General features: G+C 35.9%; 1 protein-coding gene across 3 annotated transcripts; it reads right to left on the bottom strand.

Moving 5' to 3' along the window:
• Positions 1-82,620: 82,620 nt before the first annotated feature.
• On the bottom strand, positions 82,621-142,831 carry ADAM29 (ADAM metallopeptidase domain 29). 3 transcript variants are annotated; one of them, XM_032332239.1, is made up of 3 exons: positions 142,776-142,819; positions 127,254-127,357; positions 82,621-85,674 (listed from the first exon to the last, which is right to left on the bottom strand). In XM_032332239.1, the coding sequence occupies exon 3, from the start codon at positions 85,480-85,482 to the stop codon at positions 82,717-82,719; it is 2,766 nt and encodes a 921-aa protein (XP_032188130.1). In that variant the 5' UTR covers positions 85,483-85,674; positions 127,254-127,357; positions 142,776-142,819; the 3' UTR covers positions 82,621-82,716. The 3 variants fall into 3 exon arrangements, with proteins under 3 accessions (XP_032188130.1, XP_032188131.1, XP_032188132.1); XM_032332240.1 differs by lacking the exon at positions 127,254-127,357 and having other exon boundaries at positions 142,776-142,831; XM_032332241.1 differs by lacking the exons at positions 127,254-127,357; positions 142,776-142,819 and adding an exon at positions 124,328-124,390.
• Positions 142,832-144,179: the final 1,348 nt, after the last annotated feature.

The following is a 144,179-nucleotide window of genomic DNA, read 5'->3' as shown; positions in this document are numbered from 1 at the left end:
AACTAAACTATATTACACTTTCATTCTTCTTTCCTTACTTTCTTTTTCCTCCCTCCCTCACCACTTTCCTCTCTCCTTCCTTCTTTCCCACCCTCCGTCCCTCCCTCCTTCAGTCCTTACTTTAATTCCTTCCTTTCTTCTTGTTCACACAAAATATAATTTTGGCTTTGTACATTTATATTCTGAAGAGTACTACTGATTTAACAAAGAAACGATGACTGTGTTTACTAACATGAAATACATGCTCTGGGATGACATAGAAAGGGAAGATAGAGCAACTGCTGCCACTCCCAGGACTAAGGGCAGTTGCCAGAAAGAGGAAGACAGAAGCAGAAAGCACAGGAAGCAGTAGGCACCTTCTGTAGTCACCGCATGTAAACAGCTCTGGAGCATCCCCTATTGGCAAGAGGCCACCTGGCGAAGAAGAGGTATTATTTGCAAACTAATCATAAAGGCAACACAGAGCGAAATAAAAGTGCAACTTTAGAACTTGAGTCTATAGTTCAGTAACCATGTCATGGTTTTCTATAATTTCAACCCAATAAAGTACTTGAAAATGTGAAAGCCTCAGTACCCCTTTAAATATTTTTACATTTAACACTTCGATATGCATTCAATTGGATGAGTAGAGAAAAAGTCTGTCATAAAGCCAAATGAAATATAACAACTCAGATGTCTTATTAGAAATCTAGCTGGGCACAGGAAGAAATATGATAAGTCAGTTGATAAACTACTTCAAATGTTCTACTAAAGGTTGAGGTAATAGGAAATAATCCTGAGACAAGGAGCTCAATTACCTAAATACTAGCATGTTTAATTGGGCTGTTATCACATTTTCAGGACTCATATGGCCCTTCCCTTCTTTTTTCCCATACTTTTGTTTCCTCTGTAAAAATGCCCAAGCATACCAGGAATACATGTCATATTTATCCAGTGCGGGAGACACTATTGGTGCTCTATCCCAGCTTTCTTTAGTGGGCTGGTGCACCCCTTCCCTACCAGCTGGCTACCCCTCCTCACCTAAACTGACATGATGATAGGCTGCTACTGGTACCCAGCTATATTCTCTTGAGAATTGTCCCTGAATCAACTTGAATAAGCATCTGAGGCTGGATGGTTTTAAAATCTTTTTCTTCCTTCTCTCCAATACTTGCTCACCTACGTAGCCTATATCCTATGGCTGATTGATACTGAGCTGCTGAGCTGGGTGAACAAAAGGCCAATCCTCCAGCCTCAACATGAAATGTACTCAGCGATAAAACACATGTTCTAGAAATACCTGTGTGGATGAGCTCACATTGCATTCTAAAAAACCTCATTCTTCCTTAGAACTGTCTCCTTCCCTATCTTTTTTCCTCTTCTTCCTAAAAATTTTCTGTCAGAGCATGATCATTCTTAAACCCTTGAAGCTGATTCCCCATCGCAGGATATAATTCTAGGGAACATGATTAAGGTGCTAGGCATCCAGAAATCCACCAGAAGAATTTCCAATCAAAGTTCTTCCTTATTTTGAGGAGCGAGTGACAACCTGCATAGTCCAGAGGTTTCTGTTACTCTTCTGGGACCATTTATCTTCCAGTTATCATCAGAAGTTTAGAAGTTTAGGCTTTGCAATAAATAGCTTGTTGAAGTGTCCATGAAAACTGTAATTTCAGTGTCTGTTACCCTCTGAAGGGCTTGCCCTTCTCTTGAGCTTTCTAGTTATATAACCAAGGCTCTCACCCTAAATGAGACATTGCCAAAAGCTGGCAGATTGACTAAAATGTTTTGAACAAGAATGTTAAGGGATCAGCTAATTAAACCACTGTTACTATTTAGACAAGAAATAAATAAAATATGCTAATTAGAAAATAATAAAAGATAACCCCTAACCACTGAAAACACACATACAGAATGTCTAGTTAGATAAGAAGAAAGCAACACTTCTGAGAACAAATTACTGCACCTGAGATGCAGGCGTTAAGCTAAGCAGAAATAGAATTATTTTATTGCATTTTATTATTATTTTATTTTTTGTTTTGTTTTACTTTATTTTATTTTTCAGGAACAGAATTTTAAAAGGATGCCTGTCATCTTGAATTGATGGTAGAAGGCTAATCATTTTATAGCTGACTCAAAGAACATTAGCCATCTGAGTTGGACTTTAATTGAGGCAGAAAATAATCTGTATGCAGATTTTCAGATAGATGGTTTTAGATGTATTTTAAGTCTCTGCATGAGCACCTTTGATGAAAGGATTCCAAAGAACGACTGCAATTATGAGCTTCCATACCAATTAAGAGGTAATCCACAGAAGAAGAGCTCTGATCTAAAAACAATGAAGAGTTAGAGTCAAAAGTTCATAAATTCAGTTCCAGAAACAATTGTCAGGACCAAACCTCTTGCATTTTAAATCATGCCAGTTGAAACTCATGTTGACCTGGCTATATGCATTTAATGCAAGATCTATAAATACAGTACAAAATAGCTGAGAAAATCCAAGAATGATTCTGAAAAATTGTGAATAAAGACATCTGGTGGACACCCTAAATAGCCTTCAACCCATTAAGTAGTAATGGGTTGCCTGAATCTTCAGCATAGTCATTTCCTTTTTTTCCTTCCTTCCTTTTTCTTTCTTTCTTTCTTTCTTTCTTTCTTTCTTTCTTTCTTTCTTTCTTTCTTCTTTCTTTCTTTTCAAGGTTTTATTTCTAAGTAACCTCTCTACCCAGGGAGGGGCTCAAACTCACAATCCTGAGATAAAGAGTCACATACTCTATGGACTGAGCCAACCAGGTGCCCCTCCTTTTCGATAGAGAAGAGAACAAAGAGAAAGACCTGAATACTGGTGCTTTGTATTTTACTCCTAGATAGACAGAAACTGTTGAAACAGCTAAATATTTATTGCTGAAAGTTTCTAAAGAGCTTAGCTTTACAGTCTCTGAAAGCAAAATATCAGAAAGCAGAAGTAGGAATCATATAGGGCATGAAAATCTGTGGAGTATTACATCCAACTGGATGCAGTTCAGTAGTTGAATAGATGTAAATCATAGTCGAAGATACCCAGATAAAACTAACAGGAGGCTGTATTGAACTATATTGCTTAGTCTTATGCTGACTGCAGAATGGATACTCAATAGATTTTCATTATCAACATACCTATTAAGGATATTTACAACATAAATGGAAAAAAATGTGGGTAATGTACTTTCCCTTGACTTATTTAGAAGATTTGGGAGAGATGGTCTTCCCTGTCCTGATAGTGCGATTAACTTTCAGATTTGTACAAAATCAATTATTATATATGAAGCCCTTATAATTGATCTAAAGAGCAAACAGCTTAAACATTATTTGTACGTGTCTATCTCTAAGGGTTGTATGTGTGAAGAAAGGAGAAATATATTTACTGAACAAGGAAAGATAGATTAGTCTTCCATATTTCACATTACTGATTTGTAAAGCATTTAAAGATACAGAAAATTTTTTTTATCAATTTTTATTTGTTAAAAAGCTTTCCTTTTTTTTAGAGGGAAGTGGAGCAGAAGGGGAGATTAGAGGGGGAATCCTAAGCAGGCTCCATGAGAGCCCAACTTGAGGGTCAATCTCATGACCCTGAGATCATGATCTGAGCTGAAATCAAGAATTGGATGCTTACCTTACTGAGCCAGCCAAGGATCCCCATAAAATTACATAAATTTTCAAATACAAAGGGAACTATTCAAATATATGTTAGAAAAATGGTCTTTTTAATAAGCAGGTGTAACAAGAAAATAATGACATCCTATACAAACCCACTAATTCATATATTTAACTGTGAAACCTACTGATGGTAGATGATCATCACAATATTTAGAAACAAACCACACACTTCTAAGCAACCACATGGTTCAAAAACAAAACACACATGGAGGTTCCTCAAAATGTTGAAAATAGAACTACCCTATGACCCAGCAATAGCACTACTGGGTATTTACCCTAAAGATACAAACGTAGTGATCTGAAGGGGCATGTGCACCCAAATGTTTATAGCAGCAATGTCTACAATAACCAAACTATGGAAAGAACCTAGATGTCCATCAACAGATGAATGGATAAAGAAGATGTGGTATATATACACAATGGAATACTATGCATCCATCAAAAGAAATGAAATCTTGCCATTTGCGACAACATGGATGGAACTCGAGCGTATCATGCTTAACGAAATAAGTCAAGCAGAGAAAGACAACTATCATATGATCTCCCTGATATGAGGAAGAGGTGATGCAACATGGGAGGTTAAGGGGATAGGAGAAGAATAAATGAAACAAGATGGGATTGGGAGGGAGACAAACCATAGTGACTCTTAATCTCACAAAACAAACTGAGGGTTGCTGGGGGGAGGGGGCTTGGGAGAAGAGGGGTGGGGTTATGGACATTGGGGAGGGTATGTGCTATGGTGAGTGCTGTGAAGTGTGTAAACCTGGTGATTCACAGACCTGTACCCCTGGGGATAAAAATGTATTATATGTTTATAAAAAATAAAAAATAAGACTATGGACTTTGAAAAACAATCTGAGGGGTTTTAAGTGGTGGGAGGGTGGGAGGGTGGGGGAACCAGGTGGTGGGTGTTAGAGAGGGCACGGACTGCATGGAGCACTGGGTGTGGTACAAAAACTATGAATACTGTTATGCTGAAAATTAAAACAAACAAACAAACAAACAAACACAAAGGGGTATCAGAAAAGATTTTGAACTGGGTGAAATTGAATTAAAAAACAAACCCATAAATTTATAAGTTTTATGAAATGCACCTAAGCTAATGTTTAGTGGAAAATAGATTGTGTCAATAACTTATATTTTAAAAAAAGCAAACGAAGAACAAGCTAAGCATAAACCAAGCTGAAGAAAGAAGATAATTAAGATAAAATCATAATTCAATGAAATAAAAGACAGAAAACATAGAAAAATCAATGAAATTAGAAGTTAGGAATTTGAACAGATTAACAAAAATGACAAACTTTAGCCAAATGATCAGAATAAGAGAGAAAAGATGGATGTAGGCTCATTTAGATAGACTGGAGGATAAATTAATTAATCCTTACATGAATGTTCAATTACTTTTCCAACAATATGCCCAGATAATTCTAGGGGACATAGATATGTCTTTCCTACAACTTTTGTTTGGACAACTGGCTAGCTATGTGCATGGGGAAAAAAAAAAAAAAAAAAAAAAAGAACTGAAACTCTTACCTCATGCCATCTGACAACTAATTCAAAATGAGATTGTAGGGGCACCTGGGTGGCTCATTGGGTTAAGCCACTGCCTTCGGCTCAGGTCATGATCTCAGGGTCCTGGGATCAAGTCCCGCATCAGGATCTCTGCTCAGCAGGGAGCCTGCTTCCCTCTCTCTCTCTCTGCCTGCCTCTCTGCCTACTTGTGATCTGTCTCTGTCAAATCAATAAATAAAATCTTTAAAAAAAATGAGATTGTAGAAATGAATGTAAGAAAATACACCTATTTTTAACTTCTAAGAGAAAACAGGGAAGAAATTCTGTGTGGCCTTCGTTTGGGCAAATGGTTTTAGATATGAAGTCAGAAAGGTGTCTCACAGAAGGAAAAAAAAATAGGGTTCTTCAAAATGAAAAGGTATATGTTTTTAAAAGAAAACATTAAAGAGAAAACACAGACTTCAAGAAAGTGTGCTAATCATGCATCTCTAAAAGAATGCATTCAAAATATATGAAGAATTCTTAAGACTCATTAATAAGAGAAAAATCCCACAAAAGCAACAGAAAACTAGAAAATGCACCTAAAAATTTATTTTTTTTTACAATACATTTTTACAATGTATTTTACAAGACATTTTTACAATGTATTGAAGAAAGTATATGGATGACTCACAGGAAATTGAAAAGGTTCTTAGCATTGTTATTCATGAGGGGAATGCAGGTGAGAACCACAAAGAAATATCACTCAATCCACTAGAAATGCTGTAATAAAAAAGAAAATATTTAGTGTAGTTAAGGATGTGAAGTACTGGAACTACCCCACATTACTTGTGGGAATGGAATGTGTTACAGACACTTAGAAAAATTAGTGTGATAATTTTCTTGAAAGTTACACATAAATTCACCGTAGGGATTAAGAAAAATAAAAACATGTTCACACAAAGACATGTACTTGAAATTCTTGGAGGAATTATAATACTAGCCAAAACCTGGAAGCAAAGTATTGTTTATGAACCAGTGAATGATAACCAAAATATGGTACATCCGTACAGTGGAAAGCATTTGAGAGCTTTTTGAGGAAATGGGAGGAATATTCTAAAATCATATTGTACTCATAATTGCACAACCCCATAAACTTAACAAAAATAAAATATATGTAGACCTACAATGAGGGTATATTATGATATGTAAGTTTGACTCGATAAGAAGTTAAGATTTATTTTTTAATCTATTTTTATTTTTTTTTTAAAGATTTTATTTATTTTACAGGTAGACACAGCGAGAGAGGAAACACAAGCAGGGAGAGTGGGAGATGGAGATGCAGGTTTCTCACTAAGCAGAGCAGGGAGCCAGGTGCCATGCTGGGCTTGATCCCAGGACCCTGGGATCATGACCTGAGCTGAAGGCAGCTGTTTAATGACTGAGCCACCCAGGTGCCCCAAAAAGTTAAATTTTAAAATACTTTAATAAAATAAATATTTCACTAGTGCCAGGGAATACTGAAATAGGGTATCTGGTGTAGATTTAGGATGCTAGTCCTTGGTTGGGTTTTACATTTTTTTTAATGGTCTGGCTCTGTCTTTTCAAGCACATCCCCCTTGTTTAAATATAATGCTAATGGAGACAAGGGGGTGATTTTGTTGTTGTTGTTGTTGTTGTTGTTGTTAATGGCAAGTACTTTGGCAGTATTATTTTGTTAGTCTTTGGTGAATTTCTGTAGAAAAGGGCAGAAATGCAGCAATAGTTGCTTGTTAGAAGATACTTTCAAGAATTGATGAGTAAGTTCCAAATGTTCCCAGTATTGGTCTAATTATTTTTCTGGAAATTGTCCCAGTATATTAGATTTAAAAATTCAATTTTAAATGTTCATTTCTTAAGTCATTTGATTTCTCTTCAGGGTAGCTGAAGTTTGGATATTGCCCTCATACATCATTTAAATAGGAAGAAGCAGATGAATCATCAACTCTTTTGTTTGTTTAATATGGAATGCTTCACGAATTTGTGTGTCATTCTTGCAAATAAGCCATGCTCATCTTCTCAATGAATATTGAGAAGTTTTATCCATGTGTTGCTGAAGTGAACCTCAACCATCAACTTTTGAGATTATGTCTTTAATGCTTTGAGTAAATCAATTTACGGTGTTGATTTTAATTTACCATTGCTGATTTAAAAGGGAAAATGAAATACTTGGAAAATATTTCAAAATAAAATACTTTTATGAAAATTCTTTTCCAATAATATTTAACTTTCCAGGTTTTGAAATTTCCAACTTAAGTTAACCAATTTTTAAAGATACCAAAAAAAATTAATTTAATTACAAAGTTTTGAATTCATTAGCTTACTGAGCCTTGATGGAAATATATAAATACATATGTATTAATATGCAATATTAGTCATACAACATATATATAATTAACTGCCTACAATGTTTAGTTGATATCCGAGATATAAAAAAGAGAAAGGAAGTAAATAATGAGTGTAGAAATAAACTATGCCATCATTTAATGCACTGGATTTTTTTTTTTAATATCAGTTTGAAATCTTAAGGTATAATCTGTAATCAAATACTAAATAAGAAAAATCCTCATATTAACTCACAACTATTATTGGTTGGATTAAAAACATTTTGAAGAGTGATATTTAAAAAAAATAAGCATATTTGGTGATGCCTTATTTAAATATATTGAAGCAAGGATGAAAAAAATTACTTCTTAAAATAAAACTTGTATTTTTTTACACTACATTCATAATATAAGGTTTTATTTAGTAATAGTATTCTAAGATTTAGAAAGCTGTAATAAAGGAAGTAATGATAATTCAGTTTAGTTCTAATAGAGCAATATCCTGTTAAATGTAAAAGCTCTGTTCAGATCAGTAGGATTTATAACCTGTTTCACCTAGCAACAACAACAAATTAGCCTCTTATGAGAATCCAACATCTTACTTTGTTGTTACTTATCTTTCTCCATTTACTTCCAAATAATAAACATCCTTATGATAATTTCTGGAAAATGATTTCTGATTCAGATATGAAAAGTTGTAATTAATTACTCCAGTGATTTTATTTTGTTTTTTATAAATATTTAGAGATTTAGTTTTGTTTTAAGAAATTTTATAAATTTGTAGAGATTTCCTAATTTCAGGTAGAGAAGAATAAAAGGAAAAACTCAAGTTTTAGTCAATGTTTTTGGCCTTTGCCTATGTTCTATTATAAATATAGCATATCTGAATACTGTGGACATGAGTTTGAGAGAAAAATTAATTGTGCTATCTGTATGAATTTGCATGTACTTTATTATTAAATATCAAAATGTAGGTTTAGTAAATGGAATCAATTCCCTAATTTCCCTTTCTGTATTTTCACTGTTAGTGTATAAGAAAGCCACTGATTTCTATACATTGACTTTGTATCCTGCCACATTACTGAATTGCTGCACGAGTTCTAGTAGTTTGAGGGTGGAGTCTTTTGGGTTTTCCATAGAAAGAATCATGTCATCTGCGAAGAGAGAGAGTTTGACTTCTTCATTGCCAATTTGGATACCTTTTATTTCTCTTTGTTGTCTGATTGCTGTTGCTAGGACTTCTAATACTATGTTGAATAAGAGTGGTGAGAGTGGACATCCTTATTGTGTTCCCGATCTCAATGGGAAGGCTGCAAGCTTTTTCCCATTGAGGATGATATTTGCTGTGGGTCTTTCATAGATATATTTTATGAAGTTCAGGAATGTTCCCTCTATCCCTATACTTTAGAGTGTTTTAATCAGGAACGGATGCTGGATTTTGTCAAATGCTTTTTCTGTATCAATTGAGAGGACCATGTGGTTCTTCTCTTTTCTCTTGTTGATTTGTTCTATCACCTTGATTGATTTGTGAATGTTGAACCATCCTTGTAGGCCAGGGATGAATCCCACCTGGTCATGGTGGATAATCTTTTTTAATGTACTGTTGGATCCTGTTTGCTAGGATCTTGTTGAGAATCTTAGCATCCATATTCATCAGTGATATTGTTCTGAAATTCTCCTTTTTGGTAGAGTCTTTGCCTGGTTTGGGGATCAGGGTAATGCTGGCTTCATAGAAAGAGTCTGGAAGTTTTCCTTCTGCTTCAATTTTTTGAAACAGCTTCAGGAGAATAGGTCTTATTTCTTCTTTGAATATTTGATGGAATTCCCCAGGGAATCCGTTAGGTCCTGGGCTCTTGTTTTTTGGGAGATATTTGATCACTGCTTCAATCTCTCCATATCAGTCTATTCAGGTTGTCAATTTCTTCTTTGTTCAATTTTGGGAGTTTATAGTTTTCCAGGAATGGATCCATTTCATCTAGGTTGCTTAGCATGTTGGCATATATCTGTTCCCAAGAACCATAAGATACTTGGGAATAAACCTAACCAAAGACATAAAGGATTGTACTCGAGGAACTACAGAACACTCATGAAAGAAGTTGAAGAAGACACAAAAAGATGGAAGACCATTCCATGCTCTTGGATCAGAAGAATAAACACATTCTTAAAATATCTATACTGCCTAGAGCAATCTATAATTTTAATACCATTCTGGTCAAAATTCCACTGGTATTTTTCAAAGACCTGGAGCAAATAATCCTAAAATTTGTATGGAATCAGAAGAGACCCGAAATTGCTAAAGAAATGTTGAAAAACAAAAATAAAACTGGCAGCATCACGTTACCTGATTTCAAGCTTTACTACAAAAGCTGTGATCACCAAGACAGCATGGTACTGGCATAAAAGCAGACACATAGACCAATGGAACAGAATAGAGAGCCCAGATATGGACCCTCAACTCTATGTCACATAATCTTTGACAAAACAGGAAAAAATATACAGTGGAAAAAAGACAATCTCTTCAATAAACGGTGCTGGGAAAACTGGATAGCTATATGTAGAAGAATGAAACTTGACCTTCTTTTACACTGTACACAAAGATAAACTCAAAATGGATAAAAGACCTCAACATGAGACAGGAATCCATCAAAATCCTAGAGGAGAATATAGACAGTAACCTCTTCGATATCAGCCACAGCAACTTCTTTCAAGATATGTCTCCAAAGGCAAAGGAAACAAAAGCGAAGATGATCTTTTAGGACTTCATCAAGATCAAAAGCTTCTGCTCAGCAAAAAAAGAGTCAACAAAACAAAGAGGCAACCCACGGAATGGGAGAAGACATTTGCAAATGACAGTATAGACAAAAGGTTGATATCCAGGATCTATAAAGAACTCCTCAAACTCAACATACACAAAACAGATAATCATATCAAAAAATGGGCAGAAGATACTTCTCCCCATCCACTTCTCCAATGAAGACATACAAATGGCTATCAGACACATGAAAATTTGTTCATCATCATTAGCCATCAGGGAGATTCAAATTAAAACCACATTGAGATACAACCTTACACCAGTTAGAATGGCCAAAATTAGCAAGACAGGAAACAACGTGGGTTGGAGAGGATGTGGAGAAACGGGAACCCCCTTACACTGTTGGTGGGAATGCAAGTTGGTGCAGCCACTTTGGAGAACAGTGTGGAGATTCCTCAAGAAATTAAAAATAGAGCTTCCCTATGACCCTGCAATTGCACTCCTGGGTATTTACCCCAAAGATGCAGATGTAGTGAAAAGAAGGGCCATCTCTACTCCAATGTTTATAGCACCAATGGCCATGGTCGCCAAACTGTGGAAAAACCAAGATGCCCTTCAATGGACAAATGGATAAGGAAGACGTGGTCCATATACACTCTGCAGTATTATGCCTCTATCAGAAAGGATGAATATCCAATTTTTGTATCAACATGGACAGGACTGGAAGAGATTATGCTGAGTGAAATAAGTCAAGCAGAGAGAATCAATTATCATATGGTTTCAGTTATTTGTGGAGCATAACAAATAACATGGAGGACATGGAGGAGATGGAGAGGAGAAGGGAGTTGAGGGAAACTGGAGGGTAAGGTGAACCATGAGAGACTATGGACTCTGAAAAACAACCTGAGGGTCTTGAAGGGTCAGGGGATGGGAGGTTGGGGGAACAAGGTGGTGGGTATTGGGGAGGCACGTATTGCATGGAGCACAGGGTGTGGTGCAAAAACAATGAATACTGTTATGCTGAAAAGAAATTTTAAAAAAAGAAATTAAAAAATGTAGGTTTAGCTCTAAGATGGTTTTAAATAGTCAAGAGCTTTCAAACATTTAGTTGTTTTTTTTTTTTTTTAATTAAAGCATGTCTCTAAAATTTTGTAAAGGACTGTACACAGCTAATTTATTTTCCTTATTTTATTCTCACAACATCATAACTATGCATTTTTTTAAAAATTCATTTAACTCATTTGCTATGAACCATAACATGAGAGGGAACTCTAGATCATTGTTTTAAAAAGAAGTAGCCGAAGCTTTTTCTACAGTTCTTGTACCATTTTCGCTTTCCCACAAATAATGGTTGAAAGTTCTGGTGACTCCACATTTTTGTTAATATTGTAAATTGTAGCCATTCTGTTTCATTTTCTTAGCAGTGACTTTGTGTAGTAAGATATTTTTATTTTTGATGAGCTTCGTTTATCAATTTTTCATTTTTCTATAGTCTATGTAATTTTCATGTGCTTCCGTCATGAAAATTTTTTCCCTATTTTTTTTGCAAAACTTTTATGAGTTTTTTTTTTTTCACTCAGGTCCACAGCCTAACTCAATTGTCTTTAGTATGTTATGCACTTGAAATTAAGGTCCATTTTAATATATAGATGTATTTCAATACTTTTTTTTTAAATGTATTTTTTAAAGATTTTATTTATTTATTTGACAGAGCGATCACAAGCAGGCAGAGAGGCAGGCAGAGGCGGGGTGGGGGGAAGCAGGTCACCTGCTGAGCAGAGAGTTGGATGTGGGGCTCAATCCCAGGACCCTGAGACCATGACCTGAGCTGAAGGCAGAGGCTCAACTCACTGAGCTATCCAGGACCCCCAACACCATCTTTTTAAAAGACTTCCATTTCCCCCATTTTTTTGTTACTGAAAAATGAATAACCATATAAATATTGTCCTATTTCCAGAGTTATTAAGTTGTTCATTGATCTAGCTGTTGAACGTTATACCAATACTATCTTGTCTTGATTACCGAAGCACTGCAACAACTCTGAAAACAGGTAATGTTACTATAGCAACGTTTTACTTTGCAAAGATTGCTGTGGATATTGTAGACAATTGAAATTCCATATAAATTTTAAAATCAGCCTATCACTCACTCTACCACACATACACATAACACATACACAGCCTGATGAGGCTTGCATTGAATCTGTACCTCAGTTTGGGAAGAATGGTTATGTTAGAAATACTGATTCTTTATATCCATGAACATGCTATGGATCTTCATTTATTTCATTCTTTTTAACGATATTTCAGTAATGCCTTATTATTCCCAATAGAAAGGTATTACATACAGTTGGTTAAATACTTATGGTGTTTTTATATTGACATATAATTGCACCTGTAATTTATTTTCTAACTAACTGGTGCTGGTATAAAAATATAATTCACTTTGTCAATTTACATAATGCCCTACCACTGACTAAATGTACATTTTACATTTGGTGTGTTTGTATTTTAAGGAGACTTTGGGATTTCCTATGAAAACATCCATGTTAACAGTTAATCAATAATGTTTGATTTTTTGCTTTAAATATGCAACATGAGCTTGGAATTTCTTGTAATATCAGAACATGAGGAAGTTTCTAAAAGACAAAAGGTATGTCAAAGGGACAAAGGAACTAACTGAAAGCCCTCTCAAAGGTCAAATTTGAATGTATTGTATATTTACAACATACTGTAAAATAAACATCAGCCCATACTGATACAAATAAATGACTGAAAAGAGAAGTAAATGGGGAAGAAGAGAACTATTTCCAAAGCAGAAGAATTCCAAATACTCTATGTCAATTCTCTGCCCTTATCTCCCAGTCATTGATGGTGGGTTGCAGAGAGTGACTTCTTTCCAAACAATTCAGTATGGAAATGGAGGAGGGGAATGACATTACACCAAGCAACCTGAAAAAGACTACCTCTGCTACAAGATGATTGTTACCATCACATGTTGGTAGCATGAACCTTTGAAGTGATGGATGAAAAATGTTACTTTATCTGTGTTGCCTTCCTCTCCATAACCCTTGTTTCATCATTGAAAAGAGATCCCTGACTTAAGAGATCTTTTGCAAAACACCTGAGCAATGCCCCTGAAAAAATGTCAAGGCCATTAAAATGAGGAAGCTCTGAGAAAGACAGCCAAGTGGAGCCTAAGTATGTATGGCAACTAAAAACAATATGGTATCTGGAACAACAATAACAACAACAAAAAAGAATATTGGAAGGCAGAGGATCATAAGGGAAGAGAGGAAAAAAATGAAACAAGACAAAACCAGAGAGGGAGACAAACCATAAGAGACTCTTTAATCTTAGGAAACAAATTGAAGGTTGCTGTAGGGGTAGGAGGTAGGGAATGGGGTTGCTGTAGGGGTAGGGGGTAGGGAATGGGGTGGCCAGAGGATGGACATTGGGGGGGTACATGTTGTGGTGAGCACTATGTATTGTATAAGATTGATGAATCACAGAGCTGTACCCCTGAAGCAAATAATATATGTTGCTGGGAATGCCAGCAATCCCTGTATGGATGGATGAAACTTTACTGTGAAAGACAGAAGGAAAGTGGGTCAATGCTCAGAGATGAAGACCCTTTGCTCTTCTTTGCTCCTGCCTTTATTGTTCCTTCAGGATAATCACAAATCCTTATCACTGTTTCTCAAGTGTGAGCTGTGGGACAAGGAGGATCTGTTTCTGGGAAATATGCGTTACGCTAATCTGCATGTTCTAGGAGTTCTGCTAAACATAGACTAAGGGGCAAAGCATACATCTTAGATCACAGGGCAGCTCTTTGGACTAAGAAAGCTTTGGGGAAGGAAACTCCCCCATGGCATTCCTAGGGTAGAGTGGTCACATAGGCTTCAACGTTCCAAAGACCTATGTCCTTCCCCAAAACTTTCCATCACTCCCCAGCAGCCTCCATGTTACATTTTAGCAAGCCAAGTGTTATGGCTGATTTCATGCTCTACATTTAATCCCAACAATATGTTAATTTAAAAAAATTAAAAATTAAAAGAATGAAATTAAAATCAGAATAAAGAACTATCATAAACCTGATTGAAAAAAAAAAGGACATTGAATACAAATGAAAGAAATGGAACATGTATAAACATTAGTTAATAATAAAGTGTAAATATCTTCTCATTATTTGTGACAAAGGTATGATAGCAAGGTAAGATCCAACAATAGGAGAAACTGAGTGCAGGATTTGATTTACCAAAACTCTCTCAAGTATTTATGGAAATTTTATACATCGGCAACTATTAAAAAAAAAAGGTTACCTTAATTTGTAAATAAGTATGTAAACAAAATTTACCCGATTAAGCTGGTATAAACATAGGGAGTCAGACCACTATTTTATATTTTTAATTTTGTACTCATGACTGTCTTGGGAAAAAAATAACCATTAGCTTTTTTTTTTTTTAAGATTTTATTTATTTCTTTGACATAGAGAGAGAGAGAGCACACAAGCATGTGGAGCAGCAGGCAGAGGGACGATCTAAAAAACACGGTTTTTACAATAGTATAAATATACCAATTTATCCTAAGAAATCAGTATTCTAGCATTCAAAGGAAAACTAGGTAGTGTATTGGAAAACTAGCTAATATATTTAAGTATAGAATTCTGGCCCAGTAAAAAGAGAGTCACAAGATTAATACTATAAAAAAAAAACCAAAATCAATTAAAGAGGTTGCTAAGTCATACACCAAAGTTATATCACTCAAGGAAATATATGTTCCACCTCTAGAGGAATTGAATCAACAGTGTCAAAAAGAAAAATGGAAATTCATAACTCTTTTTCTTCTTATAATTTGGTTATATATATAATATATGTAATATCCAAATATATTATATATATTTGGTTATATATTTTGGTTATAATTGGTTATAATTTGGATGGTGTAACAACTAATGAAAAAGTTCAGCTCAAAATATTGGTCAAGCAGTTGTGTTTTCAAGTAAACATCTCTGTAAGTCAAACCGTGAGATTATTATCAAATCTCCATATAAAAATTTTCATAGCAGTTATATTATACTCCTGATCATAATCATTCTAAATATTATGCCTTCCTTTTCTCTCTCATGTTTTCTGGCTGTTTCCATTATGTAACTGTGTTACTCAGTGGTCTGAAAGTCATGCTGATTGGTGGTATAAAAAATAATTTATTAATATTACTGCATTTAGACTAAATAATATTTATTAATTACTGGAATAATAGGCAATCATTGCTTATAATTCAACAAAATTTAAATGGTATACACATCAAGAGGGGGAGGGGTCAAGATGGCGGAGAAGTAGCAGGCTGAGACTACTTCAGCTAGCCGGAGATCAGCTACATAGCTTATCTAAAGATTGCAAACACCTGAAAATCCATCGGCAGATCGAAGAGAAGAAGAACAGCAATTCTGGAAACAGAAAAACAACCACTTTCTGAAAGGTAGGACCGGCAGAGAAGTGAATCCAAAGCGACGGGAAGATAGACCCCGGGGGGAGGGGCCGGCTCCCGGCAAGCGGCGGAGCAACCGCGCACAAAATCAGGACTTTTAAAAGTCTGTTCCACTGAGGGACATCACTCCAGAGGCTAAACCGGGGCGAAGCCCACGCGGGGTCAGTGTGGCCTCAGGTCCCGCAGGGTCACAGAAGGATCGGGGGTGTCTGAGGGTCGCAGAGCTTGCGGGTATTGGAACGGGAAAGCCAGCTACAGAGACAGAGCCGACAGTAAGCTCACAGCTCGGTGTTACCTTGAACCGGTTGCAGGCTCAGTGAGCTCGGAGCGCAGCAGGAGTTCAGGCAGACGGGAGTAACTGGGCGCTGTTCTCTGAGGGCATACTGAGGAGTGGGACCCTGGGCTCTCGGCTCCTCCGGGCCAGAGACCAGGAGGCTGCCATTTGTATTCCCCGTCCTCTGGAACTCTACGGAAAGCACTCAGGGAACAAAAGCTCCTGAAAGCAAACCCCAGCGGATTACTCACCCTGGCCCCTGATAAGGGCAGTGCAATTCCGCCTGGGGCAAAGACACTTGAGAATCACTACAACAGGCCCCTTCCCCAGAAGATCAACAAGAAATCCAGCCGAGACCAAGTTCACCTACCAAGGAGTGCAGTTTCAATACTAAGGAGAGCAGCAGAATTCCAGAGGAGGAGAAAGCAAAGCACAGAACTCATGGCTTTTTCCCTGTGATTTTTTTTAGTCTTGCAGTTAATTTAATTTTTTTCTTTTTCATTTTTTGTTTTTTTTCTCGCCTTCTGGTTAAATTTTTTTTTAACTTTTACATTTTCTTTTTTAACGTTTTTTAACTAGTTTATCTAATATATATATTTTTTCTTTTTTATATTTTTCTTATTTGTTTTCCTTTTTTAAAATTCTTTTCTTTTCTTTTTTTTTCTTTTTTCTTTTTTTTTTCTTTCTTCCTTTTTGAACCTCTTTTTATCCCCTTTCTCCCCCCTCACGATTTGGGATCTCTTCTAATTTGGTTAAAGCATATTTTCCTGGGGTTGTTGCCACCCTTTTAGTATTTTACTTGCTCCTTCATATACTCTTATCTGGACAAAATGACAAGACGGAAAAATTCAACACAAAAAAAAGAACAAGAGGCAGTACCGAAGGCTAGGGACCCAATCAATACAGACATTGGTAATATGTCAGATCTAGAGTTCAGAATGACAATTCTCAAGGTTCTAGCCGGGCTCGAAAAAGGCATGGAAGATATTAGAGAAACCCTCTTGAGAGATATAAAAGCCCTTTCTGGAGAAATAAAAGAACTAAAATCTAACCAAGTTGAAATAAAAAACGCTATTAATGAGGTGCAATCAAAAATGGAGGCTCTCACTGCTAGGATAAATGAGGCAGAAGAAAGAATTAGTGATATAGAAGACCAAATGACAGAGAATAAAGAAACTGAGCAAAAGAGGGACAAACAGCTACTGGACCACGAGGAGAGAATTCGAGGATAAGTGACACCATAAGACGAAACAACATCAGAGTAATTGGGATTCCAGAAGAAGAAGAAAGAGAGAGGGGAGCAGAAGGTATACTGGAGAGAATTATTGGGGAGAATTTCCCCAATATGGCAAAGGGAACGAGCATCAAAATTCAGGAGGTTCAGAGAACGCCCCTCAAAATCAATAAGAATAGGCCCACACCAGTCACCTAATAGTAAAATTTACAAGTCTCAGTGACAAAGAGAAAATCCTGAAAGCAGCCCGGGAAAAGAAGTCTGTAACATACAATGGTAAAAATATTAGATTGGCAGCGGACTTATCCACAGAGACCTGGCAGGCCAGAAAGAGCTGGCATGATATTTTCAGAGCACTAAATGAGAAAAACATGCAGCCAAGAATACTATATCCAGCTAGGCTATCATTGAAAATAGAAGGAGAGATTAAAAGCTTCCAGGACAAACAAAAACTGAAAGAATTTGCAAACACCAAACCAGCTCTACAGGAAATCTTGAAAGGGGTCCTCTAAGCAAAGAGAGAGCCTACAAGTGGTAGATCAGAAAGGAACAGAGACCATATACAGTAACAGTCTACTTACAGGCAATACAATGGCACTAAATTTATATCTCTCAATAGTTACCCTGAATGTTAATGGGCTAAATGCCCTTGTCAAAAGACACAGGGTATCAGAATGGATAAAAAAAACAAAACCCATCTATATGTTGCCTCCAAGAAACTCATTTGAAGCCCGAAGACATCTCCAGATTTAAAGTGAGGGGGTGGAAAAGAATTTACCATGCTAATGGACATCAGAAGAAAGCAGGAGTGGCAATCCTTATATCAGATCAATTAGATTTTAAGCCAAAGACTATAGTAAGAGATGAGGAAGGACACTATATCATACTCAAAGGGTCTGTCCAACAAGAAGATCTAACAATTTTAAATATCTATACCCCCAATGTGGGAGCAGCCAACTATATAAACCAATTAATAACAAAATCAAAGAAACACATCAACAATAATACAATAATAGTAGGGGACTTTAACACTCCCCTCACTGAAATGAACAGATCATCCAAGCAAAAGATCAGCAAGGAAATAAAGGCCTTAAACGACACACTGGACCAGATGGACATCACAGATATATTCAGAACATTTCATCCCAAAGCAACAGAATACACATTCTTCTCTAGTGCACATGGAACATTCTCCAGAATAGATCACATCCTCAGTCCTAAATCAGGACTCAACCTGTACCAAAAGATTGGGATCATTCCCTGCATATTTTCAGACCACAATGCTCTAAAGCTAGAACTCAACCACAAAAGGAAGTTTGGAAAGAACCCAAATACATGGAGACTAAACAGCATCCTTCTAAAGAATGAATGGGTCAACCGGGAAATTAAAGAAGAATTGAAAAAAATCATGGAAACAAATGATAATGAAAATACAACGGTTCAAAATCTGTGGGACACAACAAAGGCAGTCCTGAGAGGAAAATATATAGCGGTACAAGCTTTTCTCAAGAAACAAGAAAGGTCTCAGGAACACAACTTAACCCTACACCTAAAGGAGCTGGAGAAAGAACAAAAAAGAAACCCCAAGCCCAGCAGGAGAAGAGAAATCATAAAGATCAGAGCAGAAATCATGAAATAGAAACCAAAAAAAAACAATAGAACAAATCAAGAAAACTAGGAGCTGGTTCTTTGAAAGAATTAATAAAATTGATAAACCCCTGGCCTGACTTATCAAAAAGAAAAGAGAAAGGACCCAAATAAATAAAATCATGAATGAAAGAGGAGAGATCACAACTAACACCAAAGAAATACAAACTATTATAAGAACATACTATGAGCAACTCTACGCCAATAAATTTGACAATCTGGAAGAAATGGATGCATTCCTAGAAACATATAAACTACCACAACTGAACCAGGAAGAAATAGAAAGCCTGAACAGACCCATAACCAGTAAGGAGATTGAAACAGTCATTAAAAATCTCCAAACAAACAAAAGCCCAGGGCCAGACGGCTTCCCGGGGGAATTCTACCAAACATTTAAAGAAGAACTAATTCCTATTCTCCTGAAACTGTTCCAAAAAATAGAAATGGAAGGAAAACTTCCAAACTCATTTTATGAGGCCAGCATCACCTTGATCCCAAAACCAGACTAGGATCCCATCAAAAAAGAGAGCTATAGACCAATATCCTTGATGAACACAGATGCAAAAATACTCAACAAAATACTAGCCAATAGGATTCAACAGTACATTAAAAGGATTATTCACCACGACCAAGTGGGATTTATTCCAGGGCTGCAAGGTTGGTTCAACATCCGCAAATCAGTCAATGTGATACAACACATCAATAAAAGAAAGAACAAGAATCATATGATACTCTCAATAGATGCTGAAAAAGCATTTGACAAAGTACAGCATCCCTTCCTGATCAAAACTCTTCAAAGTGTAGGGATAGAGGGCACATACCTCAATATCATCAAAGCCATCTATGAAAAACCCACCGCAAATATCATTCTCAATGGAGAAAAACTGAAAGCTTTTCCGCTAAGGTCAGGAACACGGCAGGGGTGTCCATTATCACCACTGCTATTCAACATAGTACTAGAGGTTCTAGCCTCAGCAATCAGACAACAAAAGGAAATTAAATGCATCCAAATCGGCAAAGAAGAAGTCAAATTATCACTCTTCGCAGATGATATGATACTATATGTGGAAAACCCAAAAGACTCCACTCCAAAACTGCTAGAACTTATACAGGAATTCAGTAAAGTGTCAGGATATAAAATCAATGCACAGAAATCAGTTGCATTTCTCTACACCAACAGCAAGACAGAAGAAAGAGAAATTAAGGAGTCTATCCCATTTACAATTGCACCCAAAACCATAAGATACCTAGGAATAAACCTAACCAAAGAGGCACAGAATCTATACTCAGAAAACTATAAAGTACTCATGAAAGAAATTGAGGAAGACACAAAGAAATGGAAAAATGTTCCATGCTCCTGGAATGGAAGAATAAATATTGTGATAATGTCTATGCTACCTAAAGCAATCTACACATTTAATGCAATTCCTATCAAAGTACCATCCATCTTTTTCAAAGAAATGGAACAAATAATTCTAAAATTTATATGGAACCAGAAAAGACCTTGAATAGCCAAAGGGATATTGAAAAAGAAAGCCAACATTGGTGGCATCACAATTCCGGACTTCAAGCTCTATTACAAAGCTGTCATCATCAAGACAGCATGGTACTGGCACAAAAACAGACACATAGATCAATGGAACAGAATAAAGAGCCCAGAAATAGACCCTCAACTCTACAGTCAACTAATCTTCGACAAAGCAGGAAAGAATGTCCAATGGAAAAAAGACAGCGTCTTCAATAAATGGTGCTGGGAAAATTGGACAGCCACATGCAGAAAAATGAAATTGGACCATTTCCTTACACCACACACCAAAATAGACTCAAAATGAATGAAGGACCTCAATGTGCGAAAGGAATCCATCAAAATCCTTGAGGAGAACACAGGCAGCAACCTCTTCGACCTCAGCCGCAGCAACATCTTCCTAGGAACAACGCAAAAGGCAAGGGAAGCAAGGGCAACAATGAACTATTGGGATTTCATCAAGATCAAAAGCTTTTGCACAGCAAAGGAAACAGTTAACAAAATCAAAAGATAACTGACAGAATGGGAGAAGATATTTGCAAACGACATATCAGATAAAGGACTAGTGTCCAGAATCTATAAAGAACTTAGCAAACTCAACACCCAAAGAACAAATAATCCAATCAAGAAATGGGCAGAGGACATGAACAGACATTTCTGCAAAGAAGACATCCAGATGGCCAACAGACACATGAAAAAGTGCTCCATATCACTCGGCATCAGGGAAATACAAATCAAAACCACAATGAGATATCACCTCACACCAGTCAGAATGGCTAAAATCAACAAGTCAGGAAATGACAGATGCTGGCGAGGATGCGGAGAAAGGGGAACCCTCCGACACTGTTGGTGGGAATGCAAGCTGGTGCAGCCACTCTGGAAAACAGCATGGAGGTTCCTCAAAATGTTGAAAATAGAACTGCCCTATGACTCAGCAATTGCACTATTGGGTATTTACCCTAAAGATACAAACGTAGTGATCCAAAGGGGCACGTGCACCCGACTGTTTATAGCAGCAATGTCCACAATAGCCAAACTATGGAAAGAACCTAGATGTCCATCAAGAGATGAATGGATTAAGAAGATGTGGTATATATACACAATGGAATACTATGCAGCCATCAAAAGAAATGAAATCTTGCCATTTGCGACAACATGGATGGAACTAGAGCCTATCATGCTTAGCGAAATAAGTCAAGCAGAGAAAGACCACTATCATATGATCTCCCTGATATGAGGAAGTGGTGATGCAACATGGGGGCTTAAGTGGGGAGGAGAAGAATAAATGAAACAAGATGGGATTGGGAGGGAGACAAACCATAAGTGACTCTTAATCTCACAAAACAAACTGAGGGTTGCTGGGGGGAGGGGGTTTGGGAGAAGGGGGTGGGATTATGAACACTGGGGAGGGTATGTGCTTTGGTGAGTGCTGTGAAGTGTGTAAACCTGGTGATTCACAGACCTGTACCCCTGGGGATAAAAATATATGTTTATAAAAAATAAAAAATTAAAAAATAATAAAAATAAATCACATCATTTTGTTTTACTTTAGAAAAAAAAATGATATACACATCACTAGAGATATTGTATTTTATACTAAATTGCTTTCCCAAGTCAACCTGTCAACCTCTTTTTTAATTTCAATATATTGGTGCTATTATGTAAAGAAGAGCTTCTGATAAATGAGCATGGCTTTTACATTATTATTATTGTTGTTGTTGTTATTGTTATTATTATTAAATTTGGTGACACTAATACATCCATAGTATGTAAATATGTTTGCATGTATGTATGTATGTATTATTTTTTCCCAAGTTTTTATTAATTCCAGTCAGTTACCCATGGTGTAATATTAGTTTAAAGTGTAGGAGTTAGTGATTCTTCACTTCTATACAACATGTAATGCATAGCTTTTACTTATATATCCAGCTTATTCCTTGTGCAATCACTTAGTACACTTCCTGCTATATATCTATAAGTAGATTCACTTTCATTACATAAAATTACTTTCTTATTTGATTTCACTATTTTGTTTAGTTTTCCATTTTGATTTTTAAATCTTTCATTTTTTTATGTTTTTATGTTTAAAAATATTCTATGGACTAAAACAGACAAAATTTCTATCTCCTCTAATTAAACATTTGTTCTGGCATAATCCATATATTTGAAGAGAAGTCAGAATACATAGATAAAAAACAAATGGAAAATCTTGAGCTGAAAAAGGAAACAGTCAACAAAACAGAGGCAACCCACGGAATGGGAGAAGATATTTGCAAATGACAGTATAGACAAAAGACTGATATCCAGGATCTATAAAGAACTTCTCAAACTCAACAGACACAAAACAGATAATCATATCAAAAAATGGGCAGAAGACATGAACAGATACTTCCTCAACAAAGACATACAAATGGCTATCAGACACTTGAAAAAATGTTCATCACCCCTAGCCATGAGGGAGATTCAAATTAAAACCAAATTGAGATACAACCTTACACCAGTTAGAATGGCCAAAATTAGCAAGACAGGAAACAACGTGGGTTGGAGAGGATGTGGAGAAACGGGAACCCTCTTACACTGTTGGTGGGAATGCAAGTTGGTGCAACCACTTTGAAGAACAGTGTGGAGATTCCTCAAGAAATTAAAAATAGAGCTTCCCTATGACCCTGCAATTGCACTATCTTTGGGGTATTTATCCCAAAGATACAGATGTAGTAAAAAGAAGGGCCATCTGTACCCCAGTGTTTATAGCAGCAATGGCCACAGTTGTCAAACTGTGGAAAGAACTCCTTCAACGGACAAATGGATAGGGAAGATGTGGTCCATATATACTATGGAGTATTATGCCTCCATCAGAAAGGATGAATACTGAATACCTAATTTTTGTATCAACATGGACAGGACTGGAAGAGATTATGCTGAGTGAAATAAGTCAAGCAGAGAGAATCAATTATCATATGGTTTCAGTTATTTGTGGAGCATAACAAATAGCATGGAGGACAAGGGGAGATGGAGAGGAGAAGGGATTTGAGGGAAATTTGAAGGGGAGATGAACCATGAGAGACTATGGACTCTGAAAAACAATCTGAGGGTTTTGAAGGGGTGGGGGGTGGGAGGTTGGGGGAACCAGGTGGTGGGTATTATGGAGGGCATGTATTGCATGGAGCACTGGGCGTGGTGCATAAACAATGAATTCTGTTACACTGAAAAGAAATAAATTAAAAAAATTTAAAAAGAATCTTGATCTGAAGCAAATAATATAAAAAAATTAGTATAAGAGATCAGCAGAAGATTTCAGTAGGTGTTAGTAAAGATCAACACTCTGAAGGTTGATGAGTCGCACAAAATAAAAAAAAGGGGAAAAAAGACAGAAAAATCAACCACGCTTCTCAGACATAAGTGACTCACTATGAAATAATGTCTTCATTTTTTAGAAAAAATTGCCAACAGACATCTGTTGAATATTATTTCTATTCACGTCCCTCTTTCTACTTTTTCTAGGATTCCAGTATTAGGGTGCTAGAAATTTTTATGTATTGCATATATTTCTTAGGCTCTTATATTTGCTTTTATTCTGCATACAGCAGTGTGTGGATTTTTTCACTGACCTTTCCAAGATGAGTAATTCCATAATTGGATATGTCCAAACTACTTTTCAAATCACCCACTGAGTTATCTATCATGTATTGTACTTTTTAGTTCTATAATATCCACTTGAAATTTTTATGTAAATTCCAGTTTATTGAGGATATTCTATATTAATTCTTATATTCCATGTATTTTTCTTCCATTTTAAAAGTATTAATCATAGTTGTTTTTTATTTTTCTTTTATTTTCCCCACATGTTCTTGCTTCAGTATCAGGGTACTACTTATAGTTCCTCCCTCTTTTCTTTCCTTCTTTTTTTTCTTCTCCTAGTAATAAGTCCTAAATTGTGATTCATGACAATTTTTATTGTGTGCAGGAATTGTGTATAAAACAACCATAGCAGCCTTATGTGACTCCTCCAGGGTTCTCTCTCATTCCTCTGTTAGAAGATAGTCTAATTGCAGATTGTGCCAGGTCAGAAGTCATTGGTTCTTAGTAAATCTTGGGCTAATTCTCCTTCCCTCACATTGTTCAGGTTTGGGTTTGCTGGGCTTTCAACTGTGAGTTTATATGACTCTATTCTCCCTGCTCTGAAGTTTATAGGTGATTGGGCTGTATCACTGAGAGGTTCTCAACCCAGCCTCCAACATTTTGCCACATGCAACAACAAAATCAGATAAGTGTGTTATGGGGATTGAGAAAATGTGCTTGAGATAAGCCTCCTTTCACTTTGCCTTATGTTCAAAATATAACATGATTTGGGGGATCTATGCCTTTGAGAAATTTCAAAGAAGAGCTCACCAGCATCTCACAGAGCTCTCAACTTAAGCAGTTGTGACTTGGAGAAATCGGATTGTGAATTGGAGGTCCTCAATATCTAATGTTTAGTGTTTATCTAACCCTGTGTAACGAAGATCGTGGGGGACTTCTCTTTCCCTCAGCAGATGTCCTCTGCTTGAGCCAAGCCTAAGGTTCAATTCACACTTGCCATCAGCATATGTTCAGAGACAAAAATGGCTGGCAAGATTCAGCCATTTTCTGAATAATTTTATCCTGCCTGAAATTTTAGTTCACCTATTCCATATTACTTCTTCAGCTTTCTGATGTCCTTAAAATATGGTTCTAGAAATAAAATTGAGATTTCTAATTTTTTTGTCTTTATAGAGGACACATGGTCTGCTAAGACTTATATATCCTACATGGAATTGTAAATATCTTCTTTATCTTATTTTACAAATGAAGTTACCAAGGTTTGAGTGGCAAGTAACATTTTCCTCTCTTTTAAGATTTTGAAGTAATTCTATATAAGATATGTCCCCAAGATGGTAAAGGCAGTGTTGTGGAAAATTCAAAAAGATCAGATTCCTTCCAGTGTTCTCCATTATCCCAATATCAGAACTCTATCAGTCAGAATTCAGGCACAACAAAAAAGCCCTCCTCTGATAAACCATGCTTTCTTAACAGGAAGTGTAGGTATTGCACTGAAGAATGGAGATCAAAGGGAAGTGGTATGCTCATTGGTACCACACTTTTGGAGTAGGTCCCATGGATCTAGGACTCTGACCTCTGGGGAGAGGATTGATCAACATGGTGCTGAGCCACAGGGATTTGGAGGAAGACTCAGAAGCCTGGAGTCTAGAACTACAAGGAAGGACACTTGATAGCAGTGCTAGTATCTCTATTCCTGATAATTGTTAGTTGGTTCTGAAAATTGCTTTTGTATATAAACACACACAAAAACACACACATTCTATTTAATCATCTTCTATCTACCATCTTTGTATCATCTATATATATATATATAAATATTGTACACAAAGAAAGTTACTGTTGATGTCAAGGTGAAAGCTATTAATGAAGCAATACTGACATGTAAATTAATCAAAAAATTTTCCAGGTTTCCAAAGTCATTCCAGTTCCCCTAGTCCACATATAGGGAGAAGTCTGTCAAAGAATATATACAACTTATAGGTTCCTATTCCCTGTGTGGCAAAGTAGAGCTTAAAAAGGAAGGACATTTATAACTGAGAGACGGCAAATTAAACACACACCATCCATGAGGTATGTCTTTGCTTAGGAATAAAAAGAGATTAATTTCATAAAAAAATTAACCATTGAAATTACTTAAAATAATTAGAAACATGGTGTAAATTATATATTTTACTAATTTTTTAAAAGACTTTATTTATTTATTTGACAGACAGAGAGTACAAGTAGGCAGAGAGGCAGGCAGAGAGAGAGAGAGAGAGAAGCAGGCTCCCTGCTAAGCAGAGACCCCGATGGGGGGCTTGATCCCAGGACCCTGGGATTGTGACCTGAGCCAAAGGCAGAGGCTTTAACCCACTGAGCCACCCAGGTGCCCCTATTTTACTAATTTTTAATGGTTTATATTTATGATCCCCTATGATAAAAAATCATGAAGATTTTGTTGGTGCAGGTGGAGCTTGCTGTTTTTGTTTCCCTAGTAGAGATGGAGCAAGTGGAACATTCTGCTCTTTTTTCTCATCCTTTTCTTCATTTCTTAGAAAAAGCAAGGGTAATAAACCACATAAGAAGCAAAATGGAATTATCCCAAGTAGTACCATGTAAAACTTCTTTTGTATCTTGTTCTTCTTTCTGTGAGGGGATGCCACTATCTATACTCCTTCTAAAGCCTTCTATCACACAGGCAGCAGGGTTCCACTTATGCTTGCAATGGCAGTGATGTCTGTTGTTATGAACCCTGATCATATTGAAGGGCTCAGGTGAATAAGCTCTTGCAAGATGTGACATAGGGTTACACTTCCTTTGGATGCAAATCTCTGCACCACACACTCTACCATCTATCACTGCACCAATATCAGGTATCAGTATCCCAGCGTGTAGTCCATACCCCAGCAGGTGATGCCATTAAGGCGAGTAGAATGTACAGTAGAATGATTGCTCAGAAAGGCCCCCTAGGTGGCTCAGTCAGTGAAGCTTCTGACTCTTGATTTCAGCTCAGGTCATGATCTCAGGGTCCTGGGATTGAGCCCCACTTAGTGCTCCCTGCTCAGCAGGGAGTCTGCTTGTCTCCGTCACTCTCCATGTCTTCTCTCGGTTTTCTCTCTCTGAAATAAATGAATAATTCTTTAAAAAAATGATTACTTAGAAGAGGAATTTTTGTCATATTCTGACACTGAACCTTCCCACACAGGATATCTGATATCTGGTATGTTACATTGTACAGATGTAGAACCATTTATACCACAGTTACTCCAATGGTCACCTTGAATGCTCATTAGTTATGGCAACTCTGATTTCTATGCTTGGCCTTTTTGCCAAGCATTCTCCTCACTGTTCATCATGAATATTGCATCTCTTTTCATAGCAGTAGCTATTTCCTATGCATTCCACCTTGTACATACACATCTTCTGGACACTGATAGATTTCCCAGCGCACCACTCAGGAAGGTCATGTTCATTTGCCTGTTCTCTACACAGGTCACCTGAAGGCATGATCTTGAGATCTTTGCAACAAAGCCTCAAAACACAAGTAGCTCCAGGACTCAGAGTGGCTTTGACTGACAGCATGAAACTTTCGTACACATGTTTAATGAGCCAAGGTCACACTCTTCTCCCTCTTTATCCACACAGTTCCCACAGAATGTAAACTTAGAGATCCTGTCTGGTGTTATTGAAGTGTACAAACACTTTTTTTTCTATGGGGGGGCACCTGGGTGGATCAGTGGGTTAAAGCCTCTGCCTTCGGCTCAGGTCACAATCCCAGGGTCCTGGAATTGAGGCCTGCATGAGGCTCTTTGCTCAGCAGGGAGCATGTTTCCCTCTCTCTCTCTCTCTGCCTGCCTCTCTGCCTACTTGTAATCTCTGCCTCTCAAACAAATAAATAAATAAAATCTTAAAAAAAAATCAAATGGTTCACATTCAAGCCCTTTTTTCTGTCACAGTGTTCAATACTTAGCATAACTGTGGTTGTTGAGTTTAGTTGTTGTCATTCTCTGTGAAAACATTATGCATCTCTCATTCCCACATTTATGTGTCATCACCATGTACCATACCCAGAGAATAACCCACCTCATGTGACACTGTAAATGCAAAATCATACATCTTTTCTTGTATAAAACTAATGACTCTATAATTCAGAGCATATTACATATTATTTCAATGTAGGTTATTTCAATGTCAATACCATAAGCTTTCTTTACAAAAGTAGGTGCAAGATCATGAGGTAAATGGGTGCCAAAGTCACCATTCTTCCATTTGCAAAATATGACTAGGACAGGTATAATGTTTTCAGTCAAAGTGGGTTTTGTCAGGAGGAGGAGGCAATGTGGGGAAAGAATAGGGGACCTTATTTCATCTGGTCTCTTGATTTTAGCTGGATATCTATCAAACCATTTTGAACATCCACAAATTCAGCCTGAGATGTAAGAAAATATATCTGGAAATCTACAAACAGAAAATTGACTGCTTTTTGCAAGGTAGGGAGTTCAGAGTTGTGAATCTATGGGAAAATATGAGAAGATAAACCAAGGTGGGAGGGACCCTCCATAAACTGGCTACCGGAAAGTGATACATCACCAGAACACAATATTGGAACCCTTAGATATCTGCTCCAGTGAAAGACATCCCTTTCTGAAAGGTGCTCAGGGGTTGGAAAAGGCAGAATTCTAGGTGGGTCATTGTGGTATTAGGATCCCAGGAGACACAGAAAGAACAGGGTGGTATGTCAAAGCAGTGGAGCAGAAAAATGCTTTATGATAAGCGAGCCCAGGAGGGACTCTCAGTTCTAGTCGCCATAAACCTCCAGCCGGTCTGGTAGGGAGACCACTTTTTGTGGGAGCACTGGAAAACAAGGGGGCTGGTTACCATCCACTGGGAAGGACAAAACATCTCTGCCCATAATAAGCAGCAGCTCTCAGGGTGGCAGTGACCCCAGAAAGGACACTAAGGCAGCACCCAGCCATGCCTGAGAGCAGTAGAGCAGGGTGCAGTCACAAACTCACAAATGCTCACAGTCCCAAAAACACAAAGCACATAAAGGTGCAGATCCTGGGGACTCCCCTGGGGATAACTGTCTAGGGCATGAACCATAGGAGTCTGCGAAGGTTGGTGCTCGCAGAAGTGGAGATGCTTTGACCTGGAGAGTTTATTGAAGAGGGGGGAACCACAGTCTTTTGGCTCTGGGCTGGAGATCCAGTCACAGCCATTTTTGCTTTGACCCTCTGAAGAAGCACAGAAAGCCACCATGGGGAAAAGGCCACATAGAGGACCAGCTTACATTAAGCCCATACCCCTGACAAGGGGAGGTGAATGACAAGCATATAGATCCTGGGAGACTGTAAAACTCCAGCTCATAATAGTATAGTATATTGAGCTAGAGGTGTTTCCTTAGGACTCATTTATTCTTCAGTCTAAAACTTTCCATTTCTTTTTCCTTTGTTTTTTTTTTTTCCTTTTCAACCAGATACTTATTTTACCAGTTTGTGTTTTTAAGTCTCTTTTTAACTTTTTTTTCCCCATCTACATTTTAAAGATACTTGCTTCACTCTAGACCTTTTTTCTCTCTATTCAATTCTATTTTTCATATCAATATGAATTTTGCTCTCTTTACAATTTTGGGATGTAGTGTCTTCTAACACACAGATCAAAATTTAATCAGGAACAAGCAGACCACTGTGCTTTGTTCATTCTGTGAAATTATAGTGTCTCACCACTCCCCCCCCCATTTTTTATATATAGTTATGTTGCAATTGGCTATGTGTGCTTTTATATGATGGCTTCTGACCACTTCGTATTTTTTCCAGGGTGCATTTAGCTTGGGTTTTGGTCGATATTTTGGATTCAGTTCATTTGCTTACCTATCCTTCCCTACGCAGAATGACTAGAAGGAAGAACTCACAACAAAGAAAAGAACCAGAGGCAATCTTCTCTGCCACAGAGCTAATCTATATGGATATAAGTAAGATGTCAGAGATGGAATTCAGTATAGCAATTATAAAGTTGATAACTAGATTTGAAAAAAGCATAAATGACTATACACACAACTAGACTTGAAAAAAGCATAAATAAAAATACAGAAAATACAGAATCTCTAAGGGAGATCTAATCATGATGAACTTAAAAATATTATGAATGAGATGCAGTCTAAATTGCATGCTGTAACAGCAAGTGTCAGTGAGGCAGAAGAGAGAATAAGTTCTCTAGAGGACAAGCTGATGGAAAGGAAGGAAATGGAGGAAAAGAGAGAAAGAAAACAAATATCCCATGAAGAAAGGCTTTGAGAATTTTACGATGCCTTGAAATGAACCAGCGTCCATATTATCAGGATCCAAGAGGGGGTGGAAAGAGAGAGAGAGCGAGCTAGAAGGTATATTTGTGGAAATCATGGCTAAGAACTTCCCTAATCTGCCAAAGGAACAAGCATTCATGTCCAAGAGGTAGAAAGGACCCTTTCTGAAATTTCTTAAAATAGGTTGACACCCTGACATATAATAGTGAAGTTTGCAAATCTTAGAGCCAAAGAAGTTATCCTGAGAGGAGCTAGGGAGAGGAGGTTCCTTATGTATGGAGGGAGGCACATCAGAATAACATCAGACCTATCCACAGAAACCTGAGAAGCCAGAAAAGGCTGTCAAGTAATATTCAGGAAACTAAATGAGAAGAACATGCAGCTGTGAATACTTTATCCAGCAAGGCTGTCATTCAGAATGGAAGGAGAGATAAAAAGCTTCCAGGAAAGACAGAAACTGAAAGAATATGTGACCTCCAAGCCATCCCTGCAAGAAATATTAATATTACAGAGGGATTCTGTAAGTGAGGAGAGACCCCAAGAGTAACATAGACCAGAAAGTTACAGAAACAATCTATAGGAACGGGGACCTTACAATCAATACAATGTCACTAAATTTATATCTTTCAGTAGTTACTTTGAATGTAAATTACTTTGAATGCTCCAGCAAAGAAACACAGGGTATCAGATTGGATAAAAAAGCAAAAGCCATCCATATGCTCTCTACAGGAGACTCATTTTAGACCTGAAGACACATCCAGACTGAAAGTGATGGAGTGGAGAACAATTTACCACACTAACAGATCTCAAAAAAAATCTAAGGCAGCAATTCTCATACCAGACAAATTAGATTTTAAACCAAAGATTGTAGTAACAGATGAAGAGGGACAGTTTATCATATTTAAAGTGTCTATCCAACAAGAACATCTAATAATTGCCAATATCTATGTCCCCAACTTGGGTACAGCCAATTATATAAACCAATTAATAACCAAGGCAAAGAAACACATTGATGATAATACATTAATGGTAGGGAACTTTAACACCCCACTCACAGCAATGGACAGATCATCTAAGCAGAAGATAGAAAAAAAAAAAAGAGCTTTAAATGACACACTGGATCAGATGGACTTCATAAATACATACAGAACATTCCATCCTAAATCAACAGAATACTCATACTTCTTGAGTGTACAGGGAGCTTTCTCCAGAGTAGATCACATACTGTGTCACAAATCAGGTCTCAAACGATAACAAAAAACTTAGATTATTCCCTCTATTTTTTCAGATGACAATGCTTTGAAGCTTGAACTCAATCACAAGTGGAAGTTTTGAAGCAACTCAAATACTTGGAGGTTAAAGAGCATCCTACTACAGAATGAATGGGTCAACCAGGAAATTAAAGAAGAGCTTAAAAAGTTCATGGAAACAAATGCAAAAGAAAACACCTCAGTTCAAAACCTCTGGGATAGAGCAAAGGCAGTCCTAAGAGGGAAGTCCATAGCAATACAAGCCTTTCTCAAAAAATTAGAAAAATCTCAAATATACAAGCTAACCTTACACCTAAAGGACTTGGAGGAATAACACCAAATAAAACCTAAACCAAGCAGGGGAAAAGAAATAATAAAGATTAGAGAAGAAATCAACGAAATAGAAACCAGAAGAACAGTAGAACAGATCAAAGATGTACAGGCTGGTTCGTTGAAAGAATTAACAAGATCCATAAACTTCTGGCCGTATTTATCCAAAAGAAAAGAGAAAGAATCCAAATAAATGAGTGAAAAAGGAGAGATCACAACCAACACCAAAGAAATGAAAACAATTATAAGAACATAGTATGAGCAACAATATGTGAGCAAATTAGACATTCTGAAAGAAATGAATGCATTCTTAGCAATGTGCAAACTACCATACTGAACCAGGAAGAAATAGAAAAGTTGAACAGAATCATAACCATCAAGGAAATTGAAGCAGTCATCAAAAAAATCTCACAACAAACAAGAACCCAGGACCAGATAGCTTCCCAGGGGAATTCTACAAAACATTTATTTTTTAAAAAAATTTTTAAAAAGATTTTGTTTATTTATTTGACAGACAGAGATCACAAGCAGGCAGAGAGGCAGACAGAGAGAGAGGAGGAACCAGGCTCCCTGCTGAGCAGAGAGCCCGATGTGGGGCTTGATCCCAGGACTCTGAAACCATGACCTGAGCCGAAGGCAGAGGCTTTAACCCACTGAGCCACCCAGGTGCCCCCCTACCAAACATTTAAAAAAAAATTAATTCCTATTCTCCTGAAACTGTTCCAAAAAAGTAGAAATGGAAGGAAAACTACCCAAACCAGACAAAGACCCCATAAAAAAGAAGAATAACAGACCAATATCCCTGATAAACATGGATGCAAAAATTATCACCAAAATACTAGACAATGGGATCCAACAGTATATTAAAAGGATTATTCATCATGACAAAGTGGGATTTATTCCTGGACTCCAAAGTTGGTTCAACATCCACAAATCAATCAATGTGATAGAATACATTAATCAAAGAAAGAACAAGAACCATATGATACTGTCAATAGAGGCAGAAAGCATTTGACAAAGTACAGCATCTTTTTTTGATTAAAACCCTTCACAGTGCAGAGATTGAGAGTACATACCTCAATATCATAAAAGCCATCTATGAAAAAAAAAACATAACAAATATCATTCTCCATGGGGAAAAATGGACAGCTTTTTCCTGAATGTCAGAAACACAGCAGGGATGTCCACTATCTCCACTGCTAGTAAACATAGTACTAGAAGTCCTAGCCTCAGCAATCAGACAACAAAAAGAAATAAAAGCATCTGAATTGGCAAAGAAAAGCCAAATTCTCACTCTTTGCTGACTGACATGATACTTTATGTGGAAAACCCAAAGACTCCACCTCAAAGCTGCTAGAATTCACACAGGAATTCAGTAGTGTCAGGATATAAAATCAATGCACATAAATCAGTTGCATTTCTATACATCAACAAGAAAACAGAAGAAAAAGAAATTAAGGAGTCAATCCCATTCATAATTGTACCCCAAACTATAAGATACCTTGGAATAAATCTAACCTAAGGCAAAGAATCTGTACTCAGGAAAGTATAGAATACTCATGAAAGAAATTGAGGAAAATGCAAAGAAATGGAAAAATGTTCCATGCTAATGGACTGGAAAAACAAATATTATGAAAATGTCCATGCCACCTAGAGCAATCTACACATTTAATACAATCCCTATCAAAATGCCATCAACTTTTTTCACAGAGCTAGAACAAATAATCCTAAAATTAGTATGGAATCAGAAAAGACCCCAAAGAGTTTGGGTTTCTTTTGGCATCTATTTGAATGATAGATGTTTCTCATCTACTCACTTTCAATTTGCAGCTAACTTTAGGTCTGAATCTCTTGTGGGCAGCATATATATGGGTCTTGTTTTTTATACATTCCATCACCCTATATCTTTTGATTAGAAAATTTAGTCCATTTATGTTCAAAGTAATTACTGTTAGATATACATTTATTGTATTTTGTTACTTGTTTTGTGGTCATTTTTGTAGTTTCTCTGATTCCTTTTTCTCTCGTTCTTGTTCATGTTTTATTTTTATTTTTATTTTTTGGATCTCTTCAGTGATAGACTTGGATTCCTTTCTCTTTATTATTTGCCTGTTACTGATTTTTGATTTGTGGTTACCATTAGATTTGTATATAACATTTTCTTCATATGCAGTCTATACGAAGTTGATGGTCACTTAATTTTTAGCCCATTTTTTATTCCCCTTCTCCACCCCCAACACATGTTTTAGGTCTACAGTATCAATTTTACATTCTTTTTTGCTGTGAATTCCTTGACTGACAATTACAGAAATACTTATTATTATTATTTTTTTAATGTTTCCTACTTTTCATACCTTCACTTTCAGTCTTTCTATTCCACTCAAAGAGTCCCCTTTAATATTTTTTGTAGGGCTCATTTAGTGGTCATGAACTTTGGTTTTTATTTGTCTGAGAAACTCTATCTTTTCTATTCTGAATAATAGTTCCTCTGGATAGAGTATTATTGGCTCCCTATTTTTCCCTTTTAGCACTTTGAATATATCAAGCCACTTTCTTCTGGGCTGCAACATTTCTGATGAAAAATCCGCTGTTAGCTTAATGGATTTCCCTTGTATGTAACTGTTTTCTTTTCTTTTGCTGATTTTATTTATTTATTTATTTTCTATAGTGTTACTTCTTGCCATTTTCATTACTATGTGTCTTGGTGAAGATCTTTTTGAATTGATTTTATTAGGGGATCCCTGTGATACTCTGAATCTGGATATCTGTTTCCTTCCTCAAATTATGGACGTTTTCTGCTGTTGTTTCTTCAAATAAATTTTCTACCCCATTTTTTCTCTCTTCTCCTTCTGGGATCCATATAATGAAAATTTTATTATGCCTGATAGAGTCACTGAGTTCCGTAAGCCTATCCTCATTTTTCACAATTCTTTTTTCTTTCACTTGCTCAGCTTGATTACTTTTTATTACTCTATCTTCTGTGTCATTAATTCATTCCTCTAGCCTATTATTTAGTCCACCAAATATATTTTTAATTTCAATTATTTTGTTCTTCATCTATGATCGGTTCTTTTATTACCTCTGTGTTAAGGATCTCACTGATATCTTGCACTCTTTTTGTAAATCCAATGTGTATCTTTATAGTTATTCCTTTAATTCTCTGTCAGGCATATTATTGTTTCCCTTAGGTCTCTTGATGTGATTTTGTCCTATTCTTTCATTTGGGATATATTCCTCTGTCTCCTCATTTTGCCTAACTCTCTGTTTCTCTGTGTTAAAAATTTCAGCTATGTCTGTTGCTCTTGAAAGTAGTGGGTGGGTGCATACTTTTAATAAGATGTCCCTGGCCCTCTTCCCAAAGGATGTACAGCTGTTGCCACCAAACCCAGGTTGGCTTGGGCCACTCCACAAAAAGCATGTGAGTGAGGGTGTGGTACCAAAAGCTGTGCATGCAGGCCCTCTCCCACTGGGCTGTACAGTAACTGGGGAGACCAGGCCATCCAGGGCCAGTCTATGAACTGTGGGCAAACAAGTCACGGTTGCCATTTTAACAAGGTACATGCATTCTTTCACAGGAGGTCAGGAGATGCAGTGTTGGCAAGGTTTGCATGGGTCGTCTGGGGAAAAGGACGTGCAGGCCAGAACTGAAGCAGGCCTTCTGAAGGTGGGTGGGGGGTAGTGTAAGCAAGTTAGGTAGGCAGCTCCCTACAGGTAGCTGTGTGTTCATATTGGGAGATGGGGGGCATAAATGGCATCATCAGCCAACTTCTTTTTCCTGGAGAAGTCCATGAAAAAACTATGAGATTAGTAACTGTCCCTTGGGCATTTTTCAAAATGCTCCTTCTAAACTGTATCTCCTTGGGCTGTTTGTTATGCCGTCTCTTAATGGTGGGGACTCAGCTTTCCATCAGACTTTGGGATCTCTCAGAGCCAAGCCCACTGATTTTTAAAGTTCCAGGCTTTAAGTCCAGTTGCTATAAGAACTCATGATTTTAGCCCCTTTGATTTTCAAAGCCAAATGCTGTGGGGATCTGTCTTATCTGTCCAGGTTCCTTGGTGTGATAATTTTTCTTATCCCTCCCCACACCCACAACTCCCTTTCTTCAGTGGCCAGGCCCAGGGGGTTAAGATCCCCACCACTTCTCTGCCCTTCCTGCTCTCCTCAATGTAGTCCCTTCTCTACGTTTATTTGTGGAGTTTGTTCTGTTGTTTGTTCATAAGAAGCAACTCCTCATCTGCTAAAATATTATCCTAAGATTGCAGCAATTCAGTACCTCTTCATGGTCCATTTATAATTTTATTTTTATTTCTATTTCCACCACATCTGTAATTACTTCCTCCACTGAAGTCTTGAACTCCTCAAAGTCATCACCAAGGGTTGATTAACTTCCTCCATAATCCTGTTAATGTTGATGTTTTGACCTTTTTCCATGATTATCAATGTTCTTAATGGTAATCAGATGTGAATCCTTTCCAGAAGATTTTCAATTTACTTCCTCTCAATACATCACATGAATCACTATCTATGGTAGCTAGAAGTACATTATATGTATTTCTTAAATAATAAGACTTTAAGTCAAAATTATGGGTTTGGTTTATGGGCTGCAGCATGGGTGCTGAGTTAGCTGGCATGAAAACATTATTCTCCTTGTATGTCCTCATCAGAGCTCTTGGATAATCAAGTGCTTTGTGAATGAGTGTTCTTATTTTGAAAGGAATCTTTTTTTCTGAGTAGTAAGTCTCAACAGTGGGCTTAAAATATTCAGTTAATGGTGTTGTAAAGGGATGTGCAGCCTCTAGACTTTGTTATTCCCATTATAGAGCACAGGTCAAGTAGATTTAGCACAATCCTTAAAAGACTTTTATGGTTTTCAGGATGACGAATGAACACTGGTTTCAACTTAGCTTCATGTCCCTTAACAAGAAAGTCAGTCTGTCTTCTGTAGTTTTGAAACCAGGCATTGACTTGTTTCTGTGAAAGTCCTAGATGACATCTTTTTCCAATAGAAGACTGTTTGATATACATTTAAAATCTGTTGTTTAATGCAGTCACCTCCATTTACTATCCGAGCTTGAACTTCTGGATAACTTGCAGGTTCTACATTAGCACTTGCTGTTTCATCATGTATTTTTATGTTATGGAGAAGACTTCTTTCCTTAAACTTCATGCAACCTCTGCTAGCTTCATACTTATTTTGCAGCTTCCTCACTTTTCTCATCCTTCAAAGAATTGAAAAGAGTCTGGGCTTTGCTCTGGATTAGGCTTTGTCTTAAGGGAATATTGAGTCTAGTTTCATTTTTTATCCAGACCACTAAAACTGTCTCCACATCAGCAGTAAGACTCTTTCACTTTCCCCTTTTTTTTTTTTTTTAAGATTTTATTTATTTGACATAGAGAGAGAGGTCATAAGTAGGCAGAGAGGCAGACAGAGAGAGAAGGAGAAGCAGGCTCCCCGCGAGCAGAGAGCCTGATGTGGGGCTCAATCTCAGAACCCTGAGATCATGACCTGAGCCAAAGACAGAGGCTTAACCCACTAAGCCACCCAGGAGCCCACTCTTTCACTTTCTTATTTGCATTCATTGGAATAGAACTTTTCATTTCCTTCAAGAACTTTTCTTTGCATTCACAGCTTGGCTAAATGTTTGTTCCAGAGGCCTATCTTTCAGCATATTTTTGCTTTTTAATGGCTTCCTCACTAAGCTCAATTATTTATAGTTTTTTATTTGAGTGAGAAATGTTGGACTCTTTCTCTTAGTTGAACATTTGTAAGCTATTATAAGATTTTAATTGTCCTTATTTCAGCATTGTTATATCTCAGGGAATAGAGATGCCCAAGGAAAATGAGAAAGATGGGGGAATAGCTCATCAATGGAGCAGTCAGAAGACGTACGACATTTATTGATTAACTGTCTTACATAGCTACAAATTATGGTAATCCAAAACAAAAACAATAGTAAAAATCAATGACCATTAATTAGGGATCACTATAATTAATATAATAATAATGAAAATTTTGAATTATTGCAAATAATGTGATACAGAAAAACAAAGTGAGCAATGCTGTTGAAAAAAAAATGATGCCAATAGATTTGCTTAACACAAGGTTGCCACAAAACTTTAATTTGAAAAAAAAAAAAAAGTATCTGTGAAGAAGGAAAAAAGGTAATAAAATGAGATGTGCTTTATTATATTCAAATTGCAGGAAAATAAAGACAAATAGAAAATCTTGAAAGAAGCTGGTGTATAGAGACACCTTACAGAGAAATTAGGTTAAGAAGGACACCCAGTTTCTCTCCTAAAATAGTGTAAACAAAAAGATAGTGAAGTCAAATATTTAATATATTGAAAGAAAAAAATAAATGCTGTCAACCTAGAACTCAACACACAGCAGAATTATCCTTCAAAAATGAAAGAGAAATATCTTCTTACGAAAAAAGATATACAGATGGCAAATAAGCACATGAAAAGATGCTTTGTATCGTATGTCATCAGAGAAATACAAATTAAAATGACAATGAGATACCACTGCACATCTATTAGAATGGCCCAAATCCATACCACTAACAATACCAAATGCTGGTGAGGATGTGAAACAATAGGAACTCTCACTGAGTGTTGATAAAAATGCAAACTGATATAGCCACTTCGGAAGACATTTTGGCAATTTCTTACAAAACTAACATACATTCACCAAACAATTCAGGAATTACGCTCATCGATATTTACCCTAATATCTGAAAATTCATGTATGCAAAGTCTAACATATAGATATTTATAGCAGTTTCATTCATAATTGCCAAAACTCAGAAGCAATCAAGATGTCCTTCAGTAGGTGAATGGATAAATAAACTGCAGTAAATTCCAACAAAGGAATATTATTCATTGTTAAAGGAAATGAGCTATCAAGCCATGGAAAAAACATGGAGGGACCTTCAAGATTAATTACAAAGAAGCTAGTCTGAAAAGTCTATATACTTTAAAATTCCAACTATATGGCATTTTGGAAAACACAAAACCATAGAGTAAAAAATTTAGTTGTTGCCAGGTATTGTGGGGCAGGAAGAGATGAGCTGGCAGATCACAGAGGAATTTAAGCCTAGTGAAAGAAACTATTGTGTATGATACCATCATAGTGCATACATGTCATTTTATATCTTTCAAAACCCATATAAAGTATTACTTCAAGGGCAGATCCTAATGTCAACCTTGGACTTTGCATGATAATGCTGCATCAATATAGCTTCATCAGTTGTAACAAATGTACCACTCTGTTGGGGGGTGTTAATAATGGGGGAGGTTATGCATGTGTAGAGGCAGGGGCATAGGGGATATCTGTAGAGTTTCCTCTTAATCTTGTTGTGAACCCCAAATTTCTTTTTTAAAAAATTCTATGAATTATAAAATACCATTTACAAAACACCAAAAAAAGTATTTGTGCATAAATCTGACAAAATATGTGTAGGAATTATTTGCAGAAGTCTACAAAAAGTTGATGACATAAATCAGAGAATATATAAATATATGGAAATACATTTCACATTCACATATCAAAAGACCCAATATTATTAAGCTTTCAGTTTTTTTCAAAAATATGATCTATAGATTTAGTGCAATCCTCATCAAAATCACAGCAGGGTTTTTAGAAGAAAGGTACAAAATAAATCTAATATACAAAAAACAGAAGACCAAAAATAGCCAAAACAATCCAGAAAAGGAAAAACAAAGGTGCAGAGCTCACATTAGTTGATTTTAAGAGTTAGTATTTTAATTAAGACAGTGATTCTGACAAAGAAATAAATAGATAAAAAGACTCATTGAACAATGGAACATAATATAGAATTTAGAAGTAGACATACACAAATATTGTCAACTAAGTCTAGCAAAACCACAAAGACAAGTTGATGAAGGAAAATAATGCTGGACCAATTGGACATCCATATGCAATAATAATAATAATGATAATAATAATAATAATCCAGAGACTTCTACCTTATACCAAATCTCAAAATGGATCATATATCTATATGTAAAATAGAAAGCTGAAAAACTTCTAGGAGAAAATCTGTGGTTTTCCTGCATTTGGTGATAAATATTTGGGTGCAACACACACACACAAAAAAACACAATGCATGAAAGAAAAATTGATAAATAAAGCTATTTAAATTAAAAACTGTTATCTAATGAAGACAATGTTAACAAAAGTTTAAGAGTGAGGGGAAAAAAACCACTTGTATATCATATACCTGATAAAAGATACACTGAATTTATACAAAGACCTCTTGCAACTCAACAACAAGAAAACAAACAACTAAAGATCTGAGAAGACACTACACCAAAAAAGAAATACACATTGCAAATAAGAATGGAAAAAGATGCACACATTAGTTGTATCGGGAATATGTGCATTAAATATACTTTAAATATAGTTTTAACATCTGACCACCAATTATCCTTCTAGATATTTAGCAAACTAAAAACATATGTCCACACAAAGTGTAAAGGCATGTTTATCACAGCTTTGGTCATAATTGCCAAAACCTAGAAGTATCAAGACTGTCTTTCAATAGGTGCCTGGTTAAGCAAACTATGATCCATACATACAATGCAATCCTTCTCCATGATAAAAGTAATAAACTATCAATCCATGCAACAATGATGAAACTTAAATTCATAATACTGAGAAATGGAAGTCTCAAGGGAACACATCATATGGTAGTCTAGTCTAGTTTATGATATTTTGGTAAGTTGAAACCATGCAGATGGAAAACAGGAGTGGCTTAAGAACCCAACCTATGGCTTGGGTTGGGTGGGTGATATTAAAACATGAAAAATAAGGGATTTTTTTTAACACAATGAAACTATTCTGTATGATATTGTAATGGAGGATACATGATACTTGAATATATCTCACACTCATGGAACTTTAATGCATAAAGAATAAAATTTAAACAACTTTCAAAAATCAGTACTAAGTTATGGAATTCTGCAATGGAATACAGAGAGTAGCAAAAAATAATTGTATTACAAATATGACATAATTTCATTGAAGTGAGAAGGAAAAAAATGATGATAACTTAAATAACTTTTGAAAAAGGTAGAGAAACTGTAAGACAAGCTCTGTGTGGTAAACTGTTTCTCATGAGGATAAATGTTATTAATTCTGTAACCATTGCATATAGAGTGATACTGAGCAAATAAGTAAATAAACAGTGAATGCTGTGAGTGAAATCCCTCATCAAGAGGTAAAGACTAGAATAAACCACATGGTAGTAGAGTAGAATGAAACACATCAGCCCATCAGAATGAACTCATTTGTAGCTTAATATAGATTAAGTTAAAATATCTTTATATGTGTGGGTGTGGGGGGAAGAATGAGTGCATTCTATAATATCTGAGTAAGGAAATGCTCATATAAAAAATGACTTTCCTATGGCAAAGGGACACAGCAACTAACTGAAAATCTTTCAATGGCCAAAGCCAGAATAATTTGAGTGACAAAATGTAAAGCAAATATCCTTAAGTCCATACTGATATGGATAAATTACTGAAGAAATAAATAAAGGGGGAAGGACCAATCTCCTATGCACAATAATTCTGAATTACTTATATAGATATTACCCCAAGGAGTTGGAACATGTCTCTTCACCCCACAACTGTAGTCTACATATAGTGATTGCTTTTCAAAGGGTACAGTGCAGAAATAAGTTTAAAGGAAGTAACATCTATAGAAACCAAAGGCTAATAAAGCAAGATGACTAAGGTTAACATCATCACCGATAAGTCATGTTGATAGTAGATACTCTTAATAACATTGTGATGAAAATGAAAGTTTACCTCTGTGATCCTGCTCCTTAAAATATAATCCCAGTTGAATAGGAAAAAAAAAAAAATCAGACTCAAACCCAAATTGACAGACTTTCTTTTTTTTTGATTTTTAAATTTTTTAAATTATGTTAACCACTGCATAGTACATCATTAGTTTTTGAGGTAGTGTTCAGTGATTCATATAACACCCAGAGTTACATATAACACCCAGTGCTCATCACAACATATGCCCTCCTTGATACCCATCACCCTATTACCCCCTCTCTCCACCCCCCTCCCCTCTGAAACCCTCAGTTTGTTTCCTAGAGTCCATAGTCTTAATGGTTCATCTCCCTCTCTGATTTCTTCCTCTCAGATTTCCCTCCTTTCCCCTATGCTCCTCCATTCTATTGGTTATGTTCCACATATGAGTGAAACCATATGATAACTGCTATTATCTGTTTGACTTACTTCACTTAGCATAATACCCTCCAGTTCCATGTATGTCAGTACAAATAGTGGGTATTCGTCCTTTCTGATGGCTGAGGAATATTCCATTGTGTATATGGACCACATCTTTATTCATTCATCTGCTGAAGGGCATCTTGGCTCCTTCCACAGTTGGGCTATTGTGGACATTGCTGTTATAAACATTGGGGTGCATGTACAGATATTACGTCTGTATCTTTGGGGTAAATACCTAGTAGTACAATTGCTGGGTTGTAGGGTAACTATTTTTAACATCTCGAGGAATCTCCATACTGTTTTCCAGAGTGGCTGTATCACCTTGCATTCCCACCAGCCATGTAAGAGGGTTCCCTTTCTCCACATCCTCTTCAACACATGTTGTTTACTGTCTTGTTAATTTTGGCCATTCTAATTGGTGTAAAGTGGTAGTTCATTGTGGTTTTGATTTGTATTTCTCTGATACCAAGTGATGTTGAGCATTTTCTCCATGTGCCCGTTAGCCATTTGTATGTCTTCTTTGGAGAAATGTCTGTTCATGTCTTCTGCCCATTCTGTGACTGGGTTATTTATTTTTTGAGTGTTGAGTTTGAGAAGTTCTTTATATATCTTGGATACCAGTTTTTATTTTATTTTATTTTATTTTATTTTTTTAAATTTATTTGACAGACAAAGATCACAAGTAGGCAGAGAGGCAGGCAGAGAGAGAGGAAGGAAAGCAGGCTCCTCTGTGGAGCAGGGAGCCCGATGCGGGGCTCGATCCCAGGACCCTGGGATCACGACCTGAGCCGAAAGCAGAGGCTTTAACCCACTGAGCCACCCAGGCGCCCCAATGGATACCAGTTTTTTTATCTGTAATGTCATTTACAAATATCTTCTCCCATTCAGTGGGCTGCCTCTTAGTTTTGTTGACTGTTTTCTTTGCTGTGCAGAAGATTTTATCTTGATGAAGCCCCAAAATTCATTTTTGCTTTTGTTTCACTTGCCTTTGGAGATGTGTCTTAAAAGAAGTTACTGTGGCCAATGTCAAAGAGGTTACTGATTATGTTCTCTTCTACAATTTTGATTGATTCCTGTCTCACACTGAGGTTTTTCATCCATTTTGAGATTATCTTTGTGTATGGTTTAAGGGAATGGTCCAGTTTCATTCTTCTATATGTCCAATTTTCCCAACACCATTTATTGAAGAGATTTTTTCCATTGGATAATTTTTCCTGATTTGTCAAAGATAGTTGATCTGTTCCATTGGTATGTGTCTGTTTCTGTGCCAATACCATGCTTTCTTGGTGATCACAGCTTTGTAATAGAGCTTGAAGTCAGGCAGCATGATGCCCCAAGATTTTTCTTTTTCATCATTCCCTTGGCGATTTGAGGTCTTTTCTGGTTCCATACAAATTTTAGGATTATTTGTTCCAGCTCTTAGAAAAAGGCCAGTGGTATTTTAAGAGAGATGGTAATCAAAGTGTAAATTGCTCTGGGCAGCATAGACATTATAGCAATGTTTATTCTTCCAATCCATGAGCATGGAATGTTTTTCCATCTTTTTGTGTCTTCCTCAATTTCTTTCATAAGTGTTCTATAGTTTCTAGAGTATAGATCCTTTACCACTTTGGCTAGGCTTATTCCTAGGTATCTTATGGTTTTTGTTGCTATTGTGAATGGAATCGATTCCTTAATTTCTCTTTCTACAGTTACATTGTTACTGTATAGAAAAGCAACTTATTTCTGTGCATTGATTTTGTATCCTGCTACATTGCTGAATTGCTGTATGAGTTCTAGTAATTTAGGGACAGTCTTTTGGGTTTTCCACATAAAGTATCATGTCATCTGCAAAGAGGGAAGGTTTAACTTCTTTACTAGTTTAGATGCCTTTTATTTCTTTTTGTTGTCTGGTTGCTGAGGCTAGGACTTCTAGCACTATGTTGAACAATAGTGGCGAGAGTGGGCATCCTAGTTGTGTTCCTGAACTTAAGAGAAAAACTCTCAGCTTTTCCCCATTGATAATGAGATTCACTGTGGGTTTTTCATACATGGTTTTTATATTGAGAAATATTCTTTCTATTGCCATACTGTGAAGAGTTTTAATCAAGAACAGATATTGTATTTTGTCAAATGCTTTTTCTGCATCAGTTGAGAGGATTGTATGGCTCTTGTCTTTTCTTTTATTGATGTGCTCTATCACGTTGATTGATTTGCAAATGTTGCAAATTCTTACATCCCAGGAATAAAACACATTTGGTCATGGTGAATAATCCTTTTAATGTACTGTTGGATCCTATTAGCTAGGATATTGTTGAGTATTTTGGTATCCATGTTCATCAGGGATATTGGTCTGTAATTCTTCTTTTTGATAGGGTCTTTGCCTGGTTTTGAGACCAGGGTATTTCTGGCCTCACAGAAGGAGTTTGGATGTTTTCCTTTTGATTCTATTTTTTGGAACATCTTCAGTAGAATAGGTATTATTTCTTATTTAAATGTTTGGTAGAATTCCCCTGTGAAGCCATCTGGCCCTGGACATTTGTTTTTGTAGAGGTTTCTGATTATTGCTTCAATTTTCTTACTGGTTATTGGTCTATTCAGATTGTCTATTTCTTCCTGTTTCAGTCTTGATAGTTTGTAAGTTTCCAGGAAGACATCCATTTCTTCCAAGTTGCTTAATTTATTGGCATATAGTTGCTGGTAATAATTTCTAATAATTGTTTCTATCACCTTGGTATTAGTCATGCTCTCTCCCCTTTCATTCATAATTTTATTAATTTGGGCCCTCTCTCTCTCTTTCTCTTTTTGGATAAGTTTGGCCTGTGGTTTATCGATTGTATTAATTCAAAGAGCAAGCTTCTAGTCTTATTGATCTGCTCTACGGTTTTTCTGGTTTTTATTTCATTGACCTATGTTCTAATCATTATTATTTCTCTTCTCCTGCTTGGTTTAGGTTTTATTTTCTGTTCTTTCTACAGGTCCTTTAGGTATAAGGTTAGGTTGTGCATTTGGGATTTTTCTAATTTTCTGAGAGAGCTTGGATGACTATGTATTCCCCTCTCAGGACCATGTTTGCAGTATCCCATAGGTTTTGGACTGAAGTGTTTTTGTTTTCATTAGTTTCCATGACTTGTTTAAGTTCTTTAATTTCCCAGTTGACCCAGTCATTTTTTAGCAGGATTCTCTTTAACTTCCAAGTATTTGAGTTCCTTCCAAGTTTTTCCTTGTGATTGAGTTCCAGTTTCAAGGCATTGTGGTCTGATAACATGCAGGGAATAATTTCTGTCTTTTGGTATTAACTGAGACCAAATTTGTGACCCAGTATATGGTCTATTTTGGGGAAATTTCCCTGAGCATTTGAGAAGAATGAGTATTCTGTTGTTTTAGCATGGAATGTTCTGTAAATATCTCTGAAATGCATCTGGTCCAATGTGTCTTCTTTATTTATTTATTTTTTCTTTCTTTCTTTATTTATTTATTTATTTATTTATTTCTTCCTTCCTTTCTTTCTTTCTTTCTTTTTAAAGATTTATTTATTTATTTGACAGAGAGAGAGATCACCAGTAGGCAAAGAAGCAGGAAGAGAGAGAGAGAAGCAGACTCCCTGCTGAGCAGAGAGCCCGATGCGGGGCTTGATCCCAGGACCCTGAGATCATGACCTGAGCTGAAGGCAGAGGCTTCACTGAGCCACCCAGGTGCCCCCAATGTGTCTTTCAAAGCTCTTTTTTCTTTGTTGATCTTCTGTTTAGATGTTCTGTCCAGTGCTGAGAACACAGTATTAAAATTTCCTACCATTAATGTGTTATTGTCGATCTGATTCTTTATTTTGTTTAACAGCTGGCTTATGTAGTTGGCTGCTTCCATGTTGGGGGCATAGATATTTACATCTGTTAGATTTTCTTGTTGGTAGACCCTTTAAGAATGATACAGCATTCCTCTGGATCTCTTATTACTGTCTTTGGTTTAAATTATAATTTTTTTGATATAAGAATTGCTACCCCAGCTTTCTTTTGATGTCTGTTAGCATGAAAAATGGTTCTCCATCCCCTCACTTTCAGTCTGGATGTGTCCTTAAGTTCAAAATGACTCTCTTGTAGACAACATATGGATGAGTCTTGTACTTGCATCCAATCTGCAATGCTGTGCCATTTCATGGGGGTATTTAAGGTGATTCACATTGAGGATTACTGCTGGAAGATATGCATTTATTGCTATCTTATTGTCTGTACAGTCTCTGTTCCTTTAGATTGTCTCTGTAAATTTCTGGCCTATATTACTCTTGTGGTCTTCTTTTATAGAATCTCCCTTAGTATTTCTTTCAGGGCTGGCTTGGTGGTCACATATTCTTTCAGTTTCTGTCAATCTTAGATGCTCTTTTTCTCTCCATCTGTTCTGAATGGCAGCCTTGATGGAAAAAGTATTCTTGACTGCATGTTCTTCTCATTTAGTACCCTGAATATGTCTTGCCAGTTCTTTTTGGCTTGCCAGATCTCTTTAAACAAGGTCTGACATTATTCTGATGTCCTCTCTCTATAAATAAGGAATATCTTCCTCCTAGCTGCCCTTTGGATGGCTTCTTTGGTTCTAAGATTTGCAAGTTTTACTATTACATTCCAGATCATTGGTCTGTTCTACTTGATCTTGGGAGGGGTTCTTTCTGCTTCCAGGACACAAATGCTTATTTCATTCCCCAGATTAAGGAAGTTCTCAGCTATGATTTACTTAAATATACCTTCTAATCCTCTCTCTCTCCCCACCAGCTCAGAGATCCCAATAATTCTGACACTGGAACATTTCATGGCATTGTTAGTCTCTCTAAGTCTGTTTTCATGGATTTTAAGTTGATTGTCCCAGGCCTTCTTCTGTTCCTTCCTTTCTATCAATTTATCTTCTGAATCACTAATTCATTCTTCTGTCTCATTTACCCTAGCTGTTAGAGTATCCAGGTTAGACTACATTTCATTCATAGCATTTTTACATTTGGCCTGATTGGCTCTCATTTCTGTCCTTAGAGATTCTATATTGCCACTAATCATTTTATCAAGCCTAGCTATTGACTTCATAATTGCTACCCTGAAGTCTACAGGTAGGGGTTTCATTTTTTTCATGGGTGTATTTTGCTCTCTTTGTTAGAGAACAATACTTCCCAGCACTACAGGGAAAATAAAACTGGTGTATATATAAAGGTAATATTGAATAGGTAAAAAAGGACTTCACTGAAGCTTATATCTATATATAATATAGATATGTGAAAAAGTGTAAGTTAAACAGCTACTATGAAATATGTTATATTAAACATCTAGTTAAAATGAGAAATAGGTAAAAAGAAAAAGCAGAAAAGAAACATGAGAAAGAATAGGAAAAAAAAAAAGAAGTTATCTCTGAGAAACACACAAGCTGGAAGCAACAACCTGGAGCTCAATATACTATTTTCCCCTATTGGGTTTTTTTTATGTAAAACTGTAAAACCCCAATAGGGGAAAATATGATTTTTGTACTCTTGTTCTTCCTATGGTTTTTGTCCTCTTGTTCTTCCAGCTTGTCTTCAAGGGGAGGGGGCTGCCAGGCTGTTTTTCAGGCAGTCCTGCTTGGGCATCATTTCCCATCCCCATCAGGGGACTGGGCTCTGTGGAAACCAGTATTTTGGGCTTTTGTTCTCTGACAGCTTTTGTGTCTCTGGAGGCTTTTCTTGCCTATTCAGAGGATCAGAACAAAGGAAAATGTCCACACACAGGCCTCTGCCCCAGGGCAGAGAAGTCACATTCTGCTCTTCTCTGAACCCTCCAGAACATGCAGTCTCCTTTTCTGCAAATGCCATTGAAAACTGCTGCCTCCCCTGGGTTGTGCATGCCCCCAGTGACCCTCTCAGCAGTCCATGCAGGCCCCTGCTTATCTCTACCCTCTGCACTTCTAAAACCAGGGTCCTCATGGCAGCTGAGGCCGGCCCCAGTGTTGTGCCCCTCATCAACTCTTGGATCCTGTTATCAGGCCATTCCCATCCAGCCACTACCCTCTGCAAGTTATCACTGGTATATACACTCCAGTGTAGGATGTTTTTGTGCTCAGGTGTTATATCACTTTCCAGGGGTCAGCTTATGGGGGGTGGGGGAATTGTCTCCCCCTTTTGTTGTTTTTCCAATATCTGCCTGGAGAATCACAACTCCCTATAAAGTTGCTCCCACCGGTGATGGTAAGAAAAGACGCTACAAGGCAAATGGATCCGAGAAATGAACTTTATTGCAAGCACCCTCGGTTGGGGTTCTGCGACTCACAGAGAGAGAGAGGGGGATAGTGAGTGGGGGAAGTCACACTGGGAGGGAGTTGGTGGGCGTCTTTTATTGGGTTGAGGTAGGGCATAGCCTTGCGCCCATTTGGTATATGGTGATCAGAAGATATGGGGTGAGGGTGGTCCGTGATGGGCAGTTCTCAATTTGGAAGTCTCCTGATGATGACGTGGAGGCCGCAGTGAAGGTGGCAGGAAAGTCCACCATCTTGGAGAGGGTTGGCGGGAAGATCTGTCATTTTGGAGCCCCAGTTTCCCAGCCGGCCCATCCTTCTGACCTCTTTATATTTATATTGGTGTCAGGGATGTCGACTTTGCTCTGGCTGCTTCCTTCTGGCAGTGGGACATCATCGTAGAGGACATTGGATGTGGGCAGGTGGGAATAGGGCTGTAGGAGGAGTTGGTTGACTGATACCCTGGTCATTTCCTGCAGGCGCTCCTATAGGCAACGTATAAGGCAGGGGGCAATAGAGATTAACAGGAGGAGTACACAGAGGGGCCCTGCCAAAGGGAGGAGCCAGGTTACCCAGGCTTGGGGGTTTAAGCCCCAACTAGAGTAATCTTGATGCCTTGCTCGCATCCGGTCCCTGAGTTCCTTGACTTTGAAGGTGACTATGCCTGACTGGTTGACGAAGTAGCAGTACTCCTCGTTCAAGTAGAGGCATGTTCTCCATTTATCGGCAGTGAGGAGATCCAGGGCCCATCGGTTTTACAGGGTGACAGCCACTAAGCTGGTGACTTGAGTCTGTAGGGTGGTGAGGGAGTCTGCTATTTGTTCCATGTCCTCCTTGAGTGCCTGAGAGAGCTTATAATAGAATTTAATGGAGGTTCCCAGCCCTGCTGCCCCAGTTGTTAGTCCTGCCCCTATTAAGAAGGGGAGGAAGGCATTCCTCCTCTTCCGGGAGGTAGGGAACAGCTGAGATGAGTTGTTGAGATGAATAGATGTTGGTGGTTGGAGACAGAAGGATGGGAGTACAATCCAAGGAATCATTGGCAGTTAAGCAGAGATAGATCCCTTTTGGGCAGGAGAGAAAGATTCCTGAGGGGGTGCAGTAGGGGAAAGTGGAGATGTTGTGGGTGGTGTGAGGTGTGGAGGAGGTGAGGTTCAGGATCGGTATGGAAGTGCTGATCGGTCTGATGTGGACCGTCTTAGTGAAGGAACTGGGTATAGGCCAGGAGTCCGGAATCGGTATCCTGATGATGTTAGTGAGAGAGGAAAAAGGAAAACAGATCCAGCAGTCTTGCCCCCCCGGAGACATTTTTTCAGAGGATGTAGCTGGAATTTAGGAGGATTAGCGTGAGCGGTTTAATGGAGGGTGTCCCCCATAAGGAGTCAAGATTGATCCCTTTATATTCGGGTTGTGCTTGTACCTGATTTAGAAGTTGTTGTACTTTTTTGAGGGAGTTGTTGCCTGTGGCCTGGTCCTGGAACGCCACCCCCCGCCCCAAATCAGAGAGTCCTATTTGGGCCAAATAGGTCCAGCAGACTTTTCCAAATTTGGGGTTATTAGTACGGGGAGGGGGGCGGGAGATCTGAGAGAGTTCAGAGGTTCCAAAGGTCTTTCCAGGGGCATGGGTCAACATTCAGAAGGTTGGTGTTTTTCCCTGGTAGCAGGACTTGGGCATAGAGGTATAGGCCGAGAAATAGCGTGAGGTAGCTGAGCCCCTCATGCAGTCACATGACTCTGCCTGGATCTGGTGACTCAGGAGGAGTATGAGAAGGAGTCCTAGCCAAGTGGAGTGTGGTGCACACCATCTGGGAGGCCCACTTACTGTCAGTGGGGGCCCGTTTAAGGTTGTTGATGTGCACCCACGGCTGGTAGACCAGTAATTTTGCCATAGTTGGGGTGGTGAGGATGACAGTGCTGGGTCCCATCCACCGTGTCTGTAAGGGGTTGCAACACCTAAGGAGAACCTGGTCACCCGGGAGTAGTTTCTGGGGAGGAGTCTCATCATCCTCAGGGTCGTTCGGGGCTGGGGTGACTGAGTCAGCATGAGCTCTCAGGAGGGCCCGAAGGAGAGTGAGGTAAGGCAGATACAAGAGAAGGGGTGGAGGAGATTGTGATCTATGAGGAAGGGATGACCGTAGAGGAGTTCGAATTGGCTTAGTCCCGAGGGTCCATGGGAGGCCGCCCTAAGCCTGGTGAGGGCTAGGGGCAAGAGGGTAGGCCAAGAAAGATGGGTTTCCAGGGCAGGTTTGGTGAGTTGGGCTTTAAGTAGGCCGTTGGCCTTTTCTACTTTACCCGATGACTGAGGATGGTAAGGAGGAATGTGTTGTCTCCAGGAGATGCTGAGACTTTCAGCCACTTGCTGGGTTATGCTGGATATGAAGGCTGGCCTGTTGTCCGACTGGAGGGTTCAGGGCAGTCCGAAACGGGGAATGATGTGTTCAATAAGGACCACAGCCACAACATCTGCCATCTTGTGGGCCAAGGGATAGGCCTCTATCCAGCCTGTAAATGTGTCAACCAGGGTTAGTAGGTAGCGGAGGGTTTTATGACGGGGCATGTGGGTGAAGTCCAGTTGCCAGTCTTCTCCCAGCTGGTGGCCCCGCAATTGGTGGTTAGGTCCTGGCCTGCGGATCCCACCTTGTGCACTGCCAGCTGAACAGACAGACAGTACATGCCCTGTGAATGGTTTCAATGACCTTGGACAGGGAAGGGTGATAGAAGAGAGTCTGTAAGAACTGAAACAATGCCTTGGGGCCAATATGGAGCAACTGGTGAATTTCTGTGACCAAGGTGTGAGCCAGGTTTTCAGGTACGGCAATGCAATTTTGGATGTGGATCCACCCTTTGTCCCCAAGTTTGCCCCCCAACTTTTGGCGTGCTAGCGTCTCCTCCTCGGTGTAACAAGGTTGGTGCGCAGTGTTTAGGAAGAGTACAGGGGCAGCAGTGGTGCTAAGGGATGTCTGCCTGGCCACCGTATCAGCCTTGGTGTTGCGTAGGGAGATCGGGTCAGGGGTAGTTTGGTGTCCCCGGCAGTGGACAATGGCGACCTTGGTGGGTAGGTGTAGGGCCTCGAGGAGCCTGGCGATGAGCAGCCCATTTATGATAGCGGTGCCTTTGATAGTCAGGAATCCCCTTTCTTGCCAAATAACCAAGTGAGTGTGGGATATGAGGTAAGCATATTTGGAATCAGTGTAAATAGTGACTTGCTGTCCCTTGGACAGGTGGAGCACCAGGGTTAGAACTATTAGCTCCACCTTCTGGGAGGTAGTCCCAAGAGGAAGAGGGGCTGCTCCGACAACCGCTTCAGAGATAACTATGGTGTAGGCGATGTGGCGCTGGTCATCTAGGATCAGAAGGGAGATGCCATCCACAAACAGGATGTGCTCAGGGTTAGTCAGGGGCTGATTGGAGAGTCCAGGGTAAGAGGGGGTAAAGTCCTCCAAAGGCTGAGGACAAGAATGAGAAGGGTCAGAGGTAGGTGAGCGTGCAGGCAGTAAAGTCTCAGGGTTTAAGCAGGGGGTGGGGGGGCGGAAAACAGACAAAGATATCTGAGGGTTTTCAACGAATAGCAAATGGAACAACTGCACCCAGGAGGGAGTCAACTGGGCCAGAGACCGATGGCCAAGGAGGTCTGTGAGTTGGTGAGGGGAGTAGATTGTAAGAGGCTGTCCTAGGGTCAGTTTTAGGGACTCCTTAGTGAGGGAGGCCGTGGCAACAAGTGCCCTGAGACAGGGTTGCCAACCCCGGGTGGTGGGATCTAACTATTTGGACAGGTAGGCCACTGCCTTATATGTAGGCCCAGTGGGCTGGGCCAGAAGGCTGGTGGCCGACCCAGAACGTTCATCTGTGAAGAGATGGAATGGTTTGGTAGGGTCTGGGAGGGCCAGAACTGGCCCTTGATGAGACAGTCTTGGAGCTTTGAAAATCCATGCTGGATTGAGGTAGGATCAGTTAAGGGACCCTGGGGGGTTTCCTTGGCTACTTGGTATAAAGGCCCCAGCCAGGATAGAGAAGTTCGAAATCCAGTGTCTAAAAAACCCCACAAGTCCCAGGAAGGAGAGGATCTCATCTGCACCCTGGGGGGTTGCAGTTCTCAGAGGAGGTGACTATGGTCCCCAGTAAGGGATTTAGAGGTAGGAGTCAGAGAGATCCCTAGATATGTGACTGATGGGGTACATAGCTGGGCCTTAGGTGGGTTTACTCCATACTCCCTAGCTCCCAGGAAGTTTAGTAGGGTAGAGGTATCTTCCTGGGAGGTGAGGAGGGAAGGGCTACAGAGAAGCAGTTCATCTACATACTGCAGCAGGGTACTGGTCTCCAGGAGACATTCCTGGAGGTCGACCACCAGGACCTGGTCGAAAAGGTGGGGGATGTCTCAAAACCCTTGTGGTAGAACCGTCCAAGTAAGTTGCCCAGAAACATGGGTGTCAGGGTCTTCCCAGGTGAAGGCGAACAGGAAATAGGAGTCAGGATGCAGAAGAATGCATCCTTCAGGTCGAGTACAGTGAAATGGGAGGTGCCGGGAGGGATGTGAGACAGCAGGGTATAGGGGTTGGGACTTGGGGTGGAGTGGGACGACGGCTTCATTAATGAGCCTCAGGTCCTGTACCAGCCGATAAGCCCCTGATGGCTTTTGTACAGGCAGGATGGGGATATTGCAGGGGGAGTTGGTAGGAATGAGAAGGCCCTGTTGCTTTAGGCTTGGGCCAGATATTGGAACTCTTTTATGAAATTGTCCGGGTTGGCCGAGAAGGAACCCAGGCATTTCTCAGTTTGGGAGAAGGGCGCATGCACTCAGATGACCCCTTTGGCTCCAGCCACCTCCCTTAAGGGGCAGATTAAGCTGAACGGAGGATCTCGGCAGAAATGGGAGGGGAGGATGGGAAGTCTGGCAGAGACTGGGCCCGTGCTGTGGTGGAGGCTCGACCTCGGAAAAGGGGCCTGCGGGGGTGCTGGGGTCGCCGATTCCCTGGAGGGCTTAGAGGGTGCCGAAGGTTGAGGAGGGGCTGATAAGGAGGAGGAGAGGGTAAGGTGGGAGCTCGAGTGGGGGGTACAGAAAGGTCTTGGGGCGGTTCAGAAAGAGAGGACCGAAGAGGAGGGTCTGGTTCCGCGGGTGCGGTAGGGGACATGCGCGGAGTGGGGGGAGGGGCGCGAGCAGGAGGACTTGAGAGGTCGAACACCAGGAGCACAAGGATGGCCAAGACCGTAGGGTACAGAAAGCTTGGACATAGGGAATTTCGGACCATTTGCCCTGACGCCTGCATAGATTGTTGAGATCTGTGAGCACCTGATAGTCAAATGTGCCCTCGGGAGGCCATTGCGATTGGTTGTCCAATTTGTATTGAGGCCAGGCAACGGTACAATAATGTATAACGCGTCACCTGCGTAAGTCCTGGTCTAACTCCAATGTTGGGAGTTGGCCAGGAGGCAGCCCAGGGGCGTTTTGGAGTCGAATTTGGATTGGGAAGCTCCCATGGTCCCCTTAACCGACCGACTCAGATTACGAAGGAGAGCGTCCCCTTGTCCGTGCACTGGGTCACCGGAGGGACAGCAGTTCCCGCGGAATGAGGACGTCTCCCGATTCCTTGGGACTGGCGGGACCCCCAGGTGGCTGGAGGTCTGCTCAGATGCGGCCACAGCTAGGACAGGGCGACCTGGAAGTGGACCAGGGGCAAGGGAACACTCACCACAGCAGGCTCCGAAGTAAGCCTTCTCGAGGTGGGCGGCGGGAGGTTGCAGTCTGCAGGTGAGGAGGAGGGAGCCTCTGTGCCCGGCAAGGACTCAACCTCTCTCCCCGGTTTCAACTTCCCCGACCCCCCTTTCTGTGAGTCGCGGAACCTCACCCGAGGATGCTTGCAATAAAGTTCATCTCTAGGATCCATTTGCCTCGTACCCTCTTTTCTTACCATCGCTGGCGGGAGCAACTTTACGCTCCCTAGTTCATATTTGTGACTGCTGATTTTCTGCTTGTAGGGATCCAGCTATATATCCTTACATCTCAGGCTGATTTCGCCGGTGTTCAGAATGGTTTAGTAGGCGTGAGGGTATAGCTCAGTGGTAGAGCATTTGACTGCAGAATGGTTTAGTAGGTATCCAGCTAAATTCAGGGGCTCAGTTGAAACGGAGTCCGCTATTCCTCTGCATCTTGCCCCCTTCCCCCCAAGGGACTTTCTATAAGATACCAGAGACAATGTGTCAGGGACTGCCTCCGGCTGGGAAAGTCCCCACCATTACAAGAAGGTGCTTGGCTCACTGCTAGCAAAGTACGCTGCAAGTATACAATGAACTTTCTGGTGAAGCCCGCCTAAAGGAGGACATAGTTATTGGCTGTATCAAATTTAATCAGCATAGTAACAGGACTCTCATTGGCTCTCCCCATTGCTTGACCCCTTATTGGTCACCCTGCTGTATATAAGCTAAGGAAGTTGATTAAATAAACGGAAATGAAGCATTAACACCATACCAGGCTCATTGTCGTCCTTGCGGGCCGAGGGCGACAACAATGTACCTCAAAAATATCAAGGTCATAAAAAATAAGGGAAGTCTCAGAGAGTCAGAGCCAAGGGGAGTCTAAGGAGATACGACCCTAAATTGAAGGTGATATCTCTTATAGGAAGCTGGAACAGAAAAAATAGGTAAAATTAGACTTTCTTTTAATATGGACCTTAATAAATAATATTGTATCAGCATTTTTAATTAGTTTTAAAGAATGTACCAAAGTAATGTAAATGATTAGCAATAGGATAAGCTTAGCATAAGATTTGGTTTCCAGGAACTCTGAACTATCTTTGCAACATCTTTTGTATATGAAATTATTTTTGAATAATTTATTTAAATAAAGAAACAGAAAATAAAAACAAAGTTTACCTGATTACTGTCGCATAGAAGTAGGGAATCAGATCAGTTTTATTCTCAAGACTGCCTCGGGGGAAATAACTGGTAACTTTTGATTTATCACTTAATGCCATGCATGTTCAGAAATGACAACTGCCTTTTAATCTTTCTTTTACATACCCTCCGTGTATGATTTTTGTAGTTTTTAAAAAATCTCCGTGATTATTTTAATTAATTAATTAATTAATTATTATTTTAAACTAGATTATAATTGTTTTTAAAAATTCAAACTCTACTGTATGCTCTTTTGAAATCATAACTATTATAGTTATTAAATTTTAGGATTAAAGAGAAATAATGAAAGTCATGAGATTGATGCTTGCAAAAATAATTAAAATTTATTAATGAAGTTATTAAATCATATACCAATGTTGCATTATTAAAGGAAACACATGTATCATTTTTACAGACACTGAATCTATATGACAAAAAGTAAAATACATATTCACAATTATTTTTCATTCATTGTTATTAGTATAACAAACCAATGAAAAAGCTAGATTGATATTTAGGCAGCTGTTATATGAGGTAAGCATATTCAGAGGTCAAAGAGTGAGATTATCAAATTTTTGTTTCACATTTTGCTTGGTGGTCATGTGTTTGGTACAGTTATTCCAAGTACCTTTGAACAACGTGGGAGTTAGGGACACTGACCTCTTGTGCAGTAGAAAATACACATATAACTTCTGTTTTTCCAAAAACTTAACTATTAATAGCCTACTGTTGACTGAAAGTTTTACCCATAACATAACTAGTCAATTAGCACATATTTTGTATGTTATGTGTACTATATGCTGTATTCTCACAGAAAGAAAGCTAAAGAAAAGAGATAGTTATTGAGAAAACCTTAGGGGCACCTGGGTGGCTTAGTTCGTTAAGTGTCTGCCTTTGTCTCAGTTCATGAGACAGAGGTTCTGGGATGGAGCCCCACGTTGGGTACCCCCCACCAAGGAGCCTGCTTCTTCCTCTCTTACTGCTTGTGTGTTCTCTCTTTTTTCCTCTGTCAAATTAATAAGTAAAATCTTAAAAAAAAAAAAGAAAAAGAAAATCTTAAGAAAGAAAATCATAAGTATTATATTTATCAAAAAAATCTCTAAGTGAACCCATGTAGTTCAAATCCATGTTGTCCAAAGGTCAGCTGTACTATATCCTCTTCTAACTTCTAATTTTCCTGATGAAATTCCCATTATATAACTACATTGCTAAGTTCTTGAATTTATTTATTTATTTATTTTTTAAAGAGATTTTATTTATTTATTTGACAGAGAGAGAGAGAGATCACAAGTAGGCAGAAAGGCAGGCAGAGAGAGAGAGAGAGGAGGAAGCAGGCTTCCCGCTGAGCAGAGAGCCCAATGAGGGGCTCGATCCCAGGACCCTGGGATCACGACCTGAGCCAAAGGCAGAGGCTTAACTCACTGAGTCACCCAGGCACCCCAAGTCCTTGAATTTAATCATACTGATTAATAGTACAAAGAATCCCTTCTGTAAAATTATTGAATTTAGAACAAATAGGATTTATTAATTGCTGGAATAATTTGCAATGATTATTTCCCTTATTTAGACAAAACAAAAATGATTTTTAAATAATTAGAAAATTTTTATTTTATAAAGAGTTCCTTTCCCAAGTCAATCTTTATTTTATTTCAAAATATCAGTGGTATTTAATAAATGAATCCTGCTAACTAAAGTCTTTTGTTCTTAATATTCAGAAGTTCTTCCCTCTGAACTCTCTAATACAATCTCTATTATATGTTTAAAATTAAATTCACTTTCATTCTATAAAAGGACTTTCCTAATTGATTTTTACCATTTTTCCTTAGTTCTCCCATTTGTTTCTTACATTTTTATTTTAATATTTAAAATGATATACTTTATACACACATATACAATGGAATAAATGAGGCAAAAATTCCTGTCTACCCTACTGTGATATATGTTTTTTATTGAAATCACATATTTAGGGTAAAATTTTGACTTTTATTTGTTTTTAAACTAAACAAAGGCAAGAGGTTAGAGCCATTAAGTTTGGCCTTGAAGCAAATAGGAGAAGGTTTTCAGGAGATTTTGATTGAATACTTAAAAAAAAAATCTAAAATATCAAGTGCATTGAATTATTGTTTTTAATTTTGATTAAAGTGTAATATGCACTAAAGAATGACTGTATCACAAAGATATAGATCAAAGTATTTTCAGGGTGAAACATGCCTATTTAAGCAATATTGAGCTCCAGAAATTAGTACCACACCAAAGACATCCTTCATATTTCCTCTACTTTTTATCTCTCTTGAAGAGTAGGTCCTGTCTGATTTTTAAGAGCATAGAACAGTTTCATTTATTTTGTGACTCATATAAATGGAATCATACAATACGCGTTCTCTTGTGGCTGGTTATTTCACTCACTGTTTTGTTTGTAAAATTCATCCGTATCTTTATATTTTATATCATTCTTTCTCATTCTTGTATATTAATTATCCCAGCATTTGTATATATAGCACAAGTTATTTATCCAGGCTACTGTTGATGTACTTTTGATAGGTTCTAGTTTTTTGACCACCATACTTAGCATTTCTATGACCATTTTATTATGTGTCATTCAATAAAAATACGGAGACATTTCCACTGGGCCTATAAACTTGGATTGAAATTGCTCAATCGGAGTGTGTACAATCAAGCTTAGTAAATACTTCAAAAGCAGGTTTCTAAGTGGAGACATGTTTACATATCTAACATCAATATATGAGCATTCCATGTGCTTTGGTGAGTGCTGTGAAGTGTGTAAACCTGGTGATTCACAGACCTGTACCCCTGGGGATAAAAATATATGTTTATAAAAAATAAAAAATTAAAAAAAATATGAGCATTCCAATTAGTCCATATCTTTATTAAACCAAACTATATTTTGGAGAGGACCACTCCAAAATTTATTTTAGTCATATTGATGTAGGTAATATGGTATCAATTGAAGTTTTAATTTCCATTTCTTTAACTATAAAAGTTAAACACCTTTTCATGTCTATTGGCTATCAAGAAGTGGCTGAGTTATTTGCCCAGTATTGGCCAATATTGTATTGGCCAATATTGGGTCATCTTACTTTCACATCATTGGTTCAAAGTAGTTCTATATATTATGGATATAAACCCTTTATAATACATGTTTTACAAATATATACTCTAAATATCCTAACGGCTTGTATTTTCATTGTTTTGATGAAAGTTTTTGATAAAGAGAATCTCTTAACTGCAAAGTGTGATTAAGTTTTTCTTTCAAATTTACAGATTTTCTTTTTATTTGAATAATCTTTGCCATTACGAAGATTATAAAGTTGATCTGTTTTTTTCCAATAGTTTAATTTACCTCTGGAATTTAATATGAAATTCATTTGGAATATACAGTGTGAACAGAGAAAAATATACATCATTTTCATGTGGATATTCAATTGACCCAGAACGAGTTATTGAAAAGACTATTTGGTGTCTCCATTCTCTTTCTTCGACCATTGCCACATTCTCTTAATTTCTATAGTTTTATCATAGTTCAGGATATCTGGTAGTATAATCCCCTGTTTTCTTCTTCTTTACATTGCCATAGGAGTGAAAGTTTGGATTGATTGTGTCAGAAGCTCAGTGTACCCTATCACCAGCACACCAACCATGCATCTAGAAAGTTTTTTTTTTTTTAATAAATTATCTGGAATTAGCCTAGGGAAATATAATAACTGGAGAAAGATTTACCCATAAAACATACTAAATCTTACGAAGAACAGCAATAATTTGTGGCTTTTGAGCTACAATCCCCCACCCTTTTCTCTCAGATTTTGCTTTGTAAATTCTATCCTGAACGTGTGTGGCCAAGATGATGGTGCCTACTTTAACTCTCAACTCAAAATATGGAACTCTGGTTTCATCCACACAAATGCAAGCTACTTATGAAGTATTATGGAAGCTCTACTCTGGGTGGCCATGGCCCAGCCCAACCATCCAGCTCCCATTCATAGGTTGAGGTTTCTGCTCCAGGTAGGCAGACCTAGGATATAGAAGATGTGATTTTCCCTGTCTCAGATTGCTCATGCCAAAATTTCACGCCAGGACTAGCAAGTCGAGAAGACCAGAGTATACTAGGCCCTCTTGTAGAGTGTAAAAGTCACATCAGAAGTAGGCCATTATCCCAAACATCCAAACATCAAGGAATACATGTACTATCCATACTATCCAGGGGAAATTTGGCAATGAGAATAGCTATTATTGAAGAGACTGACTTAATTTAGAACAAAATGTTTGTGAGTATGGACATTGTCAAAAACGATGGAGATTTGGGTAGCAAAAAATTAAGAGGGAGCTAATAGTTCAGTGAACTGGGTAGCTATAAGCAATGACAGACCAGCCAGAACTTTAGCATAAAGAACCAGAGAAAGAGATAGCAAACAGACTCATCTTGAGAGCACGTTCATCCTTAAGAGTCTAAAAGAGTGCATTTATGTAAGGCTTCACCTATTTAGTAGCAATCAGATAACGGTAGAATGGTAGATCTGAAGCCTTTTTAAAGCCACGTATGTTTCCATGGATGAGTGTGGCAATGTTTTCACCATCTGAGGAGCAACGAAGAAAAGAACTTTAGTGGTACTGGTCCCTAGAGGAATACAGGACAAAATCATAATTTCCCTGAATTGTGAAGGCAGTTTTCAAATCTCTCTCTCTCACACACACACACACACACCCAATAGTAGAGTGAAAATCTGAATCAAAGGTCTTGAATATAAGCTATTTTATTTTATTCATTATTATTATTATTAATTCCAGTATAATTAACATGCAGTGTTTTATTACTTTCAGGTATACAATATAGTGGTTCAACAATGCTATACAGTGCTCATTACAGTAAGTATACTCTTGGTCCCCTTCACTTATTTCACCCAACCCCCTCCCACCTCCCCTCTGGCAACCACCAGTTGTTTGTTCTCTATATTTAGGAGTCTGTTTTTCTAGTTTGTGTTTTTTTTTCCCTTTTGTTCATTTGTTTTGTTTCTTAAAATCCACATATGAATGAAATCATAAAAGACACACAAATAGGCAGCAAATACATGGAAACATGTTCAACATTACTAATCATCAGGGAAATGCAAATCAAACCCAAAATGAGATATCATCTCACACCTGTCAGAATAATTAAATCAAAAACACAACACAACATGTGTTGGTGAAGATGTGGAGAAAAAGTAACCCTTGTGCTTCGATGGTAGAAATGCAAACTGGTGTAACCACTGTGAAAATAGTATGGAGACTCCTCAAAAAAATTAAAAAGAGAATTTCCTTATAATCCAGTAATTTTGCTACTGGGTATTGTTCAAAGAAAACAAAAAACACTAGTTTAAAAAGATATATGCAGCCCTATTTTGTAATGCAACATTATTTACAGTAGCTAAGATGTCCATCTTAACCTAAGTTAGATGAATGGATAAAGAAGATGTGGCATATACATATATTCAGCAATAACAAAGAATGGCATTTTGCTATTTGCAACAACATGGATAGGTCTAGAGAGTTTAATGCTATGTGAAAAAAGTCAGCCAGAGAAAGGCACAAACTATTTTAACTTAATGGCTTATGCTGACTTAGATGCCATAATTAGCAAAGAATTCAAAACAACTCTTATAAATCTGTTCCAAGAACTAAAAGAAACTATTTTTATGAATAGATAAAAATGTAATAAGAACTCTCAAATAGAGAATAGTGATTAAAGATAAGTATTATCAAAAAGAGCTACATGTAAATTCCAGAATTAAAAAGTCAATAAACCCAGTGAAAAATCCCTAGAAGAATGCAACAGTAGATTTGAGTTTGTACAAAAAATTAAGTGAACTTGAATATGTATCAATATAGGGTATATAATATGAACAAAAGAAATAATCAAAAATGAAGAAAAATAAATAATGCAACTAAAAAATGTAGGGCACCATGAAATGCCCCAACATACTATGGTGAGAGCTTCAGAAGCAGAAGAGAAAAAGAAAGTTGGGAAAAACAGATATTCAAAGTAATAATGATTGAAAACTCTCCAAATTTTAAGAAAAACATTAATCTACATATACAAGAAATTTAGTGAACACCACATTAGATAAACACAAAAGATACATCTGTAGAAACATCATACTAAATGAAAAGTGTATGAAAAAGTGTATCAAAGTCATACTAAATGATAGTTAAAGATAATAGAGAAAATCTTGAAAATAACAAGAAAAAATGATTTATCAGATATAAGGAAAGCACAAGTTTGACAGCAGATTTCTCATCAGAAAAAAATAAAATTCAGAAGGCAGTGAAATGACATATTGAGCATGCTGACAGAAAATAAAAATCAAATAAAAATACTACATCCAGCTAAGATACCCCCTCAAAACCCAAGGATAAACAATGATGTCTCAGATTTAAAAACACCAGACAGCAATTCATTTCCACGTGAAAAAAAAAAACAAACCCACAAAGAATACCACTAAAGGTAATTATTTAGATAATAAAAGATGGTCTAGCTACATATTTTTTCCTCCTTTATATTTTGATTTAAAAATAATTTGCATAAAACATTAATTATAAAGTCCTATTTTTGAACAAATAACATAGAAATGTAATATATTTGACAATAACAAAACAAAAAAAGAAGGTAGGACTGAAGCTGTATTAGAATGAGGATAGACATTATCTCAAATACACAGGAAAAAAAATGAAGAAATCCAGAAATGGAAATAATATTTATCAATCACCTTTGGCATGTGCACTTACATTTTTATGGCCACCAAACTAAAACTTAAGATGTGGAAGGATTTACTGGGTTTGGGCAACTGCCTTTGGCTCAGGTCATGATCCTGGAATTTCGGGATCGAGTCCTGCATCAGGCTCCCAGCTCCATGAGGAGCCCACTTCTCCCTCTAACCTTTTCAGCTCTCATGCTCTCTCTCACTCTCTCTCTCTCAAATAAATAAATAAAATCTTAAAAAAAAAAAAAGGATTTACTGGGTTTATTTTCTGAACTTATAAATTTGTTCTCTTCTTCCTTATAGTATATATGAACTTGTTTGCTTTTCTTCCTCAGGTTATTTTGTTCACTTTTTTAAAATGGAAAATAAACATAAAAATATAAGAATCAACCAAAATGGCAGCAAGTTTGCCTTTTTTTTCGGGGGTTGGTGGTGGGGGAAGACAGCTGTCAGCCCTAATTCCATTTCCTTTCTTGTCAGTTTAAATAATTACTTGACATTACAGCAGCATTGACATTTATTGTTTTAGATCCCCCTTGTGTTATAGGTTGGACAATCACTTTTCTAAAAAGGACAAGTGGACCTACATCATATGAATGTAGATGTATTTTGAACCACATTCTGTGCCATCTTTCACTTCATCAGTATCAGATATGATCATCCCAAAATGGTAGTCTGTATCCCAGCACTGAAGTGAGTCTAATGAATAGCAGAATGTTCTCTTAAAAAGTGAATGCCTTTTTTTTAAATTTCATCCTGAACTTTTTTATATAGGATATCTTAGTGAATACATTTTACATATGTACAACCATGCATACCACAGTTACTAAAACAATAATTTTGGATATTTATTTCCTTGTTGCAACTTTGAGTTGTACTTTTTGTCCCTTGACCAAAAATCTCCCTATGTTGTTCATCATGGTTATTACATTTCTTTTCATAACAGTAGTCCAACCCATTCATGGGATCCTGTCCTGCAAAAACACTTCTTCTGGACACTGATAATATGTCCCACTGCACCACTCCGGAAAGTCACATCCTTTGCCTTCTTTTCTACGATTTTATCTGATGGCATGAACTTGCAGTCTTTGCAACAAAACCCCAAAGCATAATCAGCCTCAGGACTCAGAGTCCAGTTTGGAAGAATTATCTTTAACACAGTGCTTTGAGGATCTGATCTCTCCTTAGAGAGATCTCTTCAATCTCCTTCCCTTCAACCACACTGTTCCCACTGTGCTGTAGAAAGATGTCCCCTGGATTTTAAGAGTTGTACATACACCCTTTTTATCCAATGGTGTTATAAAATAAACATAACTGTATTTGCTGAATCTACTGGTCTTTAACTTTGTTTGATACATTATACACACTTTTTACTCATATGTATGCATTTTTTCAACATGCTTCATACCCAAATTATGACTGAGTTCATGAATCACAATGAATGCAAAATCTCTCAAATTGACCCCTCTGATTTTCAAACACACAATCAACTTGATGCTTATATATCCCTGCACACAAGTGATACTCAAAGTAACACCAAAATTTTTATTTATAAAAAGATGAGAAACATCAAGATGTAAGACAGAATTAAAGCTTATTATCTTTGAAGTGCAAAAATCCTTCAGTAGCTGCTCTTTGTCATCTGTTTACAGGGGGTTTTCTTTTTTTTTTTTTTTTTTTTTTTTTTTTTTTTTTATTAAAGATTTTATTTATTCATTTGACACAGAGAGATCACAAGTAGGCAGAGAGGCAGGCAGAGAGAGAGAGAGGAGGAAGCAGGCTCCCCGCGGAGCAGAGAACCCGATGCGGGACTCGATCCCAGGACCCCGAGATCATGACCCGAGCCGAAGGCAGCGGCTTAACCCACTGAGCCACCCAGGCGCCCTACAGGGGGTTTTCTTAATTCTAGATCGCAACCCCCAATAAAACCACATCAGTTGCCAGTGAATCAAAATAAGAATCAGCTATACTGATTACAATGCAGATTTCCTCTTGTACCTTTGAAATATTACTTTCTGAATAAAGGAATCAATTGTGGTCCTCCACCACTGTCAGTTTAATAAAATACATGTGGTTCTACCATCCCTCATAAGAACTGTCTCAGAGGGGAATTACCACCCTCATAAAACTTCAATTGTTGTTCTGCTTCTTCTGTTAATGTATATTTTGGGGGTGGAAAATTTGTCTCCTTACTGTCAATCTTACACTCCAGACGTTTATATGTAGTAAAAAAGCCTTTTGGGCTTGATTTCAAAAGCAATATCATTTATCTATAACATTTCTCAAAAGTCACCAATACAGGAGCCAAGGGCAACCAAGGATTTCAGGTCCATCTTCACATAGCAACAATAGTAGCATTCATATTGGACCAAAGGCTGGGTATTGAGACAACCTTGGTCTGTGTAAGTGAGCATGGGGAGGTGTCTAGACAGCAAAATCTTCTTGACTTTCATATGCAGAATATGTTTCAGGCCCCCAAAACACAGACTATAAGAATGCCATCCTGGAGACTTCATGCCTCTACCATTTCCGATTATCTTCAAGGGAATTATGACTTCTGACTCCTGGAAGGCAGAGGAGGAGGAGAACTTAGAACTTAGTTCTGTCTGACCCCTGGATAGATACCAAGTCATTCTGAACACCTGTGAACTCAACCAGAGATCTAAGAAAATAATTGATGCAATTCTACAAGTAGAAAAAAGAGGAAAGTTTCACTGAAAGTTACCACTTTCAGAAAGGTTGGAGGTGTGAAGAAGTGAATCCGAGGCAATATATTGGAAGATAAACTGTGGGAGGGAGGAAGCCTCCATAAGCCAGCTACCAGAAAGTGATGTAGTAGCAGAGCATAAAATTGGAACTTTAAGAATTCTGCTCTCATGAGGGACATCTCTGCCTAAACGGTATTCAGGGTGGAATCCTAGGTGGGACAGTGTGGTCTCAGGATCCCTGCAGTCATGGAAAGAACAGGGGTGTCTGAGGGCAGCATAATTCCCAGGCATCAGAGTGGGGAAGCTGACTGCAATCAGCAAGACCAGGAGTGGGCTCTTAGCTTGGTGTTGCTATAAACCATAAACCGTGGCGTGGTCAGGCAAATGCTCACCAAGCACAGGCCCAGCAATTGGCAGAACCATAGTGAGACTCCCCTTCCTCCATACCCTGGGGGAGTGTGTAAGTGCACACTGCAGGAGTCTGTACGTTTTGAAGACTTGAAATGGGGTCATGTTCCTGAGATAGAAATACTCTGTCATAGGCTGGGTGAGCACGGAGTGTGGACAGAGATCAGCCAGAGAGGAGTGATAGACTGCTTTACCCTGAGGGCACACTGAGGAGTGGGGGACATGAGCCTTTATTCTGGGGCTGGAGATTTTCATTCTCCTCCTCAAAAGCAGAATGGAAAGTCTTCACGGAACAAAAGCCACATAGAGCAATCTGGAGCCTGGACCCTGTCAAAAATGGTGTAGTTCTACTTGGGGTAAAGACGCTTAAAACAACACAACAGGCCCCTCCCCTGAAGATCAGCAAGAACATCTTGCTAAGAACAAGTTTACACAGAACCATAATTTCCAGTGCTATGCAAAAATTTATATAGAATTTGTATTTGTTTTTCTCATGAATTTATAGTCTTTCAATTTTAATTTTTTTATTTTTCAACCAATTTATTATTTTATCAATTCTTTTTTAAGACTTTTTAAATTTTCATTTTTACAGTTATATTCTATCCTTTCATTGTATTTGATCTTATTTTTGTACATTTCTAAGTTTTTCTTTCTTTACAATTTAGATCCAGTTTTCTAGCAAGTAGACCAAAATAACACAGGATCCACTGTATTGCTCTGTTCTGTTCATGTGTCTGACTATAGTCTCTCTCTCTCTTTTTAAGAATTTTTACTTATTTATTTTGGTTTTAGGTCTCTTCCAGTTTGCTTAGTGTATATTTCTTTGGGGTTGTTGTTCTCATTTTAGTATTTTGTTCTCTTGTTCATTTATTCTTCGGTGAACAGAATGAAAGATGGAAAAACTCCTCAAAAAGAAGAGCCAGTACTGACTGCCAGGGCCCTAATCAGTATGGATATAAGTAAGATGCTGGAGCTAGAGTTCAGAATAATGATTATAAAGATACTTCTCCCTTTCTGGAGAAATAAAAGAGCTAAACTCTAATCAAGTCAAAATTTAAAAGGCCATTAATGAGATGCAATAAAAAATGGAGGCTCTAACTTCTAGGATAAATGAGGTAGAAGAGAGAATTAATGATATAGAAGACAAAATGATGGAGTATAAAGAAGCTGAAGAAAAGATAAACAGCTATTGGATCATGGGGAGAGCATTAGAGGGATAAGTGATACTATAAAGCCAAACAACACTAGAATACCTGGGATCCCAGAACAAAAGAAGAGAGGGGAGCAGAAGGTATAGTGGAGAAAATTATAGCAGAGAAGTTCCCTATCTGGGAAAGGAAAGAAGCATTCAAATCCAGCATACACAGAGAACCCCACTCAAAGTCAATAAAAACAGGTCAATACCTTGACATATAATAGTGAAGCTTGCAAATCTTAGAGACAAAGAGAAAATTCTGAAAGCAGCTTGGGAAAAGAGGTCCATGATACACAAGAAGGGGGATATTAGACTGGCAGCAGACCTACCCACAGAGACCTGGAAGGCCAGAAAGGACTAGAATGATGTATTCAGGGTGCAACAAGAGAGAAGTATGTGGCCAAGAATACTTTATCAAGCAAGGCTGTCATTCAAAGATAAAATGCTTCCAAGACAAACAGAACTAAAAGAATTTGTGATCACAAACTAACCTTGTAAGAAATATTGAAGGCAATCCGTTAAGTGAAGAGAGAGCCCAAAAGTAACATAGACCAGAGAGGAATAGAGACAATATACAGAAACACTGACTTCACAAGTAATACAATGGCACTAAATTCTTATCTTTCAGTAGTTACTCAGAAAGTAAATGGGCTGAATGCTCCAATCCAAAGACACAGAGTATCAAATCGGCTAAAAAGAGCAAGACCTATCCATACGCTGCCTGCAAGAAACTCATTTTATACTCAAAACATCTCCAGATTCAAACTGAGGTGTAAGAAATCCATTTACCATGGGAATGGACACACACACACACACACACACACACACACATGCAAAAACTGAAGTAACAATCCTCATTACAAAGAGAATGGTAATTAACTATAGGTTGATAATTATTAAACCTAGAGAATGGACATATATGGTTTCATTATACTGCTATACTGCTCTCTAAATATATAAATATCTGTGAACATTTCCACAACCAATATTTATAACAAAAAGATCTTGGGGAAAAAATGAACATAAATGTTGGTTTTCTGGGGGGTATTTAAATTTGTATGTTGACTTGGCATAAATATTCATAATTTTCCATTGAATTTCAAGTGATAAGTTATTTGGTCCCACTCCTCAAGAGATGTATATATGAGAAACAGTCATAAATTATATCACAAACTCTTTTACAGTAGGTCACATATACTACCCCACAGCACAATTATTTCTTTACTGTTTTTTCCCCCCATGTTTTTCTCTTCTAATTCTGTCAAACTGCAAAGCATTAATTGCAAGGTCTCAATTATTAGTATCCACTGTAATGCTTAGTTAGTTCAATTAACAATAAACAATGATAGAGTCTGAATGGGAAATATTTTGAGGTGAGAGATATTACCAAACTGTGTTTACAAAGTCCTGTGGCCATATAAAATATAAAATAAATTAAATGTATTAGGAAATAGTTGAAGATTGAGGGACAAAAAGATGTGGCTTTAGTACTTAGGAGGAAATTAATAAATCCAAAAAGAAAAGAGAAAAACTGGGAAAGGTGAGATTATTTTTGTGAGACAAAAGCATTAAACTCTCTACATTTTAAAAGAGATCAACCTTCAAATATATTTACCTCAGATCTGTGAAAATGAAATACCTGTACTAACTAGCACATTAGCTAGAATACTCTTTTGTTACATTCTTTCTTCATTAAAGAATTAATAAAACCATATAATGGTGCAGACAGCACTAAACACTTGGTAAAAATAAATGAATTATGTAGGCCTAAATAAATTAATGGCCAACAGTCAAATTTGGGTAGAGTAGTTGGGATATGAATAGACTTGAAGGGCTTATAAAATTGCATTCCATATTTTACATATAATGTGCCTGTTTTATTTTTGTAGAGAGGATCCAATCTCTATTAGGTTATAAAAATATGAGATTATTTAAGGTAATGACAGTAAGCACCTCTGGTCCAGTTAAAAAAAAAAAGGAAACAGAGGAAAGAAGTCTGTTATGAGAGATCTAAAACACACTGATCAAATATCCCTTCTCATAGAAGGTAATATAAAAATGAAAATGCCTGATTCAGACCCTATAACCTCCTGAATGCTTTATTAATGTCTGCTTACTTTTTCTACCTTGATTCAGTATGCCTTGACCTCTTTTCTCTCTGGAATAATTTTCCTGTCTCTTTCATAAAAAGCACCACCAACTGCCTTTCTACTCACACTTCTTAATGAAGAACTACTTGTTCTTAATTCTACTTAATTCTACTAAAACTTATATCTCAACAATTTTGAAGACGTGCAGAGGGGAAGATTCTCATTGTCAGAATCCCCATGTGCCAAACAGACTAAATACTTGGTCATAGTTTTCTTTGATTACCAAATTTGCTTCCAAAAGTCTAAACTTGGTAGCCATCTCATTAAATCACTATTTCCCTTTTTAATATACTTTTATGCCCCTAAGAATTTCATCTCTGATTTATAAATTTCTTTTCCACAATCTTATCCATATTCTATGTTTAGCAAGCAAGTGGACAACCTATATAACATTCAGGGTGTGGTTTTTTTTTTGTTGTTGTTGTTGTTGTTGTTTTGTTTTTACCTTTACAACTCACCTTCAACCTGCGGCCATTATCATTCTTAACCATCTTGGCTCTTCCATCTTAACAGACCACAATTTCTATTTTTATTTTTATTTTTTTTTAAGATTTTATTTATTTATTTGTCAGAGAGAGAGAGCGCGAGAGCGAGAGCGAGCACAGGCAGACAGAGTGGCAGGCAGAGTCAGAGGGAGAAGCTGGTTCCCTGCCGAGCAAGGAGCCCGATGTGGGTCTCCATCCCAGGACTCTGGGATCATAACCTGAGCCGAAGGCAGCTGCTTAACCAACTGAGCCACCCAGGAATCCCACAATTTTTATTTTTAATCTAAAATGATTCCTCAAATTCATAGAGGACTCAAATAACTATTCTTTCTATTTTATTCCATTTTTTCAATAACACATTCTTTTCTCTTCCATTCTCATGTAGCCTTGTTCTGAACTCCATTAATCCAACCATTATTTGTCTTGCTTCTCAATCTAAAACGAATGGATTCTTCCACTATTACAACAAACTGTTATCACTAATGTGGAAAATGTCATACTCTGTTTAGGAGGATGCTTAAAAGAAAGAAACACAATCAGAATCAGGAGATACCCTGACTTCCAGTCAAAAGATTGACATTATGAATAGATGTTTATTTCAAACATTCTTATTTAGTATTATGTCTTTTGTTGTCCACAAGTTTAACTTTCTGAATTTCTTCATTAATGCACAGAGCACTTCACTGAAATTCTACGTTATTCTTATTTTCACAAGGTGTTAGTGTTGACTTTCAATCATGGTTGTTTAAATGTTTAAACCAAGGATTCCTCATTACCCTTATTTAATACAGAATTAAATATTTATATTAAACTTTGCTATCAGGTTGCAGATAGGAAAAAAGGACTTGTTTCAAGCTAAATATTATCCTCACTATTAAGGTGAAAAGAACACATAGTTTATGTAAGTACTGTCCAGGTACTTAACCAACTGAGCCACCCAGGCATCCCACAATTTTTATTTTTAATCTAAAATGATTCCTCAAATTCATAGAGGACTCAAATAACTATTCTTTCTATTTTATTCCATTTTGTCAATAACACATTCTTTTCTCTTCCATTCTCATGTAGCCTTGTTCTGAACTCCATTATTCCAACCATTATGTCTTGCTTCTCAATCTAAAACAAATGGATTCCTCCACTATTACAACAAACTGTTATCACTAATGTGGATAGGCATGACACAAAATTTCAAGAAAAATAGAAAATAACTCAAGATCACAATATGAAGCCTCTGAGGATACACATCTCTAAATTGTAAGTAAAATCCAATTTGTTCTTTATGTTTTTATGATATGCATTTGTTCCATACTTGCTAAAGAGTCCTCCATATCATTGTGATGGAAAAGGATTACTAACAAATAATATTGTATTGTTGTAAAGAAACGAAACCTATATAAAACTTTGTCAGAATTTATTCCTTACACCTCAATTTGGGATCAGATAACAAGAGGAGAATAGATATCAAAGAACCTTCGAGTCAGACTCTTTGTCCTCATTAATTATTGTATTTGATGATTCCAGAAGCCAAAGTTTCTGATAGTGTGTTTTCCTTAATAAGTGTAATATTTTCAACTAATAGTTTATTGACTTCAGATTACACAGTCAGACTTCCTATGCAACTTGTATAAATGGCTTTTCCTTCCCAGTTTCTTCAAATTCATCAATATCTGTACCCTCATTACAACCTCCCTCTTATTCTCATTCATAGCCTAAATCACTGTTTTCTAAACCAAAACAACTTCCTAAAACACATTTTTGTGGATCTCAATGAAATAAAGTACAACTAAATAGGCTATATTAAAGGGAATGAATCCTAAACAAGATACGAACACTCCGCTAGAAAGAACCCTATTATATGTGTATATGTGCATGTGCGTGTGGTTTGTGCATATAGTCATGCATGCACAAACAGTGGGTGCTTCTCTCCTTTACAGCTAAACTTCTTAAATGAGTTACTAATAGAAAAATTAGTGAGGTTTTCATGATCCTTTCTAAGTATAGCTCTTAGCTTACAGTTTCTATCACCACTGCTATGTACACAAAATTTTATTAGAGATCTCACATGACAAAGGGAAATATAAATATCTTACCTTGTACCTCTCATTTGATTAAGATCAAGATTTAGCTTCCTAGCAACAAGACTTTCTCAGTTTCACACACCATGGCAGCTGCCTAAAGTCCCTCCCAGCTGTGGCTTCACCACCCGCATCCAAGCTTTACTTCTATGCAATACAAATAAATCCAACTAGCTTTCTTACCTTCATCTTACTAATATGCTTATTTAAGCATTTCAGTTTCATTATTTTCACTCATACTGTTCTCCTATTCCCAGATTGTTTCCTTAACAATGAATCATATTATAGAACACTTGAAGGTTTAGAAAGAAAGTTTGCTCCCAGTGTCAAAACTTCTGTAAAGAAAACAGACATCAATAATCATCTCTACATCTCTTTAATATCCAATATCTCAGAGACTTTAAGTATCTATACACACAAATATGCTTCACTTCTAAGGGAGAACTGTTGAATTGTCAGCAAGAAAAAACAAAAAAATCAGATGAAAAGAGAGATGAACAATAAAAGTAATGCAGGAGTAAATTTAATCAGTAAATGGACTAGCTAGCAGTTTAAAACGCTAATCTTGGAAGTCTGTGTTTAGCAGTTTGGTTGGGATAAATCACAGAAACAAACTTAGCTATAATCTTTGAGAGTTCAGCTTTAGGGAAAGGGGGTGATTTTCTCTGATATTGTTTGCCAGTATGATCAGACAGTGTCTTTCCTTTACATAGATCTGTTCCTTTTCCCTACTTGGACTTTCTCATTTTTCCATAGCTTTGGTCACAACCCATTCACAAAGGACAAAATTGGACCATGAAGGTTTTAATCTCTTTGGCTTAATTTAATGGCTCTATAGGAACATACAATTTCCTATATATTAGGTGAGTAGGAGTGCATGAGAATATCAATATACATTGTGCAAAAAATTTGGCTCTATCCAATTTTTTATATAATCTATCCTTAATCAGATGGGTAAGACTAAGGGTTAATTTGACTAACTTTATTTAATATCATGGTTTTCTTTTTATAATTGATTGTTTATTTCATCTTGTTCGCAAACCTGTAACCAAGTATAAGAGAAGTATTAGTTATTTTTTGTTTTGGTGACCAATAAATAGTTGAGAAATATTCACCTATTAAAGATTTTTAAAAAATATTTTATTTTAGGGAGTGTGTGTGAGCAGGGGAAGGGACAAAAAGGGAGAGAGAAGAAGGGAATCCCAAGCAGACTCAACACTGAGCATGGAGCCATGGTGGGGCTGGAACTCACAACCCTGAGATCATGACCTTAGCCAACACCAAGAGGTGGATGCTCAACCAACTGAGCCACCCTGGTACCCCAAGCCTATTTAACCATTGATTTAATATGTGTCTCTTAAGTCTTTATAATTTGTTTCATTTTGGTGGGGGACAGTCACAGAAATCATGTATCATATACTTTGATCTAGGAACTTTGGACCAGAGTAAAACCTCAATACAGAGAGATAAAATCTAGTGTCTTGGGTCACTCTTGTTAAGTAATTATGTTTGGCTCTTAATAAAATGTGAGTTAATGAAAGAGTTATATAAGTACTTAAAATGACCACATGTCCATATAGGACACATTTTTATGTGATAAACACAAGAAGCCCTTTTGACTAATTAAGGAGTATATTGGAGGAGTTTTATACTGAGCAGGAGATAAAAATGTTTGCTTATGGCCACAGTAAGAATAATAACCTATATTTAATAGGTCTGATTATGGAGGAAAAAAATCAATCTGGAGGAAGTTGAATAAATCATGTAATCATTTTTTATGGTTTCCTAAAAAAAAAAAAATTGGGCTCTAATTTCCATAATTAATTTCTTGTCCATTTATAGTCTGATGTCTTTGGGTTTCTTTGAAGACCATGGAAATTATTAGTCATCAGATAATTTTAGGGAGATATATATATATCTACCACCTCTTCTTTATCCATCCATCCATCCATCCATCCACTGATGGACACTTAAGTTGTTTACATGTTTAACTTATTGTAATTAATGCTGCAATGAATATGGGAATGCAAATATCTCTTTGACATAGTGTTTTTGTTTCCTTTAGATAAATATAAGTGTGCCTTAGAGATATTCTGGGTTCAGTTTCAAACCATCACTGTAAAGAATATATCACAGTAAATTAAGTCAAATGAATTTTTTGATTTCCTGGTACCTATGTCTACAATATCCTATAACCTATTTAAGGTCTGCAGTAGCATCATGTCTAAAGAAAATAATGTATATACCTTACTTTGAAAATACTATATTGCTAAAAAACACTAAGCATCATATGACCTTTCAGTAAGCAGAAATTTTTTTGTTGGCAGGCATGTTTAATGTAATATTCTAAGTCCTTTGTTATTCACCAGATTAGATTCCATCTTAACAAACCAATTTCTTTGCTCATCCATAAGAAGCAACTCCTCATCTCTTAATGTTTTATCATGAGATTACAGAAATTTGAATATTACAGTAATGAAAAAGTTTGAAATATTGTGAACTTTTCCACAAATGTGACATAGAGACATGAAGTGAACATATTCTGTTGGAAAATTGGTGCCTATATTCTTGCTTGACTCAGGGTTGTCACAGCTTTGAATTTCTAAAACACACAATATCTACAAAGTGCAATAAAGCAATATGCACCAAAACAAGTCATACATATACTCAGAAGTGGAATTGCTAGATGAAATAGTAGTTCTATATTAATTTTTTAAAGAACTTTATGCTGTTTTCTATAGCAACTGCATCTATTTACATTCCCACTAATAGTCAGGAGGGCTGCCCTTTATACACATTCTTGCCAACAATTTCTTTACTTTCTGATAATAGTCATTCTAACAGATATAAGTTGATACTCGTTATGGTTTTGATTTGCATTTCCCTGATGATTAGTGATATTGAGCATATTTTCATGTGCCTGTTGGCCATCTGTATGTTTTATTTGGAAAAATACTCGCTCTGCTTAATTTTTAAATGATTATTAATTTTTGTAATTGAGTTCTTTATATATTTTGGATTTTATTCCTTATCAAATACATGATTTGCAAATATATTCTCTTTTGGTAGCTTGCTTTTTTTTTTATTTTATTGGTTTCCTTTACTGCAGAGAAGCTTCTTAGTTAATTTTATCCCATTTGTTTAATTTGCTTTTGTTGCCTTTGCTTTTGTGGTCCACCCCCCCAAAAAAAAATCACTGCCAAGATCAATGTCAAAAAGCCTACCCTCATGTTTTTTTCTAAAAATTTTATGGTTACAAGTCTTACATTCCAGTCTTCAATCTATTTTGAATTTATTTTTATGTATGGCATAAAATAGTTATCCAGTTTCATTCTTTTGCATGTGACTGTCCCACTTTTTCCAGCATCATTCATTGACAAGATTATCCTTTCTCCATTGTATATTCTTGGCTATTTGTCATAGATTAATTGACCATTTATCTATGGATTTACTTCTGTGTTATTTTGTCCTATTGATCTGTGTATGTTTTAATGATAATATCATACTGTCTTTATTACTATAGTTTTGTAATAATATTTTGGAAATCAGGAAATGTGATGCCTCCACATTTGTTCTTTTTCAAGATTGTTTTGGATATTTGTAGTCTTTTGTGGTTCTATACAAATTTTAGGAATGTTTGTTTCTGTGAAAAGTGTCATTCAAATTTTGATAAATGTTGCGTTGACTCTGTGGATTGCTTTGGATAGTATGTTAATTTTTTTTAAGATTATTTATTTATTTGACAGACAGAGATAACAAGTAGGCAGAGAGGCAGGTAGAGAGAGAGAGAAGGAAGCAGGCTCCCCACTGAGCAGAGAGACTGATGCGGGACTCGATCCCAGGACCCTGGGATCATGACCTGAGCCAAACACAGAGGCTTTAACCCATTGACCCACCCAGGTGCCCCGATAATTTGTTAATTTTAACAATATTCTTCCAATATATGAATACAAAATATCTTTCAATTTATTTGTGTCTTCTTCAATTTCTTTCATTGATATTCCATAGTTTTCCATATACAGGTCTTTCACCTTCTTGGTTAAATTTATTTCTAAGTAAAGTTATTTTTATATGGCTCATTTAAAATGTTTCTTCAGATAGCTATTATTTCATTGAAGAAAAACTATTTTTGCATGTTAATTTTGTGTTCTGTAATTTTACTAGCTTATTAGTTTTAATAGTTTTTTAATAAATTTCTTAAAATTTTCTGCAGATAATGTTATGATATATGCAAATAGAGACAATTTTACTTGTCCTTTTTAAAATTTGAATGCCTTTATTTCTTTTTCTTGGTAAATTGTTCTGACTAGTATTTCCAGTACTTTGTTGAATAGAAATAGTGAGAGTGGGCATTCTTGTCTATTCCTCATGATTGAGGAAGAACTTTCAGCTTTTCCCCATTGACTAGGATATTAGCCATGGGCTTGCCATACTGTTATGTTCCTTTTAAATCCACTTTTTGAGAGCTTTCATCATGAATGGATGTTGAATTTTATCAGGTTTAATAATTTGCATATATTGAACCATCCTTGCATTCCACGATAATCTCATTTGATCATGGCAATACCTTTTAATGTGCTATTGAATTCAGTTTGGTGGTATTTTGTTGAGAATTTTTATATTTATGTTCATCAGAGATACTAGCCTGTAATTTGCTTTTTTGTATGTGTATGTGATGTCCTTAAATATGATATACCACATTAAAAAAATAACGGAAAAAATCTTATGATCATCTCAATAGATGCAAACTTTTTTTTTTTTTAATTCAGATTCCTTCACAAAATGAGTTGAGTGTGTGCTGGGCTATAGCTTTAATTAGATTGAGTTCACATGCAGTTAGCTCAACTACTAATCTCTTGCAAAGGAATTTATCAACTGATCTCATTGATGTTTGATTTAGAGGCGGATGGGTTCTGGTTTTAAAACTTTATTGTTTACTTTGCATTCAACTTCAGCAGAGCCTAGGAATTCAAGCACTGTGGGAATGTGAACTCTCTCCACTTATCAAAAGTATTTTTCGGCTGCTGATTTCTTAGCAATTTTGGAAGTAGGATGTAGGTCTAAGTCACACATATTTCTGTAACTGGAGTCCTTGTAAACCTGAATCTGTTCCTCTAGGTTGTAGCACTGGCAAAGTCTCAATTGGTTTCTTTCCTTTTTTTTTTTTTTTTTAGATATCATTGACATATAACATTAGTATAAGATGTACAACATAATGATTTGATATGTATATATTGCAAAATGTTGTTTGATACTGATATAAATAAAACTATTTTTTTATTTCATTTCTTTATCCTTTGTTGCTGATAGCTAGAAATAGAGCATGGAAACTGACCTTTTAATTAACAACCTTCCTCTATTAATTTAATAATTCTAATACTTTGTATTAGAATATAATTTCTAGGTATAATTTCTTCCATTCACATCATTTTATCATTTTACTTATATTTTTCATATTATTCTGTCTAGCACATCCAGTAAGAAATGACAAGGAGGTGCCATTTCTGTTTCCTCATCAGTGTCATTAGAAAGTCTTACCTAATTCCATTACATATGATGTTTCCTATAGTTTTTTTTGGTATTTTTTTTTTAGAGAAACTTGATTATATTTTTATATAATTTATATAATTTTGTATTTAGAAAAACCCCCTTGGAACCTGCTTCTCCCTCTCCCTTTGCCCCAACACCCACTTGACCTCTCTCTAATAAACAAATAAAATCTTAAAAAATACATTAGATCAACTCTTAGAAAATAAATTGCTTTGCCAATTTTGCCCAGTCATGTTTGAGAATTAAGATACCCGAAGACTCATAGAGTTTTGAGCTATTCTTTTTTTCCCTTTAAAGTCCTTATAAAATTAATGGCATATGTTTCTTATGTTTTTGTAATTGACTGAAAAATTTATCTGGGACTGGCCAATTCTTTGAACACCAGTTCAATCTTTTTCATATTTATTTCTAATGTTGACTTGGTAATTAAGATTGTTCAGTAAATTTATTTATTTATCCAATTCATCAAGTATATTGGCAAAATATTTCCTAAGCTTTCATTATATATGCTCTTTTGTGAAATCCCCTTTTCATTCCTGCTCATGCTAACCTGTATTTTCTCTATTTTCTTCATTAGTCAAATGAAGGTTTCACAATATTTTAATTCTATGAATCAAATTTTATCTTTGCTAATTTTTTCCATTGTGCATCTGTTTTAATTTCATTGGCTTTTTTCTCCTAGTTTTATTATAACTTTATAACTACCTTAGATATAAAGTGATGCTATTTTTCTAGCTGTCTGACATGGAAAGTTAATTCAGTGCATCTTCAGTCTTTTCCTTTTTTTTTTTTCTTTTTTTGACATAGGCATATAAGACTATATTTTCTTTAAGACACTGCCTTAGTTGAATACTATGTAACTTAATATATTGTAGTTATTAGTATTTCAGTTCAAAAAATTTTTTTATTTTTATTCCTCCTTGGCATATAGATTATTAAAAATATATTCTTTTATATATATTCTTTTATTTCTGGCTGTGATATATTATGATTTATAATAAAAATAAATATTTGGCCTTCATTATTTTTGGCAGAGCTCCTAAACCCTTAAAATTTCCTATGTGAGGAGACCATTATATAAAAATATAATCAAGTTTCTCTATCCAGTCCCAAATAACTTTGTCTTTTTGCTATGTTAATGAGGCTACTTTTGGAAATCACATGAGGATGGTGGCTGGCTGCCAATGTAGCCAACAATGTGATTAGAGAGTTAGAACTTTCAGTCTCACCCTGTCCCCCACCACCATTTCTGTGGAGGAAAGAAAAGCTGGAGATTGAATTCAGTTGTCAATGGCCAATGATTTAATTATGTAGGTAATGAAGGCTCCATAAAACTCCAGGACAAGGTTTGGATTGCTTCTGGGTTGGTGAATACATGGTGAGGCACAGAGAGTTGTGTGCCTGAAGAGGACATTAAAGCCCCTTTCCCTTTCCCACATACCTTGCCCTTTGCATCTCCTCCATCTAGCTTTTCCTGTATTATATCATTTTATAATAAACCCAAAATCTAGTAAGTAAAATGTTTCTTTGTAAGCTACTCTAACAAATTAATCAAGCCCAAGGAGGTGCTCATTAGAACCTCCAAACTATAGCTGGTCTGTCAGAAGTACAGATAACAAATTGGGGAACAAACAGTATTATAGGCCCGAGCCCTTAATCTGTGTGATCTGGTGCTATCTCCCAGTAGACAGTGTTAGAATTGAGTGGAGCTGTAGAATAGCTAGCTGGTATAAGAGAATTGGTTGTGATGTAGAGTACCACCACTGTACAGGAGAATTGGTTGCAAAATCTTAGTTGGTAATCAGATGTAGACCAGTGCCAGGATTGTACCAGGCAACTGGAGTTTTTCTAGTTATCTTTAATGAGATTGACTTCTATGTTAAATATATAAGGTTTAGAGAAACTGCTCTTCTTGATTAAAACAATACGAAACTTGTTGGGGCTTTCCTTCTGGACCCTCTATAATAGTCTATATGCAGATGAATCAAATTTAGCCACTTTTGAGTTTAGTATTCCTTTTCTTTATATATATAAGGGATCTAGTTTATTATTTATGTATTGAAAATGTTATCCTGCAGATTTACTGTCTGTGTTTACTATCACTATAGGGATAGAGGGAGAATTGGGTTAAATTCTCCCCCTTGGTGATTGTGGATTGTCTATCTCCATAATATTCCTTATATATTTGAAGTTATATTAGTGGATGCTTACATATTTAGGATGTCCTATCTCCCAATGATTTTTTTATTATTACAAAATATTCCTCCTTATTTCTAGCAACACTTTGGACCTCAGAGTCTTCATTATTGGACAATAGGAATTAACACTAAATTAATTTTGTTAATATTGCATAAAATTATTTCTCAAATTTTTACATCTTCTAGGTCTTTATTTTTAAATTGTTTTTTTTTTAAAGATTTCATTTATTTATTTGACAGAGAGAAATCACAAATAGACGGAGAGGCAGGCAGAGAGGGAGAGAGAGAGAGGGAAGCAGGCTCCCTGCTGAGCAGAGAGCCCGATGCGGGACTCGATCCCAGGACCCTGAGATCATGACCTGAGCTGAAGGCAGCAGCTTAACCCACTGAGCCACAGGCGCCCCTTTAAATTGTTTTTTAAAAAGAGTATTCTACTAGATTTTATACTTCTAGATTTTTACATCATGAAATATGTCAGTCTTTTACTTATTTAATGTGATTTATTTTAAATAGGTCTTATATTTACCATAGTTGTTATTTTTCCCATTTTCACATATCTGCATTGTTTCCCTCACATGCCTATATCTACAGTAATCAAATACCATTTATTATGCTTTTTTCTTCAATTTCTTTTATTTCATAATCTTATCATTTTCATAGTTACCTTCAAAGTGGTGGTATGCATATTCAATGTCACGTAGCACAATCCATATCATTAATTTACCTCTTCCCAGTACTGCTAGCTGCTTAGACCTGTTAACTTAATTTGCATGCCTCCCAGCTTTTGTGATAAATATGCTTGCATTTTGTTCTGTAGATATTTATAATCCATGAGATAGTATTGTTTCATATATTAATTTATTTTATCCACATAGTGGTTTTTTTGTGTATTTTATACTCCCCTGCACATTCATGCTTCTTCCTGGTATCATGTTTTTATTGACTGAAAAGAAACATATTTCTTTGTATGGTAACTGCTGGCAATGATTTGTTTACCAAAAGAAAGTTTTGTTCTTCTTTATTCCTGAAGGTTGTTTTTAAAAACTAAAGAATTCTAATTTGGCAATTATATTTATAGAATAAATATCTTATTTGATTATCTTCTGCATTCAGACTTTTTGTTGAGGTCAGCCAACTACTTAATTGTTATTCCTTTTAAGATATGGTATTATATATCTGGCTGCTTTTAAGATTTTTCAGTGTCTCATTTTCAAGTTTGACTATGATATTTTTAGGTGTGTGTTTGTGTTTTTATATTGGTTGAAATTCACTGAGTTACTCAAAGTAATGAGATAATGTGTTTCCATGTTTCTGAGGAATTCTCTGACTTATATTATTTCTATTCTATTATCTTTCTCCTCCTCAACTGGAGATTCTAATGATTTTAGGTTTATTGATATGTTTTACATATTAGTTATCTTAATCTTTAATATTTTTGCCATGTGTGTAACTGATTTTTTTCAATGATTATTCTTCCAGTTAACTGATAGTTAATTGAACAATGAAATCTATAATTCGAAGTGCTCAACAAACTCCTAAATTTAGATATTTTATTTTTCCAACTCTAGACTATGTATTTGATAACCTTGAATAGATTCTAATTTTCTGGTGAGATGAATCTATCTTCTTTCACATAGTTAATTTGTTTTTCTTTCAGTTTCTTTAAAATAGTAATCATGGTGGGTTTTTGGTCATTATCATCTTTTCCACTCTCTGGATCATCTTTTAGTTAGATGACTTCTAGCTTCTCTTTTATTGCTTTTGTTGTTGTTTTCTCTTTATTATTGGCCATAATGACTTTCTCTTCATATATGTGATTTTTTTTAAAAAAATTTATTTATTTACTTGAGAAAGTGAGAGCATGAGAGGGGAGAGGGTCAGAGGGAGAAACAGACTCCCTGCTGGACAGGGACCCTGATTCAAGACTGGATCCTTGAGACTCCAGGATCATGACCTGAGCCAAAGGCAGTCACTTAACCAACTGAGCCACCTATGTGCCCCAGTGTGATAATTTTTATTGTCTACTACATGTTATATATAAAGAACCATAGGAGTACAGGATAGAGTTAACTTTGACTTCATAAGTTTTAATCTTTTTTATGTTTGGAAAATAGTCTGAGTGATTAATAATTGCAACACAATTAGAGATTGAGTTTGGTCAGAAAATATTGTAATTTTTGCAAGATACATATATCCTACTGTACCTTCTATTGAGAGCCCATATGCCTCTATTTTCTCAGCTATAATATCAATTGGTGATTGATTATGTTCTGATACTCAAAACTTCCAAACTCAATTCTCCACCCTATATTCCAATTGCCTTCAAAATCAGGCTAATATTTTAAAGGGAAGACAGTACATGTCCTTTAGGAAAATGCCCTTCCACTAGGTCTTTGTCCCCTGAGTACAACAGATTATAGATACTTCCTTTAAAGGCTTCAACCTGTCTCCCTAGCCTCCCACAGAGGACTTAAAATCAGCAGATGTGATGTAGAGAAACTGATTTTGAATTTGATGTCTGTTAAGTGTAAAATCTATCAACCTGTTCTCTTTTACACACTAGAGTTTTCAGATTTCTCTTCAACAGAGGTCTTCTAACAGGAATGGTCAATTGATCTTTACTTTTTATTCAGACTAATCACATTACTGGGAACAGACACTTGTTTGAGGGGAAAAAGTATGGACATTTCTCATTGTTTTCCTTTCTTTGTAGCTTTTAAGTCTTTTAACCTTCATTTCCTTCACAGTTCTCTGATACTTTAAAAATTAAAAAATGTGTTTGGTATTATACAATTATTTTTATAGTTGTTTTTTTTGGGGGGGGGGAAACTCTTATCTCCCAATACCTACCTAGAATTGAAAGCATTCTCTTTATCTCATTTCATAACCTAAGAAACCTCCAAATTTGAGAGATAACTGTTATTATCATCTTATCCTGTCTTTTTTTGGTTGGAAAATTGCAATAAAAAATTTAAGTAATTTAATCAAGGTGGTAAAGGTCAGTGGTAAAGAAAATCTCAAACAAAATTTTCTGACACTTCCTCACTTTCATTTCCCTCATTATACCAAGATTAGTACCGTCACAGTCAAGAATTGGTCAGAAAAAGTAAAACCGCATCAATGATTTTAGAGGGACAGAATTGGGTAAACATATATGGAAGAACAGAACAAGTTAAGGGAGACATTGTCCTACTAACTGACAAGTGGCCATGAAATATTAACTAATTTCATTCAAAGAATTGAGGAGCAAAGGGAAAAGCTTAGGGGTTACTTAAATCTAAAAGACTGTAGGGCTAACTGCGTGGATCTGACACTCAGAACTCTGAGGGTAGGTTCTGCTGAGCTGGTAAAGATTTTGGATATTAGTAGAAAGCTCAAAGATCTGAGACTCAGAACTCTGAGGATGACACACCAGACAGCTATGCTGGTATCTCTCAGGCTGACAATGAAGTTGAACTGGAGAAAATTAAAATATATTAAAATATATACACACAAACAAATGTTTTAGTAAAATATATATATTATAAATATATATAATATATATAATATATATATTATATATGATAGTATACATATATATATGAACTAAGTATAGCTGCTGGTGTAAAACCTTATTGAGGTGATATTGACACATGGAAAACAAATAAGATTCCCAGATTTCCAAACTCTCACTCATTCTCCCTGTTGCAGATCTCTATGGGAAGTGGCCTGGTACAGCAGGAATGTGGCCCAAGCAATGCAGTGTATAAAATAGGAAGGGGATTTGAAGCTGAGAAGCAATAACTTAAAAAACTGTACACAACCCATGTGCCATGTTTTCTCCCAGAAAATATTGTTTAAAAACCCAAATTTTAGGAAAAATTAGTCTTCTAATTTCTTAATATAATGAAGAGTAAGAAATATTCCAGGGATTCCCTTTTTTTAATGCATGATTATTTAGGTGCACTTTTTACGCTTGATGACTTTTGTTTCCCACTTTGACTCTGGCGAACTGATATGCTGGATTGACTCTGAACATTTTGCTGTGGTTTTGCAGTCTGACTCGGAGACTTTGGAGCCTTTTGAGGTGTCTTTTCAGTCCCACTTGGAGCCTTTTGCGCTGGCTTTGCAGCCCCACTCGGAGCCTTTTGAGGTGGCTTTGCAGCCCCACTCGGAGACTTTTGCACTGGCGTTGCACCCCCACTCGGAGCCTTTTGCGCTGGCGTTGCAGCCCCACTCGGCGCCTTTTGCGCTGGCTTTGCAGCCCCACTCGGCGCCTTTTGCGCTGGCGTTGCAGCCCCACTTGGAGCCTTTTGCGCTGGCGTTGCAGCCCCACTTGGAGCCTTTTGCGCTGGCGTTGCAGCCCCACTCGGAGCCTTTTGCGCTGGCTTTGCAGCCCCACTCGGAGACTTTTGCGCTGGAGTTGCAGCCCCACTCGGAGCCTTTTGCGCTGGCTTTGCAGCCCCACTCGGAGCCTTTTGCGCTGGTGTTTCAGTACCACTCGGAGCCTTTTGCGCTGGCGTTGCAGCCCCACTCGGAACCTTTTGCTCTGGCTTTGCAGGTTGAGTTGGAACTTTTTCCTCTTTCTTTTTTCTTTTCAGACAAAGGTAAAGAAGACAACATAATAAGAGAAACAACCAAAAAAGCGAGAACCATAACACATAACTTTTGTTAAACTTTTCTCTCTTAGGGGGTGGGCCACTATCAACGCTACCTCCATTGCCCCTTACTAGGCAGTTGGGTGGGTCCCACATATAGTTGCAGTGGCAGTGATGTCTGTTGTTGCAAATGCCCCTCATGTTGCAGAACTCAGGTGAGCAATTACTATCCAAGCGAGATATATGGACACACTGCCTGTCAATGCAGAGGTGTTCTTCACCACACCTTGTGCCATCTTGTACTTCACCAATATCAGGTTTGGGCATCCCAAAGTGGTAGTCGAGACCCCAGCAGGTGACCTCATTAAAGCGATACTGATGCACAGTAGAATGATCCCTCAAAAGGGGAATTTCTCTCACATTTGTACACTGAAGTCTCCCACACAGGATGTCTGAGATATTACATTTTACATATGAAGACTGGTGGATACCACAGTTACCAAAGCGGTCACCAAGAGTGTTTATATTTTTGTAGCAATTTTGACTTGCACTCTTTGCCTCCGGGCCAAAAATCTGTTTACACAGTTCATTGCGGTCATTACATCTCCTCTCATAGCAATAGGCACTTTGATTACAAGGAATTCCATCCTCCACATACACATCATCTGGGCACTGAGGGGATGATCCATCACACCACTCTGGAAGGTCACATTCATTGGCCTCTCTTCTACACATTTCTCCAGATGGTAATAACTGGCAGTCTTTGCAACAAAGTCCGTGAGCACAAGCAGACCCATAAGTCATAGTGCAGTTTGATAGACAACAGGCATCTTTTGCACAATTCTGTAAAGGTCCACAGTCACACTCCTCTTCTTCTTCAACAATACCATCCCCACAACGCTTCTTTGAAAATATATCCTTTGTGTATATCTCGTAGAGCATACATTTTGCTTCGTGTATAGTATATAACCAAAAAAAAGAAAGACTACAATTGCTAAATGTTGTTATTGGTGGGTTTGAAGTATGCATTATACATCTAAAGTGTCCACATGTACAAAAATCACCATCATGAAACATACCCAAATTATGGCCAATATGATGAGCTACTGCAATTCCAACCAAGGTCAAGGATCTGTTTAACATAGTAACAATTGCACAACTCTGGAGTGGTTGACACATCCCTCTAACATAACCTAAACCACTCATTCCTCGTACTGGTTTATGCATAAAAAGATGTGCAGTATCATGTGGCAGGCGGGGAGCAAGGTTACCATTTTTCCAAACGCAAAAATATTTCAGAGATTTCCTTGTATCATTAACTTCAATGTAGTTTTTTTTAGTCCAGAACTCCATACCAAACAATAACAATCTAATACCCAATATCTCATAAATAGAATCTGCTATATTTATGATAGTATATAGATCTTCAGTATACTTTGAAATATTCTTTTTTATATGAAGATATAGAGAATGGTCCACCACCACTACTAGTTCAACAATAAAAAAATGGCGCCACCAGCTCCCATAACCAGTTTGCTTCTGAGTGAAATTATTAATCTCTTGAGACTCCAGTTGGGGTACAATTTCCTCTAGCACAAAGTCAGAGTTCATTTCTGAAAACTGAGACTCCTCACTCTCCATTTTATATATCAAATGTTCAAATTTAGTAGAAAAAGTCATGGGCTTAATTTCATAAGCACTGTCATTTATCTGTAACAATCCTCGGAAGCCACCAAAACAGGAACTGAGGGCAACCAGGGATTCTGGGTCCCCTTCCACATAACCGTGATAGTAGCAGTCATGGTGAACAAAGGGTTGGTCCTCAAGGAGAGCACCTTGATCTGTGTAGGTGAACACTGGGAGGTGCCTGGACAGCAAATACTTCTTGACCTTTATGTGGACAATGTGTTTCCTGCCCCCAAAATGCAGGCTGTAAGAGAGCCAGTCTGAAGGCTTCACGCCTCTGCCGGTGCCAAGTATCTTCAAAGGAATCACCACTTCTGGGCGACTATGGTATTGGGAGTGGTCAGCCTCAGTGTGTCCACAAAAGGACAGAAACACCCCAAGCCAGTACAGCAGAAGCATGATCCTCATGTCCAGCAGAGCTTTAATCATAGTCATTATAAAATCACCACTATGTAAACACTAGTCCAGAGAAGAAGGCAGGCAAAACTGATAATCATAGATGCTCTGGCTTCTTAGCCTGAGCTGGTCAGTGTGCAGGGCTAATTACTGAGGATCTATCTTCTGGCAGAGTTGAACCATTAGAATATCAGCCTTGTAAGTAAAGCATGTAGATGAAAGTGGTTATGCCTGGTGGAGAAAAAGAGAGAGGCACAAAATAAAAGTAGTTAGTGTTCTGATCAAGGAATGACTCAGGAAACTTCCTAGATTTGTTCTTACATATTGACAGAGCAGAGAGAGGCTGAGGGTATGTAAAAGAATGAAAACTGGCCATAGATTTATAGTTAGTAAACCCAGTGCTTTTGACCAGAACACACACTGTCTTGATAATAACAATAATTCAGTGTGTGAACACACTGTGAAAGGAAAATAAGGTTGGGAATGATGATGGGAAAACAAGGATTTATTGTGTTACTCTATAAATATGCATATCATGAACATTTCCAAAATAAGTAGTTAAAACAAAAGGGTCTTGAAGGTAAAATGATCATATATTGCTGAGATTGTTTCAATTTACACACGTTAAGTTAGCATAAGTAATAATACCTCTTCTTTTTTTCAAACTCAAGTGATAAATTTCTTATTACATAAGATACTTTTTTTTTTTTAAGCACTCTGATGTTATTCTGTCATCTCCTTTATGGTGCTTACCATACACCACCCAAGAGCAAAAATGTTTATCTCAATTTCTTTTTTTCTTCCTTACCTTATTCTCCTTACTTGGATTTTCAGACTGGAAATACTCAAGAGCATTATTGTGTCTTTCACAAATGTTAATATCTTCTATAATATCTATCTTAATTCTTTATATAACAAAAATGATTGACTTGACTTTTATTGTTCCTTGGAGTGTTACTCAAAAGTGTTTATTACATTTTCAATGCAGAACATTGTTTGAAAATTGTGGCCAATTAAGTCTCTCGAACAAGATCCTATAAACTCAGTTTCCTTGCATATTGCCTCTAAATTCAACTAAGTACCCCCAAAATAATTCAATGATAAAAAATAAACAACCTCTGAAAGCTAAAAATCAAAGGGCAGATTGGCTAGAGACCTCAAGGCTTGAGGGATGATAGCCAGGTGAATTCACTGAGTTTTCCTTTAATTCCTCATATATAGACCAAACTGGGTACTGGGGAGGTCTTTAACATAGAACCCCAAGCATAGACCAAAAAAACTCAAGAACAGCTTGCTCTTTATGAATGAATGACAGAGAATGAAACACACACACACACACACACACACACACACACACACAATAAAAAGTCCAAAAGGTGTTTAAGCACCTGCTCTTGAGCCAAGACACATGTGTGATTCAGAGTGGCAACTTCAAAGACTTATAGGTCAACGCAAAACATAGTCCATAGTCAGTGCACTGGTGGACTGTTTAATCCCCCTACTTTGAGAGTATAATAGCCCTGAAAGGCAAGCCTAATCCTCATCAATATCCAGGTAACTAGTTAACTGATCTGCCTTCAGAGGCAGCAACAAAATCCCAAGAATCTGACCCAATTTCAGCTCAGAAATGAAAGCAGGAAATAGGAGTCTCCATTATAAAGCTTGGTATCTCCCACCTCTCCACCAAGAGACATAAAGAGACAGAAATCCTGGCTTCTGTTCCTCCTGTCTTCAGGTCTAAGCATGGCTCAATGACACCAGCTAGTCCACAAAAGGCATCAGACTAGATCAAGCAGAAAAAAAGGATCACTGTACTCCTACAGGTCATGGCTAATTATTTAGTCAAAAGAGAGACAAAGACTGGAAAAGAATGAAGAAAATAAACAACTTGTAGAACACCAGCAAGAAGACCAAGATATATGTGGTGGAAGTACCCCAATAAGAAGAGAAAGGACCAGAAAACTCATTCAAAGAAATAATGGCTAAAACTCTCCCAAATCTAAGGAATGAAATGGGCATCCAGATGCACAAAGCCCAAAATATCTCAAATAAGAAGAACCAAAGGAATCCATCCCAAGACTTACTATAATTAAATTACAAAATGTCAACACAAAAAATTTTGAAAGTGGCAAGAGAGAGCAATATGCCACATTCAAAAGAATCACCATAGGACTATGCATGAAATTTTGAACAGAAGTTTTGCAGGTCTGGAGGCAGTGAAATGATGTAGTCAAAATGTTTAAAGGAAAAAAAAAACCTGTCAGCGAAGAATACTATACTTGAGAGAATAGTCTTTTAAAATAAAGGAGACATAAAGATATACCCAGACAAACAAAAGTTAAGGGAGTTTATCACTATTAAAACTGCCTTATGAGAGATGCTAAAATGACTTTTTCATGTTGGAAAGAAAAGGATGCTAAATAGCAACATGAGAGGGTAAAGAAGTGAAAGACAAAAATATATATGCATTCATATCCATATATAATATATATATTAATATATACATACATATATTCATAAATATACATATATATGAATATGATATTACTCTGTAGTGAGTAAAACACTTTTAACTCTAGTATAAAAGAGATAAAAGTATTCAAAATAATTATAACTCTAAACCATGTCAAAAGATACACCATAAGAATAGATGTAAACTGTGGCAATAAGATAAAATGCAAGCTGAAGGAAAGATAAAGTATAGAATTTTGGTATGTGATTGAGCTTAAGTTATTATCAGCTTAACATAGGCCACCTTAACTATAAGATATGTTATATAAGCCCCAGGGTAACCCCCCTCAACATACACATTATAGAAATTACAGACAAATAAAGAGAAAGGAACCAATGGTCATAAATGTGCAAACAGAAAATCAACAAAACACAATGGAAGATGAGAGGAAAAGACCAAAAAAAAAAAAAAAAAAGAAAAGAAAAAGAAAAGAAAAGAAAGATTAATAGAAAAGTAACAAAATATCAATATTAAATTGTTTCTTATTGATAACTTAAAATTAAACTCCTCATCAGAAGACACAAAGTGACTGAATGGATTTATTTATTTATTCATGACTGAATGGATTTAAAAAATAAGGCTCAATGGCAACCTCCTTGACCTCAGCTGCAGCAACTTCTTCTTAGAAATATCACCAAAGGCAGGGGAAGCAAGGGCAAAAATGAACTATTAAGACTTCATCATGATCAAAAGCTTTGCTTAGCAGAGGAAACAGTTAACAAAACCAAAAGACAACCGACAGAATAGGAAAAGATATGTACAAATGACATAACAGATAAAGGGCTAGTATCCAAAATCTACAAAGAACTTAGCAAACTCAACACCCAAAGAACAAATAATCTAATCAAGAAATGGGCAGAAGACATGAACAGACATTTCCGCAAAGAAGACATCCAAATGACCAACAGACACATGAAAAATTGCTCAACATCAGCCAGCATCAGGGAAATACAAATCAAAACTGCAGTGAGATACCACCTTACACCAGTCAAAATGGCTAAAATTAACAAGTAAGGAAATGACAGGTGTTGGTGAGAATGTGGAGAATGGGGAGCCCTCCTACACTGTTGGTGGGAATGCAAGCTGGTGCAGCCACTCTGGAAAACACTAAGGAGTTTCTTGAAAATTGAAAATAGAGCTACCCATAATCCAGAAATTGCACTACAGGGTATTTACCCTAAAGATACAAATGTAGTGATCCGAAGGGGCGCGTGCACTCCAATATTTATAGCAGCAATGTCTATAACAGCCACACTATGGAAGGAGCCTAAATGTCCATCAACAGAAGAATGGTTAAAGAAGATGTGGTATATTTATACAATGGAATATTAGGCAACCATTGAAAAACCCCAAAATCTTGCCATTTGCAAGGATGTGGATGGAGCTAGAGGGTATTATGCTAAGTGAAATAAGTGAAAGAAAGACAATTATCTCATGATCTCACTGATATGATGAACTTGAGAAATGAGACAGAGGATCAAAGGGGAAGGGAGGGTAAAATGAATGAAACCACAGAGGGAGACAAACCAAACTCTTAATCTCAGGAAATAAAATGAGGGTTGCTAGAGGGGAAGGATGGGGTGGCAGGGTGATGGACATTAGGGAGGGTATGTGCTATATTGAGTTCTGTGAATTGTGTAAGACTGATGAATCACAGACATGTACCCCTGAAAGAAATAATAAATTATATGTTAATAAAAAAAATAAGGCTCAATATATGCTGTGTAGAAAAAAAACTCATTTAAATTTAAAAAAATAAAACACAAACTAAAAGTAAACATGGATAAAGATATTCTATGTAAATGGTCACCAAAAGAGAGAGAAAATGACTACACTTGTATCTGATAGAAGAGAATCTAAGTCAAAACTGACATAAGAAATGGATACATATATACATATATATGCATCTAAAGTAAATATTCACAGAACAGAAGGGAAAAATAGTGTTATAATAATAGTAGGACACTTCAATACCCCACTTTCAATACTTACAGAACCTCTAGACTACATATCAACAAGGACATAAAGGACTTAAATAGCACCACTAACCAAATCTATCTAAGAGACATATACAGAATATTCTACCTAATAGCAGCAGGATACACATTATTCTCAAGTATCCATGGATATTTCTCTGAAATAGATTACACATTTGGTCACAAAAAAAACCTTAACAAATTTAAAATTTTGAAATTACACTAAGGTATATTTTGTAATCACAATGGAATAAAACTAGACATCAAAAGCAGAAGGCAAAGCAGAAAATTCACAAGTGGGTTGAAAAATTAAAACATATTCTGGAACAGCATGGGTCAATAATGAAATAAGAAAATAAACTAGAAAATACCTTGAGACAAATAAAAATGAAAACACACATACTAAATGTTATGGGATGCAGGAAAAGTTGCAATAGAAGTAAAGTTCATAGTGATAGATACCTCACGAAATAAGGAAAACCTCAAATAACTTAATTATGTACCTCAAGGAACTAGGAAAAAAACAGACAAAACTGAAAGCTTATAGAAGGAGGGAAATAACAAAAGTCAGAGCAGAAATAAATGAATTAATTATAGACTTAAAAGACTATAAAAAATCACTGAACTAAGAGATTGTTCTCTGAAAAAAATAGGCAAAGTTGATAATCCTTAAGTTTGACCCAACAAGAAAAAAAGAAACAGGGTTCAAATAAATAAAATAAAAAATGAAAAAGATGTTACAACTGATACTACAGAAATATGAAGGATCATAGGGACTACTATAAACAATTATGCACCATGATCAAGAGGGATTCGTCCCTGGGATACAAGGGTTGTTAGCATATAAAAATCAATTACAGTGATACACCAAATTTAAATAATTAAGGATAAAGTCACAATCATCTAAAAAGACCCAGAATAGGTATTTGACAAAATTCACCATACTTTCATGATAAAAACTCTCAAAAAACTAGGAATAGAGGGTAATTACCTCAGCATAATAAAGGCTATAAAGAAAGTCCCAGAGCCAACATTATATGCAATTTGGAAAAAAGGAAAGATTTTCCTCTAAGATCGGGAGAAAAGCAAGGATGCCCATTCTCACTATCCCTGTTCAACATACTATTGGAAGTCCCAGCCAGAGTAATTAGGCTAGGAAAAATAAATAAATAAATAAAAGGCATCCAAATTGTGAAGGAAGCGATAAAATTGTCTTCTCTTTGCAGCCAACATGATCCTATATACAGAAAACCCTAAAAATTCTAAGAAAAAAGCTGTTAAAAATAATATAGGAATTCATTAAAGGTGTAGAACACAAAGTTAACATGAAAATCAGTTGCATTACCATGCACTGACAATAAATAATCTGAAAGGAAATTAGGGAAACAATCTCATTTATAGTTGCACAAAAGGAATAAAATACTTAGGGATAAATTTCAACAGATGAAAGACTTGTACACTGAAAACTATAAAATATACGTACCAATAGTAAATCATGATTTGAAAGAGAAATGACAAACGATGCCAATATTGAGATAAATCATATGCTAAAATTATCTGACCATAATTTTAAAGCAGTCATTATAAAAAGAGCTTCAATAAACAGTTACAAATATCTGGAAACAAACAAAAACATTGAAAAATCTCAGCAGAGAAGTCACAATAATAAAAAAAGAACAACTGAACATCCATAAGTAAATAAAATAAACCTCAACTAAAACATGTCTTAAACAAACAAACAAAGATCTCAAAATTAATCAAACACTTAAATGTTAAATGAAAAACTATAAAACTTTAAGAACAAAATGTAAGCCAAATTCTTCAGGGTGTCTGCCTGGGTGGCTCAGTCAGTTAAGCATCTGACTTAATTTTGGCTTAGGTCATGATCTTGGGATCAAATAAGGAAGTAGTAAGTAAGTAAATAAATAAATAATAAATACAATTCTAGGCCAAAAATTCAGTTAAGGATGAAAAGAGACATTACACACTAGAAGAAAATATTTTTAAATTACATATCTGAAAAAGAAATTGTATTTATAATATATAAAGAATTCTCAAAGTCAATATTATAAAATAAGCAATCTGATTACAAAATGATTAAAAGGCATAAATAAACGTTTTTTCAAAGAGGATATACAGATGTATAAAATATCATCAACATAATTAGCCGGAAGAAAAATATTAATTCAAACCTACATGAGCTATCATTATACACCTATTAGAATGGCTAACATAAGAAATTCATCTGGACTATTCTGTGATTTCTAGATCCCTCTTTCACAAAAACCAACAATAATATTATTTCTAGTCACACTTTTTTCCTGGAGAATTCCTGGTACATAATGCTTTTATTAAAACTTGGCTCTCAACAGTTTGAAGCTCTCTATCTAGAAGCTTCCCATTTTTAAATCCCCATACACAATATGGTTCAGAGGCTAGAGCATTATTGCTTGCGTTGTTGATGATAATTCCAAACCCCTAATTCAGGAATGATTTGACTAATTGCTTTTGACTTTTATTTCTTGCTCTTCAGTAAACCTTCCAAACCAATCCTACACAAATCTCCATTTGTTTTCTCATCTAAACTTATTTCTCAAAATTATAAAAACTTTAACTGAATACCTTTTTTAAAATTTCATACTGTAATTTTTTCAGTAAGTTACTGGCTTTTACTCCTCTCCCTAAGTAGCCTCATTCCAGACTTCATCAATTCAACCGACTGAATTGGCCAAAATCCTCAACCTGAACTCCACTGAGGCTCACACCTGCTTTACCTTACAACAAACTAGCTACTACTGATGGATCCAAAGAAACAACGACAATAACACAGAGAACATGACATCTAGGTGAAGCTTAAAAGTGTCAGACAAACTGAGAACTGGAGTGTCATAGCCTGAGTTTCCAGACTAACAGATAAACTCATGACATATTTCAAATCTTCTGTTCTTTCAGTGCATGTATGTTGTTCTGTTGTACAGTGCCTTCATAACTCCCTGACTTCCAACACTTCCTCATGGTGTCTGTGATTGAAGACCTACATTCTGTTTACTATGGTTGACTTTCAAATTAGTTTATATCACTAAATCAAGGGTTCTTGATTTTACTCCTGTTTAATAAAGAATTTGATGGGGTGCCTGGGTTAAGTGGGTTATCAGTGGGTTAAGCCTCTGCCTTCGGCTTAGGTTGTGATCCCAGAGTCCTGGGATCAAGCCCCGCCTCAGTCTCTCTGCTCAGCAGGGAGCCTGTTTCCCTTCTACTCTCTCTGCTTGCCTCTCTACCTACTTGTGATCTCTGTCAAATAAATAAATAAAATCTTAAAAAAAAGAATTTGATATTCATGTTTATATTTCCTATATGGATTCATATTAATGGGGAAAGGTACTTCCAGGCTGAACATTTTCTTGGTCATTGAGATTTCAAGAGAGCTGGAATCACCTGAAAGCATTTATAGTTCTAATATGAAGATAGCTTATTTCACAAAATGCCTGGAGAAAGGGACATCACTAGATGAGATTTCTGAGATAAACATGTTTGCATGAGTAAAACCCTAATATTTTTATTTGTTTTCTGTGTCTTTCCTTTATTTAATTTGCTTGAGATACATGTATATATACATATATATATATGTATATATACATATATATTCACTATACGCTATGGAATATAATTTTCATGAAAGAAAAATTCTGGAAGATATTTCATTATTGATAAAGAACCTAAGCCATGTAAATCTTCATTAAGTTTATTCCTTAGAATTCAGGCTGGAAAAAGATAATAAGAAGAGCTGGCTGAGGTTATCCACAGGAACAGTAGTTATTTATGACTCCTCTAATCTTAGAAGCTAGATGTGGAGCAGAAGAGAGGTTTTCTCTGGGTATGTATCACACCCTCTTGGTGTCTTTCCATTAGACCTTCTATTCTAGTAGTCTAGGTCAGCAGTATTCAGCTCACTGATCTTTTTCTACTTCTCTGACTTCAGTCAAACCGCCCAAGTGGAACAAATTTGAACATGAGCATTTAATTTTCTTTAACTTAAATAAATGACTGTGTGATAATATTTTGTTACCAGAATATTAGACAGAAGACTAAAGTAACAAAACACAACTATTATGAGAAAAAAAAAAATTGGATCTGTTTTTTATTCTAGGCCAGATTAAAGAGTATAATGATCAGTTTAGTCAATGTTATTAAACAAATGGCCTTTTTTTTTATTTTCTAATGCATTTTAATATTAATTTTTCTAAGCCTTTACCCAGGTAGAATACGTGAGTCTTTGTGTTAATTTTGTTTTTATTGAACAGCAAATAGTTTAGAACAGTTCTATTGTTTAGTCTTGGTTTAAACTTAGAGTTTCTACTTATCTATTGGATATCTAAATTTTAAGTTGTTTTACCTATTTGAAGAGAAAATATGTATTATGTATTCTAATTTAGGAACTTTGAAAATATTTGTACATACCAATTGAATTTTATATATTGGGCCACTCCATATTTAACCAATATGAAACAAAACCAAATAGAATGGTGTTTTAATTATTTTTAAAGATTTTATTTATTTATATGACACACACACACACACACACACACACAGAGAACACAAGCAGGGGGAGTGGGAGGAGGAGAAGCAGGTTTCCTATGGAGCAGGGAGCCCAATGAAAGGCTCCATCCCAGGACCCTGGGATCATTACCTGAGCCAAAGGCAGATGCTTAATGACTAAGCCACCCAGGCACCTCTAAAATGGAGTTTTAAAATGAAATATCAAACCAAATGAAATAAAATAGTTTTTGCTAGGGTAAAGAAACCCTCAAATTTTGTATTTGTTGATTTATCTGTGGTACTAAGAGGAATTTGTTGTTGTTGTTGGATTCTATTTCTCAGTAAGCTCTGAAGCAAGGTTGTCAGGTAAGAGAGAACAATGGAAAGAATGTGGTAAGTTCAAAGAAGCTATGAAACTTTTATTAGATATCACATTGGTGATTGTCTCTTACACCATAACCTCTCTTATATAGCAAGATTTGCATAAATCTCATTTAAGTAATTAAGTGTAAACTTATTTAGAGTTATAACCTTATCTCTCAAACTAACATATTACTTGAAGTAAAAGACCATGATTTTTATTTATTTTGATTCATGTATCCTTTTCCCAGAACTATTATCCCATGCAAAGTATCTAACAAAAACAACTGCCTGTATATATGAATGTACTGAGCTGGACTGAGTCATACCTAACATTTACATGTCTATTTATCTTGATAATTACTTAATTAGTTGTAATGAATTAAGAAGTTCAAGTTATAAAGCACAGTTTTATTATAATTGATTAATAGATTCTATGTCCTGGACAAGAAATGACTGTCAAAAGGTCTGAAAACTGCCTATCTTCCCAAGAAAATCATAGTATAAAGCCTAAAGGCTTATCTCAAATGAAGAATAAAAGATGGAGAGGTTGCCTTGATACTCTGTGGTTCTTTAATTCTGATCTGAGGGAGTCAGTATATGTATATAGTATCTGTGTAGTATATATAATGTATACTATATAGATAAGTATAAGAACATATAGGTATAATATATAAGAAAACTGGTACAATTATAGAACTTTTCTTAGAGATAGGGCAATAGTTTCTAAATTTCTTTTCTTTAAAGATTTTATTTATTCATTTGACAGAGAGAGAGAGAGAGCTAGAGAGCACAAGTGAGGGAGGAGAAGCAGGCTCCCTGCCAAGCAGGGAGCCCCACGCCAGAACCTGGATCCTGGGACCATAACCTGAGCTGAAAGCAAATGCTCGGCTGACTGAGCCACCCAGTTGCCCCTATGACAATAGTTTCTATGCATCAATTGGAGCACCCAGAATTAGGGGAGCAGAAGATATCTTCTCTGACACTTGATGATTTTCAACTAAAGACCAAATGACTATCACTGTCCTAGTTACTAAATGCCTAAATACGACAAAAATATAATTCTTTTCAAAAAGGTGTATAATACTTTGTTGGGATTCAAGTATGTATGATTCTGCCAGGTCTGCCATGTTAAAGAGCTACACACTGGATGGCTTAAACCACTGAAATTTATTTTCTCACAGTTCTGGAGGCTAAAATTCTGAGATCAAGGTGTTGGCAGAATTGATTCTGCTAAGGGACATGAGAGAAGGTTCTGGACCATTTCTTTCCCAAGCCACCGTTAAGCTTTCTTTTCCCTAAATCTTCAGATTATGTTCACTCTGTAAACGTCTGTGTCAAATTTCCCCCCGGCTTTTTTTTTTTTTTTTTTTTAAATAAGATTGTTTATTTATTTATTTATTTGAGAGAAAGAGAGAGATCATGAGCAGGAGGGAAGTGCAGAGGAAGAAGCAGACTCCACGTTGAACAGGAAGCCCATCATGGGACTCAATCTCAGAACCCTGATATCATGACTGGAGCTGAAGGCAGATGCTTAACTGACTGAATCACCAAGGTGTCCCTAAATTTCCCCTTCTTAGAAGAATACCACTCATACTGGATTAAAGTACACCTTAATGATCTCTTTTTAACTTAATTATCACTTTAAAGGATTTCCAAATGCAGTCACATTGTAAGGTACTTGGGGTTTGGACCTCAACATATGATTTTTTTTTTAATGGTGCAATTCTTCCTTTAATTGTGTACATAATTATGCTAAGAACAAGAATGTAAATTCTGAAACAAAAGAGAGAATAAGTGGATTGAATTTATATATGCAAAATAACAAGTTATTTGTTATCATTTAGTTATATATGTGTGTGTTTATATGCATATCTATATATATATATATATAAACATTTTTTACTTGTACACATATAGCATAAATTGATTTATACCATATAAAGCACTTCTTTTTTTTCAACAACATTGTTATTTTCTTTCTGGTATACAGGTCTGGAGTAATTTCCAATGAAATAATTGGAAAATAATCAAAAGAGTATAAATAAAAGTGGGGCACATGGGTGGTTCAGTCAGTTAAGCATCTGCCTTTGGCTCAGGTCATGATCCCAGGGTCTTGGGATAGAGTCCTACTGAGGCTCCCTGCTCATCAAGGAGTCTGCTTCCCCTCTCCCTCTGCCCTTTCCTGCTCCCTGCTGGTCCTCTTTGTCTCTTGCTCACTCAATCTCTCTCTCTCAAATAAATAAATAAAAAGTTTCTTTAAAAAAATGTGGATTAAAGTAAATTTTGTAAAAAATTATAATTCACTGATTATGCAATGAAAACTTGAGAAATATAGAGAAAAATGAGAAAGCACAAACTTAGAACTTCTCCCCATGTTACTTTCAGGGAAAAAAGTGTACTTAATATATAGAAGCAATTTAACCTAATGCAACATAGTACAGTCAAGCAAAAAAGGGAAATTAAAGGTATCTAGTTTGAAAAGGATTAAGTAAAACTGTACAAATGGTGTGATCCTGCACATCAAAAGTACTAAGAAACATATTAAAAACTTAAAATAAGTACAGAAAGGCCATGGGATATGAGATAAATAGTAAAGAAAATCAAATACATTTCTATGTGCAATCAATGAACAGTCAAAAATTTATATTAAGAACATGCTTCAAGCAATAGTAGCCTAAAAATCACAATACTTAGAAAGAAATTTGACAAAAACAGCAAAACAAAATAAAGTGCAAGATTTGTACACTGAAAAATACAAAGCTTTCCTGAGGGAAATGGAAGAAAACTTAAAGAAATAGACATTCTATATTCAGGGGCTGGAAGATTTATTATTATTAAGATGGAAATCATTCTCAATTAATGTTTAATTTGAATTCAGTTGAGAAGTAGAATTTTGACATCCTATATGGAAGTTGTTTTTTTATTTTGCTTTTAGTTGTGTGGTTTTCTTTAAAATATAATACAATGGTAGTGGGGCATCTGAGTGGGTCAGTCAGTTGAGCATCTGCCTTCCCCTCGGGTTATGATGTCGGGTCCTGGGGTGAAGCCGGGCTCCCTGCTCAACCAGGAGTCTGGCTCTCTCTTTCCTCCTGCCCCTACCCCTGCTCATTTTCTCTCTCTTTCAGATAAATAAAATCTTTAAAAGAATTTTAAAAAAAGAATAAAATATACAATGATAGTAAAAAAGACAATGATGATGATGTTGAAAGAGATAAAGATGCTAATGATAATTTTTGTAAGTTAAGTGCTAGAAAATAAGGAGGGTAATTTTTCCAGTGACAAGTCTTTTCACGTGATAGGAAAGTCTTTGTGGCCATTGAATTTTCCAGGGTGCAGCTACTTTCCCCGCCCCTCCTTTTTTCCCCAGAATTATCCCTTGTATCCCAAAATACCAATAGCAACAGTGAGGGAGAAGGACCTTTGAGCTTCAAATTAGGAAATGAGTTTCATAAAATTCAAGGAACTAGTAAGTTATTTGTAATTATGAGGTATAAGAAGTCTCACATATTTCCCCCCGAGGCATGAGAAATTTATAATGCACGTTTATTTAATGATTCATTTCAAGGAAGTGATCACAATATCATAGTGGGTCTACTGCTGCTAATATATTTCTTTTTTATCACTACAAAGGTCAATTTTGAAAGTTTATGTATTTGATTTTTTTCAAAGCTATTTATATATTCTGCTTTAAGTTTCCTTCTTGTATGGACTCATGACTTAAACTGATATAAAACTAAACATACGGGGGCGCCTGGGTGGCTCGGTGGGTTAAGCTGCTGCCTTCGGCTGGGGTCGTGATCTCAGGGTCCTGGGATCGAGTTCCGCATCGGGCTCTCTGCTCGGCAGGAAGTCTGCTTCCTCCTCTCTCTCTCTCTGCCTGCCTCTCTGCCTACTTGTGATCTCTCTCTGTCAAATAAATAAATAAAATCTTAAAAAAAAAAAAAACTAAACATAGGTAATCAGTGTAAATAAAGCAAATCTAAAGTATAATAACAACTCACATTAATTCTATTGCTTACCTTATGACTCTAATGCACTTGGGAACATTTCATGCTCATTACTGAAAATGAGAAGAATTCTATAACAATCTAGAATTTTAAAAACTGATTTGACTTGTACAGAAATATTTAAATTATTCCTATTTATTATCATTACATTAAATATATTCTATATTTAAAGCAGACATGCCAAACGAAAAAAATACCTAAACTATTTTAGAATAAGAAATAAAACAATAATTAGAGAAACAATTATCACTGGGTTTCAAATAAATTATATGCCCAAACCAGTTTTGTTTTGATTCACTTATCATGAAGTATTTTGATTCAAAGTATTATGATACCCCTGAAAAAAATCACATTTAAAAAAAATCTTATCCATTCTATAAAGACATCACTAGATTCATCTTTCACTAGAACATTTCTCCCTCCAAGTGTCATTGTGACATTCTTCTATTAAGAATGATAGAGGGAACCTGGGTGGCTCAGTGGGTTAAGTGCCTGCCTTCAGCTCAGGTCATGATCTCAGGGTACTGGGATGGGCCCAGGCTCCCTGCTCAGCAGGGGTCAGCTTCTCCTTCTGTCCTTCTCCCAAACTTGCTCCTGCTCTCTCTCAAATAAATAAGTAGAACCTTTAAAAATATAGGCAAATCATAACAGACTCAATCTCAGGAAACAGAGGTTTGCTAGGGGGTAGGGGGAGAGGAATAAGTTGACTGGGTTATGGACTTTGGGGAGGGTATGTGCTACGGTGAGTGCTATGAATTATGTAAGACTGATGATTTACAGGGGGGGCTGGGTGGCTCAGCGGGTTAAAGCCTCTGCCTTTGACTTGGGTCATGGTTCCAGGATCCTGGGATCAAATTTTTTTTTTTTTTTTTTTTTTTGTGGGCACCTGCTCAGCCCTACCACCTGCCACTCAATCTCAATGCCGGTGTCTGGTCTACCGAAAGACCCTGATTCATGCCCACTGTTCTATCTGATACTCTTAGGGGGTGCTTGGAGCAGCTTAGCTCCTGACATCTACCCTGGCCCTACCTGGATGAAACCTCAAAACTAGGCTGAACAAGTCCATTGCTGCTGAATGTAAAAAGTGGCTTTGAGCTTCCTGGCAGCTGGGCAAGATGGGGAACAAGGTTTTAGGTTCTATAACTTCGCACTTAGAATCAGTTTATACTTCAGCTTACTGCCCCTTTCTACTCTCCGTTTTTCTCCATTCTCCCCTCTGTCACCCCCACGGACACTGGGGGTTATTTCCCCCACGGACACTGGGAAATAGATATGTATATATACACACACACACATATACATATATATATATATATATATATATATATATATAGTGTGTTATTAATGTATTATTTCCTTCAGGGGTACAGGTCTGTATAGGTCTGTGAATCATCAGTCTTTTTTTTTTTAAAAGGATTTTATTTATTTGACAGACAGAGATCACAAGTAGGCAGAGAGGCAGGCAGAGAGAGAGGAGGAAGCAGGCTCCCCACGGAGCAGAGAGCAGAGAGCCCGATGTGGGAGATTATATATATATATATTTATTTCAGATGCCTGGTAGATACGGTCCGACTTTAGCATCTGACTCTTGGTTTCAGCTCTGGTCCTGAGATCCAGCTCTGAGTGGGCCTGCCTGTTCAGCACGGGGTCTGCTTGGGATTCTCTCTCCCTCTGCCTTTCCTGTTCATGCTTTCTCTCTCTCTCTCAAATAAATAAATCTTTGGGGGAAAAATGATATGGGGTGCTTTGGTGGTTAATTAAGAGTCTGACTTCAGCTCAGATCTTGATCTCGGGGTCTGGGGATGGAGCCCCATGTCTGGCTCCTGATTCAGTGGGAGGTCTACTTATCCCTTTCCCTCTGACCCTCCCCCTCCTTATGTTTTCTGTTTCTCTCTCAAATAAATAAGTAAAATCTTTAAAACAAAAAGAACGATATAGTGCTCAATATGTTTTCCTCTCTATAAATTGGTTATTGCATTTTAGATTATATTTTTTTAGTAAAATCTTTAAAACAAAAAGAACGATATAGTGCTCAATATGTTTTCCTCTCTATAAATTGGTTATTGCATTTTAGATTATATTATTTTATAGGCAAATCCTCTGTATGGTAGATGAAAGGGTGGAAAAATAAACTTTAAAATAACAGAATTAAAAATTCAGTAAGAAGTGTAAACATTTTTTCATACATACTGATTACTTAATTTCATATGTAAAGTTTCTATTTGAAGTTATCAGCTTTTGCTGTCTCTGGATATGGTGTTGTAAAATAGAAATACATACAGTACAAAACAAGTTAGTGTTAATAATTAAGTCAGTCATCAATCATTGGTAACATGACATGAAAAATTATTGGAACACTCTACAGCTGGAAAAGCAGGAGCTGTTGCCACCTGAATCCATTGATACATTTTAGTATCTCAAAAAGTGAGACAACCAGTCTGTGTGTGTGTGTGTGTGTGTGTGTGTGTGTGTGTGTATGTTTCATGATATAATATGAAGTACACAGGACTATCTATGAAGTACTTTTGCTAAAATACTGGGCCTGGCTGTAATCAAACCTTTGGAGTAAATTTCATTTTACATGGAAAAACAGATGAACAGGAAAAATTTCAAATGTACCTGAAAATATGAACAATACATGCAGAATGTGGTATATTTCCTGGGACAACTATATTGGTTTCTCAATAAATTAATGGCATTAACAACAGCAGCACTAGAAGTGGGGATGGGAGACAGAACTAAAATACAAGAAACTTAAGAGATACAATCTAATACAAATGTAATACATGGACCTTCATGGATTCTGATTCACATAAACAGATGGTTTATTTTTTTGTGACATCAGAAAATCTTGCATGTTAGTTCATATCAAGGGAACACTTGATAATTTTCTTTGAAATAATACCGGTTTTGCTGTTGTATAAGAATATATACTTTTTCAGAGACTCAGTTGTAAAATGATATGTGGAGTTTTTTTAGATGCTTTATAGCAAACAAATGTGTATATAAATCACATATAACAAAATCATGATAATTCGGGAAATACATACATTGTACTTATATCATTGTTTCAAATACATTTTTAAAACTATAATAATCTTGTTAGGTATGATATTTTCAAGACAGAAACAAAATGAAAAACTTGTTTGGAGAAAAATAACAAATACCAGTTTAACATGATTTGACCTTATTTTTTTTCCACTTCAACTATTTTTTAGGATCTAATTAACAGACCATCAGATGGAGGTGGGATGCAATATGTTATTTATTGATTAAATACCAGATACTATTTTTCCCATAAACTATTTCTGTTTAAAAATTAAAGGAAATTAAAGGAATATGTTATAAATTGAAATTTGGCTTTTCAAAATTAAGATGCCGAAATTCTAACCCTTGGTAACTTAGAATGTGACTATATTTAAAAATTTGTATTTTAAAGAGTTAATTAAGAGTCTGGGGGCGCCTGGGTGGCTCAGTGGGTTAAGCCGCTGCCTTCAGCTCAGGTCATGATCTCGGGGTCCTGGGATCAAGTCCCGCATCTGGCTCTCTGCTCGGCGGGGGGTCTGCTTCCCTCTCTCACTCTCTCTCTCTCTGCCTGCCTCTCCGTCTACTTGTGATCTCTCTCTGTCAAATTAAAAAAAAAAAAAATCTTAAAAAAAAAAAGAGTCTGTATTTTGGATTGTCTCTCTCTCTCTCTTTTTCCTTTGTTCAATTGTTTGGCTTCTAAATTCCACATATGACTGAAATCAAATGGTATTTGTCTTTCCCTGACTTTAGAGGGGAGGTGGGTGGGAAGATGAATGAAACAGAAAGGGGTTGAGATTACACTTATCTTGATGAGCACTGGGTAATATATGGAATTATTAAATCACTATATTGTAACCTGAAACTAATATAACGCTATATGTTACCTATAATGGAATTAAATTTTTGAAAAACTTTGAAAGAGTTAATTAAGTTAAAATTAGGCCCTTAGTGTGAGTCCTAATAAAATATGACTGCTGTGCTTATAAAAAGAAAACAAAATAGGGCATACAGAAAAGCAGGAATGTACACACATAAACAAAATTCCATGTGAGGACACAGTCAAAAGGCAGCCATCAGCAAGTGGAGAAGAAAGCATATGTTCAAAGAAAGGAAGAAAGGAAGAAAAATGTTCACAGTCAAATAAGTCTATCGTTTGGTCCTGCAGAATCTAGAACATCCTGCAGCCTTCCTTTATTTTTTTTCTTTTCTCAATTCCCTTCAGTTCAACTCGTAATTTTTCTGCTTCTATAATCTCCTAATCTGTTTATCAAGTGATAACCCAGCCACGTTCCTAGTGTTTTCTGAAAATGCTATCTCAAAATTGCAATATGTACAGACTGAGGAGTTTTGAAATATTTCAATTCCAGTTTCTTTTTGCTCAACAATCTCTTCTTTCCTTAATAATCTATTTTCTCTTATTTTACTATAGGCTTTCAAGAGAAACCAAGTCACTACTTCAATGTTTAGAAATGCTTAAACTCTAGAATATCTAATTTCATCCCTTGCAAATTTCACCTTCCACAAAACACCAAAGCACACAGATAATCCAGCTGAGTTCTTTGCTACTTTATAACAAAATTGCCATTCCTACAGTTTTTAATAACATGTTTCTATTTCTTTCTGAGACCAGAAGGGCCTTTAACATTTACAACTATATTTCTAATCAACACACTGCACATGATTATAAATTCTCAAAGGGGTTGTAAACTTTTTCTTTAATGCTATTTATTTATTTACTTACTTATTTTGAGTTCTCACCAGTATCTCTCTTAATGTCCATATTTCTAGCAGGGATTTCAAAATTCTTCCAGACTTTTAATCATTACCCAGCACCAAAGCTACTTCCACATTTTTGGGTAGATTTTAATCACCCCTAACTCCTCAGTATCAAAATCTGTCTTAGCTCAGGCTGTTATAGCAAAATACCATAGCCTGGGTAAGTCAAATAGGAGAAACAATTTCTTACAATTCAGAGACTAGGAAGTCCAGGATCAAAGTGCCAACATGATCAACATGGTCAGAACTTTCTTCCTGGTTTGCAGAGGACCATGTTCTCACTGTACGTTTACAGGTCCCACCCTCAAGAACTCGTCCAAACCGAATTACCTCCCAAGGCCTTATCTCCATGTATCATCACATTTGGCATTAGGGTTTCAACATATGAATTGGAAGGTCAAAATTCAGTTCAGAGGAACAGCTTTATGAATGGTTATTATCGTGATTCAACGTACTTGAGTGAGTCTCAAGTACTTGAGTGAGTCTCACTCTAGAGGAAGGGAAATCCCAATGACCTATGATGACATAAGATTGAAAATTAATTCAAAATGGATCAGGTTTTATCTCAATGACCCTGATGTATAATACAAACATATCCTTTTAAAAATTTGGACTTTAAAACCTTGCAATCCTGTAGGTTTTCCCTTTCAAAGCTATTAAGTCAATGTTGTCTATAAACACAGAATGTGCAAATGATAGATGGATATATAAATAAAATAGAAAGTAACAATTATTTTTGTAAATAAAAATAAACCTTAATAAAGTACACTTTCATGTTTAATACATTAAGGTGACTCTTTTATCTAGAAATAATTAATTATTAATCAAAACCCTTAGTTTTTAAAGCTTTATAATTGACAAAACTTTTTTCTCTTCAAAACTATGTATTTTCTAGTAGTTATTGCCAAATATGAATTTGAATATCCCTGATTACTATATTACCTTTGAATGTATGAGTGAAAGACATAACAGCCACTCCATTTAATAAATAACAATTTTTATAAAGTTATTCTCTAAAAAACATCAACTATTTTCATTTAAGAAACCTCTATTTCATAGACTCTGAAAACAATATTTCCAGCAATATCTTCTGTTGTCATTTGAAAGCCTGTATTATCAATTGCAAAATAATGATAATAATTACAATGTTTCCCTGTTCCTTTCAAAACTCATTTTTCCTCCTATACAGTTCTTTCTATAGAATTATATGAATAGTGTTAATATTTACATGCCACTAGCCACCTAATTAATTATCTAGATTATTAGCCTAAAGAAAAGCAGCAACCATATCTTGCTACAATCAGCCTGATAGCCACAAAATTAGAAAATGTCTGGCAGAGATTGATGTGATTTATACCTGGATTGAATTATATTCTCCAAAATTTTGTTTAATTAATAATGAAGTATTAAAATTAGAAGAAAAAAAAAGCCCTTAAATTTATCTAAATGTGAGGGGCAAGCTCAAAGAGAAAGTACAGCTGCTTAAACTTCTAATTAAATTGTTACACAAATGAAGTGGGGGGTGGGGAGAAAGCTACACTAGGACAGTGGAAGGCTTCCAGAAAAATAAAAACAAAACAAAACAAAAAACTCATGGTAAACCACAGAGAAGAAAATTTGATAGTAAACACATGAAAGAAAATGAGAAAGGAATCTAAACATTTCATTGAAAGTAAAAGACACACAAGAAAATGGGCTGTATTCTGCAATGAAAGGACATAGAGTGGCTGAGTGGATACAAATCAAAACCCTTGATGTCTGCAAGAACATTCAAACCTAAAGACCTTCACAAACTAATCACAAGACAGCATGGTACTAGCACAAAAACAGACACATAGACCAGTGGAACAGAGTAAAGAACCCAGATATGGGCCTCAAATTTATGGTCAACTAATCCTCAACAAAGCAGGAAAAAATGTACAGTGTAAAGAAGACAGTCTCTTCAATAAATGTTGCTGGGAAAATTGGACAGTTATGTGTAGAAAAATGAAACTCAACCATTCTCTTACACCATACACAAAGATAAACTTGAAATGGGTAAAAGACCTCAATGTGAGATTCTGAAGGAATCCATTAGAATCCTAGAGGAGAATATAGGCACTAACTTCTTCGATATTGGCCACAGCAACTTCTTTCAAGATATGTTTCCAAAGGCAAAGGAAACAAAACCTAAAATGAACTTTTGGGACTTCATCAAGATCAAAAGCTTCTGCACAGCAAAGGAAACAGTCAACAAAACAAAAAGGCCACCCATGGAATGAAAGAAGATATTCGCAAATGACAGTACAGACAAAAGCCTGATATCCAAGATCTATAACGAACTCCTCAAACTCGGCACACACAAAACAGATAATCATGTCAAAAAATGGGCAGAAGACATGAACAGACACTTCTCCAATGAAGACATACAAATGGCTAACAGACACATGAAAAAATGTTCATCATCACTAGTCATCAGGAAGATTAAAATCAAAACCACATTAAGATACCACCTCACACCAGTTAGAATGGCCAAAATTAACAAGACAGTAAGCAACATGTATTGGAGAGGATGTGGAGAAAGGGGAACCTTCTTACACTGTTGATGGGAATGCAAGTTGGTATAGCCACTTTGGAAAACAGTGTGGAGATTCCTTAAGAAATTAAAAATAGAGCTTCCCTATGACCCTGCAACTGTACTACTGGGTATTTACCCCAAAGACACATATGTAGTGAAAAGAAGGGCCATCTGTACCCCAACATTCATAGCAACAATGGTCACAGTCACCAAACTGTGGAAAGAATAGAGATGCCCTTTAGCAGATGAATGGATAAGGAAGATATAGTCTATATATACTATGGAGTATTATGCCTCTATCAGAAAGGATGAATACCCAACTTTTGTAATCAGCATGGATGGGACTTGAAGAGATTATGCTGAGTGAAATAAGTCAAGCAGAAAGAGTCAATTATCATATGGTCTTGCTTATTTGTGGAGCATAAGGAATAACATGGAGGACATGAAGAGATGGGAGAGGAGAAGCAAGATTGGGGGAAATTGGCGGGGGAGACGAACCACGAGAGACTGTGGAATCTGAGAAATAGACTGAGGGGTTGGAGGGGAGGGGGATGGGAGTTTGGGTAAGCCTGGTGGTGGGTATTACAGAGGGCAGATATTGAATGGAGCACTGGGTGTGAGGCATAAACAGTGAATTCTGGAACACTGAAAAGAAATTTAAAAAAATAAATAAAAATTTTAAAAAATACCTTCACAAACTGAAAGTGAAAAGATAGGAAAAAAGATACACTGCAAATGTAAATCAAAAGAAAGCTAGAGTCCTCACTCATTTTCACACACCCCTTTCCCATTAATATATGTATGGAATTGGAGAAATTTATCTGTGGGCACTTTTTTTTTTTAATTTGGGCCTTATATGTCACAGTAAATAAAATCTCTCTTTAGAGATTTGGAATAAATATTTATGAGGATATTAAATAAGGCCACAAGTAAATATATCTTAATGAAATCAAGTTGATTACTAAATGCAATGTATTTCTTTGTTGAAGAGGCAATAATGAAATGTAGCTGCAGAGAACTGGTAAGGGAAAGATGTGTGCTTCAATTTGAATGACAGAATGACTTTTGAAGAATGACACACTGAATATCAGTAGGCAGGGGATGGAAGAAGGTATCTGGGTGAGAGGAATGACTTCAAGTACAAAGAGGATGCTGAAGAGAATGCTGAGGCTATTCTAAAAGTTAAAATGTGATACTACATGGTGGACTTAAGGAGCAAGAAAAAAATCTAAAGTAGCAAAAGTTAGTCTTCAGCACATTAGGAAAGAACCTACTGTTTCTAAATAGAGGATTTCATTGTCAAGTGCATTTTAAGGGGCTCTGTTAGGTAGAGGGCCTAATTTCAATTATTGAGTTATAAAAATTAGGGTGACAGTTACTGTGGTATTTCTCTGAATTGTATGGGCGTTCCCAGATGTGGGGTGACTCAATTGGTGGAAGCCACTTGCCTCCCCACCACCAATAAAGCCATCACCGAAGACAGAACAAAGGAGATGGATGTTTATTGAATACACCACAAGGAGGCAGGTAGGACAGTGAAGGTGAGACTGTCTGCCAAGAGATAGTGGTAAGGGCCACAGTTATATGGAGTGAGGAATATGGGAACATATGGAGTTTTCCTTTTTTGGTAACTGTGCCTTGTTATAAGTAGTCCATTGGTTAGTTAGGGCCAAGGTTATTTAGGGCGGGTCGCTTAATGATCCTATGGGCATTCAGCTTGGTGGTCTCGGTGGGCCCTTCCATTGCTCAAGCCTGTCACCTGAAAGCGGCCTCTACAGTTATATCTTGAGAACCCAGTGAAGTGAGAGTCACATCCCTGCGGCACTGTTGAATGAGGATCAAGCCATCATGGCTCAGGAAACCATCCCCATTGCTCTGTTGGCCAGAAGTGCCAACCGTGAAACTGATGTGGAAGCCCTTGAGCTTGAGGATTCTGGACATGCGGTTGGAAGATCTCAGAATGGACTTTGGGGTCATTCTTCCCGTGTTTCAAAGTGTAGCATATGTTTGCAGCCAAACAGCTTATGATCTGTTAATGTGGGGTCTGAGAAGCCCACAACCTTTCTTAAGACCTTTTGTTTTCTCTCCGCCCTCTTCAGTTTAAATTGGCAGTGTTCCTGCTAAGGTAATTATGTCCAATTCCAAAACAGATTCCACATTTTAAGGTATTTTTTATAGCAACTTTTCACTTCCAAGTACTAGTTTTTCTCCAGGTCAGTCTGGGGTGTTGTATGACAAGAACACCATAGACTGGCTAGCTTACACAGTAGACATTTATTTCTCCCACAGTTCTGGAGGTTGGGAGGTCTGAGATGAAGGATCTGACAGATTTGATTCCTGCTTAAAGTCTGCTTCCTGGTTTGCAGACAGTTTCCTTCACATTGTATTACAGGGTATTAGTGTTCACATGGTGGAGAGAGAGAAAACATTTTTTTCTTCATTGCCTTATATATAGGGGCTCTAATCCCATCCCCTTATAAGGGCTCCACCCTCATGACCCTCAAGACCTCATCTAGCTCTATCTCCTAAAGTCTCCACATCCAAATACTGGCACACTGAGGATTAGGGCTTCAATTTTTGAATTTGGGGGAAATGCAGATATTCAGTCTATATGATTCTTGGTGATTTTAAGTAAAAATTAAAATGAAATGAAATCAATAGTACATGTAAAACATAAAGCAAGGTGCTTAGCACTTAGTAAGCATTCCAGTATTACCCAGAGTGTGAATTATAACAGGGAATGGGCAAATATAAAGAGTCTAATTAACTATGTATATTCTAGAAGGACATATGTATCTTAAGGAAATTTAGTAAGACTATGCAATAAAGTGCACACTAATGATTTTTGATTTGATAGTATGAATATGCTTTTCAAAAATATTGCTAATTATTTTTATTCTTACTCATATCATTTCTGTGTCTCATGCACAATTTTTTTGCAATATATTTTTCTTTAGGATATATACCTTAGCCAGCTATTGGGTTTTTTGAAAGATTTTATTTGGTTATTTTAGAAAGAGAGCATACATGGTAGGTTGGGGGTAGTTGCAGAGGGAGAAGCAGACTCTCTGTTGAGCAGACAGTCTGACATGGGACTTGATGCCAGGACCCAGGGATCATGACTTGAGCTAAAGGCACCCCAGTTAACTACCAGTTTTTAATAGAAATTTTAATATACAAATATTTTAAGACACAATGTCAATTCTGTTTGTCATTACTTTTAGAGGAAAGACATTTCATAGCAGCCTTGTGTACCTCCTTCAATTCAGAACACTCTTTTACATGTAAGTAGCTGTGTACATTGAAGTATTCCAACATTTTATAATGCAGAGAGACTTTCATTTTTGGACAAGTTACAGATTCTCCCTATCATTTAGTTTGGATATTGGACTAAAGGCTTTCTAATTTTCACACTACTTCAGTATATTTACTTTTATATGTAAGAAATATATAGTCTTTATTGTCAAGAAACTCACACTTTGCTTGAAGAAATTAACTTTGAAGAGTTTAAATAACATTAGGGCTTTAAAAAATAAACTAACAATCATGATGCAGTATGATCAGGGCCATGGTGGCTTCAGATTTTCCATATAAGAGAAGCTTAGGTTGGGAAAGGATGGTTGTGGGGAGTTAGGACACTTGTTTTAAGCTGGATTTCCCCAGTCATTTTGCTGATTTTACTTAGAGTATATATTTTTGAAATATTTCACGATGCTGAGAGAATTTATTAAAACTTACTGACTGCCCCTCCATCAACAAGCCACGATTTAAATTTAGCATTAACAAGGAAATGTGCCATCATGAAAATAATCTTGATCAGAAAAGGCTTTAGGGATGACTTCAGATGATATAAACATGACTTGAGTATTGCAAGATAATAGAAGAATCACAAGAAAGACCGTGGTGACTTTATACACTGAATACTATTTGGCACATAGAATGCCATCCCTAATACATCGATTGGATTGATGGGAGAAGAAAATATAAAAGGAGGGTTGCTCCATGCAGAGATACCATGGTGTAGAAAGTCAGAGACATTTGAGAGAATCTGCCACATATGGGCATCCTATCTTCAGTTTTTACTTTATTGCTCTGTGTGTAAGGATTTGGAGAGGAATAGAAAACCAAAATGTGCCTTGTATTTGTTATAAAGTTTATATTTTTTATGTATCATATTACATAAATTTTTTATTTTATTTTATTTATTATTATTATGTTTTTATTTGACAGAGATCACAAGCAGGCAGAGAGGCAGGCAGAAAGAGAAGAGGAAACAGGCTCCCCACTGAGCAGAGAGCCCGATGCAGGGCTTGATCCCAGGACCCCGGGATCATGACCTGAGCCAAAGGCAGCGGCTTAATCCACTGAGCCACCCAGGCGCCCCTGCAGACTCTTTACAAGATTAATCAAGTGAATTTTTTTTGAAGCATACAAAAATTTATTTAACTGAAACAAAAATGTTTTGGTTTATCATATATTAGAGATATATGTTAATTACTTATTGAGTACTTACTATGTGCCAGACATCATTTTATGTCTTTAACTTTATATTCCTTTATTTTAAGTACTTTAACTATATGAAGTAATGTTAATCCACCTTTATTTGGGAGGAAACTAGAATTTGGACAGAATAAATAGCCTGAGGTCACACAGTTATAAACCAGGATAGCCAAGAAGTGAGATCTTATTAACTATTTTACACACACACACACACACACACACACACACACACACACACACGTGAATATAAATATATCCAATTCCCAGATCAAAATATGTGGTATTTTTAACAACCTGAAAGCTTCCTCATTCTTCCTCCCAGTGAATATCTAATGCTTCCAGAGATGGTCATAATTTGAACCTCTATTACTATAGATTGGTTTTACCTTAACTTGAAATGCTTATGAATGGAATTATAGAATATGTATTTGCTTTGTTCTGGTTTCTTTCACTCTTTATCATGTCTGTGAGATTCATTTATGATATTTTAGATGTAGTTCATTCTTTTTGTTGTTGTATATTATTACACTGTGCAAATATTAGAGTTTATCTACCCTAGTAGTAAGAAAAAAAAAACATTTTTCAAGTTTGGGGCAATTTTATTTTACTTTATTATTTTATTTTATTTTATTTTATTTTATTTTATTTTATTTTATTTTATTTTATTTTATTTTATTGTTTTAGAGAGAGAGAGTGAAAGTGTGTGAGTGGGGTAGGGAGGGGTAGAGGGAGAGAAAGAGAGAATCTTAAGTAGGTTCCACACTCAGGGCAGAGCCCTGTGCCAGGCTTGCTCTCACAACCCTGACATCTTGACTTGAGCCAAAATCAAGAGTTGGATGCTTTGCTGACTGAGCCATCCAGGTACCCCTGGGATATTTTTAAATAAAGTTGCTGTAAGCACTTTATAGTTGGTTTTGGCTAATAAAATCAATCCTTGAACTGTTGAATGCAGCAAATAATAAATTTTTTTAGAATTAACATAGGATTCTATACTAATTAGAATTGTTTAAAAAGTTTTCTTCCATTCCTGAATTTATACCACATCTTTATCCATTCATAGACAATGAACATTTGGGCTTTCCATAACTTGGCTATCATAGATAATACTGCTATAAACATTGGTATGCATGTACTTCTTCAAATTGGTATTTTTGTATTTGTATTTTAGGGTTAAATACTTAGTAGTAAGATGGCTGAGTCATAGGGTAGTTCTATTTTTAACACTTTTTCAAGAATAGCTGTACCAGTTTGCACTTCCGCCAATGGCGTAAGAGGGTTCCCCTTTCTCTACAACCTCACCTCATCAACACCTGTTGTTTCTTGTGTTGTTAATTTTAACCATTTGACAGGTGTGAGGTGATATCTCATTGTAATTTTGATTTGTATTTCCTGGATGACCATTGTTGAACATCTCATGTGTCTGTTGGCCATCTTGATGTCTTCTTTGGGGAAATGTCTATTCATGCCTTCTGCCCATTTTTTGATTGGATTACTTGTTTGGGGATGTTGAATTTTATAAATTATTTGCATATTTTAGATACTAACCCTTTATCGGATATGTCATTTGTAAATAATTTCATCCATTCCAAAGGTTGCCTTTTAGTTTTGTTGATTATTTTCTTTGCTGTGCAGAAGATCTGTATTTTGTTGAAGTCCCAGTCATTTATTTTGGTCTTTGTTTTCCTTGCTGCAGGAAACCTATCTAGTAAGAAGTTGGTATGGCCTGTGTCAAAGAAGTTACTGCTTATCTTCTTTTCTAGGATTTTAATGATTTCCCATCTCACATTTTGGTTTTTGATCTATTTTTAATTATTTTTCTGTATGGTAAAAGAAAGTGGTACAGTTTCATTCTTTTGATACCTGCAAACTCTTTTGGTCCTCCCCACTACTGCTGTTTTAAACATAGTCTCACATGTCTGTATTTACTGGCATTTTATTTGCATTTGGGAAGGTTTCAGTTTCCCCCTTTGAATTACCATATTTAGGTTGTTTATGTGTATATGTGTGTGTATGTGTATTCTGACGACCACACCAAATTTTGAACTTCTTAAAAGTAGGGAAGAAATAAGCATGGGACTTTAGATTCAATCAGTCATTTCAGCAGAAACCAGGAATAGATAGAAAGCTATCCAGGAAGATCTGTGGAGAGCCTTTGTGTCTAGTGGTGTGGATTCCCTTAACATTCACCAAAAAAGCCAGTAAGATTTTTAAAATGTTATACCGGCAGGAACACTATTCTCTTGGTCTAAATGGAAGAGTGATTAAATGAAATGAAGAAAAATTGTTATTCTGTGGATTCTGGGAATCCACAACAGGAATCAGGCTTCCCAGAGAGTGAGAGCACTGCTGTAGAAGTGACAATAGGATAAAGCCACCTCATCGGTATCATAGTTTGTTTTTTTTTTTTTTTTTTTCCAGAATTCTCTCAGTTATTCATCTATTTGTCCTGCTATGGCCATCTAGCAGTCCCAGGTGTTCTATACAAAGCAAATGATAATAGCACATGCTATTGAATACATAAATACAAATGATATATAACTCCTCACATCAACTTGTGAAATATAAATTTAAACAAATAAGCTATTACACAGAGTCTTTTCTGGGAGAGAAGGTATTCACACTTTGGAAAGTTACATGGAATTTCTGTTAAGTAATCAGAAAAGATCATTCCTAAGGGAGAAGTAACAAAATGCTCAAAAGGCAAGAGATGTGGGCACCTGAGTGGCTCAGTCAGTTAAGCGTCTGCCTTCTGCTCAGGTCATGATCTCAGGACCCTGGGATCAATCCCTACTTCAGGCTCTCTGCTTGTCAGAGAGGCTGCTTCTCCCTCTCACTCTCCCTCTGTGGGTTCTTTTACTATCTCTCAAATAAATAAATGAAATCTTAAAAAAACAAAAGGCAAGAGATGTAAAATAAGAAGTATGTATGTAGAAGGATGTTATTTTGCATCAACATGTTTTGAGGCAGAGAATGGTAGGAGATGCAGTCTGTGATAGAGGTAGAAGTTGTGAAAAGCTATCTATTCAAGCAAAATAACCACCATAAAGATATCTTTGGCAGCTGTATGTAAACATTTTGGGGTAGCATGCATTTTTAACAAATTTAACAAACTCAAAAAGCACATACTGCAAAATATACGTGTGTGTGATATATAAATCTAGGAGGACACTTGATAATTTATGAATTCTGTTTATAGTATTGTTGTGCAGTGAATGTTTGTTCTCCCAAAATTCACGTGTTGAAATTCTAACTTCTAATGTGATGGTATGAGTAGGTTGGGCCTTGGTGAAGCCCTTATAAACGGGATTATTGCCATTATAAAAGGTCCCAGAGCACTTTTTCTCTTTCTCTTTTTTTTTCCCCACTATGTGAAGTCACAGTAAAAGAATGAACCTTCTTATGAACCAGAAAGTGGGTCCCACCAAATACTAACTCCTCTAACATGTTTGATCTTGCACTTCTCAAAAAACAAAACTGCGATAAATGTTTTTGTCTAAGCCAACCAGTCTGTGATATTCTGTTATAACAACCTAAATGAACTAAGACAGAATTGTTACCGAGAAATGGGAGGTGCTTCTGTGACAAATATCTACAAATGTGGGAACAACTTTGGAAGTGGGTAAAGATTAGAAGGATCAAGTAGCTCTTCTAGCCAATAGGTCTTGAATTCACACAGGACTATAACAAACAAAGAAGCAGTTTTTAAGCTGGTGGATGTATATTCCCAAGCACTGAGCTCAGAGAAGAGGAAGGAGACAAAAACGCACATCTCCTAGTTTCTTCCTTCCTTCCTTTCTCCTTCCTTCCTTTTTTTCTTTTTCCTTCCTCCTCCTCCTTCTTCTCTCCTTCTTCTTTCTTCTCCTCCTCCTCCCTCTCCTCCCTCTCCTCCTCCTGCTTCTTCCTCCTCTTCCTCTTCCTTTCTTATAGTGTCCTGGCCTAGTTTGGGTTTCTCTTTCTGGAAGAAACATGATGCATACTTTTCATCTATGCCTGAGGTTTTGGCTTCTAATCAGGTTACATGTGAGAGCTTACTGGAATCCTCTTAGGAACATGGAAGAGCTGATGGCCTTATCCAAACCAAGTCTCCAGCTCCTCTCTAGAAGAAGCTTTTTAAAAAACATTTAGCACCCCACCTGTTAGGGCTGCCAAACAAGAAACTGGTTCCTGAATCACCTAGCTCTGGGAGCTAAGGAAGGTTGACATTTATGTCTCCTAGGACTATACATATTAAAGAGACAGCTCTGTATGAGTACACAAGCATTTCCAGGGACTATCCTTATATTCAGATTTCCTATTTCTTTATGATTCAGTCTTGGTACATTGCATGTGTCTAAAAATTTTTCCAGTTCTAAGTTGCCCATCTTGCTAGTGTATAATTGCTAGTGTAGTCTCACGATGTTTTGTGTTTCTGTGGTATCAGCTGTAGCATTGCCTGTCTCATTTCTGATTTTATTTATATCTTCTCCTTTTTCTTAGTCTACTAAAGCCTTCTCAATATTACCTTTTAATAATTCCAACTCATTCTTTGCTGTCTTTTTCTATCTATAGGTCTGTTAAAATTTTCTTTACACATTTAGGTGGATGCATAAATATTTACAAATATTATACTCTCCTGGATTGAGGAAAAGTTTCTCTGTAGGCTAAGTAGTCTTGTTCATTTATGACTAGGGAGCAAAGTGGACATGAGTCTGAAGCACTATTCCTGAGATCAAATTCTAGCACTTATGCTTACTAGATATGTGATTAAATGATCATACATTTGGTTTCTTTCTTTCTTTTTTTTTGTAAAATGGAAATGAAATAAAATAATAATACATACTCCCTACTAAGGTTTTTATGGTTAAAGTAAGATAACTCAGTTTAAATACTTAGGGCAATGCCTACCATACTCTATGTATTTAATAAATAATGGTTATTATTATTTTTAAATAAAACAAATGATTTCTCATATCCCCAGGTTATTCTTCAACAACAAAATATGCTTTCTTTACACTGAACAGGAAAAAATTTTTCTAAATAAATGGATATGGAGAGAAGTTGAATGGAGTGTTTGAAACAGTGTTTCTTTGTGTGATTCCATATCTGTAGAAACATATGGATGGTAACTTTGCTCTCACTTATCTTTCAGCAAGCAAGAAAAAAAGAAAATACACATCATGGATTTTTATATTTTTTTCCAAAGTCTTTTAAAGTAATTTTTGTCATCAATTTTTATCTAACATTTTATCTTCCGTCTGGTTCAATTCTCTGTTTTTTAGGAGCACAAGGTTTTACATAGGAAATTGGATAACCACTTCCTTTTTACTTTGATATGGATACATTTCCTGACTCCTTAATTTTGGCATTAGTATAAGAAGTATGAAAACTCTTTCAGGATTAATAATGTAAAACAAATTCTGTCAGAAAACGTTTGTACTAAATAGCTTAAAAGGGAAAACTGCATTCCCCTAGCACATTGTAAGATGTCTCCTTTCATCCTATTTTTAACAAGAGTCATTTAATTAATTCTATATTTGTTAGCATTCAAGGCATGAATATATGAAAAGGGCAAGGTTGCCATGATAGTTCAATACTTTTTAAAAAATATATCAACTGTTTCTTGAAACAGTTTTAGATTTATAGAAAAAAATTGCAAATACATTGCAAAGAGTTCCCATATACTCCCATGCCCATTTTTCCCCCTATAAATAACATCCTATATGGTGCATTTTCACAATTAATGAACAAATATTGACACATATTAGCTGAAGTTTATATTTTATATGAATTTAAAAATTTCTATCTAATGTCTATTTTTAGTTCCAAGATTCCACCCAAGATACCATATTATAATAAGCCACCATGCTTTCTTAGGCTTTTTTGTCTGTGGCATTGTTTTTGATGACAAAAATTCTCTTGTGGAGTTCTGGCAGGTGTTTTGTACAGTATCCCTGAATTGAAGTTTATCTGATTTTTTTTCATGATTAGACTGAAATTATACATTTTTGTAAGGAAAGATACAATATTTCTCATGACATCATATCAAGGGTATCTACTTTCTTTCTTTTTGGCTTAAACAACAGGAATCTATTTTCTCACAGTTTTTTTTTTTTTTTTTAATTATGCTACATTAGTCACCATTCAGTAAATCGTTAGTTTTTGATGTAATGGTTCCATGATTCATTGTTTGCATATAATATCCAGTAATCCATGCAACCCATGCCCCTCTTTTTTTTTTCTTTTTTTTTTTTTAATATTTTATTTATTTATTTGACAGAGATCACAAGTAAGCAGAGAGGCAGGCAGAGAGAGAGAGAGAGGAGGAAGCAGTCTCCCTGCTGAGCAGAGAGCCCAATGCGGGACTCGATCCCAGGACCCTGAGATCATGACCTGAGCCGAAGGCAGCGGCTTAACCCACTGAGCCACCCAGGCACCCCCATGCCCCTCTTAATATACATCACTGGGCTAAACCATCTCCCCAGTCCTCTCCCCTCTAAAACCCTGTTTGTTTCCCAGAATCCATAGTCTCTCATGGTTCATCTCCCCCTCTCATTTCTCCTCCTTCATTTTTCCCTTCCTTCTCCTAATGCCCTGGAGGGTATTCATTATGTTCCACAAATAAGTGAAACCATATGATAATTGACTTAATATGTTTGACTTATTTTACTTAGCATAATCTCCTCCAGTACCAGCCATGTTGATGCAAAAGTTGGGTATTCATCCTTTCTGATGGCTGAGTAATATTCCCTTGTGTATAAGGACCACATCTTCTTTATCCATTCATCTGTTGTAGGGCTTCTTGTCTCTATCCACAGTTTGGCTATTGTGGACATTGCTGTTATGAACATTGGGGTGCATATGGCCATTCCTTTCACTATATCTGTATCTTTGGGGTAAATACCCAGTAGTGCAATTGCTGGGTCATAGGGTAGCTCCATTTTTAATTTTTGGGGGGACCTCTACATTGTTTTCCAAAATGGCTGTACCAACTTGCATTCCCAGTAATAGTGTAAGAGGGTTCCCCTTTCTCCACAACCTCTTCAACACTTGTTTCTTGCCTTGTCAATTTTTGCCATTCTAACTGGTCTAAGGAGGTATCTCAGTGTGGTTTTGGTTTGAATTTCCCTGATGGCTAATGATAATGAACACTTTTTCGTGTGTCTGTTAGCCATTTGTAGTCTACTTTTGAGAAGTGTCTGTTCATATCTTCTGCCCATTTTTGCCTTGATTATTGAAGAGACTTTTTTTCACCAGATATTTTTTCCTGCTTTGTTGAAGATTATTTGATCATTGAGTTGAGGGTCCATATCTGGACTCTTCATTCTGTTCCATTGGTCTATGTGTCAGTTTTTGTGCCAGTACCATGCTGTCTTGGTGATCACATTCTTGTAATATAGCTTGAAATCAGGTAATGTGATCCCCCAAGCTTTGTTTTTTCTTTTTCAACATTTCCTTGGCAATTCTCAGTCTTTTCTGGTTCCATACAAATTTTAGGATTGTTTGTTCCAGCACTTTGAAAAATGCCATTGTTATTTTGATTGTAGTGGTGTTGAAAGTATAGATTGCTCTGGAGAGCATAGACATTTTAACAACGTATATTTTTCCAATTCATGAGCATGGACTATTTTTCCATTTTTTTGTGTCTTTGATTTTTTTCATGAGTGTTCCATAGTTACTAGACTATAGATGCTTTACCTCTTCTGTTAAGTTTATTCCAAGGCATCTTTCAGCTTTTGGTGCTATTGTAAATGGAATTAATTCTCTAATTTCTCTTTCTACAGTTACATTGTTAGTGTATATGAAAGCAACTGATTTCTGTGCATTGATTTTGTATCCTGCTACATTACTGAATTGCTTAAGAGTTCTAGTAATTTGAGAGTGGAGTCTTTTGAGTTTTCCACATTAAGTATCATGTCATCTGCAAGGAGAGAGAGTTTGACTACTTCTTTGCCAATTTGAATACCTTTTATTTCTTTTTGCTGTCTGCTGTTGCTAAGATTTCTATTACTATGTTGAACAATAATGGTGGGAGCGAGCATCCTTATCATGTTCCTGATCTTAAGGGAAAAGTTTTCAGGCTTTGTCCTTTGAGAATGTATTTGCTGTGGGTTTTTCATAGATGGATTTTATAAAGGGGTACCTACTATAACATGATTTATCATAATTAATGTTGACCTTGATCAAATGGTTTGGTAGTATCTGTCCAGTTTCTCCACTGTAAAGTTACTCCTTCCTGCCCTTTTTATATTGTACTCTTTGGCAGTATGACATTTTGCACAGCCCATATATAAGGAATGGGGAACTATGTACTTTCCCCCAAATTCCTAACACCCACTAATCCTTGTATTGTCTTAGTACTGCCTTTTCCAGAATCTCATTTAAATGAAATCATTTACAGTCTCATTTAAATGAAATCATATACATTGGCTTCTTTCACTTAACGGTGTGTACTTAAGTTTCATCTATGTCTTTTTATTGGTTAATAGTTTCTTTTTTTTTAATTACTAAATGGTATCCTTCATATTGATATACCACAGTTTGTTTATTCCATTACATATTGAAGGTCATTTTGGTGACTACTAGTTTTTGGTGATTAAGAATAGATCTGTTGTAAACATTCATCTGATGGCATTTATACTGAAAAAGTTTCAAAGTGTTTGCATAAATGCTGATGACTATGATGGATTTTATGGTAAAATTATATTTAAAATTTTTTAAAAAAGGAATGAAAGTTACTCGTAGTCTGCATTCTGATAGTGTCAGTTTTTGGATTTTACCTATTCTTAGGGGTATGTGGCAGTATCTTGTTTTGATTTACAACTTCCTAATAACAAATGATGCTGCTTGCTGTCTGCTATTTTTTGTACATGTTCTTTGATGGGACAATCTGTTCAAATCTTTTCCCCTTTTTAAAATTTGGCTTTTGTATTATTGTTGAGATTTAAATGTGAGTTATATATTTTAGATTAAGTCTACTATCATATATGTGTTTTGCATATAATTTCTTTAGGACCATAACACTTTTTCATTCTCTATATGGTATCTTCAACAGAACATATATCTTTAATACTGATAAAATCCAATGTATCATTTTTTTTCTTTTATGGATCATGCTACTGGTGTTTTATCCAAAAAATTGTTGCCAAAGCACCTAGACATTTTTCTGTGTTTTCTTCAGAAAGTGTTACAGTTTCATGTGTCATATTTATGTCTAGAGTTCATTTTAGTAAATATTTGTGGATCTTGTAAAGTTTATATCTTTTCATGTTTAATATTCCTGGTACCATGTCAAGAAGATGATCTTTTCTACATTGGATTACATTTATTACCTTGGTGAAAATCAGGAGACTGCATTTATGTGGGTCTGTGTCTAGGTCTCTATTTTGTTTTACTAAAGTGTTTATTTTTTCACCGATATTATGCTGTTTTTATTACTATACATTATTTTTTTTAATTAATTTTTTATTTTTTATAAACATATATTTTTATCCCCAGGGGTACAGGTCTGTGAATCACAAGGTTTACACACTTCACAGCACTCACCAAAGCACATACCCTCCCCAGTGTCCATAATCCCACCCCCTTCTCCCAAACCCCCTCCCCCCAGCAACCCTCAGTTTGTTTTGTGAGATTAAGAGTCACTTATGGTTTGTCTCCCTCACAATCCCATCTTGTTTCATTGATTCTTCTCCTACCCACTTAAGCCCCCATGTTGCATCACCACTTCCTCATATCAGGGAGATCATATGATAATTGTCTTTCTCTGCTTGACTTATTTCGCTAAGCATGATACGCTCTAGTTCCATCCATGTTGTCGCAAATGGCAAGATTTCATTTCTTTTGATGGCTGCATAGTATTCCATTGTGTATATATACCACATCTTCTTGATCCATTCATCTGTTGATGGACATCTAGGTTCTTTCCATAGTTTGGCTATTGTGGACATTGCTGCTATAAACATTCGGGTGCACGTGCCCCTTTGGATCACTACGTTTGTATCTTCAGGGTAAATACCCAATAGTGCAATTGCTGGGTCATAGGGCAGTTCTATTTTCAACATTTTGAGGAACCTCCATGCTGTTTTCCAGAGTGGCTGCACCAGCTTGCATTCCCACCAACAGTGTAGGGGAGTTCCCCTTTCTCCACATCCTCGCCAGCATCTGTCATTTCCTGACTTGTTGATTTTAGCCATTCTGACTGGTGTGAGGTGATATCTCATTGTGGTTTTGATTTGTATTTCCCTGATGCCGAGTGATATGGAGCACTTTTTCATGTGTCTGTTGGCCATCTGGATGTCTTCTTTGCAGAAATGTCTGTTCATGTCCTCTGCCCATTTCTTGATTGGATTATTTGTTCTTTGGGTGTTGAGTTTGCTAAGTTCTTTATAGATTCTGGACACTAGTCCTTTATCTGATATGTCTTTTGCAAATATCTTCTCCCATTCTGTCAGTTGTCTTTTGATTTTGTTCACTGTTTCCTTTGCTGTGCAAAAGCTTTTGATCTTGATGAAATCCCAATAGTTCATTTTTGCCCTTGCTTCCCTTGCCTTTGGCGTTGTTCCTAGGAAGATGTTGCTGCGGCTGAGGTCGAAGAGGTTGCTGCCTGTGTTTCCTCAAGGATTTTGATGGATTCCTTTCGCACATTGAGGTCCTTTATCCATTTTGAGTCTATTTTTGTGTGGTGTAAGGAAATGGTCCAATTTCATTTTTCTGCATGTGGCTGTCCAATTTTGGGAAGTTTTTTTTTTAAAAAAAAAATAAATAAACCCTCCAAATATTTGAGAATTTCTCAACTTTTTAAAAATTTTTTTTAATTTCCTATGTAATTCTATAAGGACCTAAGAATATTTTGTACGTTTTATATTCTTTTAAATTTATTAGATTATTTATGACCCAGAACATTCCATATGAGGTTGAATGAATGTGTATTTTGTTCCTGTTGGTTGGAATATTCTAAAAATTTCAGCTAGATGCAGTATATTGAGAGTACTGTTCAAGTCAGCTATATCCTTTCTGATATTGTGCCTACTGGATCTATCAGTTACTACAAAAAGGAGTTAAACTCTCCAGTTATAGTAGTAGATTGTCTGTTTCCCTTTTCATTTCTCTTAGTTCTTGCTTTCTATATTTTGACACTCTATTGTGAGATACATGCATATAAAACACTGTTCGGTCTCCTAAGAGTTTTTGTCATTAACTATTTTTATCCCTGATAAATTTCCTTTTCCTGAATTCTGCTTAGTCAATACTCTGACAATTTTATCTTTTAGTTGATGTGTTAAATATATAATTGATATAGTTGGATTAATATCTTTAATATTTGTGACTTTTGTACTCATTGCATTTGTCCTTTATTGTCTTTCTTTTCTACTTCTATTTTTCTGACTTCTCTGGTTTTAATTAAGTATTTTATGACTTCATTTTTGTTCTCTTTTAGCATATCACTTATACTTCTTTGATAATGTTTTTTAGGTTTTGCTTTATAATTTACACTATACATTTATAACTAACCTACCTAAACAGACCATTTTATATACAGTGCAGGTATAGTAGTTTTCTCAAATTTCTCTTCTCTGTGACTATGCCGCCATTTATCTCACATATATACGTGGTATAACTACCCAATATATTGTTATTGTTTTAATTACTAAATGGTTAATATCTAGATTACTTACAAATAAGAAAGCTAAGGTATTTTAACTTTACCTTAATCCTTTTCCAACACTCTTCTTTGATTTTGTATATCTGAGCTTCTGATCTGTATAGTTTTTTTTTTCTCCTCCCTAAACTTTTTTTTTTTTTTTTTTTTTTTAACATTTATTGCACTGCAGGTTTGCTGATGATAAATTTCCTCATGGGAAACTTTGTGTTTGAAGAATAATTTCTCTGGATATAGAATTCTTGCTTGGTGAATTTTTCTTTCCAACAGTTTAAATATTTCACTCCACTTTATTGTTGTTTTCATGGACTCCAGTTTTTAAGAAGTCCACTGCTATTCTGATCCCTGTTTCTCAAAAGGTAAGGTGTTTTTCCTGGGCTTCTTTCAAGTTTTTCTCTCATTCTTGATTTTCCATAGTTTTAATATGACAAGCCTAGGTGTCGGCTTTTAGTATTTATCTTGGATGGTGTTGGTTGGCTCTGTGTTTTTATACTTTCACTGATTTTTGACAATTCTCAGCCATTATTACTTTAAATATTTCTCATGTTCCTTTTTCTTGTTTCTTTTTCTGGTATTCTTATCATATGTATGTTATGATTTTTGTAATTGTTCCACAGTTAATTATTTTTCATTCTTCTTTTCTCTTAGGTTTTTCAGCTTGGGAAAATTCTAGTGGCACATCTTTCACCTCACTGCTTATTTCCTTGGCTACGACCAGTCTGTTGATGGGTCCATCAAAGGAATTCTTCAGTTTTTAAAGTATTTTGTTGTGTTTGTTGTGTTTATTGTTACTAACATCCTAAGACTACTTTATTGGAGGTTTTTTTTTTTCCTAAGATTTCATTTCTTTGACAGAGAGAGCACAGGCAGGGGCAGTGACAGGCAGAGGGAGAGGGAGAAACAGGCTTCCCATTGAGCAGGGGACCCAATATGAGACTCCATCCCTGAACTGTGGGGTTATGACTTGAGCCAAAAACAGACACTTAACCAACTGAGCCATCCGGGCATGCCTACTTTCTTAGAGTTTTTATCTCTTTGTTTACATTGCCTACCTGTTTTTGCAGGTCATCTGCTTTTCTTTTTTCTTTTTTTTTTTTTTTAAAGATTTTATTTATTTACTTGACAGAGATCACAAGCAGGCAGAGAGGCAGGCAGAGAGAGAGGGAGGAAGCAGACTCCCCACTGAGCAGAGAGCCTGATGCGGGGCTCGATCCCAGGACCCTGAGATCATGACCTGAGCTGAAGGCAGTGGCCTAACCCACTGAGCCACCCAGGCGCCCCACGTCATCTGCTTTTCTAATGAAGACCTTAACATATTATTTATACTTAAATTCTCTGTTTGATCATTCCAAAATGTATGTCATCTCTGAATCTGGTTGTGATGTGTGCTTTGTCTCTTTACACTATTTTTTTTTTCTGCCTTCAGCTCTAGTTGTAACTTTTTTCTTGAAAGTTGGACATGATGTATCAGATAAGAGGAAAAAGGCTAAATAAATCTTTGGTTTAAGGTTTTGTTACTTTGCCTTAGAATTGGGCTATGTCTAATGTTTGCGTTAGCTGTAGGTATCAGAGATGTCAAATTTTTTAGCTTTATTTTTTTTTATTTTTTTATTTTTTGGCCTCCCCTGTTGCCTTAGGCTTTCTTAATGACTATTAGAAAGAGTCTGCACCTTTTAGCTCTTATAGCTATAATCTACTGCTAATACACTGGAACCCTATTAATGTGGTATTATGATATGAGAGAAAGGGAGCATTCTATAACCTTTTGATTAAATTTTAACTTTTTAGTGGATTTTTTGTCCACGGCCTGTGATCTTCACAAGTGTTTTGCAGTTCTCCTTAAATGAGACAGGAAAGCTACAGGTGGTACAATTGGGTAAGTGCCCTACTCCGAAGTGAAATAAAGCTCTGACCAAATAGTTTTTTTTCAAAAGTAGACATTTGTTGTGAAGAATGTTCTGGGACTATTTTAAAATGCTGTCTTTGCCCTACCCCATTCTGGACTTATGAGGATGTCTCTCTTGGCTTCACCATTTGAACTTGGTAGGGTTCCTGGAAGTAAAACCCACAAAAGGGTAAAGGGCTTCATTAGGTAACATCTATTCCAAGGAGTTTTTTGCTCTAATGCTAGCCTACACTCAAAATTACTCTTAAAATGTTCCTACCAGTTTATTGCTTCATTAACTTCTGCTCCAAGTAAACAGACCCCAAGTGTGACTCTCTATATTTTCCTGTCTCTAGATATCAGATAATAATTTGTTCTGTGGCTTCAACTCTCTGATGGGTCCCATATAAGTCACTGATTTCAGTTTACCTTTTTAAAATTTTTCTTGTTGAAAATTGTATGTGAAAACTTTTAGGTTCTTAAAATGTTAAAGGTAAAATCAGAAGTCAGCCATGATATTTTTAGGACTTTGGCTAATCATGATTGTATCTGTAGGGATATTTCAACTAATTAGTTAAAGCTGTCAACAGACTTAAAAGGAAACACTGTGTTTTATTTACATTGTGATTATTAATATTTCCTGGTGACAGTTACATTTCAGTTTTTATTTGAAGTTTAAATATGATTTGAATTTTTCTTCATATTATGAAATACTTAAGGAATTTTGAAACATATTCACTTCTACCAAACCAAGACCCTAGTGGTTAAAAAGAATAATCATGGACTAATTTAACAGTTGGAAAATTAATAGAATGACTCCATTTTGATCTGATATTCAAATTAATCATTACCATAACTGTTTGAGTCTGGCTATCTATGGACTTATTTATTTTTATTTTTGTTGTGTATTTAGAACTCCATGTGAAAATTGAAATCCTTTTATTGAAAACTTCCCTTGACTTCTATACTCTTGTAGCTTAGAAGCTATTGTAAAATTTGACCACCAGTGAGCATGAATGCAAAAAATACACATAGGAATTATTTCCATATTTTCGACTGTAACAGTTAATAATATGTGTTCCACTATTTAATAAAGGTTTTTTAAATGCTCTACACATATAAAATATCCACAAAAATATATTAGTATCACATAATTTATAATATATAATACCATGTACTATTTTTTTGTCAAATAACAGAATCAAGCTCTGTGCATGTCCAAATCAGATGTAAATTTAATTTTAAAGCTCCATTATATTTAAGTATTTGCTTTGTTTACCTTAAAATTATAACTAAAGTTATTTTATTTTTTATTTTTAAGATTTTATTTATTTGTCAGAGAGAGAGAGCTCAAGCAGGGAGAGTGGCAGGTAGAAGCAGACTCCCCACTGAGCAGGGATCCTGAGTGGGCTGGATCCCAGGATCCTGGGATCATGATCTGAGCCAAAGGCAAACACTTAACTGAGTGAGCTACCCAGGTGTCCATAACTAAGGTTATTTAGATATCAGCCATGTATATCTGATAAATGGTTCTGATTATTACATTCATAAAATGAAGTACAAAATATGATGTGAATGTTATTTATACAGCTACATACAAAATGTCATTCTATCTCTGCCAGGTATAAAATTGTCTACAATTTTACATGCACTCTCTACAGAACTTATATTTTCTATTTGAAAATTAAGTATAATTAAGAAAATTGATAAATATTTTTTATATAATCTCTAATTATAATATTCAGGTTTTACATATATATTTTTTTTCTGGATCATATGGTAGTTCTATTTTTAATTTTTAAAAAATTTTTTATAAACATATAAAGTATTTTTATCCCCAGGGGTACAGGTCTGTGAATCACTAGGTTTACACACTTCACAGCGCTCACCATAGCACATACCCTCCCCAATGTCCATAACCCCACCTCCCTCTCCCAAACCCCTTCCCCCCAGCAACCCTCTGTTTTGTGAAATTGAGAGTCACTTATGGTTTGTTTCCCTCCCAATCCCATCTTGTTTCATTTATTCCTCTACTACCCCCTTAACCCCCCATGTTGCATTTCCACTTCCTCATATCAGGGAGATCATATGATAGTTGTCTTTCTCTGATTGACTTATTTCGCTAAGCATGATACCCTCTAGTTCCATCCAATACATATATTTTAAGAAAAAAATTATTATCTTTGGTAAGAGTTTGAGGGAGGAATATAAATAATCAACTAATTTTAAAATATATAAATTTGTTGTTATAAAAGAAATTTTTTCCTTTAGATGTTTTAATTTCATCATTCACCATTTCAGTTTAGATCATAGACTCTACATAAATGTTGTAACAGAGAAACATATTTCTTCAATTATTTTTTCAAAAACCTCTCCATTCATCAGCTTATTTGAAAACTACTATAGTTGTCAGTATTTTAATATATTCAACATATCAGCAGGAAAATACAATATTGAAATTTTCACATTGTTTTTCTGTATAATTTGACTAAAATTTGCCCTATAAGAAATAAATCACAGTATAGATTTTTAGTTTGTAGAAATGACCAATGTGCTTTATCATTTTATTTCTTTAAATACAGAATGCTTGAGAACTTTAGAATGTGACTAACAAAACCAAAAAAAAAAAAATTTCAATGAACTGAGAGTATGATTTTCAATATATAGAAAAGACATTTACAATATTGCATTAAATTATATAATAAACTTCATTTTTATCTGAAGTATATAAATGATTTCATGTTCTAAAACTTACATAGAGAAAATGTGTTGCTATTAAAAACAGATCTTACATTAATAGTAGTTTTATAAGATATGGGAAAAAAAAATATTGGTTGACCTGAGAGTAGATTAGATTCTACCAAAATTGTACTAAGTTGGAAAATAAAATTGGCTGAAGCCTAGATATAAACAATGGATGTAAAGCACAGCACTTTCTAAGTAACTCCCATGATTTATATTTGTAATTAGTTGGAGGACTAGAAAAACAAAAGTGGGGAAGAAAAATTTGGAAGATATTTAATAAAATGTTACCTCATGGTTATGTTGATAACTTCTTTTCTTGAAAGTTTATCAAGACAGTTCAAACGGATGTCATAGGGAAGAATGGGAGGAGAGATGAGCAAGATTTCCCCACTCTATGAGCAACAAATAACATTTGGTATGAAATGAGATATGTACAGTACGTAAACAATTGACATGTTTTGAGGTAACCATTATGTGATATTTTTTCTCCCAAATCCAGCATATACAAAAAGAGAATAGGAATATATGCTGTGCATAAAGGAAAATATATACCTTACCAGGCTGGCAGATACATGTGAAGGTTTTGTGAAAGAAATACTATAAAGTAATTTATTTCCATAGAAATGAGTTTTATAGGGACGCCTGGGTGGCTCAGTGGATTAAGCCACTGCCTTCAGCTCAGGTCATGATCTCAGGGTCCTGGGCTCGAGCCCTGCATTGGGCTCTCTGCTCAGCGGGGAGCCTGCTTCTCTCTCTCTCTCTGCCTGCCTCTCTGCCTACTTGTTCTCTCTCTCTCTCTCTCTCTGTCAAATAAATAAAGAAATCTTAAAAAAAAAGAAATGAGTTTTACAAAAATAACATTTAAGATAAAGAGTAATTTCACAATTTCTGTGTTTTTGCTCAGAGCATTAGCCACAGATACACATATCACAGTGGTGTGAAACAAATAATATTTTGTATACTGCACCTCAAAATCCTCTGCTCTACATTTCAGAAGATCAGATACAGATGATCTGCTTTCAAAGACTATTCCTCTTCTTACTCTATAGAAACTATCTACTACCTTTACCTAATCTTTTACCTTACTTCCTCATTAGTACCTTTTATCTATTATTTTCAGTCTCATACCTTTATTGTTTTTTTCTTATCTACTGCCTTTATGTATGCATTTTTCATTATTTGAAAAATACAGAGATTTCCTTTTTTATTTTTAAGATTTATTTTATTTATTTGAGAAAAAGAGCATAAGTCAGGGTGAAGGATCAGAGGAAAGGTTCTCAAAAAGACCCCACTGAGCAGGGAACCCCATAGGGGGGGCGCAATCTCATAACCCCAAGATCTGACCTGAGCTGAAATCAGTGTGGGAGGCTTTAATGACTGAGCAACCCAGGTGCCCTCATAGCACAACATCTTTACTGGAAAAACACAGATATTCCTTTCAACTTCTTTCCATCTTGGATAATATTCTCTAAAGAAGTATTTTCCTAAAAACAAAACAAAACAAAAAACAAACAAAAAAAACCCTCTCTGTCAAGTAAATAAATAAAAATCTTAAAAAAAGTATTTTCCTACATAGTCAAAATAGCATTAAATCTAACAAAATCAATTATTGTTTTTAACACCATCTAATATCTAGTGCATATTTAAATTCCCACTTGTGTTCAAATGTTCTTTAGAACAAGTTTGTCGAAACAGTCTATCAAAAGTAGTCTTTGTGAAAGGGTCTTAGAACCAAACAAAAGTTTGGTTTATCACAAACAATTCTTTTAATAGTTTTTGGACTTATTAATAGCCCTTCTTGAAACAATATTTCATGACATGTGGCAAAATAGTTTTTTTTTTTTAATTTTCCATTTCTTTTTACTTTTTCCATACAACATAAGCATGTCCTACAGCATTAAATACTCTTGGGAAACAAATACGTTCGTGGCTTCCTAATAGTCCATTGTATGAGGGTGTCATAACTTCCAATTTCCCATTGTTGTATACTTAGTATTTTTCTAATTTTCTTAATTTTTCATTATTGTAAATTATGTTTTTATTAATGCACATGTCTATATTTATGTTTGAATTTTGCCTATTCTGATAATGATCTTCATAAGAGTTGTGCTTTCTGTAGCTTTCAAGATAGAAGGTGATTATTTAGTCAGTGCAGGTTTATAATATATGACTATTCAGAGAAAAGTTTATACATGTATCTCTGATACCTGTGAATACTTCTTTATTTCTATCACATCAACTAATTTTTATGCCTTCAAACTGAGGCTACTATGAAAATATATCAGGATATTTATGGGCTAACTTGTTCTCTCCAATTAGTAAAACACTTCATTTCTAAAATTCAGAATTTTCTCTTTAATGCCAGAAAATAATGTCCTAAATGCCTACTTCATGCTGACTTAAATTCACCACTTTTATAAGGAGAAAGAGTGCTTAAAGCACTTAACAAAAAATAACAAAGCTCTACAACTTCTTTTTTTTTTTTAAGATTTATTTATTTCATAGGAGGGTGGGAGAGGCAGAGGGGGAGGGAAGAAGACTCTCCACTGAGTGCAGAGCCTAATATAGGGCTCAGTCTCCCAACCTGGAGATCACAACCTGAGCCAAAAACAAGAGTCAGATGTTCTTCCAATTGAGCCATCCAGGATCCCCAAAACTCTACAAGTTCTAAGCCAACTTGAATCCCCAAAGGGTAATTTTTTAAAGATTCATTTATTTATTTGAAAGAAAGAGAGAACACCTGAATAGAGGGAGGGTCAGAGGGAGAGAGAGAATCTTAAGTAGACTCCATGTTAAGCATGGAGTCTTGATCTCAGAACCCTGAGATCATGATCTGAGTTAAAACCAAGGGTTGGATATTAACCAACTGAGCTATCTAGGTGCCTCTAAAATATTTTTTTAAAGTATCAAATAGAGTCACAGATCTGAAGAATACAATAACTGAGTTGAAAATACACTAGAGGGGTTCAACAACAAACTGGATGAAACAGAAGAAAGGATCCATGAACCCAGAACCATTTCAGTGAAATTCATCCAATCACAGAAGAAATAGAGAGAAAGAGAAAGAAAAGCAAGAGAAAGAAAGAAAAGAAAAAGAAAGAAAGAAAGAAAAAAAGAGAAAAAAAGTGAAGTTAGATTATTTGCATTATAGGGGTGTCCAAAGAAAAGAAAGAAAAAGGGGAAAAAACCTTATTTGAAGAAATAATGGCTGAAAAATTCCCTAAGCTGGAGAAGGAAACAGACATCCACCAAGAAAGCCCAAATTACCCCAAATAAGATGAACCCAAAGAGATATACACCAAGACATATTTTATTTAAAATGTCAAAAGTTAAAGACAGGGAGATAATCTTAAACCAGTTGGGGAAAAACACCTTTTTATGTGCACGGGAAACCCTGTAAGGCTTACTTCAGCAGAAATTTTATAGGTCAGAAGGAGTAGCACAATATATCCAAAGTACTGAGAGGAAAAAACTTCCAGCCAAGATATTCTACCTGGGAAAGCTATCATTTAGAATTGAAGGGAAGATAAAGAACTTTTCAGAAAAAGTTACAAGAGTTCATCACCATTGATGTTAAACAAAATTCTTTAGGCTAAAAAATAAAAGGTGTTAACTAGTAACAGGAAAACATTTGAAAGTATAAATCTCACTGATAAAGGTAAATATATAGTAAGGTAAAAATTAATCACTTAAAAAGCTAGTATTGAGGTTAAAAGACTAAACTAGTACAAATAACTATAACTACAATGGTTAATTAAGGGATATACAAGATAGAAAGTATAAAACCTGATGCCAAAAACCAAAAAATGTTAGAGAGAGTAAAAATGTAGAGCTTTAGAATTCATTCAAACTTAAATTATCAATTTAAAATGGACTATAATAAATGTTATATATAATCCTCATGATAGTGATGAAGCAAAACCTATAGTAGTTACACAAAAGGTAAACTGTAGGCATACCACTATGGCCATTAAAACACAAAGGAAGAGAACAAGAGAAGAAGAAGAAATGAAGAACTACAATATAGCCAAAAAACAATTAACTAAAAGGCAACAATTACTTTAATGTATATGGACTAAATTCTCCAATAAAAAGACAAAGAGCAGATGAATGGCTGGAAGAAAAAAACAAGCATATCTATATACAGGTAGATATAGATATATAGATTGTATAGATATAGATAGATATCCTACAGAAAACTTACTTCAGTTGTAAGGAAACACATGGACTGAAAATGAAGGGATGGAAAAATATATTCTATCCAAATGAAACAACAACAAAAAAATCTGACAAAGCTATAGTTAGATAAAATGAACTTTAAAAAATAATCTGTACAAAGAGATGAAGAAGGACATTACATACTCATACAGCAGTCAATCCAACAAAAGGTCATAACATTTGTAAATATTTACACTTTCAACATATAAGCATCTAAATATGTGAATATTAACAGGACTAAAAAAGGAAAAAGATAGCAATACAATGGTAGAATGGAACTTTAATACTCCACTTATATCAATGGAAAGATCTTCCAGACAGATATGCAATAAGGAAACATTACCCTTAATAACATGTTGGACCAGATGGACTTAACAGATATTTATAGAACATTCCATCCAAAAGCAACTAAATACACATTCTTCTCAAGTAGATATGTAACATTCTCCAGGATACATCATAGGTTAGGTCACAGAACAAGTCTTAATAATAAATTTAAGAATACTGAAATTATATTAAGTACCATTTCTGACCAAAAGGGAATGATACTAGAAATCAGTTAAAAGAAAGCTGTAAAATCCAAAAATACCTAAAAATCAAATCAAAAGAGAAATAGAAAAATACCTTGAGATAAATGAAAACACACCAAAACTTATAAAATGCATCAAAAGCAGTTCTAAAAGGTATGTTCATAGTGGTAAATGCCTACATCAAGAAACAAGAAAAAAAGTTACAAATAAACAATTTAACTTTACATCTAAAGGAACTAGGAAAAGAACAAATGAAGTTAAAAGTTAGTAGAAGGAAGGGATTAAAAAAGATTAGAGCATAAATATATAAAATAAAGACTAAAAATACAATAGATGAGATTAATTAAACTAAAAATTGGTTTTCTAAAATTTTTATTTAAATTCCAGTGTAGATAACATACAGTGTTAGATTAATTTCAGGTGTACAATATAGTGATTTATCAACTCCATATATTACTCTGTACTCACCATGACAAGTGTACTCCTTAATCCCCATTGCCTATTATACATTACCCCCACCCACCTCCTCTCTGGTAATCATCAGTTTGATCTCTATAGCTAGGAGATATACTTCTGTTTCATAGTTTGTCTCTCTATGTCTCTTTCTTTTTCCCTTTGCCTATTTTTGTTTGTTTGTTTCTTAAATTTCACACATGAGTGAAATTATATGGCATTTGTCTTTCCTTCATTTGTTTTGCTTAGCATTATGCCGTCTATCTCCAACCATGTCATTGCAAAGGGCAAGGTTTCATTCTTTTTTATGGTTGAATAATAGTTCATTATGTATATATACAATATCTTATTTATCCATTTATCTATAGAACACTTGGGTTGCATCCATAATTTTGCTATCGTAAATAATGTTTCAATAAACAGGAAGGCATGTATCCCTTGAATCAGTGGTTCTGTATTTTAAGGTAAATTGGTGCAATTGCTGAATCATAGGGTAACTCTATTCTTAAATTTTTGAGGAACTTATATACTGTTTTCCACAGTGGCTGCACCAGTTTAAATTCCCACCAACAGTGTAAGAGAATTTATTTTTCTCCACACTTGCCAACACTTGTTGTTTTTCATGTTTTTGATTTTAGCCATTCTGACAGATGTGAGTTTTATGGTTCATTATAGTTCTAATTTACATTTCCATGATAATGAGTGATGCTAAGCATCTTTTTATATGTCTGTTGGCCAACAGGATGTCTTTACTGAAGAAATGTCTGATCATTTCTTCTGCACAGGTTTTAAGAAATTGAAGATGATACAAAGAAATGAAAAGACATCCCATGCTCATGCATAGAGAGAACAAACATTGTTAAAATATCTATACTACCAAAGTAATCTATAGATTTAATGCAATCCTTATCAAAATACCAAGAGCATTTTTCACAGAACTAGAACAACAACAACAACAACAACAAAAATCTTAAAATGTACGTGGAACCACAAAGAGCTCAAATAGCCAAGTGATTTTGAAGAAGAAAGGCAAAACTGGAGGTATCACACCAGACTTTAAGTCATATTATGAAGCTATAGTAATCAAAACTATATGGTACTGGTACACAAACAAGTATATCAATAAAATAGAAAATCCAGAAATAAACCCACAATTATTTACTCAGTTAATCTTTGACATATCCAAAAGACAGTCTCTTCAAAATGGCACTGAGAAAACTGAGCAGCTACATACAAGAGAATGAAACTGAACCACTTTCTTACATCATACACAGAAATAAATTCAAAATGGATTAAAGATATAAATGTGAGGTCTGGAACCATAAAAATCCTAGAAAAGAGCACAGGCAGTAATTTCTCTGACATTGGCCATAGCAACATTTTTTCTAGATATGTCCCCTGAGGCAAGGGAAATAAAAGCAAAAATAAACTATTGGGACTACATCAAAATAAAAAACTTCTGCACAATGAAGGAAGCAGCAAAATTAAAAGGCAACCTACTGAATGAATGAGAAAAGATGTTTGTAAATGACATATCTGATAAAGGTTAATATCCAAAATATGTAAAGAATTTGTACAATTTAACACCCCAGAAACAAATAATCCAACTAAAAGCTGTTTTTTTTTTAAGTGTATAAACAATACTGACAGAGTCAGAGAGTTTAAAGAGCTAGACTCACCAAGAAAGAGAGAGGAGATTTAAATAAATAAACTCAAGAATCAGAGAGTTGCCTCTATAAGTGATACCACAGCAATGCAGAGGATTATAAGAAAACAATATAATAACTATTTGTCAACATATATGAGTACCTGGAAGAAAAATATAAATTTTTAGAAACATACAATCTACCAAGACTGAGTCACGAAGAAACATAAAATCTGAACATACCAGTTATTAGTAAGGAGATTGAAGCAGTAATCAAAAACCTCCCTAGAAACAAAGGACCAGGGATAGATGACTTTACTACCAATTTATACCAGTAAATTCTACCAAACATTTACAGAAAGATTAGTACTAATTCTTCTCAGCTCTTTAGGAAAAAAAAAATAATGAAAAAGAAGAAGAGGAGGAGGAAAGAATTGCAAACCCACTTATGAGACCAGCATTACCCTGAAGCCATAATCAGAGAAGAATGGCACAAACAAAAAATTATAGGCCAATATCCCTGATGAATACATCTATAATAATGTTCAACAAAATATTAACAAATCCAATTCTATAATACATTAAAAGGATCATATACAATGATTAAGTGGACTTTATTCCAGGGATGCAGAACAATAAATAATGAAATAACGTGAATGCCATATTAATAAAATGAAGAATAAAAGTCATGATTTTCTTAATAGATGCAGAAAAAAACACTTGACAAAACTCAATATCTATTCATGATAAAAACTCTTAAAAAACTATATATCAAGTGTATCTCAAAGCATAAAGTCTATATATCACAAGCCATCATCTAATATTATATTCAATAGTGAAAGATGAAAGCTTTTTTTCTAAGATCAGGAATGAGAGTGCCCATTTTTGCCACTTTTATTTAACATGGTATTGGAATTCATAGCCAGCACAATTAATTAAAAAAAGGAAATAAATGTAACCAAATTGGAGAGAAAAAAGTAAAACTGTCACTATTTGCAGATGACATGGCACTATATATAGAAAATTCTAAAGGCTCCACCAAAAAACTGTTAGAAATAATGAATAAATTCAGTATTGTTGCATAACACAAAATCCATATACATAAATGTGTTGTCTCTATACACTAATAACTATCAGAAAGACATACTAAGAAAATACTTCCTTTCACAATTTTATCAAAAAGTTAAAATACTTAGCAATAAATGTAACCAAGGAGGAGAAAGACCTGTACATTGAAAACTGTAAGACATTTGATAAAAGAATTTGAAGACAAATGAATAGAAAGATACTCCATTGTCATGGATTGGAAGTACTAATGTCATTAAAATGTCCATACTACCCAAAGCAATCTACAGATTTAATACAATCCATATCAAAATTCCCATGGCATTTTTCACAAAAATAGAACAAACCATATTAAAATCCGTATGCCCACAAAAGACCCCAAACAGCCAAAACAATCTTGAAAAAGAAGACTAAAGCTAGAGGCATCACACTCCTTGATTTCAAACTATACCACAAATCCACAGAATCAAAACAGAATGGAACTGGCATAAAAATAGACACATAAAGGGGCCTGTGGGTGGCTCAGTTGGTTCAGCATCTGCCTTCAGCTCATGTCTTCATTTCCGGGCCTTGGGATTGAGCCCTGCATATCTCTATCTCTCTCTCTCTCTCAGATAAATAAATAAAATCTTAAACAAAATAGGCACATGTATCAATTGAACAGAACAGAATTGAGAAATAAATCCATGAATATATGGGCAATTAATTTATAACAAAAGAGTCAAGAATATACAACGAGAAAGGGGCAGTTTCTTCAACAAATGATGTCAGGAGAACTGGGCAGTCTCATGAAAAAGAATGAAACTATACCTCTATCTTAAACATACACAAATAATTAATTCAATATGGGTTAATGATTTGGATGTATGTTTCAAAATCATAAAACTCCTGGAGAAAAACATTGGCACTGATATCAGTATTGGTTGTGATTTTTTTGGATCTAATTCCAAAAGTAAAGGCAACAAAAGCAAAGATAAATAAATGGGACTAAATAAAACTAAAAATGTTCTGCACAGAGAAAGAAAACATCAACAAAATGAAAAGGAAACCTGTGAAATAGGAAAAATCTATGTATAAATTATATATTTGATAAGGAGTTAATATGTAAAATATATAAAGAATTCCTATAACTCAATCACAAAAAACAATCAGATCAAAAAATATTTCAAAGAAGACATATGGATGCATGGCCAACAGGTACATGAAGAGGTGCTCAACATCACTAATTATCAGGGCAATGCAAATCAAACCCACAATGATATATTACCTCATGCCTATTATAGTGGCTATTATCAAAATTACAAGAAATAAAAAGTTATTGGCAAGGATGTGGAGAAAAGGGAACCCGTAGGCACTGTGGGTAGAAATGTAAGCTGGGGAAACCACTATAGGAAAAATATGTGAATTTCCAAAAAAAAAAAAAATTGAAAATAGAATTTCCTTATGATCTAGCAATTCCACTTCTGGGTTTCTATCTAAAAAGAGCAAAACACTAACTTAAAAAGATGTGTTCACTTTTATGTTCATTGTAGCATTATTTACAATAACCAAGATATGGAAAAACCTAAGTGTCCATCAATGGATGAATGGATAAAGAAAAAAAATATATATATATATATAATTATTTTCAACAATATGGATAGACCTTGACAGCATTATGCTGAGTAAAATGAGTCAGACAGAAATAAAGACTCTATTATCTCACTTGTATATGGAATATAAAAAAATGGCAAGAATAAAAGTTTAAAAATCAAAAACCAAGCTCATAGTTACACACAACAAATGGTAGTTGCCAGAGTTGAAGGGTGGGTGAAATGAAGTGGGTCAAAAGATGCAAACCTTCAGTTACAAATCAGTAAGTCATGAGGATGTAATGTACAGCATGATCACTATACTTTATAATACTGTACTACATATTTGAAAGTTGCTAAGAAAGTAGATCTTAAAAATTCTCATCACACACACACACACACATTTAAAACTATGTATGGCAACAGATGTTAACTAGATTTATTGTGGTTATTCTTTTGTAATAACAAATCATTATGTTGTACACCTGTAACTAACATAATGTTATATGCCATTATACCCCAATTTTTAAAAATGAAGAAATTTTGCCACATTTGAAAACATAAGAATAAGAAATTGGAAATATTTGAGTATGGCAATAACAAAATGTGTGTGCTGAGCATAAAGAGAGTTGGTACTGGTGAATGAGGCAAAGATACACTTAGGAATGGCCCTGGTTGTTCTATGGCCCACATTAGTTGCTAATAAATAAATATTAAAAGCACTACAGCTAATACATAAATAAATAAATAGATAAATAAAACACAGCTACTCCTGCAAGAAAATGCATGTAATTATTATATAAATAGAAATTTCTATAACTCTCCTTTTTGATGTCACTCAGTATGTATCTTTTAGTACTCCGTGGAAAAGCACTACTTAACATTTTTATCTTTTGTTATATGAAATGTGAAAAAGATATATTATAGTTAAGTGTATGATCTTATAACACTATGTAAAGTGAATTTTAAGAACTATTAATCATTTCTCTTTAAAGTGCCTTCTGGGTGCTAAAAATCCTGTGTGAAATGATCTCATTATCAAATATGCATTTTTTACTCATATTTTGACCTTCATCTTCACATTTCCATTTTAAACAATGCTATACTTTAAAATTTATAATCATCCCTATTGTGAAAAAGATGTTTCCTTCCAAAGCACTCTCATGCATAAAGTTTGTGTTCATAGAAAATACTTAATTTCTGCATTTTATTCACTTATACTATTGGAAGTTATCCAAATATTAAGACCAATTTATTAAATTGGTTATCAAACAAAATTTTTATAATATAATTATTTTGTATACTTTTTGAAGATGAAGAAAAAGCATTTTATTTCACATGTATATGTGGAAAGACAGAGATTGCTTTGATTTTTATGTAATTTACATATATCTTTTAAAATTGACAACCATTTTTTCTTTTTTTAAAAATTTTATTTATTTATTCATGAAAGACAGAGAGAGAGGGAGACAGACGCAGAAGGAAAAGAAGGCTTTCTGCACAGCAGAGAGCTGGTTGTAGAACTCAATCCCAGAACACTAGGATCATGACCCCAGCCAAAGTCAGCTGCTTAACCAACTGACCCACCCAAGCACCTGACTAAATATTTTCTTGAAACATTATCAAGTATCTCTGCAAATATATTTGGATATCTAAATCATAATTATATTTTAATTATCTTTAATGTAAAAAAAAAAAGTAACTCAAGGATACATGCTCATTTTTAAACAATTCAGACTTCTATAGAATAAGAAATGAAAACTCCTTTTTTATCCTTAATCTCATGCTTCTTTCCAAAAGTAACAACTATTAACAGGTGGGTGTGTATCTTTTTAGTTATTGTCTCATAGATTTATATTTGTAGAGTACTTATTTTGGGTGTTTTCATACCTTTCAAAGATTAAATATTGATCTTAAGTTAACAAGGAGTATACAGTTAGAATATGTAACACTCAAACATAGAATTTGTATTTCACCAATTATGCAGTGATACATATCTTTATTTTATTCTCATATCCTGGGAGTAACATTCATTTTAATGTGAGAATGAATGTTCTCCTATACGTATCTGTAATGTAAACACAAAGTTTAGGTGTCAATGTCTTTTTATAATTGAAGAGAATGTTACATATTAATCTGTATGGATATTTTTGTCTATTTTCTGAGAGCAATCTATAGATATGCATTCTATATATACATAATTATATACTGCTCTTATTATGCAACCTCTGTTCCACACCTCTCATTTAATGGCCCATTAAAACATCTTTGCTTAACTCAATAACACTTTTGGACACTCTATTTTATTTCCAAAGGACCATGTTAAGTATATATACTGTATACCCCAGAAGTTATTTTTGTGAAAACTAGCAGCATGGTTTACTCTTTTTAGAACATTTCTTTTTAGGCTCCCTGTTAGGCTCTAAGAATATAGACATGGATTACTGTGTTATTTGTAATTGCTTATGTCTGACTTGTCCAAGCTGACAAAGTTATCTATTGCCCTCCTCACTTTTAACTTAATACATGATAAAACACTGTGTTGTTGTTGATTTTGTTGGAGTTTAAGGGCAATAATGATTGTCTTCTGTGGAAAAAAAAAATTGTTATCCTTTGTAAAGCAGTGACTCTCACTTTACTAGGGCTAACAGTCCCCTGTTAAACTTGTTTAAACACACAAAATGATTGGCACTACCACAGGAAATGTTAGCTTTTTCAACAATGGTTCTTTAAATACTGATCTACTATTACTCTTAAGTTGAGTGGTTACAAGAGCACTTTGGCAAATACATTCTTGGAGTAGGATCTAAGGTATTGCTGAATTTCTTGCTTATGAGCAAACAATTGTGTCATCATCAGTATGCAACTAAGCACCTTTTTTTCCTAATCCAGAGTCTGCAGAACCAATATGGGAGTTTTAGCCAAAATATTCAATTTAATGATTCCTTGTTCCCCAGTAATAGTAATAGTAAATACAGTAAATGATAATATTAATAGTAATATATAAAGTTACAGAGAAACTTGTAGGGAATGCAAGCACAATAGTCTTTTCTTAAAACCACATACATTCACCCTCAAAAATGAACATATAACTAAAATTATATCTGAACTAATTGCTTCCTGTTCAATTAAGCGATATTTTTGGCCAAGAGTTGTTGACATTGTCTTGTTCCCCCTGGCTAGTCTTTGAATTATGATATGTAGAATCCACCCTATTTCAGACTTTTTTATTAAAAAATGAAGAGGCTTGAGCTGAGAGCAAAAAAATCCACAATTCCCTTTGAATGGTTAAGATTTAGGTCCTAAGATTAAGGTCTAGTTTATCTCATTCATTAAGATTTGTTTATTTATTTGAGAGAGAGAGAGAGAGAATCTCAAGCAGACTGTGCACCAAATGAGGAGCCTGACCGGGGGCTCTCACGATCTTGAGATCATGACCTAAGCCAAATGCAAGAGTCCAATGCTTAAACAATTTAGTCAACCAGCTGCCCTAGTTTATCCCATTCTTGCATTTACTTAACTCTTCTTCTGAGACTTAAAAGTGATGGGCCAAAATGGATAACAAGAGATGTCCTCAGCTACTAACCTTAATGTAGAAATCCACTTAACAAGAAAGCGCATACCAGTCCAGGTTTTGGATAATAGCCAGCAAGCCTTTGTATTGCCAGTTGAATAGCAGTTATTAGGGACCACCCAATGATCTGGTTTGGGTCCAAATTTCTGCATAGTTTTATCAAATAATATTATACATTTTTGGCACCATCATTAAAAGATAATGAAGTTGTTTCTTCACTAATGTTGAGTACACTGTCCAATTTGTCCTAAATGTGCAGGTAATGACATATAAAGTCTTTTTAAGATTTCATTTGAGGTCACAGGCAGCCACTCTTAAGTGTGAAAGGGATTATTTCCATGTAATAAATGCCGTTTTCTAACTCTGGAACAAAAGGATGGCATTGTATAATATTTCATAATATTCTCCTTGAATTTCTGCAAAGACATGGTGTTGTGTTTTTTGTTTTGTTTTGTTTTGTTTTGTTTTGTTTTGTGAGAAGTGGTATTTTGTTTAGGTATAATGTTTGACATATTGATCAACCAGGGCATTTACTTTTGCTTTGATATATTTTTGAATTCCTTGTTCTATCTTGAAAATAGCCAACTTATTAAAAACCATTGAAGGAGTGCCTGGGTGGCTCAGTGGGTTAAAACCTCTGCCGTTGGCTCAGGTCGTGATCCTGGGGTCCTGGGATCAGTCCCGCATCAGGCTCTCTGCTCAGCAGGGAGCCTGCTTCCTCCTGTCTCTCTGCCTGCCTCTCTGCCTACTTGTGATCTCTGTCTGTCAAATAAATAAATAAAATCTTTTTTTTAAAATAAAAACCAACATTAGAGCTATTAAATGCCCATCTGCCAACCATTCTAAATTAGGGTTTCTTCTTAGGTTAAGCATTTCTATATTTTATAAAGCTTTCTGAAATAATAGACTATCACAAAAGGATTTCCACTATAAATATATATATATAAACCCCTTCTTTTGACTTAGACAGGAAGTTTTTGGGACCACAACAAATTCAGTTATCTGGACATACTTTTGCCCTCTAGGAAGGAGTCATATTCTAGGGTGAGTTGAGATCTGTTACAATGTATCCTGCCTGATGTTTTTCTGATTTTATTCTTAAGATATAATCAACAAACCAACATTATTAAACCAAGATTTCTAGGAATGTTGAAATAAACTTATTAAGGGGTCTTTTAATAAATCTATTAGACATTTAAGAAACTGTTTAGAGTCATGGATTTCCATTCTATGGGAGAAGAAAAGTAGGATTTATTTTTTTAAGTTTATTTTTTGTAGACTGAATTTCTTTAAATTTTATTTTAATTTTTATTGTGTTATATTAGCCACCATACAATACACCATTAGTTTTTGATGTAGTGTTCCAAGATTCATTGTTTGTGTGTAACACCCAGTGCTCCAAGCAATACGTGCCCTCCCTAATACCACCTACCAGGCTTACCCATTCCCCACCCACTTCCCTCTAAAACCCTCAGTTTGTTTCTCAGAGTCCACAGTCTCTCATGGTTCATCTTCCCCTCTGACTTCCCCCACTTCACTTTCCCTTTCCTTTTCCTAATGCCTTCCATGTTATTCCTTAAGCTTCTCAAGTGAAACCATATGATAATTGACTTACTCTGCTTATTTCACTCAGCATAATCTCCCAACTTTTGAAACGTAGAATTTAAAGCTGCCAGTGGATAGCCCCAGCTTTTAAAAGCTGAGTACCTTAATGCTATAACCACAAGGAACTAAATTCTATCAATAACCTAATAAGCCTGGAGAAGGACCTCAAACTCTGGAACAGAACTACAATGTGGCTAATGCCTTGATTTCAGTTTTCAATGCCCTTAGCAAAGGGCCCATCTAAGCCTCTTCTGGACTCCAGACCCGCAGACATGGTGATATAACAGGTGTATGCTGTTTTAAGTACCTAAGTTTGTGCTAGTTTGTTGTGCAGCAATAGGAAATTAATACATTTGGAACCTATAACCTTCTAGTGAGCCTTAGGAATCATCTTTGTGATCTCTTAGTTAGTAACCTGGGAAATTTCTGAAGTGTTACAATTTTTTCAGGAGTGAAACATACCCTTCCTTGGAATAAATTATGTTCCCAAAAATAATCTTTAACAAAATTTTTACTTCTCTTCAGAAAGTGTATAGCCTATTAGAGATAAAACATTAAGTAGATAGAATCAGTTCCAGAGTCCAACTGTATTTTAGAGTACAACAAAAGATGACCAATATATGAGATAAAAAACAAAATATAGGAAAGTATAAGACTCTTGAAGTTCTGATTGAGGACTTTAATTTTCCCAGGAGGAAGCAAAGAAATGGCTCTTTGGGTAAAAAAAACAGAAAACATATTTACAGCTGTGAAATACACAGCTTTGTGTTACACTTGGATTTGGTACTACAGATAAATAGGAAATGATTATTATATTTATGTTGCTGAGATTCTGAACAAATCTATATCTTGGCTCTTTGGATTTTTTTTAGCCTAAAGAATAAAATCATTATAAGGAAAAGCACAGGGATTAATGACTCATTTATCTATTAGATTTTTATCATTTTGATTTTGATACCCTTTTGATTATGGTTTCAGACTATGATGCAAATCTTGGTGGCTGTTTGGAGGGTTCAATCTGAAATTGATAGATTCAGTCCAAATAATATTAGAAAAGTAACACCATTTGTGCCCAGAAGTGTGATTACTTCTTAGACCTTCAATGTCTACTAAGAATACAGATAAATCATTGTTTAAATTATCTAAGACCTGATTTTGAGAGTCCTCAGGAATGTCGAGTAGGCCATCAGGAGAGCATCTGTTTTACAGTAAATCCCCCACACCACCCCATTTATTTAGTGGATGTGATGTCACAAAGGAGGAAAGAATGTTGCTCAATTAAAGGTCTGATGGTAACAGTTGGACTGGGACATAGAAAGTGTTTGATGACCGCTGAAGGTCCCTGGCCCATGATAGTCATTGACTCCCAAGGAGAGGTTTAATAACAGTGTCAGGATATATGGCAGATATCATAAGGGCATATCAATCAAAAACTTGCAAGATTTTTCCTTTAATATTTAGAGAAATTAGACTTTATGATATAGCAGGATATTGGTCACTTGATTCCCCCTTGGAGAAACTTCATTCATTGCCCACTTTATTCTTTTCCCTATTGTTTCTTAGTTAAGAGAATACAATTATTTATCTAATAACTTTTCTGTTCAAAGTATATAAAATTGGGGAATTAAGAAGAGTCTATAAGAAATATTTTGTAGGGATAGCCTTTTGCCTTTATTAAGCAGGATTTAATAGTTTCACTGTCAGTTCTAGCTATATTCTTTTTCTATATGAAATTTCACATTTATTCTCCACTCTGTGCTGCTCACCAGAATGGGTCTCTCCCTTACATCTTTCTCCAGTAAATTCTACTTTTATTTTTACTCAGATCATGTCAGTATAGTGGTCAGGAGCTAGAGAGTTAGAGTCACTCTCTGAAGTTCTGGTTAAGCTGCAGTCCTAGTTAGGTACTTGGAACATGTCTTTGCAAATATCCCTTCCCCTCCTCTAGAGGTAATGTTGGGCTGAGTATGCAGTCTACCCTTCTTTGAAACAAGGGGTTGGGGGATGTAGTTAAAGTTTTGTTCTCTCACAACTACACTGGGATCTCATCTGTACCCTCAGGCCTTGCTTATTAGGGCTCTGTTTCCATATATAGTTGATGACACTGGGTGGAAAATTAGCCAGTGGATGTTGTTTCACTCTCCAGATTGCACCATTGGACAAGTTTTCTTAAGAAAAAAGAATCAAGAGGGTTGCTGGGGGGAGGGGGTTTGGGAGAGGGGGGTGGGATTATGGACATTGGGGAGGGTTTGTGCTTTGGTGAGTGCTGTGAAGTGTGTAAACCTGGTGATTCACAGACCTGTACCCCTGGGGATAAAAATATATGTTTATAAAAAATAAAAAATTAAAAAAAAAAAAAAGAAAAAAGAATCAAATATGTATCTCTAATCTTCTCTGTAAATACCTGGTGGGGGTTCATGAAAGAAAAGCTTGTAAAGGAGTGTGAACATAGTTGTCTCTTATGGCTTCCAGCTTTCATACTCTCCCATACTCAGAGTTCAGCAATCAGCCAAAATCTAGTTGATTCTTCTCACCAGCTTATGCACCATTCAA

Source organism: Mustela erminea, chromosome 2 (assembly GCF_009829155.1).
Source record: "Mustela erminea isolate mMusErm1 chromosome 2, mMusErm1.Pri, whole genome shotgun sequence".
NCBI lineage: Eukaryota > Metazoa > Chordata > Mammalia > Carnivora > Mustelidae > Mustela > Mustela erminea.
Note: the sequence above shows the minus strand (reverse complement) of the source record. Positions and strands in the feature narration are given on the sequence as shown.

What these genes read in the sequence shown, in the direction of transcription:
- ADAM29 (XM_032332240.1), bottom strand. Translation starts at nt 85,482, where the DNA reads ATGACTATGATTAAAGCTCTGCTGGACATGAGGATCATGCTTCTGCTG.